At 33.6% G+C, this 144,179-nt stretch overlaps 1 protein-coding gene across 3 annotated transcripts; it reads right to left on the bottom strand.

Moving 5' to 3' along the window:
* Positions 1–44,733: 44,733 nt before the first annotated feature.
* Positions 44,734–135,124, bottom strand: LNPK (lunapark, ER junction formation factor). 3 transcript variants are annotated; one of them, XM_051986155.1, is made up of 14 exons: positions 134,972–135,110; positions 128,945–129,033; positions 123,595–123,636; positions 122,490–122,677; positions 101,526–101,584; positions 98,116–98,156; positions 79,130–79,213; positions 78,992–79,046; positions 63,396–63,611; positions 60,080–60,185; positions 56,562–56,632; positions 55,804–55,974; positions 54,268–54,350; positions 46,607–46,699 (listed from the first exon to the last, which is right to left on the bottom strand). In XM_051986155.1, exons 2-14 carry the CDS (start codon positions 128,969–128,971, stop codon positions 46,691–46,693), a joined length of 1,152 nt encoding a protein of 383 aa, XP_051842115.1. In that variant the 5' UTR covers positions 128,972–129,033; positions 134,972–135,110; the 3' UTR covers positions 46,607–46,690. The 3 variants fall into 3 exon arrangements, with proteins under 3 accessions (XP_051842113.1, XP_051842114.1, XP_051842115.1); XM_051986153.1 differs by lacking the exon at positions 54,268–54,350 and having other exon boundaries at positions 44,734–46,699; positions 134,972–135,124; XM_051986154.1 differs by lacking the exon at positions 54,268–54,350 and having other exon boundaries at positions 44,734–46,699; positions 134,988–135,124.
* Positions 135,125–144,179: the final 9,055 nt, after the last annotated feature.

Genomic DNA, 144,179 nt, shown 5'->3' with positions numbered 1-144,179 from the left:
TTGCTTTCTTTCAGTCATGATGATCTGAGAGAATCTATCTGATCTCTATTTGAATCTCAACTGTATCACCAATCCCCTGTCTCCAACATGGAAGAAAGATGTTTACACCCCAGTTCTAGTTTTATGGTAGTAAAGAATCAACAGAAAGAGCAGCATAGAGAACACCTAAATTGCTAAGTCCAGAGCTATCTATATGTCACCAACATCACAAATAATAAAGTTCAGAAGGGTAAGCAGCTATAAGGGCAATTAAAGACAAATGCTTAGTCACCAGAAATGTGACTCTGCATTTTGGCTTTAGGAGATACCATGTATTTATGGGAGAATATAGCCTAGGTTTACAAGAGATGGGGTGGAATGTTCAATTGAAAAACTTATTATTATACTTTTTCATTAAATATCTCTTCTTTAAACTAATCATGATTTCTGATTGACTAAAGAAAATTCAAGATATAATTGGAAACTTATGAGCTATTGTTGTAAGTACACTGTAAGTGAAATAGCTATTCTAGTGAGAGGGCACGCCTCAAATATTATATTATATATACCAATCACTTGGTATATATAAGAGAATGTCTTATTGGGATCAGTCTTTGCATTGGACTGAACGAGGGAGAACAAGAAATACATCTGAAGTATACACAGATACATATCCATACACCATTGTCCATATGTCCAGTTACTTCTTCCCTTTGCCATTTACTACTCACAAAAGCAAAAATGTATGTCCCATTCCACAAAGTATAACTAGTCATTTTCACTATGTATGGACAATGTTTTATCTAATTTAAAATGAGAAACTATCCTTCTCATCAATGAGTTGAACACACTTAGAAATGATACGAAGTAAAAAGAACCAGAAGAACATTTTTTACAAGAACAATAAAACTGTTAAGAAAATTAGTTTTGCAGTACTTAAGAACTCTAATCAAGATGCCTTTTCATTAAAACCAATGTGGGAATTTTTTTGTTTGCTTGTATGTATGTGTGTGTATACATATATACCCACATAGATATATATATATATATGTTGTTTATAGCTCGTGTGTGTGTGTGTAACTGTATATGTGTTTCAAGTTTTAGCTTTCTTTTCTTTTTTTCCCCAGTTAGGGGAAGGAAATGGAGATTATTTTAGAGTTACCAAAAGAAAAAAAAAAAGGAAAGTTTAAAAAAAGAGAGATAAGAATCATTGAAGCTTTCTTTTAAAATGCACAGAAGAGAACAAAAGGAAAACCAGAAGAAAAAACTAACAAGAAAGAGAGTTTTGAAAATAATATATTGAATTTATTGTATATTTTTAAAAGAAAACAAGCTCTGTATATTAGATATTTGTAATTTTATGTATAATCTTTTTTTCCATTCTTCTATGTATAAAGAAATGATCAATTTAATTGGCATTTAAATTACAATTGTTGTTTTTGTTGTTGTTGTTGTTGTTGTTGTTGTTGTTATTGTTGTTGTTGTTGTTTAAAGCAAATAAATGGACAGTTAGATCGTGCAGTAGAGTACCAAGCCTGAAGTCAGGAAAACTCATCTGGCTTCAGATACCTACTAGCTGTGTGATTTGGACAAATCACTTCACTCCCATTTGCCTCAGTTTCCTCATGTGTAAAAAATGAGTTGAAGAAGAAAATGACAAACCATTTGCCAAGAAAAACCCAAAATGGGATTACAGAGTGAGACATGATTGAAATGACTGAACAAGGCAGCAAATAAAAGAAAAACAAATAAGCAAAGCTCTAAAACTTAAACTGTGATTTTAGAGTTACCTCTAATTGAACAATTTCTTTCCTGATCCTTGTTATATCTTCTTCTTTAAATTAGCTGTAGTACTTTTTTGTGTCAATGTTGTGTCAACACACACAAATATATACACACACATACAACAATGCAATATTGAATTCCTTTGTCATATTTCATTTCCCAGGAAAACTTGCATTGTAATGTAAGGTCAGGAAGAAATAGGACTAAACTTAAATGATATCCATCCAAATCTGAAACTTGCCCCCACACAAGACCACTATTGTTTCTCATCAGCACTGTCATTGTTCAAGTCAATTCAACAAATGTCCCGGCACTATGGTGCTGAGAATACAAAGATAAAATATGAAACCTATCTTTTCCTCTAGGAGCTAACCTTCTACAGGTAAAGATAACAGGCATAGATAAGTAAACACGAGATAATTTGTACAGGGAAAGCACACTAATAATTTTGGGGGATGAGGAAAGGCATGGAAATCAAAGGATAACAACTAAACTGATCCTCAAAAGAAAGTGAGAATTCTAAATGCCAGAGATAAGAGGAGTTCTCTTTGATATGGGGGGAGGGAAATGATTATTTCTCATTTATATTCATAATTAATTATTGAATTAAAACTAGGATTTTTTTCAGAAGCCTATAGATTGTTATCTCTGAAGGACATTGCTGTTGGATGAGATTGCCCAAATGCTCGGGGCAAGTGCCTTTCAATCTTGAGTGGGAGAGAATACCCAACTAGAGAAATTTATAAAGAATTTAAATTAATCTGAGTGAATCTGACCCACTATGTGAGAGAGTAACCTCTCATTAGAGTAGCTCTGCATCTCATTATAATATTTATTCTCTCATTACTGGTTAACCAGAGTCCATAGCCACCCACAGAAACAACCACTCTTCCAAAGGTATGCAAGTGTTGAGTGAGTTCCATGAGAGGTCTTTAGTATTTGAGAATGCCGCTGACCCCTTTTATGAATTATTCTCTAGCAGTGATTAACTACTTCTCTTGGGCTTTTTACATAGAACAGAGACAAGTTTATGTAAAGGCATAAAGATAGGGGATATTACACCAAGTTGTGGGAAGAGCTGGCTAGGACAATTTAACAAAAATATATAACAAGTTCTTTTAAAAAGTAGATGGTAGCCTTAGAGGGGTGGGAAAGGAGCATCTTTCAATGTCAAGCTAGACCGTATTTTATCCAAGAAGCAGTAGGGACATGCTGAAGATTTTTGGGACTGAAAAGTGACATGATCAGGCTGAGCATTAGGAAAATCATTTTGGTAATTATGTAAAGGGTATAATTGGACAGAAAAGAGATAAGGAGCAGAGAGGCAAATCATATTAGGTGGTTTTGTAATCTTTGAAACAATGATGATGGCCAAAAGTAGAGCTATATGAGTGGAAAGAGTGTGAAAGCTGCTGTGGAGAGAGAATTGGCAATTAATTTGATAGATGGGAGGTATGGGGGAAGGGGAAGGAAGGGTCAAGGATGACTGAGTAACTAGAACGATGCTGTGCCAATAACAAAAAAGGGGGAAGTTTGAACAAGGATTGAGTTTAGGCGAGGATAGATCAGCTCAGTTTGGAAAATACTGAGTTTGAGATGCCTTTGAGTGGAAATGTCTAATAGACACTTAGTTGATAATACAGGATCAGAGCAATGGAGAAGAAGAAAAAACTGGATTGTAAACGATAGCTTAGGGAAGAAAGCTGAATTCATACTAAATGGATTCTTTTAAAAGGTAAGGTCCTCTTCTGAGACAGAGAAAAGGGTAGTAACAAAGCAGGTTTGAGGAGAAAGAGGTTTGGAATAGCCGCTGCAGGTAATGTAATACTAAGATTATCATGGATGGTTAATAGAATTGCTATGCAGCATTGAAAGTGCTGCATTGAGAGTGGGTAACAATGAATTTGTATTGGGCCTGGTTGACACAGTTATGTCCTCCGCTGGCATTTAGCAGTATAAAGGTACATGCAGAAAAAACAGATGGTTAGGGTGATCCAGGATTTGGAAAGATTTGACTAGCAAAAGGTCAGGGGAGAAAAGAATTCCAGAATAGAGGACAATATTCAGTCAAATTAGTTTGTTTAAGGGTCAAGATTATGAACACAAAGCAAGCATGAGGTAAGGGAAGAATATGGAGAGGTAGAGGGCTGGAGTCACGTGAGGATAAAGACTATACACACATTGATATGATTGCATTATAAATTTAAAATGTAATAATACTGTTTATGTGTATATATTTAAAACAAAATGTTATGTTCAGAAAGGGAAATTTCAGAGTTCATGACCATGGAGATAAGCATATTGAATAAAAATAAAGCATCTCATGCTCTAAGCTTCATTTTTAGGGGGAAAATGTTTTAAATAATTCTTTATTTCTCAAAAAGTAGTATTGACAAACTAGTCATTCCTGTTGTTGTCTTTCAAAAGGACTGACATTGTCAGCATATCATAGGCAAGGGAGGGGGCACCTTGAGAACAACAATTTAACCAAGAGCAGTGAAACATATTGAGAAATCTAGGATTCTAATATTTAAGAACTTTCAAAACACCAGAAAAAATATATCAGAATAAATACAATACTAGCCAGAACATTCCCTAAGAATAAAATAAGTAAATCAGAAGAACATGAAATAAAAGTAGAAATGAAAAAATTCCACACATTCAATGAACTCTTCTGGAAGGTCCTAGGTATCATTGAGAAGTTTAGGCTTTACTTTGTTATACTAAAATATTGGCTATTGATTTTGGTTAATTCAGTTCAACATGTTAGTCCTGGGTTTGCTCTTAACAAGGTACTTGGGATGATGTTATTCAGTCTTGTCCAGATCTTTGTGATCTCATGGAACATAGCATACCAATACTGCCCATGAGGCTTCTTGCTAAAGATAATAGAATTGTTTGCCATTTCCTTCACCATTAAGGCAAACAATGATTAAGTGACTTGCCCAGAATCACACAGCTAGTAATTGTTTGGAATCCGATTTGAATTCAGGTCTTGATTTCAAATCCAGTGCTCAAGTCCTAGCTGCCTCTATATTGGGGATACAGGGACATATAAAAATGATTCCCTCTCTTTAAATAACTTACCTTCTAGTAGAGACTATACTAACTACCATGGGAGAGGCCATGAGAGAGTTCTGAGAGGAAGGTACAACTTCTAGCTGCACAAAGGAGTATACAGGAAGGCTTCATAAAGAAGGTAGCACATGAGCAGAACTTTGAAGAAAGAGAAATATTTTAGCAGGAAGAAATATGGAAAGATCAGTTCCAGGTTTAAAGATGGAGCAAAAGGTGAGTCTGTGAATGGAAGCTCAGAAGAAAAAACAAAATCAGAGGGAAATGGACAATCCAGTTTGATTGGATCGAAGGGGAGTAAATTAATTTGGTCTAGAAAAATAAATTGGAGACAGATTTTGGAGAACCTTAAATGACAGACTAAGGAATCTGTCTTTTATTCAGCAAGACTATGTGGACCTTCGAAGGATTCTGAGTAGGGTTAAAAGTGTGATTAGAATGATTAGAAAGAAAGCAATCTTAAGATTGCTTTGGAAGAACCCTGAAACGAGGAATGATTGCTATGATTCCCAAAGACTAATAGCAGGGTTAGCATGTTACTAACCTCTTAATAGAGTCCATTGACTCAATATGCAGAATTAAGCATAGACTTTTTTGAAATTAGTCAGCATGGGGATTTGTTTTGCTTAATGTTACAAATTTGGTACAATGGTTTTGGGTTTTTTTGTTGTTGTTTTTGTTTCACATAAGAAATAGATTTTTTAAAAAGACTTTTGTTAATTAAAAAATAATAAAATTTTTTAAAAGATTGTTCTATAAGCTGTAGGAACAGTGAATTTGAGAGGAAAGGTGATGACACAATTTAAGAGGGGAGCAGGAAAGGGAATAAACATTTATTTAGCACCTACTACATGCCAGGCATCGTGCTAAGCACGATGTTAGTTACATGTTAGTCATTTAATCATCACAACAATCATATGAGATAGATGTTGTTATTATCCTCATTTTACTGAGAAAATTGTGGAAACTGAGTTAAATTGAGGTTAAATTATTTGCCTAAAATCATACAACTTCTCTGAGACTATATTTGAAGTCAGATATTTCTGATTCCAGGTGCATTCTTCAATCCACTGGGCCACCTTGCTGGCCTGAGACAGTTATAACAGTCCTGATAGGAGCTGACAGACAAAAGTCCTGCCTTAATAGGCATTGACTTTTAAATGGTTCCTGACAAACTTTTTTTAGGGTCTGAAGCAGCTTTTGTTTGGTTGGTTCAGTTTACTATAAGAGAAGGAATGTAATAAGTCATAACATAAATATTAGGATATAGGCTCTGGACTTATCTTACCAAACAGGTCGACAGAGTAAGGATATTATTCTCTTCCCACCTCAGAATTCTAGATTCTAGAATTCTGAGAGATTGTGTGTTATTTTTTTAATGCTATTTATTCTATGTGTCAAGTCCTCATCCAGTTTCTTCCCCAAATCAATAACCAGTTAGAATCTCTTCAATATTAATTAACCTATCAATAGTTTCTCAATCCATATTGAGATATTCCTCCCAGAAAAATGGAAATAATAACAGCACCTACTTCACAGAGTTGTCACAATGTTTGAATGAATTAACATATGTAAAAAATTTTTGCAAGTTTTAAAATACTATATAAATACTAGCTATTCCTATGATCGATATCAATTAAATGGTTAACATCAATTAGCTTCTACAAAGGGATATTTACTGAGAAAGTACAGCAAAAACTGAACACAAAAAAACTCCCCCAAATTGAAGCATGCTCTCTCATCTATTAACCTGCTCTTCAAGAATGGAATCATCTTGAGATTATTGCTACAAAGTTCACTACCAAGTTCACTTCTGGGAATGGCACAGCTATGAGTAAGTCATTCTTCTGCTTACAGTACAAGATGCTTGTAGATCTACTTGATTAGATAGATATACTATTAGTTTGAGTCAACCAGGTCACTCCTCAGGGCTTAACCAGCTTTGGCTGTTGTGAGTATAACACAATGTGTTAAGCTATGGACTCCAGCTCCTGGAGGAAAAAGCCAAAGAGATGGCTCTTTGAACCTTTCTAAGCTTACAAGGTTGTCTCTGATATTTATTGACAAGATCAAGAAATCAGAAATATATCAAACATAAAACAAAGCATTACTTTGCATTCATAATCATAAGGTATCTAGTGTGAGAGAGAGAATCTTAGATCTTTCCCCAAGCCTACAAAAATTGCTATATCTGAAAGTCTCAGAGAAAGAGAGAATGAATGCTTTCTATTTCTGCCAATTACATGCATACTCAATTCTCATACTCACTACTCAGTTCAGCTTCCTATTAAAATGTTTTTGTAACCAAGTAACAAGCCAATAGTAAATAGTGGCAAGTTCTGAATCAAGGGCAAAGTCTCTCCATTATGCATAATTATAACATTTCTAGCAGCAGGCTCACCAAGACTCCATGTATGTTGCAACCAGGCAAAGTTTATTATATATAATCTTTAGAAGGGGGCTCTTAGCACCCTGTTTGGGTATACTAATGATTTTTTCCAAATTTATTCTAATGAATACTCCTGAATTGTAGGGGGGAAAAAGTTCTCAAGTCTCACTTAGGCAATGTCTCATCAACACAACGACCTACCCATAGCTAAAACACGAGAAATTCAGACAAATCACCCATCATTTAAAAAATTCTGGAACTGAGAAAGAGAGGAGGAGGTCAGAGTCCTTAGTCCAAAGCAATTAAGGTCAACCAGGAAAGGATTCCTATTCTTAGCTTTAAGATAAGCTGCCAAAATCAGCCATAAGACTTATTCATTAGCAGGCTCACTATTTTTAGTTTGGTCCTGTCTGTATGAGGAAAAGCCTGACTAGTGTTAGGAAGCAAATTTCATCTTCTTTTGGGATCATTAGAATCGTTTGCTTTCTTTGTGTCTTAAACTATTTGAATGTATAATCTTATATTCAAAAATTAAGAAGAAATACCATCTATTCCTCTCATATCTCTGGTGCCTCTGGGTTCAGATCCCGTACTTGATTCATATTACCTGTGCAGACCTAGTAAAACCATTTAACTTTCCTAGATATCAATTTCCTCATCTGTAAAATAAGCAAGTGGGGCTAGATGGCCACTAAGGTCTCTTTTAATTCTCAAATTCAGATTCTGCTTGTAAACTTTTAAAATGATCACCATTTTTATAGAATAGAACACAAGGGATTCAATTGCAGCATTAATAGAAGCAAGAAAGGTCTACTAGTCAGTTGTTTCAGCATTACACAATATATGCCTAAAATACACTGTATGGAATGCACATGTGTATATTACCTGAGATTTTTTAAGCTGAAAGGAGCTAGAAAAGGAGAGATTAATCAGTATATATTTTTCCAGGTTTCTCATTTCCCCTACTTTATAGACAGAGAAAGAACCACAAAAAAGAGATGGCCCCATAAGCAGGCCCTAAGAGAAATTAGTCAACTAATCTAAAAGATCAGTTTACAAAAGATCCCTCCTTTCTGAATCTCTCATGCTTCTCCATTTGATTTCTCTTATGTATTTTTTCTCATTATAACATGTGTCATTTCCCCATCTAAATTTAAGTAACCAATCAGTCAACCAATCAATAATGAATGAAAACATCCTTATTTGAAAAGAGCTATGGAAGGCAGTCACAAATGCAGACCCAAATGAAAAAAAAATCAAAAGTAACCCTTTTATTCAATTATTGAACAAATATTCTTTTGTACATATATAAATAAAGGAGCACAAAATCAATTAAACCAATCTATCTAGATGGACCTCAAACCACTATACCACATTTCATATCCCATCAAACTACCTCCCTTATACTACCACTACTTGGCATTCACTCTCTCATTACCCACCCCAACATGTATACCTTTTTATCTGTTCCTCTGGCCTCAGTGTTCAAATTAATACTACTATACTACAATTGTTTTGGGGAAAGAGTATGTCAATTAACTGCCTTATGGATCAATTCACCATTCCTATGACTTCCTAGATAGAGTCAGTCCTCAACATTTATAAATTTAACTTTTGCAACTTCAAGGATCATGTAATTTCATTAATAATTTCAGCAAGCATGCACATTCATGGTTATGCACAGTAGAGAAAAAAATTAAGAAGCATGGTGTTCACAAGTTTGTGGAGCACTTAATATCCTGCTAAGTGCTTCACTAGTCTTGTTCACCCCATCATTCTAAAATAAAGGCCTCCCAGTACATTCATTGCATATTTTGATTGTTTTCCTCTAAAATTCAAATTTTGTGTTGTAATTAAGTCTTCGAAGCATTGTGCAAGTCCTTTGAGTTCTAAATCCAAGCTTGCAAAATCACTGATGGGCTTACTGAGAAAATAACAGTGTTAAATAAATTTTGTGCCAAAATGTCTACAGCAGCTATTGGCCCTGAATTTGGTGTTAACAAATCAAAAATTCATTATAAATGCAAAAAAGAAGAAAGTATTTGTGGAATCATAGACTTCATGTGTTGTGAAAAGTAAATATTGTCTGAAGTAATTTTTTTTTTATTGAGATGTTAGCATTTCAAAGATGACAGAATTCCAGGGAAATACTAAAAAGGAAAAATGTTTTGCATGTTACCAATTTTATATTATATGCCACATTTTATAGGTTATTTCATGGTTACTGTGCTAGGAAAAGCACATAATATTTGGATTAATGTTTTCTTATCAATAATTATATGCAGGAACATGTGATTTCAGTACTTTCTAGCAAAAGACTACAATTTTTGATAGTTGTGGGAAACTAACCCTTTATTTCCCATAGATTCAATGTATCAGCATTCCCTTTTCTAACTTTTTAATCATTTTTTAGGAATGTTACTCCCCATGAAAGGTAATGATTGACTACTATCGTCCCCCAATACCACTCCTATTTATGTGTTGTTTTCAATATAAGTTACTTGGGGACTAGGACCCTTTCACTTTTGTATGTGTATTCCTAACGCTCAGCACAATGCCTAACAAATAAAACATTTAAAAATGCACTTTCATTCAAACACACATTCATATAGAAATATCTTATTTTAATTTCTTTAAAAATAGGTATTCATGTATACAAATAAGAATAAGAGGGGAAGAAGTAAGGTGAACTATATCTTTTTTTGAGTATCTTTTCAATGCTTACAATTCATATTTGTCACTTGAACATTCATTTCCTGGAAGAGGATTGGTATAGGTGTAAGACATAAAAAGATTAGAAGGTTAGAGGAGGAGAAGATAGGTTATAAAGGTCTTTGAACAATAAATAAAGGGTTTTACATTTGATCCTGGAAGTGATAGAGAACCACTGAAGTTTATTGAAAGAAGGGGTGGGGACATGGTCATCCTTGTGCTTTAGGAAAATCTTACTGCAAATAACTGCACTTTTATTTGGTCTAAAAAAGATAAATAAATAAATGCAATAGGGAGGTAAAATTAAAGAATATTGAGAGTAAGATAGGTTTAACCTGAAGAATGAGTCATAAGCAAATTTTAATAGCGATATCAAAGTTACTGTAAGCAATGTTGAATGTAATTATTGGCATCAGATGCTTCTATCAGATGCCTCAACTCACTCACCTTCAAAATCCCAAAAAACATGCAAGTCCCTAGAAGTTTGAGGGCAAGGTGTCATGATCTGGTAATGTATGGAAGAACCAATTCTGTGTCCTGGAGACCATGGAAACTCATTATCAATGTGCTTGAAGAATTCATTTTAAGCAGCATGAAAAATGAAAAACAAACCACTGTTTTTGGTGATTAAGAAATCATTGGGAACTTTGAGATACTCTACTATTCCCAAGATCCTGAATTTTAAAATAATGCTTTCTGACCATGATCTCCTCCCCAACTCTCACTCAATCTGCTACTGATATATATCAAATTATTTTTATCTCCAGGCTTTCATCTTTGTGATCCCTCCATAATATCTGACACTTGACATTCTCTTCTCCCTTGTCTTCACCATATTTTCCTGATCTTCTCTTCTGTATTTAATCTATCCTTTGGTTCATCATTATCTTCTCAACTCCTTAAGGTCAGTGGTTCCCCAAGGTTCTGCTCCCGGTCCTCTCTTCTTTCAGAACTCTCTCCCGTAATAATCAGATTTCCTCAACTACTATCTCTGTTCATCATCATCTCCAGTCCTTGACCACTCCTTAAATCTCAGTCCTTTATCTCTAACTGCCTACAAGAGTAGAAGCAATTCTCATTTCCAAAATATATAGAGAATTGACTCTAATTTATAAGAAATTAAGCCATTCTCCAATTGATAAATGGTCAAAGGATATGAACAGACAATTCTCAGATGAAAAAATTTAAACTATTTCTAGCCATATGAAAAGATGCTCCAAGTCATTATTAATCAGAGAAATGCAAATTAAGACAACTCTGAGATACCACTACACACCTGTCAGATTGGCTAGAAAGACAGGGAAAGATAATGGGGATGTGGGAAAACAGGGACACTGGTACATTGTTGGTGGAATTGTGAATACATCCAGCCATTGTGGAGAGTGATATGGAACTATGCCCAAAAAGTTATCAAACTGTGCATACCCTTTGATTGAGCAGTATTACTACTGGGCTTATACCCCAAAGAGATACTAAAGAAAGGAAAGGGACCTGTATGTGCAAGAATGTTTGTGGCAACCCTCTTTGTAGTGGCCAGAAACTGGAAGGTGAGTGGATGCCCATCAATTGGAGAATGGCTGAATAAATTATGGTATATGAATGTTATGGAATATTATTGTTCTGTAAGAAATGACCAGCAGGATGAATACAGAGAGGCTTGGAGAGACTTACATGAACTGATGCCAAGTGAAATGAGCAGAACCAGGAGATCATTGTACACAGCTAGAGCAATAGTATACTATGCTCAATTCTGGGGACATGGCTCTTCTCAACAAAGAGATGACTGATGCCAAATCCAATGATGTAGATGACAAAGCATGGTCCTCTTCAACAATGAGATGAATTAAATCAGTTCCAATAGAGCAGTGATGAATTGAACCAGCTATACCCAGCGAAAGAACACTAGGAAATGAGTATGAACCACAACACAGAATTCCCAGTCCCTCTATTTTTGTCCGCCTGCATTTTTGATTTCCTTCACAGGCTAATTGTACACTACTTTCAAAGTCCAATTCTTTTTGAACAGCAAAATAAGTGTTTGGACATGTATACTTATATTGTATTTAACTTATACTTTAACATATTTAACATGTACTGGTCAACCTGCCATCTGGGGGAGGGAAAGAGAGGAAGAAGGGGAAAAATTGGAACAAAAGGTTTTGCAATTGTCAATGCTGAAAAATTACCCATGCATATATCTTGTAAATAAAAAAGCTATAATAATAATAATAAAGAATAGAGGCAATTGCAACATGTGAAAACCTGCCCCCCATACTTTCCCCATTTCTGCCTTTCACAATGTCTAATCTAGTCTCTCTTCATCAAAACTTGGGTGGTTCCTTTTGACTCTTTCCTCTGTTTCATCTCTGATATATAGTCAATCAGCAAGTCCTAGAGGTTTTATCAACACAGCATCTCTAGTAATTGATCAGCTTTTTCCTTTTTTTCCTTTTTAATTCACCACCTAGGTGAGGCAGCAGAGTAGAGTGGAAAGAGTGATGTAGAAAATTGGGTTTGAATTTTGCCTCTAGTTTGCTGTGTCATTACAAACAAGCTTCCTCATATACAAAGTGTATTCATGCCATCTGTAATTGCATAGGATTGTTCTGTGGCTCAAATGAGATATATATTATATATGAAACACTTATGGAGATATGTAAATACTAGTTATTAATCCAGGATCTGTATAATGATAGCCCATTAAAATGTTTTCTTATTTCCTATCTGTCCTCTGTACTACTGTCAAAATAATACATTTTCTTATGCATAAACTTGGCCATTTTATTATGCTTAAAACTCATCAGTGGTTCTTTTTTCTATTAAGCACAATTACAACTTTTTTTTGGCTAATATTCAAGGTCATCCACAGCTATTCTCCTAACTTTCTAGATTTTTTCAATATGATTTCTCTTCACATACTGAATGTTTTGGCAACCTTAATTATTGGCTTAATTATTGTTAACAATTAATTATGGTTAGTTATTAGCTGTAATTATTAATAATTATATTATCAGTTGTTAACTATAATTATTAATAATTACATTGTTGATTATTAATGGCCTTCCAAACATGCTTTGCACTTTTATGAACTTCATCTTTTTCTGTTCCCTATGCTGAAAATATTCCCCCTTCTCTAAAGCCACTTCTATCCATAACCTTTTTCTGGTCCTTTCACCTACTCAAAATGATAGCCATCTTCCAACTTCCAGCCCCTAAGCACATCACAGAACACTTCAATTCTCTCATGAAATTGTATTATTATATTATTTCATATTAGTATTTTTCACATATGTTTCTTATTTATAGCTCAGCCCTCTAGCACAACATAGAACAAATAATATTCAGAGCACTTATTCCCCCATTTTTACCAGCTTTCTCTTCTCTGTGTTAAACGACAATCAGTCAACAATATATATTTCTTAAAGGCCTACTATATGTGCCAGGAACAGTGCTAAGCACTAATGATACAAATAAAGGCAAAAACAAAACAAAATAAAACATTTCTGGTCTTAAGAAACTCAGTCAAAAAAGAGAAACAACATGTAAGCAACTAAGTACAAATAAAACAAAGAATAAATTGGAGATAATCAACAGTGGGGAGGCACTAACATTGAGAGGGATTGCAAAAATGTTCCTTTAAAGGAGGTTATGTTAGCTGGGATTTAAAGAAAGCCAGAGTAGCCTGGAGAAATGAAAAGGAGAACATTTCAGACATGGGGAACAGCCACTAAAAACGCTGTGGGTTTTTTAAGCAAGGAATAGCAAGGATGTCTATGTCACTGGATTACAGAAGACATGAGGGTGAATAATGTATAAGAAGATTAGAAAAGAAGGAGGAGGAACAAATTATGAAGCATATTGAATACCAACAGAAGATTTTTATATTTGATCCTGGAGGAAATCGGAGCCATTGGAGTTTTCCTCAATTATTTCTCATTTGACATGATTTGACTTTCCGTAGGCCCCTTAGAAGCACTGATTACCTTTAGAAGACTATTCTGAAATGGAGTGGAATGAGATGCATATCCAGAAGAAAGGTTCTGTAAAATTGAGGGACATCCAAGTCAGACATATGGATAACTCTCATTCTTTAATTGCTGAATTCCTAGTTGTTGTCACTAACCCTATAGGGATAATCACTTTTTCTGGATGTCTGCTTTTCACTTCTAACATTCTAGGACCCATATAATAATTATTTAATATAAATCATTGGAGACACCTTGTTGTAACAGAGCTTTTAAGAAGGAAGTTAGACCTTTTAAATCAAATGCATTAGAAAAATCAACCCCCCAAAAGTAATAAATTAATGTTGTTTGGGAAAGCCTATTTCCTTCAACTATTTTTACCAAATATATTTTGATACACATTTAGATGATTCTTACAAAAGTTTTTTTTTAATTATTCTAACTTTTTATTGACAGAACCCATGCCTGGGTAATTTTTTTTTACAACATTATCCCTTGCACTCACTTCTGTTCTGACTTTTTCCCTCTCTCCCTTCACTCCCTCCCCTCGATGGCAAGCAGTCCTATACATGTTGAATATGTCACTGTATATCCTAGACACAATATATGTGTTCAGAACCAAACAGTTCTCTTGTTGCACAGGGAGAATTGGATTCAGAAGGTAAAAAATAACCTGGGAAGAAAAACAAAAATGCAAACAGTTTACATTCATTACATTCTTTGGGTGTAGCTGCTTCTGTCCATCCTTGATCAATTGAAACTGAGTTAGATCTTCTCTTTGTTGAAGAAATCCACTTCTATCAGAATACATGCTCATACAGTATCGTTGTTGAAGTGTATAATGATCTCCTGGTTCTGCTCATTTCACTTAGCATCAGTTCATGTAAGTCTCTCCAAGCCTCTCTGTATTCATCCTGCTGGTCATTTCTTACAGAACAATAATATTCCATAACATTCATATACCACAATTTACCAACCATTCTCCAACTGATGGGCATCCATTCATTTTCCAGTTTCTAGTCACTACAAACAGGGCTGCCACAAACATATTGGCACATACAGGTCCCTTTCCCTTCTTTAGTATCTCTTTGGGGTATAAGCCCAGTAGAAACACGGCTGTATCAAAGGGTATCCACAGTTTGATAACTTTTTGAATATAGTTCCAAATTGCTCTCCAGAATGGTTGAATGTATCCACAATTCCACCAATGTATTAGTGTCCTTGTTTTCCCACATCCCCTCCAATATTCTGCACTACCTTTCCCTATCATTCTAGCCAGTCTAACAGGTATGAGATGATTCTTACAAAAGTTTTAACAGACATAAGAAAGTAGGCATATGCATTAGTAATTATTGACATCCTTTGAATCATCTTTTTCAGTCATAATACTATTTGCAATGTCCCCCCAATTATTCAACATCTTTTTCCTTTCGGGTATCTTCAGAATCTATCCCTCAAGGCCCTCAGAACTGGGTCACCCTCAGTACTCATTGGTCTAGCTGCTCCTGGTCTTTATCTACTTTAATGCCTTTTCCCTTCTTCCATTTAGCACATTGTGGACTGAGATGTTAGAATCCCAAATGGAGTGACTCCATAATCCATAATGAAGAAAATACTTTATTATAGAAATGTGGACAAATCTATTCCATTTTTTTTCTCTTTGTAGCCACCTTCAAGTTTCTTATGTAATATTTGGAATGATCTGGTTTAATTTGTTCTCATGCTATCCTTTCTGCAAATTCACATTTTTCACCTTCTCTTACAATTTTGTAGAGTAATAGCTATTTATAATCTTCCATGAGTTTACTCCATAAGATTTTTTAAATTAACCAAAAATTAAACCTAATTAATTAAAACAACTAATTAACATTAAATTGGCAGTGCTTTTGGCTATAGTATATCTCTGATGGACAAGAAGATAAAATAATTTTAAAAAATAATTAAAGTGCAGGCTTGACTATGTTGCCCCAACACATACACATACACATACACACACACACACACACACACACACACACACACAAAATCATACTTGGTCATCAAATTTTATTTTCTTTTTGTCCTTTCTTTCCATGGTCATATTGTATCACCACAAGAATGCCAGTGTTTTAATGATGGACTTTTGTTTCAAGGATCACATTAAATTATTATAAATACTGTTCAATTTTTCAAATATAATCCCTCCACTTTTCCTCCTAGTTTGTCCTTGGGAGTAACTCCTGATATTCCCTCCAAGATCAAATATAAATGTTCTGTTTGGCAATGACAACCTAAATACTTGCTATTTAATTTATCAGGTTTTTATTCTGGAGTCTAATGCAATCTGCAAATTTCATTTGCTAAGTTGGAGGACTTCATCATCTACAAGCAATCCTTCTTTCCTCTGTTCTATACTGGCTATCACTGATGGAAGTAGTAAATACCTTTCACAGGTATTTATTCCTTTGGTTTATGTTTTGATTGATATTAAATCAATAGATTAGTATAGATTAATCAGTCAGTCTCTAAGCACTTATTAAGTGCCAGGCACTGCTCTGTAAATGTTTAAAAAAAAAAAAAAAAAGGCAAAAACACATTCCTTCCCTCAACGCGTACACATTTGAGTAGAGGAGACGATGTGCAAATAATTTTGTATATGTGAGATATAGAAGAAAGATAATCTCAAAGACAAGACATAGTTGATGGGGGGGGGTATTCTCTTCTTTATAATAGTTCTCTCTGGGAGCAAGTTTCTTGGAGAGGTTTTCTGGAGGCAGCCTTAGTTTTGGTTCAGAGTAATAATCACTCTAAAATACAGCCAGCTGATAAAATCCAAATGTTTATTTTTTCCTTCCGAGTCTTGTCTCCTTACCTGGGGCTGGGCAGCTTTCTGGAGAGCCTTTCAGACCAGCCTAGGTCTCAGTGGGGGAAGTGCAGGAGGCCAGCCACCACAGTGGTGTGAGATGAAGTGAATGAATCTGCTTCCGCCTCCGAGAGTGGGCTTCTTCTGAACTGACTCTGACTCACTGAAGTTCTTTTTATGCTCAATGTAAAAGGTTGACTCCTCCTCCGAGAGAGTGAGATGTTGGGTTTCTAACTTGTGAATCTCATACTGAATACTGACTTGTGAATCTCCCAAAAGTGTGAACTCCAATGAGTACTTAAATACATTAGTGAGCTAGAGAACTTGCTAAATCCCACACTAAATTAGGCAATTGACATCACTTTGTAAGGATTCTAATAGGAGTGGAGCAGGGAACACGTCATCTGAGTCTTAAAGGAAACCAGGAAAACTAAGATGTGGAGGTGAGGAGAGAAAATATTTCAGGCATGGGAGACATCCAGTAATGAATTAGATTCACAACCATTGGAGACTTTGTCCTAACATTATGAGTTGGAAAGATCAAGTGGATGAATAATGCCAATTGTCTAAATGTTAACATATAGTTGTATTGGCAGCCAATTTAATTGATTCATTGCAACATATAACTTTAATGTGAATTGCAGGTGAATAATGAGTTACTCCCAAGGACAAACTAGGAGGAAAGGTGGAGGGATTATATTTGAAAAAATGAACAGTATTTATAATAATTTAATGTGATCCTTGAAACAAAAGCCTTGAAGCATACCTTCTTCTGATGTTGAACCAAATGGCCAAGGACTTAGGTGAAGAGAAATTTCTTTTTCTGTGTTTTCAGTAGTTGTGATTGCTTGGGGGATGGGAAATCATACATGTTTCCCCTTCCCTTTGGTTACTTTTAATTTTGATTCTTTACAGTGTGCTGAAGATTGGGGGATGGGAGGTACAGTACTTTAAGAGGCAATTATCAGGCCTCTCTGCCCATGGATTGCCACTCCCTCCTCCACTTCTCCTCTATCATTAAAACACTGGCATTCTTGTGGTGACACAATATGACCATGGAAAGAAAGGACAAAAAGAAAAGAAGGAAGTATTTTTTAGGCATCTACTATGCCAGGAACTGTATTAGGTGCTTTACAATATTGTCTCATTTGATTCTCACAATAACTCTGAGAGATGTGTTATTATTATTCCCATTTTACAGATAAGAAAAGTGATGCCCAGAGAGATTAAGTGATTTGCCCAGGATCACACAGCTACTAAGTGCCTGAGACTGGATTTGAAGTCAGGTCTTCCTGACTCCCTGTCCTGCACTTTAGCTACCGCTCCATGTAGCTGCTTCGCCACACTGTAAAGAATCAAAATTAAAAGTAACCGAAGGGTAGGGGAAACATGTATGGTTAGTGTAAACTGGATGTGGCATATTATTAATGATTTGTGCTTAAAGAATAACATAATAGACATCATTTAGGATATGTATGATAAGGGAAGAAAAAAAAGTTGGTCAGGTAGTGAGAATGAGAAATAACAAACGGATAGTCCAAGAGTTTCACTGGTATCCACATGTGGTTAAAAGACCTCAATGGACTTCCCTAACACATTCAATGAAGGATTTATTAAAAGATTTTTTTGGGGGGAGGTGGGAATCCCATAAGATAAAATAACATGAAGAGGTTATACAATCTGTACTGCTGGAAGGATTATCTACATGGATAAGATTACAATCCATTAAAATAAATAGCTATCTGTATATATATATATATATATATATATATATCACCTTGACCACGTATATATATATATATATATATATATATCACCTTGACCACGAGATTGCTAGCTCCTGGATGAATGAATATTTAATAAAGCCTTACCATGTGCCAGCATGGCACTAAGCAATGGGAAACAATTAGAAAAGTGAGATATCCCTGTTCTTGAGATTCCCACAGTCTAATAAGGAAATTCAATTTTTATAAAATGATTCAGCTACAAGACATATGGCAAGGTCCAATGGTCCTTTGGGTGTAATACTAGATGGAATGTTCTTACTATCTTTGATATCATTTTCATAGATAAAAGCATACCTTCTTCTGATCTTGAACCAAATGGCCAAGGACTTAGATGAAGAAAAATTTCTTTTTCTGTGTTTTCAGTAGTTGTGACTACTTGGGGGATGGAAAACCATATATGTTTCCCCTTCCCCTTGGTTTTAATTTTGATTCTTTACAGTGTGGTGAAGATTGGGGGATGGGAGGTATAGTATTTTAAGAGGCAATTATCAGGTCTCTCTGCCCACGGATTGCCACTCCCTCCTCCACTTCTCCTCTAATCATGGATATTAGGCTATAAACCAGATTGAGGGGAGGGGATGACTGTAAGACACAGCTCCATGATTCCAAAGGATTTTTTACCTATTCACTGATGGTTGGTTGCTGGTTAGTGCATGTGGTTGCTCCTTCTCCCAGTTTATGTGCCCTGATAAGGTAGATACCCATTAATTGTTAAATATGATTTCAGATTCACACTAGAACTGGTTATGTCTCCAATGTTAACAATGTAAAGTGAACTAGATGTTCAGCTTGCATGGTGCCTTGTGAATAGACTAGGGAACAAAACTTTCTTGCAACAATCCAGAGGCAGGTTGCATATGGTCAAGAAAGTTAAACCAAAGATTTTGACCTTTAGTTGTTTTCCCATTTAAATTGTTAATTTCTCCAGGGCATGAAAGACATATTTATATCCTTTCAGAACCCACACAAGGCAATATGTATATACATTATTGTTGAATGAAAATTCATTGTCAGTCACAAATTGTAATAATAGAAGAGAAAGATAAGTTTAATCTTTTTTTATTTTATTTTTTAAATTGTAAATTTGAACACCAAATGAAACTAATATTTCTTTATACATAGAAATGATTGTATAGGAAACTGAAAAAATTACATACAGCTTACTTTTCTAAGCATATAATAAATTCAGCATGAGACTTTCAAAGCTGTCTTACTTTTCAGCTGTTCTCTCTAGCATTCCTATTTTTCTACTTCTTAAAACTTATTATTTTTATTTTTCAATTAAAAGCATTATAAAGTTAATCTGTCCCTCCTACTATACCTCTTCCCCATTGAGCAATTAAAAAATAAAAGTTGGCAAAGTCTTTAGTAGATAGTTTCATAGTACATGATACAAACTTCCACATTTATCACATCCAAAAACGTCTCTGCATTTTAAGTTCATCACTCTTCTGACCCAATGCAAGTGAAGTCAATCTTCATTCAACTGGACTCATAATCACTGCTTTGACCAGAGTTCTAAAGTTTTCAAAACTGTTTTTCTACTTGTTAGCATTGTGTAGATTGTTCTATTTCTTCTCATTTCACTCTATTGCAATTCATAAGGGGCTTCCTAATCCCTTTTGAAACTGTCCATTTCAAATCATTTAATGTCACCTTACTATTTCGTTAAATCCACATACTTAAATTTATTTTATTATCCCCAATAGGGAGACACTTAGTTTCCAATTTGGGGCTAGCACAAAAAGAGTTTTATCAGTATTTATTTATACATGGGTCCTTTTTCCTTTGATTTCTTTGGGCTATGAGCCTCATAATGGTGTAGGTGGGTCAAAAGGTATGTATGCATAATTTATTAACATTTGAGGGGTAGTTCTAAATCATCTTCTAGAATAGCTGGACCAATTTATAACTCTACCAATAAAAAGGCAGGCAACAAGCATTTATTAATCACTTACTAAGGACTATGCTACTTTGCTGGTGATACAAATACAATCAAAAAGAAAGATAATCTCTTTCCTCAAGAATTTATTCTATTAGGAAATCTATCATTTGTTTAGTCATGAATTCTCCAATCAGAAATCTGAAAAGTAATTTTTTCTTCGCTTTGATCTTCTAATTTCTGTGACCTTTTATTTTTAAATTATGTAAACAACTAGAAGGGTAAATAGATGGTGCAATGAATAAAGCACGGATCTGAAATCAGGAAGATTTACCTTTTTGAGTTCAAACCTGTCTTTAGACAATTAGCAGCTGTATGACCCTGGACAAGTCACTTAATCCTGTTTGCTTCAATTTCCTTATCTGTGAAATGAGCTAGAGAAGGAAATGACAAATCTCTTCTATATCTTTGCCAAGAAAATTTCCCACAAAAAGGGGGTGGAGCACAAAGAGTAGGACATGACTGAAAGAATTAAACAACAACAAATCCATTTGGAGTTTCTCTTGGTGTATACTATGAGATATTACTCTAATTCTAATTTCTATCAAATTCCTGTCTAGTTTTCTCAGCAATTTTAGCAAATAGTAACTAATTGGGATCTTTGGGCTTATCAAACACAGCTACTGTGTTTGTTGTTTTCTGTATGTTGTTTTCCTAATGTGTTCTGTTGAGCAACATTATTTTTTATTATTGCTTTATAGAGTAGTTTGAGACTATTACACTACTGGACATGCTTCCTTTGGATATTTGGGATTGTCTTTGGGATTCTTGACTTTTTGTTCCTCTACATGGATTCTATTATTTTTCTAGCCCTATAAAATATTATTTTGGGAGTCTGATTGATATGTCATTGAATAAGTAAATTGAATTTAAGTTGTATTACATTGATTATACTGGCTTGACCTAATCTGAACAATTGTTTCTCCCATTTTTAGGTCTTTATTTTAAAAAAAAAAGTATTTTATAGTTTGATTCATATAGTTTCTGACTCTTGGTGCATCCACTCTCAAATATTTTCTAGCATCTCTAGTTACTTTTAATGGAATTTTTCTTTCTAGCTCTTTTTGCTGGGTTTTGTTGGATGCATTTGTCTGCATAAATATATATGTATATATACTGATTTATACATATTTATCATATATCTTGCTGCTTTGCTAAAGTTATTTCAATTAATTTTTATTTGACCATAATTCTTTGTAAGAGCTAGTATTTCTAGTACTTTGTGAAATAGCAGTGGGAATAATGGGCATCCTTGCTTTACCTCTGATCTTATTGGAAAAGCCATTAACTTTTCTCCAATATGTTCTTGGTTTCAGATAAATATAATTATTATACAACATAGTAAATAATATCATTTACTATATTTAGGAAAGTTCATTTGTTCCTATAATTTTTAGAGTTAAGAGTTTGAAATGGGTTAGATTTGGTCAAAAGGTTTTTCATTATCTATTATCTGTTACCTAATAATGTGGTTGGTTTTATTTTATTTTTAACATGGCTTATTATATTTATTTTTTCTTTACATTGAAACAACTATGATATATAAATGTAATAGCATAATATTGTGAAGTAAAAAATTGAAAATATGGGGAATTCAGAGAAAAATAGAAAGCTGTGCCCATAAACTGATGCAAATAAGCAGTACCAAGTGAACAATGACATGTCTTCAACACTGTGGATGAATAATCCACTAAATGAAATGGAACTCTGAGTAAAGGACAAAACAGAGAAGATCCTGGACAAGAAATTATAAAACATGCCTCCTTCATCATGGCAGAGAAATGAAAGACTAGTAGAATAGAATATAGAATGTGAAATCAGATACAGTCTCTGTATTGAACACTTAGATATTTTTTGTTTCTCTGTCACAATGGATGGTTCATTCTGGAAGGTGAATAGAGGAAATGACTAATATAAATACAAAAGGCATTTGTAAAAAAAAAAATTATATAGAAAGATCTTACTATGTATAAGGCACAGTGAAAAAATAAAAGCACTTTCTTTCAAGAAACTTACATTATGTTAGAGGAATACAACAGTCACATAAACTTGATACAAAGAATAAGGGAAAGAGTGAGAGAGGGATAATAATAATAAATAAGAGCACAGAATAGGAGAATCAAGAAAGGCTTCACAGAGAAGATAGTACCTTTGTTGAGTCTTGATGAAAGAAAAGGATTCTCAGAGACAGGAATGAGGAAATAGTACATTTTTGTAAAAATGCAGAAGGCTGGAGATGGAATATTGAGCTGAGGGAATCAAAACAGGCTCATTATGATTGAATGTGAAATTTATTAAATAGTAAGATAGGTGGGAGCCAGATTATGAATAGACAAACACTAAGCTGAGTTTCTGTTTTGTCTTTCAATCAATCACCAAGTCAATAAACATTTATTAAGTGCTTACTGTGCTAGTGAATAAAAACATGGCCCTTGCCCTCAAGGAGCTCATATTCTAATAGAAGAGATAATATTTATACAGCAAGGTACATATTAGATATACATAGAAAATATAAAAGTCAATTTTAGAGAATAAGGTTCTAGTAGGAAGGAGAATGTGGGGAGAAGAGGAAACTGGGAAAAATCTGCAAAACATAGGACTTGAAGTGGTTCTTGGAAGGAAGTCAGGGAAGCTAGAAGGTTGAGGTTAAGGAGGCAGAACATTCCAGGCAAGAGGGGCAGTCAGCATAAAAGAATGATTATGGAGGGTCATGTTCTAGGATCAGCAAGTAGATCAATATAAGTGAACAGCAGAATGCATGGAAGGGAGAAAACTGGGAAAAAAAAAACTATCTAAATAAGAGACAAAAAATAAAAGACCATGGATAGATGGGGTGAGTTCAAGTGAAGAGTTGTAAATGATTCTGATGTTGTGAACCTAAGGCCCCAGAAAGACAGTGGTACCCTTGAATATAATAAAGAAGTTCAGAAGAGGGGAAGGTTGGAAGGGAAAGATCATGAATTGTTTTATATGTTGAGTTTGAAATGAATATGAGAAATCCAGTTCATATATTCAAGAGGTAACTAATGATATGTGATTGTAGCTCAGAAGAGACTAGGACTAGACAAAGATCTCCAAATAATATGCATAGTGGTAACAATTGAAACCAGATAAGTGGATGAGAACACCAAGTGAGACTGTAGAAATAAGTAGGAAAAGAGAGCCCAGATGATTAACAATGTCAACTGCTGTTCAGAACTTTTAAGCAAGGGAGTACCATTGTGCAAAAAGATGATGTTGAAAACTGTATGGAGGACATTGGACAAAAGAAAGTCTGGAAATAGGGAAGTTAATTAGCAGGGCAATAGTTTAAGAGATGATGTCTGAAGAAGAGGAAAGGAAGAAGTAGATATAAGTGATTCATGGAAGTAGAATAAACAAAACTTTGCAACTGACAATTTCAGAAGTGAGAGAAAAATAAGGGTCAAAAATGATTCCATGGTTACAAATTTGGGGGCCCTCAACAAAAATAAGAACACTGAATTTAAGATGCCTATAGTACACAGAGATGGAGATATCCAAGATCTATTTTGGTAATTCAGAACTGAAATTCAGGAAAGAAATTAGGGTTGTCTATATAAATAAGAGAGTCAAATACATAGAGATGGCACCACAAAGAAGGCAAGGAGGAGAAAGACTGAAGAAAAGACCACCAGATTTGTTCATCAAGATCACTGACAACCTCAGAGACAATTGTTTCAGTCAAATAGTGGAGTCTAAATTCAAACTGCAAGGAATTAAGAATCAGTGGGTAACCAAGTAAAAGCAGTGAAGTATAGATGATTCTTTTTAGGAGTTTGGCAATGAAAGGGAGGTGAGTTATAGGACTGTGTCCTGAGAGAATCATGGAGTTAAGTGAGGCTTGGATCTGGAGTAGACCTGGATATATTTGAAAAGATGAACATATAAAAAGAGGCTGAAGGAGAGAGAGGGAATGTGGTGGCAAGCTATGGGATTAGTACTGCAAGCATTGATTACATAATGAAATTAAGAATAGTAAATTATGGACACATATGGCAAATACTTGAGGCTGGATTTGAACCCAATTCTCTTTACTCCAAGTTTAGCATATAGGACAGAGAAAAGAGGATATGGTTACCCCAGAAATTTCTTATTGCCAGGGACAGGCTCACAAAGATTTTTTTTTTTTTTTAAGATACAATTCTACCCTTTGATCCAGCAGTGCTACTACTGGGCTTATACTCCAAAGAGATACTAAAGAAGGGAAAGGGACCTGTATGTGCCAAAATGTTTGTGGCCCTGTTTGTAGTGGCTAGAAACTGGAAAATGAATGGATGTCCATCAATTGGAGAATGGCTGAATAAATTGTGGTATATGAATGTTATGGAATATTATTGTTCTGTAAGAAATGACCAGCAGGATGAATACAGAGAGGACTGGCGAGACTTACATGAACTGATGCTAAATGAAATGAGCAGGACCAGGAGATCATTATATACTTCAACAATGATACTGTATGAGGATGTATTCTGATGGAAGGGGATTTTTTTGACAAAGAGACCTAACTGACTTCAATTGATCAATGATGGACAGAAGCAGCTACACCCAAAGAAAGAACACTGGGAAATGAATGTAAACTATTTGCATTTTTTGTTTTTCTTCCCGGGTTATTTATACCTTCTGAAACCAATTCTCCCTGGGCAACAAGAGAATTGTTCAGTTCTTCACACATATATTGTATCTAGGATATACTGCAACATATTTAACATATATAGGACTGCTTGCCATCTAGGGGAGAGGGTGGAGGGAGGGAGGGCAAAAATAGGAACAGAAGTGAGTGCAAGGGAAAATGTTGTAAAAAATTTACCCTGGCATGGGTTCTGTCAATAAAAAGTTATTATAAAAAAAAAAAAGATACAACTCATTTTCAATTTAATGTTTACTAAACAAATTGCTTGAGGAACCATAACATTCCCACTCTTTTTATTATCACAAAACCTTTCAGTCTTGCATTCTGATGGTGTAGGCATGTTCTGCAAATATATAAAAGATTTTCAAGCATAGTAATAATACAAGAGCATTTGACAGTTACAAGAAAATTATCCTCCATTTAAAAGAGGCCAACAATACTAAAATGGCAAAAACAAGTGCTATAAAATCTAGCAATAGTAATAAATTAAATGCAGAATCCTAAAAGACTTAACATTTCCCAATGAATTGAATGCAGAACTCTAAATAACTTTAAATTTTCCTTGAAAAGACTTTTAAATATTTTAGAGTTTTGCATTAAATTCTTTATTTCGTTTTGGCCTTCCTTTTTAAAAAAAAAATTTATTTGTTCCAATTACATGTAAAAATAGTTTTCAACATTCATTTTTGTAAGATTTTTGAGTTCCAAATTTTTTTCTTCCTTCTTTTCTTATCTGCCTCCCCGCCAAGACAGCAAGCAATCTAAAATAGGTGATACATACAAACACCTTTTAAACATAAGGAAAAGTACTTTGTAAATATAAATTTTTGTAAAGAGCCCACATGTAATGGGCTGAGGCTTGAGTTGATGCACTCAGGTCCCAAGCACGTGAAGCTAAATAGTAATTGGACCATACTCTATTAATATATAAGCTTGGAGAAAGAATGGCCCCCGCCCACTCTTTGTGCAAGTCCTGATGTGTTGTATAGGAAATTACGTTTTTGGTGGGTGGAGGCAAGGGGACAGGGAAGGAAGCTGAAGGAGAGACAGCGGGCTGGCATCTTGACATAGCTGCTTGCATTGCTATTGCGACTGCCCTTCATCTCCAATCCCCCTCTGCTAGCTGGCTTCCTGGCAGCTGCCCATATTGCTATCACAATCTTTCTTGCCCATATTGCTATCGCAATCCTTTTTCACCTCTTCAATAAAGATTGAAGATTTTTCCCTTAACCTGAATTCCTGACTCCTGCTGATTTTAAATACGTAGTCATCACACCCACATATTATTTTCAAGTGTTTCTTGCTTCTCCTACCTAAAATCTGGCCTCTTCCAATCTCTATCACAAACGTCTCACATAAAGAAAGTGAAGAAAAACAGGTAGCAGTAATACCTATCCCGCTAGAGAGAATATAGTCTGAGGCAATAATAGACCCTTGTTAGGAGATCATCTTAAGAACTCTAAGTAGGAGCTTTTACAAATTATTCCAGACATCAGGCCTAAAACCTAACTCTTCATACATTTACAACTTTCCTGTTATAAAAATAAGAACCTGCAAGATCCTAGGATTAAGAGCTGGAAAGAGCCTTACTAGATGACTCCTAAGGGCCCTTAATATTTGTAGGATTTGGCCCAACCTATGCAAGCTAGAAATCAAACCCACTGACCTGGGTTTCCTCCCAATTTCCTCCTTTGCTGAGTAGAGGCAACTTTTGTTTTATTGTTGTTCAGTCATATCAGACTCTTTGTGACCCCATTTGGCATTTTCTTGGCAAAGATACTGGAGTGATTTGCCATTTCCTTCTGCAGCTCCATTTTAAAGATGTGGAAAATGAGGTAACTAGGATTAAGTAGTCACACAGCTACTAAGTCTCTGAGGCTAGCTGCCAGCCCCGGCAGTCCATCCACTGTGCCACCTAGTTGCCTAAAGGCAACTAGATGAATAGAACACTGAGCCTGTTGTTAGGAAAACCTAAATTTAAAAATGACCTCAGACACATACTATGTAACTCTTGACTTTGACCTCTTATCTGTCTCAGTTTCTTCAACAATAAAATAGAAATAATAATAGCACTTAAACCCCAAGGTTTCTTGTTATTTGCAAAATATTTAGCATAGTGCCTCAAACGTAGGTATTTGATAAATGCTTCCTTCCTTCCTTTCTTTGCAAATACACTAACTCAAAAAATGAATTAGCTTCCAATCTTTGTATTATCTCTCAAACTGGCCTTTTTTCTTTACAAAATTTGTACTATGAATCCTTGAAAAGACAATTAGAGCTTATAAACCTTAGCAGCCTGAACGTGATGACACACATTTCTTATATCCTGTGGGAAAGTGCTCTCTATATTAATATTAGGAACTGCTACTTGAATTTCTGTCACCATTAGGTAGCTTTGCTATATATTTTCATGCTTGTATAACATGGCATATATTCTATGGAAAAGAAAAATCTTTATCAAAAACTTTTATTTAATTAGGCTTATTTGGACCTATAAAGGAAAAAAATTCTTTTTCCAAATTTGGGATCTTGTAGCAAGAACATGAGTTATGTAATCAAAAAGTGTACATATTATATGATTCTGCAAAGTATCATTTTGGATTTTGCACAGTCTTCACCTCTAACCTTAAAAATGCTGAATTATCAAGACTATCAGTCTTCTTAAGGAGCACTTGTTATTTGAGAGGTCAGATGTGACAATACTTAGAATATTAGACAATACTTAGTATATTAGAATAGAAAGGGAAAATACTTTTTAATCTTTGGAAAATCTGGTGACTGGAATATATGAATTGTTCTTTATTTTGATCTTGAAAAAAATACATCTTCTTTCCTACCAAGCAGACCTTTCACATCTCACCATTTGACAAAGCAAATGAATTTTACCATGGCCATTTCAAATGACCAGTAACCAAACAATTTTGAAGTCACTATTAATGTTTTCAGGGACCATAACACACTAGCTTCTAAATATATTTCTCTTTGCAAGATTTCCCAGAATTGGTACAACCTCAATTTTACAAAACAGCTTTCCAAGTTCCTCTGGAAAAAATAAATAAATAAATAAATCCGGTTTGGAAAGCATCCTTTCAGCAAAGCTGTGCAGATGTTATTGCCACCATTTGTTTCTTAAAACATACTCAAACACACACATACATACAGAAGCAGAAAACATTTTTTTTTAATATCATTCCCAAACTACACAAATAGAAATGTGACACATGTGACATGACTGTCCATTCTACTTATGCTGCTTTGCAGTTTCGTATTCAAAGCAAACAGTCAAGCTATGTTCCCCAAGGGTTCAGGAGGGCATGGTATTTCATTTCTTCAGAAAATTGTTTCTCAGGATTTCAATCTTTTTAGCTAGATATGACACAACATAATATCAAACACACTTATGCTTTTTTATCTGCTCTATTTTCAAAGCGTAAGTAAAAGATCAGTTTATGTTTAGGTTGGGTGAGGTGATTACACACTTAGGGCTGAATTCAGATTAAAAACAGCAAAATATTTTAAAGTATCAGGTCTTACCATAAAAGTACTTTCAATTTTTTAGATGTCTTATAGAAACCCACTTTAGGGAAACCCTGTACTTATGGGTTTTTTTTCTATTTTAAAAAATATTTCCTCCAATTACATGTGAATAATTATAGTATTTCTTTCTAAAAATTTTTTGAATTCTAATTTTTCCCTTCCTCCCTTACTTCTCCCATCCCTGAGATGAAGCAATTTGATATAGAGTTCCTTCATAATTTAAAAAGTATTTTATCCTAGCAGCTCTTACCTGACTCAAATACTCTGTAATATTCTAACTCTAAGAGTTAATGTGCTAAATAATATAAATCTAAACTGAATAACCTTTATACCATCACTCTCTAAAATAACCCTAAACAGCTCCCACTGTATATAATTCAACTAAAATTTTTTTTTTATATTGCTATTCACAGTAAAGAGCAGGATTTCCGTTTTCAACATCATTACATGTCTATTCTTAATGCATCTTGTAAAAGTCTGAAACCTCAAATGTTTTCAGAATAAAAGAAATCATGCTTCCATGAGAAGATAAGCATAATGGCCTTTGGGCAGATTCTAAGAGCACTTCTCCAGTGCCACAGAAAGCATTAACTGAGCAATTCCCATTAGCATTAATATGCTCTTAAATTTCTCCTGTCCTATCATTTAAGCAATGATTTGAGGATCAATTCAATTTCATGGGATTTTCACTATTCTAAGCCAGTTTTGTGATAGGATATTTTAGCTGTCAATATAGCACAGGAGTTACATGGTGTTTTACAAAGTACTTACATACACACATGCATGCATGCATACACATAGACGTGGACAAGATATATTGAAGAGTGAAACAAATTTTAAAATAAGGGATCTCTATAATATGGCTATACAGTGATTTTCTGTCTTTTCGAACTCTAAATCTCATTATCTTAATGGTCCTGTGCTCCTTTCCCAACTTATTTACCACAAATGCAGATGGTACATTTAGTAAGGAACCAGAAAAGGCCTCTGAATAAGTAGAGTAGATACTTCCCAGTGGGATATAATTTGAAGGCCATCTTGCTCTCAAAATATCTGTCCTCAATTCTACCTTCTAGCCCCTTCCTCACTATTTCTCCAATTAATTGCCTGGTGAATGCTTTTTGATTAAGGCAATGTCCCCAGAATGTCTTTGGTGAAATAACAATGTATTAACCTGTAAGAGAAACCTAACACATTAGTACTAAAATTGCATGGATGAATTTGTCAAATTAACAACGTATAGAGCAATCAAACAGAAATGGAAAATCATGGAATATCATTTAAAAAATCAAAATTAAAAAAAGGTAGGGGCCACAAAGCTAAATTTTCCCTGGAGTAAAATTGGGCCTACAGAAGAATCATTTTCCAAGAGCTAAATGATCAAAAGCTATTAAATTTTCCAAAAAAGAATTACAAACCATAAAAAACCATATCAAGGCATTTCCAAATCATCAATAACAAGAAAAATACAAATCAAAATAATCTTGAGGCTTAACAAATAACCAGCAAATTGACAAAGATTACAAAAGACAGAAATTCTCAATTTTGGAGGAACTACAAGACAAGGACACAGATTGTTGGTGAAACTGTGAATTGATTCAACCAATTTGGAAGACAATTTGAAATTCTAAGAGGAAAGTCACTAAATTGTTTGTATCAACTGACTCAGAGATTCCACACACAATTCTTATACCTACTCATAAGAGGTCAAAGATAGAAAGTTTCCATATACCAAAATAATCACAATTCCACTTTTTATAGGAACAAAAATCTAGTAACAAAGGGGTTATTAAGTGACATATATGAATATAATATACATAAGAAACAATGGATATTCAGAATTCAGAAAAATATGAAAAAACTTGTAGGAACTGATGCAGAATAAAGTAAGCAGAAACAGGAAAACTATATTTGTATCTATATATAAACTACAGTAAATGGATAAAAGTGGTACTAGGATGCCACTAAACACCCTATAATAATAATGACCAATCTTAGTTGTAGCAAAGAAATAAGAAAATGTGTCTCCTTTTCCTTGGAGAGGTAAAGGACTATTATTTTAGAATGTTATATAAGCATTTAGGCATAATCAGTGTATCAACTGGCTTTATTCAACTGATTTTCTTTGTAAAATGAGGTCTTAACTATCCTCCTTTGTAACTGAGTAGATGGGAATTAAATTCTAATTAAATTAATTAATCTAATTTAAATTAGAATTTAATTCTAATTCTGAAATGATTATGATATTTTTTAAAAGGTATCAATAACATAATGGCTTGGAAAAAAAAAAAAAAAACAATGACTAGGTAGACAGCTGTTATCATCAAAGATCCCTACAAAAATCCAACAAGTCTAAATTCACCAATAAGGTTGGCAGAGGTCTTCAGCCATAAACCAACACTATAAATCAGTGACTTGCAAAATCATGAACATAAATTTATCCCTAGGATGATGGCATCAAAATTTTTCTTGATTGCTGCATAGAACTTTTTCTAAAGTTGTAAAAAACTTTTGACATTTTGGAACTTAAAAAAAAAAAAAAAAAGGCAAAGTAACAGGTCTCCTTTAAGTACCTTTTAAATGTTTCCCTTCTAGGAAGAGAAAAGAAATACAAAGAATTAAAAGATTTAACCATCAAGGGATAAATGACATTCTTCTAGGCCTTAAGAATCCTTTCTAATTTTGTCTCTACAGAAGATTCTTCAACTATGGGCGAAAGGATCAAAGCACTGAGCATATTCAACCAATGAGCACTAAAGAATAGTAAAACTAGACCATGTGGATATTTAAATATTTGAAAGGAGAACCAAAATATGTAGCTTTCTTTAGCATATACTTTTGTCCTGGAGAGTTGTCATTAAACCTTGTAACCCAAGGCAAGGTACTAAACTTTCTCCATATCCCTTTCAGCTCTATCACCTTATCAACTTAGAAAGTAGTAAGGGAAATTCTCTCAGATTTGATCCTCTTATAATGAACACAACAGGTAAATAACAAGAGAAAGAGAATAACTTTGTGGGAAATCATTGCCCAATGTCTGCTGCAGATTGAGATTTCTTTAAAAAGCTCATTGTTTTGAAATTCTGACAATAAATAATAGGAGACCAGATGTGTTTAGTCCAGTGGGACATTAACCAAATGATTCATCAGAGAATTAAGGAAGCTAGGTAGCTAGTGAATAGAGCACTTGGAGTCAGGAGAACTCTATGTTCAAATTCTACCTCAGACATGCATTGTATGACTTGACTTAGACAAGTATCTATAAAATGGGGGAAATAATGGCACTTCCCTCATAGGATTATTGTGAGCAACAAAAGATAATTATATTAAAATGCTTTGCAAACTTACACTATACAAATGTTAGCTACTATCATCATTATGAATCTAGGGGTATTTGGTCCCCTGGCAAATATGTGCTTAGGATAAAAAACAGTGTAAGTAATCCTTTTTCTGGCTTAGCAGTCATGTATATGGTCAACAGGTGATTTGTTACTGTATTATTTCTCTGAAACCTTCTTGGACCACAAACTATTCAACCAATTATATTTCTTAGCCTTTCACCAAAGCTAAGCAACTAGCCCCTTTAAATGTCTTAATTAGTACAAAATATTAAAAGCACAATAATCAGGGAGTTGACTTCTAATTCACTACTTTTTCTTCTTATCTTGTTCACCTCTTTTGCCCTATTTGAATAGTACTGTATCTCATTCACATTCCATTCTTAATGAGGCTATTTACCCTGCATAGCCAATGAGATTGTGCCTCAGATAATAAATTCTCTGCCCTGAGTTGTGCCTGAAAGGGCAACCTCTTTAGCTATTAAAGGATTAACTTTTTAACTGAGGGTGGTCCTTATGGCTGGACCAGCTTTCAAAGGGTCTTTGATTATTTAAGCATGTCACTGTAATATGCAGAACCTTTTGCATTTACATATAGATCAGCCTTGTAAAGAGCCAATCACTAAAGATAAGTTTTTCTAGGTGGATAATGAAGAATGTTGGCTGGAACAGAACAAACTGGAATGGAATTCATTATTGCAAACAAAAATATTGCTATCTACATTCAAAGACAATTTGAGTATATACTATTAAAATATATTTTTCAACACCAAAAAAAATCCATTTTTTTTTGTTTTGCTGTAGGTTTATAAAAGACAATAAACACACTGACACAACTAGATCCTAATAATATGTTTTATTCTTCCTTGATTGCAGGAATATATATATACATACATACAAACCATACATATTTAAACTATTAACTCTACTTTCAGCAAAGCAAATCTCTAGATCAAAGGGATTCTGGAAATCAGATCATATAATGCAAAGGGCACTGGATCTGTTGTCAGCAGACATGGTTTCAAATCCCACAATAGATACTGTGTGATCCTGTATAAGTCACGTATGCTTTCTGAGTATCTACAGATGCTCATCTATAAACTGAAGGGGTTAGAATAGGAATAACCTCCGAGGTACCTGCTGACACAAGACCTATGATTCTATATAATTCAAGCCCAGAAAATGTTATTTCATGCAACATTCCACATTTTTGGATGGTTTCTCAGATAAATCACATATATTTTATATGCATTCTTTTTTTCCTTCCATAATGTTTGATTCCTTAAAGCTATTATTGAGTACTTCCTAAATATTAGTGACATAATTAGTAAAGAATAGGATTGGATATGGGGAATTTTAAGAATATGAATTCAGGTCACCATTTTGAACTTGGTAAAGAGGAAAGGACAAAAATTTATCATTATCTGACAAGAAGCTCTAAATCAAAAAAAGTGTTCAATAACTAACATTCATATGTAATAGTGACCATTTGGAATCCATGGAACTAAGTTTGAATCCTAACATCCTTATCTGCTATGTTATGACAAATTAAATGGGTTTTTGTTTCATCAACTATAAAATGAAAGGTTGTGTCTCAAGTTCAAGTCTTAGATCCTATGAGTTAAAATATTTACATTAAAAAGGTAGTAAGGACAAAGATTGTAATCCAAAAAGGTAGATTATTGATTTTGTTCATATTTTTGTTCCATTTTTAAGTCATAACATATATACTACCCAAATTCAATAGATATTCCTCACAATGTCTTGTCCTCCTTATGTCCCCCTCCAACCTCCCACCAAATTCACAATTCCTTTTTCTGCAGAGACTGCATGGTGCATTAGTCCTACCTCAAAGATAAATGAAATCTTGAGGCCTACAAAAATTTTCACTTACTTGCAAAATTCTTACCAGCTTCTTTTATTGTCTCGGATGTTACACTTGATACATGAGCATCAGTATTCTAAAAAAATACAGAACTTACTGCATTTCACTCTTTATTTGTTAATCCATAGCATGACTTATTAAACTTCTTACAATGTCTTTTGACTTTGAGCATGAGGGACAATTTGCATGAATCTCCAGACTCTGATTTAAAAAAAAAAAAAATGCCTTAATAAATTTTTTTTTAAAAAAACTTTTAAAAATTTCAATATAAATTTTACAAGCATGATAAGAAATGTGGATAAGACACAGTTGAACCTGTGTGTAGGGGAAGAACCATACTTAAAGACATTATTAGATTTTTAGTATAGGAACTATATTGTTCAAAAAAAAAAAAAGAAAAGAAAGTAAGTGAACAAAGACATTCATGGAAAGGAACAGGCTGGCATAATACTGAAGTCAGCATTCTTAATTAATCAACAAATACACGTTAAACAGACATCTAATATGTACAAGGCAATAAAATTTTTTCCAGAATCAGTCTGCAATAGAAGCTTGGAATGTCTGGAACCCCAACATTTGGATTGGATAATCTTGGAGGATTTAACTCCATTTTTTAAAATCTACATTTGAATTTTGGTTCACTAATCTCTTGCAGTCTGAGTAACAGTTAGTAAAAAAGCATCTATCAAGCATTTATATGTCCCACGTACAATGCTAAATATTTTCTCCTTCCCTTATATGGAAGTATGTGAAGACTTCCTCTAGTGGAATGAGTGAATGAGAACAATTGGTTCCAATGGACATAAAGGAGCCTGAAGCAGATAATGTGAAGTGCTTAGAAGTTGGTCAGACCAAGGGCATCCCCTGTAACCTAGCCCATGAAGTCATCTTGATTTTAGTCTTTGTCACTGGGCTTCAATTGTAGTGTTCTTCTTTAATGGTTCTCTGTGGGAGAGCAGGTTTCTTGGGGAGGTTTTCTGGAGGCAGCCTTAGTTTCAGTTGAAAGTAATAATCACCCAAGTGCAGCCTGGTGTTAAACGTTCAGATCTTTTATTGTTTCCTCCAAAATAGACCGGTTAGTTTCCTTGGAGACCTATCTCTCTACTTGATTCCAAGAGCTCTTGCTGATAATCTTTTGCTTCTGCCAGCTTTGGCTTCTCTTCTTCCAAAGGTCTCCAGCCAGAACCAAGGTGAAAGTTGGAATGAATCTGACTTCACTTCCGAATGCGGGCTTGTGGGCTTCTGTATCTCCCAGACTGCTCCTCTCCGACTTCTGGAAATGTTCCAAACTAAACTGACTCTCACTCACTGAAACTCTTTTTATGCTCGGTGTAAAAGGTTGACTCCTCCTCTGAGAGTGGGATTGTGGGATCTGAGAGTGGGATTATGGGTTTCTGGCTTGTGTATCTCATACTGAATACTGACTTGTGAATCTCCCCAAAGTGTAAACTCCAATGAGTACTTAAATACATTAGTGAGCTAGAGGATTTACTAAGTACCATGCTAAATTAAGTAATTATTATCTCTATCAACTCTAATGAGTTAACACTTTGTAGGGATTCTAACATTCAATGACTCTAGAAGACTTTGTGCAACTCTGCCTGGCTTAAATCTAATTCACAAGAGTCAAAACACCACATTATGAGGTCATTGGCCCTCTTCAAAAATGAAGTACAACTGTGGAGGAAGTCAGCAACTTCCCAGAATCTCCAGGGACAAAACCCAAATCATGCCCAATTCCTCCCTTTCTCTCACCCTCCATATCCAATTTCTTGAAGAGCCCTGTCAATTTAAGCTCTGTAACATCTCAATTATGCTCTAACTCTTCTCTAATACTGCTATTATGCTGGTACAGGCTCTTATTTCTTCCCTTCTGAACTATTGCCACAAGGTGATAATTGGTCTACCAGCTACAAATCTATTCCCACCTCAGTCCATCCTCCATTAAACTAGATTTTTTTCTAAAGCACAGGTTCCCCCTTCCCCCTTCCCATATCCAGTTAATTTCAGTGACTCCCCAACACCTTCAAGAATACAAAATCCTGTTTGATGTTTAAAGGCTTTCATGACTTGCTCTTTCCAATATTCCCTCCCCACTTTTCCATCTTTTTTACTTTATATCCAACCCTGTGACACTGGCCTCATTAGTATTTCTTACACAAGATGCTTCATCCCCTAACAATTGAGACATTTTCTCAAGCTGTCCCCTATACCTGGAGTACTCTCCTTCCTCCTAATATCTCCAGCCTTCCTTAGAGTCTCAGCTAAAAGCCTTTCCTAATTTCTTAACTCTAAGGCCTTCCGCTCATCATTCTCCATTCATCCCTCATATAGCTTGATTATACACTATGTTTTCAAGTTGTTTGTCCTATTAGACTATGAACCCCTGTCTTCTGCCTTTCTATCCTCAGCTCTTTGTTCCTGCCACATTGTTGTTTAGTTATTTTTCAGGTGTGTCCATCTCTTTGTGATTCCATTTGGGGTTGATCTTCTTGGTAAAGTTACTAGAGTGGTTGCCATTTCCTTCTCCAGCTCATTTTACAGATGAGGAAACTGAAGCAAACAGGATAAGTGACATACCCAGAGTCCTACAGCTAGTAAATCTCCAAGACTGGATTTGAACTCAGGTTTTCCCAATTCCAGATCCAGCATTCTATCCACTGCAACATCTAGCTACACTGACATATAATAGATGCTTACTGATTAACAAGTACTGTGCAAACAAAGACAGGACAGTTCCTTACCCTCAAAAAGCTTATATTCTAATAAGAGAGACAAAGTGCAAACCACCAGTCATACATAAAACATGTTGCTTGAGACCTTATATTCCCACTTGATTACAATAATCAAGAAATCAAAATACTTCCTACAATCCTCCTTAAAATCCTAATTCCTATGCTTACTTCAGCATTTCTATACAAATGTATAGATAGAATGAATACAGATTGATGAATAGATCTAGTGTCTTTTCATCAGGTTTAAGGCACATAAAAGATGATTTTGATTTTGAGTCAGAAAAAAAAAGCTTTTTAATGATTAAAGTTATCTTAAAGTAGAACAGATTGTCTTGAGAGGTAGTGGTCTTTCACAAAAGCTATATCACCATTTATTATGTTGTAGAAGGGATTCTTGTTCAGATTATGTAGGACTGTATAGCCTCAACTACCTTCCAAATCTGAGATTAATTTCCTGTATAAACTGTTGCTCATGTCTGTGGGAATCTAGGCTAATACAACATCCAAGCAGCCCAGATCCCTCCAAGATATTATGGAAGCAAAACAAATTTTGGGAGACACTTTATCAGTAGCTTTGTATGCACAGAGGTCTCCAGTGTCCCTAGCTAGGATTGTAGCATATCTTACAATGACTAAAATGCTCTTAAATGTGCCATCGCCACATGATATATTTGAAAAGTAGACTATGTACTTTTAATTAATGGATTTAATATATGCTATGTACATGCACACATGCATATATACATACCTCTATCCAAACAATTTTTTTTTAAGCTTTGCATTGAAACAGTATTTAATCATCTTGAAAAATAACCTCTCTTTGGGGGAAAAACACCCTGCCAACTACATCAGAGCAAGAACTAAGGTCCTTTGTTACTGAACTACTGTATGTTTTAATGAAAAGAAAGCTCATTTAAAAGAATGCCCTGGAGACAGAAAATAATTGCATAAATTAGATAATTTCTAGATATTTACCTAAACATAAATTACTTGGATTTATAAAATATATTTAATTTAAAGCCACCTTCTTTTGTTGTTGCAATAATTGCTTTCAAGATGAGCACTAACACACAATTTCAAGTGTAGTAAAGGTAATTGCTGCACTTACTGCTCATGTCATGTTGATGTATTACTATGTATCAAAGGTCACAGTTCTGTACTCATACATTATCAAATTTGAAAGAGCAATATTCGATTGTGACCAACCTTTAAACTGCTCACAATATGTGTGAAAATGAATGGAGGACTACCTCAACTTTAAGAGGAAAAAAAAATGAGCCCATGTTTTGGGAGAAGACAGGTCAAAAAGTCAGTGGCAAGGTTAAACGTCAACACTATGAATCTAATACTGTCTTAGTTTATCAATGAGGTCCAAAACAATAATCACAAGCTAAAATTGCTATTATTAGCGAAAAGATGCATCTAAAAATTAGATTATATAAGCCTGGGACATAGGGCAGTACCTTGTGGACTATAATGTAAGAATAAAGACATATATCACCATTTAGAGACAATAAAGCCTATAATACATAAACCAATGTGTTTACGTGCTTATCGAAGGCTAACACATCTCTAGATAGAAAAAGCATTTCTTAAATATTCACAATGCACCAGGCAGGCACTCCATTACTTAGAAGTGCTTACAGCTCCCAATTCAACTCAGTAAAAGAAGCATATCATTGGCTTCTCACTAAATATCAATACCTCTCACTCCTGCTTCTATTCACAATGTAACAGTCTAGTGTCATCCTGATATAAAAAAAGAGCTGGTCATTTATGCCATCATCCAACTACTTTCACAATTGCTTATTGTATGGATAAATGTTCGTATCAGAATCTACTGAACTCTCAACAAATGCTGTTTTCTATTGGCTTCATATTCAAAAAGGGAAAGAAAATTCCCATTCTCATTTCAATAATGGCTTTTTAAAAAATCAAAATGTAATTGAACTTAAGAGCAGTTTGTTGAAGAGAAGGGACTATGTATTGAGAAAAGAAAACCAAATTTTAGACAACTAGCAAAAATCAAAACATCTAAAAGGAATAAAAACAAAATTCAACTACCCCAAAAGTCTTGGTTTTTATGCAGTGTGACTCCTGAACATTTTAATATTTATCTTCACCTATAATCATAATTTGGGTAAACTCATAAAATTCATTACATTTATTTTAGAAGTGGATGAATGGATACAAATGAGATTACTAATATACCTGTGGGATTTTAGCATACTTTTCGTTGTTGGTGCTCAGTCAAGTTATTTGGGATAAAACAAAGAATTACACTTGATGGTAACTCTGAACAAATGAGCAAAGGTTTTTTGTTTCATTTTATTTACAATTTTTGCTTCAAAGGCTAAAAGAAACCACAGAGGAACTTTTAAATATATGCTATGGGCAAAGTAATTGACCATAATGAATAAACCTCTACTGATGATAGTTGGTTGTGTGCTTAGTTTTTTGTTTTACATGTTTCTTTGAAAGACTCAAACTCCAAGTCTGAACTTCTATGGCTTTATACACAGGAAAAGAAATTTACAAATCTATTAAGCCCTCAAAATACAAATGTTCCCTCCCCCCCCCAAAAAAAAAGTAGAAAATTAATCCTTCAAATTCTCACTGCAATGCATCACAATATTAAGATGATTTTGTAATCATAACTAGGAATAAAAGATCTTCGATTTTTATCTTTCTTTTCACATCATATAAATAAATAAGGGAAGGGAATGATGGGAATAAGCATTTATTAATGTGCCACTATTGCTACTGTATACCAAATAATGTACTAAGTGCTTTACAAATATTATCTCAAACAATCCAGAGAACTGAAGATACTTGATGTAATAAGTGCTACCATAATCTTCATTTGAAAAAACTGAGGCAGATAGCAATAAAATGACTCATACAGTATACAAGGCCACATTCCAGACTCCAAGCCCAAACCTGAATTTACTTTGCCAAGTAGATGCTTAATAACTTTTGTAAGATTTCATTCCAATCTACAAAGTAAGTTCATTTAGGGGGAAAAAAAGAATAATAGATCTAAAGGCTTTTCATTAAAAAGTCAGTTACCATGTCTGAAGAAATAGCATTTAGGAAAACTAAAAGGCAAGGAAGAGTCAAATTATTGGCTTAACATTTGTTAAATCAACTGTCCCCATATTTCTGGGTCTTGCTCCCTTTGAACTCTGCCCTCTCAAATATACACATAAGCCCTAGTACCTTTTTATGGCAGAATTTTTTTTCCTCATATAATTATAGTACAGCTAGGTCCCAAATACTCCAAATAATTCTCCTGAAGTAGTTGTATTATTCGAATTTTCACTACATAATTCCATTGGGATGAAACTAATTACTGTATTTTACACAATTAGTTTCAAATAGTGCACATTCAAATACATGTGACCATTTCAGAAAATTCATTATTCATACTAATCAGAACCTAAGTGTACACTACCCATAGGTACTATCCAATTTCCAATTCCAATTCCAAATAGCAGAAAGAAAATTCTTCTCCCCTGATCTTATATTCTTCTCCTTCTGCCTCCCTGTGGTAAGGATTTCTCTCACCTTCTAATTTACAAAGAAAAATGGATGCTTTCTTTCTCCTTCCCTTTGCGTTACCTCAAAACCCCCTCACATTTTCTCTTTTCTTTAGTGTCTCAATGAGGTGGTCCTTCTTGCCAAGGCTAAGCATCTCTACCTAAACCCTTGAGCTTATCCTTCCTATATTCTCTTACGGACTGGCCTTTAATCAAATCCCTTTTTTCCCCTCTAATGTTCAGTCTCTAATCATTTGTTTTTACTGCTTTCAAATATAACCAAGTTTCCTTCCTCTGTAAAAAAGCTTTCACTAGACTTTACCATCCTCTCAAATTGCAGTGTTCTTTTTCAAACTCCTAGAAAAGTTGCCCACATGCATGGGATTGTAAATTTACCTAGAAGAGGATAGCTAATCTAGTCTCCTCACTTTGTAGATGAGGCAAGAGAGACATAGAGAAGTTAACTGATTTGTCCAAAGTCATGTGTTTTGAGGCAGGATTTGAATTCAGGTCTTCTAGACTTCAAGATCATCTGAGTCATTTAGCTACCTCCACTTTCTTTTTCTTTCTTTTTTTTTTTTTAAATAACTTTGTATTGATAGAACCCATGCCAGGGTAATTTTTTTTTACAGCATTATCCCTTGCATTCACTTCTGTTCCGATTTTTCCCCTCCCTCTCTCCACCCCCTCCCCTAGATGGCAAGCAGTCCTTTACATGTTGAATACTATCTCCACTTTCTCATCTCAATTCTTGACAATAGCCTGAGATTTCAATCACCTAACTAGATCAGTTTTCTCCAATGACTAATGATTTGATTATAAAATCTGATGGTTTCAGTCTTCATCATTCTTGAGTTCTCTACTGCAATGGATACTACTGACTCTCCTTTTCTGGATACTCTCCTCATATTCCATACTCTGAATGTACTCTAAGGCACTGTCCAGGATCCTCTTTGAAATTTTTTCAATATATTCTCTCTCCTTGAGCTCACCAGGTCTCATAAATTTAATTACAGAATCATTCTATGCATGACTCTTTGATCTATTATATTTAACTGCAGTCTCTCCTAAGCCCCTGTCTCACATCACCAACTACCTATTACACATTTTTAACTGGATGCCTTGAAGATATCTTAAACTTACCTAAAATATCATCTTTTACCCTTCTATCAAACTTCCTTATTTATGGCAAGAGACCATAATTCTTCCAGTCTTGCAGATTCATGACCTTTACATCAATCTCCTTCTCATACTCTAATGTAGCCAAACTGAACTTTTTGCTCCTCATGTTACTCCATCTCCTGTATCTGTTTCTTCATGCTGGCTAAATCCCTTCCCTGCAATGTTAATCCTTCTTACTCATCCTTTGGAGAATACCTAATTTTCCTTCAAAACAGTTCAAATACCACATTTTACATATTGTTCCTGATCACCTCCCAAATGTGCAACTTTATTTTGCATCTGTTCTACACATGTTTATTCCATATGCACTTATATACTTACATGTTATCTTCCATAATGAACTTTAGCTCCCCATAGACAGAGATGATCATATTCCTATCTGTACCTGCAACTGGCAAGCACAAGACCCAACACAAAGGAAGCACTTACTAGAAAGACTTACATGAACTGATATTGAGTGAAGTGAACAAAACAAAAGAATATCATATATAGCTATAAGATTATGTGATGATCAATGGTGTTGGACTTGGCTCTTCTCAGCAATACAGTGATTCAAGGCAATTCCAATAGACTTAGGATGGAAAGTGCCAATTATACTGGAGAGAGGGGAGTGGGGGAGAGGGAAAGCTGAATGTGGATTGAAGCATAGTATTTTCACCTTTTTGATTTTTTTTTTCCTTTCTTGTGGTTTTTCCCTCTTTGGTCTGACTTTTCTTGCACATGACAAATATGACAATGTTTAAAAGAATTGCACATTTTTAACCTGTATCAGATTGCTTACTGATTTGAGGAAGGGGTAAAGTAAGGGAAGGAGGAAGAAAATTCTGGTATACACTCTTACAAAAATGATAGTTGAAAACTATCTTTACATGTATTTAGAAAATAAAATACTATTGAAAATTTAAAAATAAAGACGCAAAGCAGATAAAAAAAGTGCTTAACAAATGCTGTTGATTAACTATAGCAATATTACAGTCAAAAGATAAAAATATTTGAGAAGAATATGCTCCCTTCTCCAAAGCAGCAGGTACAGATTAATAAAAGTACTAAATTATGTTCAGCTACATAAACAGAATCCTCCCTCAAAATAAAATAGTGGTATAAACATACATTTGCCTATCAAAGAATTTGTCTAATAGGTATGCAGTATAAAACAGTCTAAAGTGTAATCAAAAGGAGGGTGGGATAGGGGACTTAAGAAAATCCTCCTCCACCACTCATATCAATTTCCCTGGGGAAAAAGGGGGAAGAGGATGAAGAATACAACAGGAAAGAAAACATTAACTTCAACAAAATTTAAAAAAAAATTATCAACTTGCTCTGAGGTAGATTATCTAGGATTAGAATTTAGGAAATCACAGGGTAGGACAGAAGTTAAAATGGAATTTCACCTAAGTAAAATTTTTCTCAAGAACTTAGCTATATTTTAATGACCAATTTTAATAAGCATTGTATCCAAATGAAGCCAGAACTCATTTTAATTTTGTATTTGTCTTATCTTCCATTGAAGTCTTATTCTGATGACTCACTTGTAGTCTTATAGACTACATTAGCAGTGTACTAACCAAGAAAGGATTCAAAATAAGAGGAAAGGACTAATCACGGTGAGTCATGCCACAATCAGTCTAGATAAATTTCAACAGATACTCTCAATTTGGCCATAAGATATAGAGTCACTGCCATATAAATAAGTCACAAGTTTACATGTACAAAAGAAATCATAGTACTCAAGTATAATCATTTTCACATGCATCACAGATTTAAAGATCTAAGATCTTAGCAATCATGTTTTTCTTCATTCAAGCTTTTTTCCATGTCAATTACATATTTATACTTCTTCCTTTTTAATAATAAAAGATTTTATTTTGTTGGTCCAACAGCCCCAGGGAAAACAAATTTTAAAAGAAAAATAAGATATTACATTTTCAGAATCATAAACAAGAGAATATGTATGGTTAAGCAGTCCATATTCCTATAATCCATCTCTGTCTGCATGGACTCACCTGTGAACCAAGAGTTGAGTCCAAATAAACTCTTCCTTATTGCCACTATAAATGTTTTTGGAGGCATTCACAAATGTTATTCTTAAAATGTCTTCAAGAGGTAATGTTTTGTTTTTGTCCAATTGCTTAAGACAACTCTTTTTCCATCACCTTTTCAAAAAAAAACTACCTGATTCCAAAAGTTATCTATATATTTTAGCCCTTAAAACTACTATTTGGATACAAAATTCGACAGATTATTTTTTTAAATAGTATTTTATATTTTAAAACTAATTATTTCTTTTGTTCTTTAGAGATCTAGCTTTAAAATACTTGACACATTTTGTCAGAGGAAGCAAGAAATGAAACCATATCATCTATTACATTACAAATGAACACAGAATTTCAGAATTGGAAAAGGCACTCTAATTCAAACTACATATGAACCCCATTTTTCATCTAATATAAATAACCTCACAGGTTCACTAAAGAGCTGATAATCAATTAGAACAATAACTTTCTCTTTGTTATTAATAAAATAATTCACTGAGAGACAATATGGTACAGGGAGAGACACATTTCTCAAGAAGTCAGAAGATCTAAGTTTTAGTATGAATTTTGCCACTCACTTATTTTATAATTTTGACCAAATCACTTTCTCTCTTTAGACCTCAGTTTCCTTACCTGGAAGATGAATGGGTAGGATCAGATTATCTCCAAGGCCCTCCCCAGTCTTATGACTTAAAAAGTCTTTAAGCATGCAACAAAATATCTAATAATTTGGCTTTTATCATATGAATTTTTCTTGGTTAACAAGATCAATGTCACTAAATTTTGTCAGAACAAATTTCTCTGTATTCATAGATGTGTTATAAAATACTGTTAACTAGACTTTTTTTTTTAGGGTTCATACATTTCTAATCCTTTCTGGGTTCTACCATGAAATTTTATTCATCTACAATATATATTCCTTTCAACTCAGTGGTAATTAAAAATTAGAAAATTATTCACAATGTAGATAAAACTTATTTGGACAATTGTAATACAGTTAGGGACCTTAATAAATTTATCAACAAAAATAATCTATATCATTCTGATGAAATTCCTAATTTCTTATGTCCCCTGTTTTAAAAATTTTAAATATAAAAAAATTTAAATGGAGCAAAGATTAACATAACGAGTCCTGGAACTAAATGAAGGAGTCTATGGACCTTCCTAAGAGCTCCAAATTTATGATCCTACAGTTTCAGTTTAGACTCCCCCAAGCCCAATGCTCTTCTCTACTTTTCAGTTCTGCAGACAAGATTCATGTTCCTTTCTCTTACATATTATACCTGTTAACAGAAAATGCTCATAACATGATTCATACTATATTATGTGAATCACAAAAGTTAAAACAAATTCAGGATAATGTTTCATTCGATTTTTAATGAAGCATATGTGTACAATTTAAGAAACAGCTGTTATATACTGAATACATTCAATTTTGTATAACAGCTTCATTTCAGCTTGTTTTTGATAATCAGCTGGCACCAAAAGAATCTAGTATTTTTTAAGACCTACAAAGAAGTAAGAAATAAGAAATAACAATAACTTTAATCTTAGAGTAAAAACTCTACCCAAGACCATGAAACTATTTCCATGTTTCAATCTTAAGGAATCATTTATACCCACTTTTCCCTATTTATTCCTTGGTATCATTGTAGGAAACTGTGATACAGATCCTAGCAAATAACCACCTATTATCACAATAATAAACTTTCTTACCAAAGCGCAGAGCTCCAAGTGGCACAGAAGTGTTTTTTAATGCCTTAAAAATGTGACTTCTGATTTACAGGCATAAAGATTCACTCTTTGCTAATGCTTCCAAATAAATTAGTACGTTACAAGTTATCATAACATTACAAGCAAACCATATTAAAAAAATTTTTATCTAAGTAGTTCTGGTTCACTACCTGGGTAGCTCCTGCTTTCAATTCTGTTTGTTTCTATTCCTATAACTGGCCTTGTGATGTCATTTTGCCTATGTGTTACTGTGGAACCAATTAACCATGCTAGGTGAACTCTGCCTATTCTAGATTTAAAGTGTTTAGGAGATGATGAAATAAATATGTGTTTCATTTTATTTCTTCCAAAATTTAAAAGCAACTAAATTTAAACACAAATACTCTCTTAAAAAAAAAAAAAAAAAAAGATAGCTTGAAGACTTATCAACTCAGAGTTCTTCACATTATGAAATTGTATAGTTGACAAAAACACATGTCAAAAGGTTGTTTCAAAAAATCTCCATGTTTAACAAAAATTAAAATTTAAAAAATGCTGCTACATAAATCTTTATTTTCCTTAACAAAATACACACACGAAGGCATAAAAATTCACTTACATCATTATTATACAAGTATAAATAATGGTCAGCATTCAAGTACAATCAAATGTAGAGAAATTTCCTATTTTGTCTTTATGTAAACACTAGCTAGATACATACACACGTGCCTTTGGCCCATCTGCAAAGTAAGTGATATCAAAAGAAATACTGCACTTGACTATTCAACTGTATTCTTATTAAAAATATTTATGCAACAATGTCTATAGTTACAGTTATAGAATAAGTTTAAATGGCTTAAAGATGAATGCCTAAATATACACTTTTTCTGGCAAATATCTACAGTTTAAAGATTTTATCCATTTTTTAACATTAAAGCATTAAAAATCCCAAAAGATTTTCATTCTTTAAACCAAATGCTGTAACAGTTCTTCCTAATTAAAGTTCTTCCTCTGACAAAATGGATATTATTTACAGGTTACATATATGAGAAAACACACTTGCTATCACATTTGCTGAAAGTGGCCAAAATATATTTAGAAGAAGCTGTCATAATGCTAATCTTTGTATACCCTATAGGGTTTTATTGCACTGATAGCATACCCTTTCAACTTTAAGTACCTAGCAGACATATATTTGACAGACTGAAATAGCTAGGCAGTCAGAGTTTAGATACCAAATGGACTATTAAAAAACTGAAACCAACCAATCAAAAAAAAGGGAAAAAAAAAAAAAAACACCACCTGGAAAGCAATAGCTGACACCAACAAAGTTACAAAGATCAAGTTGAAGGCACTTGGAAGCATTTACTCAATTTCCATAAAAGATTCTCCATTTGGTTCATCAACAACAGCAGAATCAGCATTAGAAATTGTAGATTTGGCTTCATTAACTATAGTTTCTTTATTCTCAGCTTCTCCTGCTATGCTGTCTTCTTGTTCCATTGAACCAGATGCTTTTTCATTTATTTGATTTGTCTGTTCTGTATCTGATGCTTTTTCATCTGTCTGATCTGTAAAATTAATAGGTACCTCTTGTTCTTCTAAAGACTCTGTAAAAGAAAAATGAAATTGAGCATTCAGTAGTACTCAAGTAATTATACTTCCAAATAAAAATTAAATTTAAGAATATAAAAGATAGTTTCCTGATACCTTCACAATGCCAAAGAAATTTTCAATATCACAATGTTAGTTATTGCTAAAATCTAAGAATCACATGTCATTAACTAATAATTGGATGTTTCTGTTAGTATGGGTGAAAACAGAGCAGCTACTTTGTGTGTGAAGAAACCGCTAACAAAGTTACATTATTTACTCTTGTTTACATTTGGATGATAAGGCTAATAATAAACAAAATAAGAAATTTTTTGCTTAATTAGTAGATAGATATGACAAACTACAAAAAATAAAGAAAGCAGAGAAATAGGAAAGGTAAAACAATGTCAGTTCCAAGATAGGCACTCAAGTTTGATTTAATGTGTATGTGTGTATACATACACACACACACAAACAAGTATGTGCATGAGTGTGAGCAGTAAGCCATGCATATGACATAATGCATGTATATGTATTTTATACATATACCTCATGTGTGGGTGTGGGTGTGGGTGTGTGTGTATATGTGTGTGTGTGTGAGAGAGAGAGAAGACAGACAGACAATATACCATCCACTATTATGTTAGCCACCTGTATAGCAAATTATAAGTACAGGATACTACATAGTATGTCAGGAAAAAAAATTAATAAGTATTTTCAACAGTTAACAACAACATTCTTTTTAATAATATATAAAATCTGGTTTATCTGGCAACATATCAATTAGAATATTAAATTGAGTTGTTTTACATATCTCTAGAATAGTGATAACTGATGCTCATACTAAGGAGCCTGAAAGATTGAGGTTATCTTCTGAAATCAAAAAAATAAAAAGTATAGTTTTAGTCTTTCATATTTTGTCACATTTTAATTATGTGAAAACTGGTGATCCATTCATCACCTTTGTAAAAAATCTCATTAACCAAAAATTCACTTAAATTTTCTCCTATCTGAGTATGTTTTACTGCTCATTGAAAGAGAGATCAGAAGAAGCAACTAAAATTTCGTGGAGACATTTCTGCAACAACAGTAAATAAATTCTTTAATGTAAAATTTCAAAACACATCATTTATAATTTTAGTCCCAAAGAATTTACATAGAATTAAACTTTAAAAGTGCTAGTTTGTCACAAATCTCTGGCTATAAAGAGTAATTCATTTGCCAAGAAGTTTATAATTTATTATACTTTAGTATATAAAAGTCTTCTGAAATAAACCAATAAAGTTAAAGTAATTAAAAAATAAAAGCTTTGAAACTATGACTTAACAGTGAACATATTTGTTTGACTGGATAGGGACACATACTTTTGTATAATTCTGGCTGACAGGTGCCTCAACACTGTACCAAAACAGAAGTGTCAAAATTCAGGACAGATCACATTAATAAGCTACTCTATTCAGAAAAGTGCCTTTTATTAATGAGCTCCAAGTATAGTGCAGATTCAAGCAAAGCAATAACAGTATATCTTTTTAAATTACACAATACTGAAGTTCATGTGCATAAAAAAAAAATATAAAAGAAAAGAAACCTAGATTTTGAAAAATATAATGCTCACATATACATAAGCCTTAGGGTACTGTATACTGCCATATACAGAATGTATATGTAGAATGAGAATTCTACAGAATGAGAATGAGAAGTAAATCTTGCTAATCAATTAAATATAACCATATTTCATGAGATAAGGGAGATAGGGAAGGAAGTATGATATAACAATAAACACACTCCTATAAAGGAGAAGTAAAAATTAAAAATGTCTATATACATTATTTAAATAAGAATATTTTAGTTTGCTTACTATATTCTAGAATCATGCAAAAAAGTCACATTGCATATGATGTACAGAGTTATATGGATTACAAAATGTTATTTTTATCTGTAGTTACATGCATATGAGATAGGACACATATATTATATTTATAACACGTAAATACATATGCATATGTATTTACAACATGTAAGCAAAATCTAGTTTTTTGCCTTCTCAGTCAATCATGACACTGGAAACCAAAAAAATGTAAATTAGCAGTGAAAAATATCTCTTCTCAGGAGCAGAGCTCCTTCAAATATAAAAAGCCCAGAAATAAAGCAATTACACATACCACCTCTACTCAGAGTTATTTCACATTTTCTTTTAGAATACAGTTACATAAGAAGTAAGAACTTTTGGATAACAAGGGTACTTTGGAGAGGATCTTTGACTTGCACTGGGACTGACCAACTGTAGTACACATATAACTGTAGGTACTGCTGAATAAAAGCAAAGCCAAAGACAGGTCTATTTCTGTTCTAGGAGAAGACAATATCTCTCTAAAATACAGATCTCAACAATGGGAAGGAATTCTTCATCACACTGGTCACCTAAAGAAAAGCTTAGTGGTATTTGATATAGAAAAAAATTATGTGATTTCAATGCACAGTAGTAAAAACCATAGTAATCTAGTGCTTGATAAATCTAAAGATCCAAGATCTAGAGGTAAGAACTTGTCATTTGACAAAAGTTTCTGGGGAAATTGGAAATTAGTTTGGCAGAAACTTGGAACAGACTAACATCTCATATCAAATACCAAGACGAGGACAAAATAGACAAATGATTGAGATATAAAAAGTGATATCATAAGTAAACTAGGGGAGCATGTACCTATCAGCTCTATGGATAATAACGGGAGAGTTTATAATCAAACAAGAGACAGAGGGCATAACAGGAAGTAATACGAACAATTTTGTTTAAATGAAATCAAAATTTTGCACAGACAAAACTAATATAGCCAAAATTAAAAGAAAAATAGGAAACAAGGAAAAATTATATCAAGTTTCTCTGATAAAGGCCTCATCTCTCAAATATAGGGAATGATGCCAAATTTATAAAAATTCCCCAGCTGATAAATGTTAAAGGATATTTTCAGTTTTTAGAAGAAAAAGCCAAAGCTATTAATAGTCACATACAAAAAATGTTTTAAATCACTACTGATTGGAGAAATGCAAATTAAAACAACTCTGAGGTATTATATATCTATTATATCTATCAAACTAGCTAACATGACAAAAAAGGAAAATGACAAACATTGGGAGAGAAGGGGAGTATGAAAAAATTTAAACACTAATATACAGCTAATGGAGTTGTAAACTTGTCCAAATATTCTGAAGAATGATTACAATAAGGCACAACAGGCTATAAAACTGTGCTTATTCTTTGACCCAACAAGACTAACAATCAAAGAAAAAGGAAAAGTATTTATTTATACAAAAATATTTAAAGAAGCTAAAAAAAAATTGGAAATCAAATGGAAAATGGCTGAATAAGTTGTTGTACATGATTTTAATGGAATACTATTTTGTGCTGTAAGAAATGACAAAACCAAGTGGGATGGTTTTAGAAAAACCAATAAGACTTATAAAGATAACACTATGCATTGTACACAGCAATACTTTAACTACTCTAATCAAGACAATGATCCAAGATAATGATGAAAAATAAGAGGCACCTACAGAGAAAGGACAGATTAATTCCAAATGCATACTGAAGCAATGTTTTCTTACTGTCTTCACTTTTTTCCCCTGTTTTTTGGTTACATTTTCTTTTACAACATGGCTAAAATGGAAATTATTTTTTGCATGATTTATCATCTATAATTGATATCAAATTGTCTTCTCAAGGAGAAGAACGGCAGAGAGGGAGAAAATTTGGAAGTCCAACTTTTTTTAAAGAAATGTTAAGACATTTTTTACATACAATTGGGAAATATCTAATAATACAAATAAAAATATATTGACAAAAATTATGTGAATTTGTTACTACTACTTCTAGAATGTCCCTTCATGAAGTAGATATTTGCCTTAAAGAGAGGAAGACCTAAGTTTGAATCCTAACTCAGATATTTATCAGCTGTGATGCCACAAGTCTCACTTAACCTCTTGTACTCTCATAGTCTCATAGGTAAGATGAGGATGATAATAACATTTACCTAAAAAAATTTATCTAAATAATGTGTGTATACATTTATGTACTTGCAAACCTTAATATACTATAAAACTATTTGAGAAAATATGTTAAAAAGCAAAGGACTAATGAAGTGACATATAGGATTTAAAAATAGCTAAATAATTAACAAAGAACCTATTAATAAACATTTTTTCACTATTTTAATCTATAGAGCAGTAAAATTCTTTGTTTATAAAAAGGAATTACATTGTCAGAAGACTAGCAACTCTAAGAGACATTTAAATATATTTTTTAAAAATTCATACTTAACATATATGAACACAGCTCTCTATTGGGGGCATTTTGGGGCAGGGCCAAGGTCTATAATGTCTTTGATATAGAAAACTCTTGAAGAAGTAAACTCCCTCTATTAATGGAAATCCACACTTGCTCTGAAACTTATCTTCTTAAAAGTCATTTGGGAGAAGAGAGATTAAGTTCATTTACTTGCCTAAAGTCACACAGCCAGGATGTGTCAAAGGCAAGACTTGACTTAATCCAAGTTGTCTTAATGCAAAAGCCTGCTTCTCTAGCCACAATGTAGTAGTTACATTAAATTATTCAGTGAAGCTATGATTTAAAATAGCTGGAGATATAAATTGCATTTAAGAAAGGTGCCAAGATACTGATATAAAATAGTATTCTAGACAGCAACATTTGTTTTAACTATAATTAAACAAATCTACTCTTTCCTGATCAGCACCTTTTTAAGGCTGAGCTATAAAATCCTTATACCTAGCCAAATAAACACTAGGTAATATATTTAGAAAATCAGACTAATTCTTTCCTATTAAAAATATTTATAAGACTATGTTGGCATTTGTGATTTCAGAGGAAGAGCGATAAAAAAAATTTTTGAACTAAAAATTATCCACTTAAATTGATCCTCAACACACACACACGACATACGATATTCTTGAGAAATAGCCTTTTTCTATTACCACAGTACATTAGTTGTTTGGACAGAAGTAGCAAAGTCTAGATTAAAAAAATTTAACTTATAAAACTATGTTTAGTTTCTGTGATAGTGCAATCTCATCTTCTATTCAGAATACAGAAATGCAATATTTTATCTTCAAATTATAATTCACATGTTTGAAATTAAAAGAAAAACAATTTTGATGCAAGAAAATTAAAAACTAGGTAATTTAGCAAAACAAATATTTCTAAGCTTTTTACCAATGGAGCATATGTTATTCTGATTAAATGTTGAAAAAATTTGCATAGGTTCAGTATGACTCAGGATAACCACTAAATTCTAAACCTTTAAAAAAAATTTAACAACAACAAAAAATTGCCAGACACCCACTGTATACTAAGGTTATAAAACTTCTCCAAAGGAACTTTGCTGAACTAAAATTGACAATTTGTCTTTGAACTCCAAGTTTTAAACAAGGCAGTTTTACAAGATTTTCTTGCCTCAAGGAAAATTGCTAAACTGACTTAAGGAACAAAAGTACAGATTTCATCTCAACTCAATCCTACTGAAAACAATGTAATTTAAGCAAATTTAAAAAAAAGAAGGAAATCACTACACAAAGTAATGTTTCATCATTTGGCAACTCCTTTTCAAATAGTTTAAAGATGAAATAACTTCTTCATATAAATAAAATCTAGAAGAAAACTCTTTATACTAATTCAATTTTATTATATGGAATTTTAGAAGAAGGAAGTAAAAAGTTATGCTGGGTATTAATTTCAGTTAAAGTGACCTATAATAAACATACAAAACAGTATGAAGATTAAACTTTTAAAATTTTGTGTAAATTGTAAAAAAGTAAGTATACTTAAAACATATAAAACTGTAAAATCTTTTCAAAAACAGATTTATATTATATTCTTAATATTTATATCCAAATTCTGTTTTCCAGAATTTACAAAATTTATCTCAATATAAAAATAAAGTGGTTTTTTAAACTCAAACACAACTTCATGAAATACCAAGATAAACTGCATATTTTACAAATTTAATTTTAACTTTATGATTCTTATACAAAAATGAACGACAACCTTTTTTTGTATGCTCTTTGATTAAATATATTGAAAATGAACAAATTAAACAATTAAGCAAATGCTAATACTACATTTTGGTAGTTTTGTTTTGTTTTAATAACAAACTGAATCAAAGCACTGTACATACTTCAGAAGATACAGTAACAATGTAATAACAGTACTTGCTCTGAGCCGAAAATAATTATAGCAACACAAAGGGAGCGGAAAAAAGGAAGACTATTTTGTATGAGGTATTTAGGATATTATAATCTCTGGAAAGAAGCAACTCTAGGCTACTATGTTATAAACCACCCTATTGGAAGATGACTTGGTAGAAATATATAAAGAAATTCTACCAAACCAAGATGGCTTGCTAGAAAAGTCACCTAAAAAAGGAGGAATTAAACTTTTTAAGCCGCTTCAAGAATATGTTCTAATACAGAATATATGTACAGTCATGCTCTGAGGTACAAAAGACAATGCCATCTATATACTTTGCATGGCTTTACCACTTATTACCACTGATATAATTTGTTTAAACTAAAAAGGTGGTTTATTCATTTTTTTCCACCAAAATATCTAAGAATTCATATAAATAAAAATGAAAGATCTATCTTCTGAAACCTTTTTTTTAGGCATAACTTTTGAAGAATCTAAAGGTTGACAAGATTCTAAAGACTGATATCAGGATAAGCTGAAAAGAAAAAAAGCATATCCTAACATCAGAACTGAGACAAAACTCTGAAGACCAAGAATTTCAAAATCCTGAGCCATGGCTTTTTCTAGTTCTTTATGCACCAACTGGAGGAAAGTTAGAAGAAAGTTAACTTTTACTTCTATGGCATCAATCTTTTTAATATCTAGTGCCTTCAAGTAAGCTAAATGCAACATCTAATAGAAGAGTTATTTTCTCTAAACCAAGTTTGTTTGTTTGTTTTCCTTTCTCTTATTCAAGATGTTAGAGATAAAATTTCTAAAACCTCAGCTAGGTTAGTCAACAATATAAAGAGCAAATGGTTGAAAGGATGTGATTATTCTTGAAAATCAATCCTAACCATTTGGTGTGCTCTTGTTAATGAAAAGAATCAATCATGTATATTAGCACTCCCAAGCTTTTTCTGCAGAAATCCTATCTAGAAGTGATGACTGTGTATCAACATTGCCAGATATGAGTCTGGACAAAATATATGGTCTTCTGTAAAGTCAAAGTGAAAAGGTGCTTATGAACAGAGATGATAGATATATTATCCAAGACAAAGTAGGAAGAAGCCTCCTATACTATTTTATTGTAGGTTCACAGACTTAGATTTAGAAGGAACCTTAGAAACAGATCTGAGACTCCCATTTTATAGATGAAGAAACTGAATGAAGTCCAGAAAGGTTAAGTGACTCCCCCAAAGTTACACAGCCAGTGCCTGAGGCAAGATTTAAACCCAGATCATTCTAACACCAAGTTTAGTACCCTATCCGCTACACCATGCTACCTCTTAATCAAAGATTTTTAACACCATGTAACTGTCTTGAAGCCTTGCCCTCACCTATTAACATTACCTTAATGGGGCTGAGTTTGAGCCAGTTAGACTTCGTTCCGGAGATTTCAGACAGACAATAAGACTTCTGGGGCACTGCTGCTCCTATATTAGATGAGAAGGAAAAGTATAGCTGGGTGTTGTTTGCTAACTAGTTGCCTCCACCTTAGCAGAGGATATAAAAGCATGAGACATGCTGTCAAATTTTTGTTGCAACTCTACTTGCTTAAGTTTCTAACTTCAGATTTTGTTGATTCAGTGATTGGACTTCACTTTTCCCTCTCTCCATCTTCTGTATGAAGATTCTTTTGTGTTCAGTAATATTCCAAGAAGCTGCTTTAGCAAGGCACAGATGACATGCAGCATACAGCATGATTCAAGCAAAAGGAAAACAATTTGATCTTCTTTATTGTTGATGTTGCAGAGTCACAGATGAGGAAATTATTGTTCATCTTTTGAAGTGTGTATGTAAATGCACACACCTCCACATACCACTATCATTGTTTGCATTTAAATTCATTTAGAGTTGTTAGTGAGTAAAAAGGCAAGCTCACACTATACAATTTCAGTTAACTGTTCCAAGAACATCAAAAGATGTTCAAATTTGCTAACAAAATTCTTCTACCAAGCAATTCTTAACCGGATAGATTTTCTTAGGAAACAGAATTTTAAAAAATAATCAAGCAACAGAATTCCAGAAAACACAAAATTTTATGTTTAAAAAAAGGAGAAATCTCGAGGAATTAAAAGATTGTACCCTAATACTGTAAAAGACTCAAAAGAAGCTAACATCCAGCACTGTTCTACCAAGATTCACACAGAAATTTTTTTTTAATTATAATATTACAGAGCAGTTTTACAAATTACAAGCTTAGCAAAAGAGGCATTTTTGACCTAAATATCAATAACAAGAAATAGATGTCAGATCTTAGGTGAAATTTTCATTCTCACCTTTTCCAAATTCTGTCATGTCTCAAAATTTCTTAAGGCAAAGGTGCCAGATAGTCTAAAATCTGATGTAGCCTAGAAAATCCTATTTTTTAAAATGGAGATTGATTTCACATCAAAGGCATGCACCTCACCAATAACAATGCAACTCCTGGAGGCCTTAATTCCACTTATTTCATAGCAGCACCAAACAAGCTTTCTTCATCCAGGGTCTGAAGCAGGCACACTTTTCAATTTCAAAATTTCCCTGCTTTCTGATTTTTCCTCCAGCACATTTCATAGTATAGTGTTAAAGATCTTTAAGAAAACTACCCATTTATCCTGCAAGTATTTTTCTATCAATTCTGCATTCTGCCCCAGCCAGTTGTTTGACTTCTTAAAAAAAAAAAGCCCGTAGAAAATATCTCATCCCAACATTCTACTAAAATAGGCCACTATATAAATAGTGCTATCATTACATCATTAAAAAAAAAAAAAAGCATATCATTGAAAAGAGGACCAAACAACTTCATGCAAAATATGACAAACTGTCCCATTCTTAAAGTTACCAAAAAAATAAAAAATGTATCTTCATTAGGATACAAAAACTTAATAGGAAACAAGTTCATACCTTCAGTAAATTGATTCTCTGGCGAAATTGTACTTCCCAGTTGCAGAGGAGCAACAGAACTCTGACCTTCTATAAGCTGCCTCTTCTCAAAACTAAACTCTGGAAGTCTTGGAGCCTGAGGTCTAGTTTTTCTTGCAGGATTCAGGAAGAAACAATATGCACATCGAAATGCTACAGAGAATTAGAAAATTAATTTTCTTGGGTTTGTGGTTTAAAAAATGTATAATTCATAAGAGTTTGCAAATATACAAAGAACAACTTCCAAATTATTTATTCTTTCTAAGGCTAATATGTAATATTTTGATCAAGATAAAAATTTTAACCAAAGCATTTTAATCTAAGCAAAACATTAATTTAAAATGCCAAAAAAAAATTTGTTAATAGTGTAATAAATAAATGTAAATTGTATCAATTTGAGCATTGTGAAAAGCACGTAATCTTAATGGCATGAATGAGTGGTTATTTTGTACATATTGAGGAAAGAGTTAATTCACTCCTCCAAAATATGTCATACTTAAGAGATGATTATTCAATAGTAGTACATCTCACTAAGCTGTCTTCTCTACTTTTTCTCTGATAAGTAACTCCTGTCTAAATCATTAGTATCTCAGCTTCTTCAATAAGGAAAGAGAAAGGTCAACTTGCCTAACACATATATTCACAGAGACAATAAGCCACCATAATGAAGTATTATACTAACTTTTCATTGTAATAAAAGTAAAAACAATTAATTCTTAACTACCCAAAGTAATTCTTACCAATGTATTCAAATTCTTCCTTCAAAGCCATGCCATTATGAGAAAAACACTGTTGACATATAAGGGCATACCTATACCAATTAGAAAAAAAAGTTTATCAATTATAAATGTATATAAATCTAAACTATTAGAACTTAATTTCTAGTATCATAACAAATCTCTATTTTAATATGTTTAAATGTCTAATAACAAGAAATCTAATATAATCTTCATAAACATTCCACAAAAGACACAATGTCACTCTCTTTAAGACAGTTGGTAGCAAAAAAGAAAAATTTAGTAACCTGCTAACTTATAACAGCAACAACTAATAATCATATTCTTTTAAAGTTTGTAAAGCAGATTTGCAAACTGATAGATTACCTCACGGGAGGCACACAACAGCCCAATAAGGTAAGTGGCACAAATATTATTGGCCCCATTTTGCAGATTAGCTCTCTGATTATATGAAAGTCATAGAATCTCTGATTTCTATATGGTCACAATTAATAATAACTCTCAGACACAAGATTTGAACTCAGTTATGTTCTGATTGCAAGTCTACTACCATATCCATTACATTACATAGTCTCTTTTCTTGATCTTTATTTGAAATTTCACAGTTAACACACGGGGAACATATTTAATAAGATTTTAAAAATTAGCTGAAAGTTATTAAAAGGTAAAAAATGGGGAAAATCCAGACACATGGGGATAGAGAGAAAGCATTTATAAACAAAATATATAAAATTAACTCCTCTTTGGTCCATAAAGAATCAGAATCACAGAATCTTAAAAACTGGAAAGAACTTCAGAGGTTCGCTCAACACATAGATTAAAACTTTTTCAGAGTCATGAAATCAAAAGTAAAGAAAAGCCTAAACATATTAAATAATTTGCCTGAGGACAGAAAATAAAAATCAGATCTTGATTTCATTGTACTAAAAGTAAAAACAATTCTTAACTACCCAAAGTAATTCTTACCAATGTATTCAAATTCTTCCTTCAAAGCCATGTCATTATGAGAAAAACACTGTTGACATGTAAGGGCATACCTATACCAATTAGAAAAAACTAAGAACTTGAACTCAGGTCTTCTAACTCGCAGTCCATTCTTTCTCCCACCAATTATACTATGCTGGCTCTTTCCACTAAACAATACTGCCTTAATTATTCCAGACAATCAACATTAACTCATTTTAGAAAAGTTAAAATGTTGAGAAAGCACCATCTCTGACTTTATTTTCTTTCTAATTCATTTAAATGTATTAATGACTGTTGTAATTACTCATGTTCCATTCTCAGCATGCCAGGAACATGGACATCAACCATCACTATAAATTTTTAATGTGTTAGTTTAGACATTCAGATCCTTCACATGCTATTTCTAGATGTCAATGTGAATGGGCAAAATTCTCAGCTTGGAATCAGAAGAACCAAATTGTGTGACCATGGTCACATCCTTAAAACCCCTTTGTCTCAAGTCTTCTGTTCTGTAAAGTCACAGTAACATTGTACCTGCCTCACAAAGTTATTTCAGGGAAAGTTCTTTGAAAACTTCAAAGCACTACCCAAGTATAAAATAATATTTGGATACACACTTTCACTCTTTCTCCTTCGAGATGGTAACTTTTAAGCTTTTTTATGATTCCTACTTCCAGACATTTAATTTAACACTTTTGTTGTCTTTTTTCTGAACCATCTCAAAGTGCTCCATGTCTCTAAAGCAGCTAAAGCTCAAAATTAGAAAGAGTTACCTAATGAGAAATTAATTAATGCCAAACATTGCCAGTCTTTCTTTACGTCTACCTATACAACTGCTCATGGAAAAGCAACATGACAAGGAGAGGGAGATAAATTAGTAATTCAGTTACAAGGGGCCAGGTTCTAGTCTCAGCCCCTGGACATCTCTTTTACTTCTAGGGCACTCAGATTCTCCACCTGTATAAAGATGAGATTGCACCAGGTGACCAGGAGAGCAGAGGGGAGGGAGTGGTTCTTTACTAGACTAGTCTCCTATCACATGACCTTCATGTAGAAAGCTGGCCAGTCCTGCCCTATGTACACAAAGCTCAATCTGCTCAAACTTATATTCCCATGATAAACTGCATGATGGGATCAAGTCACTTTTGTTGTCCTAAGCTTCTGTTTCCTCATCTACAAGAGAGAAATAAAACTCATACGATCCATCTCATAAGTTTGCTGGGTAAAGAACCCAATTTGTAAACTATTTAGAACTATATAAATATAAGATAAGAGCACTATAAAGATAATTTCTTTTTCTTCTCTGAATATAATTCCATAGATTTGACCTATCACAATAGCAGCCAGCATTTTTAGAGAGCTATATATTTGTACAATGCTTTCTATGCCTTATTTATTTAAGTTTCACTTAGAAGTAGGCACTATTCCTATGCCTATTTTACAGAAGAGAAAACAGAAGAATTTTACTGACTCACATAGTCACAAAGCTATTTAATATCTGAGAAAGGATTCATATACTACAATATAATTATGATTTATCAAACATATTTTATTCAATTTAAATTCTGATTCTATAATTCAAATGTGTGAGCCACCTAAATTTTTAAAACATATATGTTCTTTCCCCAATGACTGCCAAAAAATATCAATTAGTATCAAAACCAGGATGGAGTTTTGTGGAATGTCATCAATCATATCCTAAAAGAGTGCTATTGGACTTTCCTATCTTTAAATGTTTTAATAAAAGTTATTCCACATGGCCAGCAGGATGAATACAGAGAGGATTGGCGAGACTTACATGAACTGATATTAAGTGAAATGAGCAGAACCAAGAGATCATTATATACCTCAACAACGATACTGTATAAGGATGTATTCTGATGGAAGTGGATTTCTTTGACAAAGAGATCTAACTCAGTTTCAATTGATCAAGGATGGACAGAAGCAGTTACATCCAAAGAAAGAACACTGGGAAATGAATGTAAACTGCTTGCATTTTTGTCTTTCTTCCCAGGTTATTTTTACCTTCTGAATCCAATTCTTCCTGTGCAACAAGAGAACTGTTTGGTTCTGCACACATATATTGTATCTAGGATACACTGTGACATATTTAACTTGTATAGAACAGCTTGACATCTGGAGGAGGGGGTGAAGGGAGAGAGGGGAAACGTCGGAACAGAAGTGAGTGCAAAGGATAATGTTGTAAAAAAAATTACCCAGGCATGGACTCTGTCAATAAAAAGTTATAATAATTTTAAAAAGTTATTCCATTTGTCTAATTTACCATAAAATCAAGTTGAAAGCAATCCACATAATCTTCAATTAGCTTTGATTTTTTTTCCAAAACATGTTTAAAATGTATTATTATTCAAATTCAAAGGGAAAAACAATTGTACCTATGCTCTTTCCATAGGAGTGTAAAATACTGAACAAGATACACTAGTACTAAAGTCACCAAATAGGAATGACAGAATTCTAGAATTGGCATCCAGCAAAAACAAAGCTGACCATGATCTTTAAAACCCTCATTCATTTGTAGTCCTAATAAATATTACCTGTTCTGTGGACCATCACCAACTAAATACTCGACAACTCTATCCAGAGCACCTCTTTCTCGAGGGAGAATAGGCCTTGCTAAAGGTGGACCAGGAGGATGAAGACCTACCAAAAAATTAAGTAAAATTATCAAACCAAGTATAGCAGTTAAGTTACAATGCTTGTTTCAACTGTTAAAAAAAAAATTATCTTAATTTAAATCTGTAACAAAATAAAAGGAAAGTTTAAAATGCCACTGATATTAAGCTGCTATTGATAAAATATGAAGGAAGAAGTTGACTTGGAATATTTTGTCAAAATCATAATACTGAGTAGTTTTACTTAATTGTTTGGGGGCAAGTATTTTGTGGGAGGATTATTATTAGGATATTTTGGGAAGCCTCAAATAAAACAAAAATATACCAAAAATTAAATGTCAATAGCAATTATTCTAAATGGGCTTTTAGTTATAAAATTTTTTAAAACTATAAAGATGAAAATCAATTCTTAAAAATTCCACTATAATGATTTCATTAAAACTACTATGAAACCAAAATTTACTACAAATAAAACAAAAATACAATGCCATTACAAATGACTACTAATAAAATGATATTATGTTAGGTCCCACATAAACTAATTAATCAGACACAGTCCTTGAGAGCTTATCATTTAAACTCAAGTTTAACTTAAATAAAATTAACTTTAGGTTAGCTAAAGTAACAGTATTATATCTAAAGAAAAAAAAATGTGACTAATTGTAAAAATAAGAGAAACACAGGTGTTATCATTGTCAAGAAAAAGACCCTTGCATGAAGTTTAAATTCTAGAACAGTTATAATATCATAAACCAAGTAACTATCAAAAAAGTATATCCTTTTCCTGAGGTTAATAAACTCCTTCAAACATTATCATTAAACCTAAAAACAAACAATGTATCATTATTCCTCATCTAAGAGAAGATTGTTGACACTATTGGTGGAAGATTTTTGAGTTGAAACAGGAAACACACCAAATAAGCTGTTGAAGAAAAAACTTAAGATTACTGAAATCCTTTTGATTATGTTATTTTTATGTGTAAACAGTTAAAAATCCCACAAAGAAATCAAGACACAACATTATGTTTCATGAGATTTTCTTCAATTACTTGCATACTAATAACTCTCAAACCAGGCATCTTCATACTCATGCTGTTATGAACAACAGTGATTAATATAAACATCAAAAGCAATCATTGTAGGAAGACTGGTCATTTTTGCAAAGCTTGGCAAACTCTCAACTACCTGCTGGTTATTAATTTTCAAACATATGGAAGCTCTGTGGTAATACATGTTAAATTAATTCTCTTCTACCAAAGACATTTAATGGAAAAAAAAGAATTATTAATCTTTTCTACTTTATTAGAAATCATTGTTACCTGTAAAGATTCATATATTTTAAAACTGCATAAATTTAGAAACAAATATTGCTTCTTTTACAAAAACATTTTTTGACAACTCTGATGATATATTTATATATACACACGAAACTCAATTTATGATTCCTAAAATAATGTCTTTATTATCATATAAACCATATTATGTAAACATTTAACTTATTAAATTTTTTCTACCTTAAAATTAGTTTCTCATTCATGTACCTGAATCCAAGATGTAAATTGTTTTATCATGATGACTTCAAAGTTTAGAAATAAAAATCTGATATTATTTTGGCAAAGAACCTATATGTCTATGTATATGTATACTACATGCTGAAGCAGAAATCCTCTCACAAAACAACTTAACACTAACATTTTATTTTATGATGGTCTGAAGCAAGTAATTTGACATAAGATTTTTTTTCATTGAACTTTTTCTTCAGGCTTAAAATATATTTCTCATAATGAGTTTCCAATATGTCAAGTATAAACATATTTTAGAAAATTACCTTTAAAAGTACAATTCATACAAAACTTTAATTGGGTGACTTTCCAAACTTATCCCTTAATCAATATTTTTTCAATTTTTCAAAATATGAATCTACTCTTTTTTAGAGATAAGAAAGGAAACATTATTGCCACAAAAGCCATAAGAGAAGACACTAATCAGCTATTATTCATCATAATTAGGCTATTTAGTCAAACTATTACTTGGCTTTGGAGATACTAAAAAAGCAACTAAATAATAGTTGGCTTTGAAGAACTTTGAATAATCAAAGAAGAATTTGGTCAGAATAAACAATTCTAAAATGAAATTGTCAAATTCTATAATCAATATTAAAATCTAATGGAAACCAATGGATTTCCACAGTTTATTCATTATTCAACAGTATATTTGAAATACAACATATTTTGGAGTTTGGAGTCTCTAATAGAATTATTCCCTATATGCCATCAAATTTAATTTAAAAAAAAATACAAATGAAGTCACTAATTGTAAAAAAAAAAAAAAAAAATCATTAATTGACAATCTATTACTGAAAACAACAACAAAAAACTTAGTCTCTCCACTGGGCAGGCAAATAGCACAGTAGCTAGTGCCAGACCTGGAATCAGGAGAATCTGAGTTCAAATTTGACCTCTTAACTGTATGATCTTGGGCAAGTCACTTAATACTGTTTCCCTCAGTTTCCTCATCTATAAAATGACCTAAAGAAGCAAATGGCAAAAAAAAAAAAAAAAAAAAAAAAAAAAACCAAAACAAAAACAAAACAAAACAAAACCAAAAAAAAAAAAAAAAAACTCTCCAGTAACTTTGCCAAGAAAACCCTACATGGGGTCACAAAGAGTTGAGCACAACTAATTGATAGGGGAAAAAAAAATAAGATTTCACTATCCTGAAAAATAACTTTTCATATTCCCAATATTACTTCTAATTCTAATTTTAAAAAGAGGGCAGAGTACTGTGCACAATGTAAGAGCATACTTCCTGAAATTAAATCTTAAGTAAATTGTCAAAATTCATGTTTAAAAATCTGTTCAGGCTACAGGGGAGAAAAAAGTGAATTTATTCTGAAAGTGTGGCTTGTAGGTCTGATTTATATAAATCTGGAGCTTTCCGAAATTTGGAATATAAAAAGGTACACTATACTGGTGACTACAGAATACTGCAAAGTTTTATTGCCATTTAAACAAAGAAGCCATAACAGTTAAATGAGCTCAGGCAATAGGTTTCAGTATCACAAGGTGCCAGCTGTAAAGAGTTATGGCTAATTGAATATGGAACTCCCGCTTAATCAGATAACTGCTCTGCTATTTCCAAATGAAATGCCATTTCCATACTGTCTGAAAATGGCCTGTTTTATTGGTAACCAGAGAAAACAATATAAACTGTAAATAACATTAAGTGCTCTGTTTACCCATTCCAGGCATTGAAGTAGCAGGGGATCCAAGACGCCTTGGTAGCACATTTGATTGCAAGGCTGGAGCAACAGCTCTTTCCGGTGGTCCACCAGGAGCTGAAGTATCCTTTTGTGGACCGGGAGATCCTGGAACTTGTAGAGGTGATCCTTGGTTCGGACTTGCTGGTGTTGATGGAGAAAGATTTCTCTGAGCTGTAGTCCGCTGACGGATTTCTAGCAGGAACAGGTATATGCTCAATTTAATGACCAATACCATATTACAAGACACCAATTAACCAATACCACAAACTCTGAACAGTGATTTAAATCATACAGTGTAAATATTAAGATATTTATGAGATCAACAGTATGCAACAGGCATCTATGAATCTATTTTAGAAAAAATTTCAAAAGGCAAGGAAGGTATTAATGTTACAATATGATAACTTACTTTTCTCATCACATTTATGAAAAGAACACAAATTGATAACTGATTTTTTTTCACAATAAACATAAGAAACTATCTGCTCAACTATGTATGTTATTCAGGGCATAAGCTTATTATATGAAGATTCTTTTAACAGAATGCTTGGCAAATAGTAAGCACTTAATGGCTTCTTGATTGAGTTTTAATTCTTATTAATGTGATAATGGAGGAAAGGGAGTCTAAATTAGTAAAATACTCCAAATTTGAGTTATTTTTTCTAAGAAAGTTTCATTTTAAAGTAGATTAACAGATACATTCAATAGGCTTCTACTTCCCTGCATCTTCCCCCTCCCATCCCCATTCTTTAGGCATAACAATAATTATAACAAGCATATTGCTTAAATGAAATTGAATAGAGTCAAGCATCTTTAAGAGTATTTAACTTAAAGCCCAAGGCTGTTTGCTATTTTCAATAAGCTTTACACAATTAATTTGCTTACTCAGGACCTTCAGCACTTTAGTGTCGTTCCTGGCATCTAGGAAGTGGTTAATAAATGTTTACTGACTGGATAACTAAAAAAGTACTAAACTTAATTAAAATTTTTTTTCTATTCATTGTAGCATTTAGAAAATATTCCTCACTTATTTTCTATTTGTATTCATTTTATTCTATCAATGGTCTAGTTTCCAGACAAGTATTTGTCTAATCTCAAATACATGTTAAATCATCATAAATTTAAAATGAGTACAATTCAAATTACTGAAATTTTAACCGAAATGGACAAAATTAGTAGAAACATGTACTACTTCTCATAAAAAATATTACTTTAGAATATGAATAGTTATGCCAAAGGAAATATTAAGATTAAAAAAAAACAAGATTTTGAAACCTGTCATTAAGGAAAAAAATGTTTGGTTGGTGTTTACTTTCCAATTACATCAATAAATTACAACTCTAGTCATATATTAATATTGTATCTCTTAATTCTTGTCTGAAGTTCTTCAGATTAAGGTATCTATTTGTTGGGGGAAGGGGGCTGGAGAAGAATTTTTTCCCGAGGCAATTTGGGTTAAGTGACTTGCCCAGGGTCACACAGCTAGGAAGTGTTAAGTGTTTGAAGCTAGATTTGAACTCAGGTTCTCCTGATTTCAGGGCTGGTGCTCCATCCACTGCACCACCTAGTTGCCCTTATGAGATAGAATTTAAGGATTAAATGGAGGACTGAGGAAAGGAGACCGACAATAGGAAACTACTACCATAGTCTATTTGAACAAGTGAAATGAACCATCTTTACATTTTGAAACTTTCCATGTTTATTTGAAGTAGAAAATTTCAGATTCCATCTGGATTAATTATCTCGAACACGTCCTGAAATAGCTAGTAATGTTTGTTTCCTAGCCACAAGGAAATCATTGTTACTCAGTTAGGAAGCACATTAAATGCTCTGGAAAATAAGGCTATTTATAAAGGGCTCCAAAATCAATATGGACACATGAGGATTTAGAAATGTAAAATGTTACTTAAAAGAATGTATCAAAAACTCCACATCTATTTTTGCCCCAATTTTTTTTGCCAAAGTGTAAATTCAGAGAATTGTATTTTTACTTCCAATAATTGAGAACACTTCTCAAACTGTGATAAGACAGACTGTTATCTTTTTCATCTTTTAGCAAAAAGTATTCAGACATCTTCCTTTAAATGAATATTACAGTATCTGAGACTAACCACATCACTCTCTTAACATCACTCACACTTCACTAAAAGGTAAAGACTATAAGTTTTATTTAACAAAAAAGACGATGTCTGGCATTTCATAAAACAGTTAAGTCTTGGACTTTGTTCTAAAATCTGAACTGGACAATATAAGAAAGACAAAAGTAATGAGAATAGGGGAAGAAAAAGGGGAGGAGAGAGAGAAAAGGAACGTGTGCAGTTTCAAGATTTTCAAGAAGGATTGGTAGAAATGGGAATTAATACTAAAATATTTTTGAGTACACTATAATGTATATTATTACCAAAATTTCCAGTATTTTAAACTTAATCATTTCTGAATATGTCACTTTTGTATCTGACCTATGATTATTTTTTACTAATAGCTTGAAAAATTACACATTACCTAATCTAAAAAAACCTAGTGATCAACAAAAGTCCTATTTCAATCTAGTACCTAAAATATATATTTTCCCAAAAATTAATAATCAACTTGTTTATGTCAGGGTAGATGACATATTAAACTAGAAAGTTCACTCTAGGCAAAGAGCAAATTTATCATTTTCATCAATGATATGGAGCTATAACAAAATATATATATGCTAATGATATTCAAAGGGAGTCTGATTTGGGTTGGTTTTGAATTTTAAATTTAAGTAGTTTGAATGAAACATAGGTCAAAACAGGATGACTGCTCTAAGGGGGAAAGAAAAACAAGATATAAATGAATGGCTTTATGTTAAATGTATAGAAAATCTAGAGATAAGAAGCTAAGAAAACTTGTAGGTTTGATTGTGGTTGTTTTAATAAGCCTACCACAGATATGAATACTGATTTTTAAGCATCTGAAAAGTTTCTAAAAAGTTGTGAATTTTTACAACTCTGAACATATACAAGTGCTGGACAGTTTGCTATTAGAAAAATCCTATAGCAAATCCTTCTGTAATTTAATGAACCAGGTTTTCTAAGTACAGGTTTTTCATACCTTATTTCTGTTTTTCTTTTTTTAAATTCAAACATTTTGCTGAACACCATTTTCAGCTCTGGGCTGCATATGGAAGGGTTATAGTAAGTGGAATTATTTTGTTCAAAGAAAAGAGGGCTGAAAATGGTTTTAAAATGTATAAGTAGATTAAAAGCTACTTGTAAAAGTGGGGAATCTTCAATTCAATGCTAGATCAAGTTGGCACTCTCCTTAATCTCATGTACTATCATACCCTCCTCCCCAACCCAACTGGGCAAAGGGATCTACAACCCATGGGAAAAGTAATTTACCAGAGAAATATTCACCTCCTGGACCTTCAAAGCCCACTCCTTTCTTTTCTAACTCTGTTCTTTTTTTTTTCATTCCCTTACATGTCTTTCTCCCTCTACCTTTACAATTTATTTTATTTTATTTGTTGTGTTAATATTTTGTGTTTCTTACCTTTAATTTGAAAAGCAAGTGAGCTGAACATTTTATACTTTTAAGACAAAAAAACTATAAATTATGTTACTTTTTACTTGCATATGGCCGTCAATTGATTTTTTTTCTTTGTAGATCAGTGGCCCTCAATAGAAAAGGTTCCCCACCCCAACACAGAGGGTTATGAATCAATAGTCTCCATTTCACTGAAGATAATGTGAGAAGATGAATTTGAGCTAAAGCAAAAGATATTTAGGATAAATATAGGAAAAGCTGACAATGACTGACACACCAAAATGTCACACCCCAAAGGATGTTTAATTATCCTCCCATTTTTTGCAGTAGTATTTGGCACTAAAAAGAAAAACATGACCTCCGGTCTAATACAAATGCCAACTGGCAATGATGGACTGTGGGGTCCCCAAATGCTGGCATGCAATTTGTGACTCTAAAGAGGTGCCATGGCATCTTGAATTCCCAGGGCAAGATTAGATTAGGACCTATATCTATTTTATAGAATGGATCCAAGTGTAAGAATGGATCCTGGTGCCGAGGATTACTATGCATTTGACAAAGAGCTCTGTTTAGAAATTTCTGGAAATTTCTCAAAGCTGAGGACTGTCACCTTCAGACTTCTGGGACTAACACAAAGAGTCCCTTCGATAGTTACAAGCAATAAGCAGGAAATTTGGATCAAAGTGTTAAAAAAAAAAAAAAAATACTGCCTGCAGGCAATCCCGAATACCAGTCAAACCAGAATAAAATTTAACTGGGAAAAAATATTTAACAAAATAAATAAAAAATAATAGAACACAATGTTAATAAGTGGTTTACACAATTTTAGTGGTCCCGTTTCTACTTAAGTTTGATAACATGATGCATTGACAGTATTTGTCCCTTTCTGCTACAGAATTCTCTAAATATGGTCAATCACATAGGAGATCTCACTACTCAGTAAGGTAGATTATTGAATTCATTTCTTTGTCTACTGATCTTTACCAAGATGGTTCTGACACAATCCTACCTTAAAATATAAAAATGAACTAGATTTGGCCATCCAGATGGTGCAATGAATAGAGCACCAGTCCTGAAATCAGAAGTACCTGAGAAAAAAATCTGGTCTCAGACACTTTACACTTTCTAGCTGTGTGACCCTGAGCAAGTCTTAATCCCAACTGCCTCAGAGAAAACAACAACAACAACAACAAAAAAAAAAAAACAAAACTAGATATTTCAAGGATTTTTTAGCACTCAAATTATATAACCAAACCATCTAACAAACAATTCTAGAACTACACATAGTAACGTGTCCATGAATCAGAATACTAGAAGGGAAAAGATATAATTAACATTATCTTCTGACCAACTACAAGCCCTAATCCTCTTGCTTTCAACCTATGTTGAAAAGCTGTATCTACTAAAATCATACAGGGGGAGTTTCTAATTTTTAATACATAATCATAAAATATAAGAATTAGAAAAAATCTTAGATGCAGGGTGGTACAGCAGAAAGAGTACTGGACTTGTATTTATATAAAGATCTCTGACATCATGGATGTCACTTTCATGTTACTACAATCATGGAAGTGTTAACTTAACCTTAACCTCACTTTCCTTATCTGTAAAACTAGGATAAGACCTATTTGTAATAAGGCTTATTGTGGGGACCAAATGAGATAATGTATATAAAAGTATCGCACACTTTAATGAGCCATAGTAATTGTAGTGAGAGTGGTATTGGCGGTGGTAGTATAATTGTCATCAAATACAAACTATAATCAAGGTTCCATGGTTTATCCTTAAAGATCTATGAAGGCAAATCCACTGACTCCTAAAGCAGCCTATACCGGTTCTGGACAACTCTACGAATTGGAAAGTTTTTCCTTTTATTAAACTTAAATCCGTTTCCTTACATATTCAACTATTGCTCTTATCTCTGCCCTTTGAAGACAAGAATATCAAGCCCCATACTTTTCCATATAGGATGCCTTCAAATACTTATTCTCCTCCTCCTTCTTTCATCAGGTTAAATAGGCCAGCAGTTCCTTCAAATGATCCTCATATGATACATTCTCTAGTCTGCTCTTTCTAAACATATTCCTATTAGCAAATTTCCTATCCAACCTGAAGGATAAGTCCACATGACACATTAAGTCAGAAAAACTGAAAACCTTAAAAGTTCTGCCTCTGCTGCATACCAAAAGTGTGACATTGGTCTGATCTGTTAGTGTTCTAGGTAAACTCCCAACACTGTGAGTTGCAGAGAAGATATAAATCTGAATTGGTAGAAGGAATTACCTTATCCAAGAGTTCAATAATGATGAAATCACAGATGCAGTTCCTATCCCTGCCCTACAGTATGACCAGAACGGAATACAATATTCCAATGAAAGCTGACAAGGCAAAGTAGGAAAGAACTATATTTCTTCTGTTCTAAATACTATGCCTCTCAAAACTACCTAGAACAGAATTAGCTTTTGGGTGACAAAGTCTTTAAAGTTTTTAACTTTCAGGTCCTTTTTATATAATTCAATCAACCAACCATGATTCCACAAGACTGAAGTTGAAGAATGCTCCATACCAACAACAAAAAATGATAAACTAGGTAAGGGTACAGACTGAGGTAAATAAATTTTGGTAAATTTTGGTAAAATTATTTTGCTGGACTATGTATATTTGTAACAAGAGTTTGGGATTTTTTTGGTTTTGTTTTGTTTCCTCAATGAGGAGGGGAGAAAAAAAATAAATGGCTATATGTGTCAAGCACTTGTAAACTCAGGAGAGATAAGTATGGGAGGGAGAAGGGCAAGGCACAAGCAGCTTAGAGGAATGGAAAAAGACTTCATACAATAAGTTTTTCTTAGTGAAACACTTTATGCCTATTTTCCTACAAGACAGTGGTAAGGCAGGGGGTCAGCATAAGACATTACAAGTGAGGAATATTAAGAAGTATATTTGGCTGGACTATAGACTTAAGGAACTAAGTGAATTAAAGCTAGAAAGATACATAGGGGTTATGTTATGAAGGGATTTAATATATCACAACAAGCATTTATAAGGACCTTACTAAAAGCCAAACAATGTATTACAAGGCAGAAAGGAAAGAAACAGGCTTTATTAAGTGCCTATGAAGCACTTTATAAATATTATTTCACTTGATCCTTACAAAAATCCTGAGAAGTTGGGGCCATTATTTTTCCCATTTTAAGGCTGAGAAAGAGGCAGACCTCTGGAGATAAAGTTATTTCTTCTAGAAGTGTCTGAAACTGGATCTAACCTCAGATCTTCCTGACTTCAGGTCCAAGTCTATCAACATCACCTAACTGCTTCTCTGCTGCCTGCTTGAGGATACAAAGAACATAAAAGAAGATGCATAGAAAAAATAAAAGATAGTTTAGGGACAGAAAACTGGGGAAGATCAGGAAGGATTTCAGTGAGGGGATTTCTAAAAGGCAGAGAAAGGAAAGTATTCCATTCAAGGGCTAATCAATGTTACTATCAATTGTGAGTTAATCAATCAATGGTCAGTTCAAGCCCATTACAAAATAATGCACTCAGTAAACTAGGTAATTGCTTTATTTCTCATTAATTCCTTACTATGTTACTCACATTTGGCTGTTTGCAACCTTTTCCCATCCCCTTAATTCCCCAATTTCATCCTAGTCCCCCTTAACTCAATAATCAAGCATTTAAGTACCTAGAATACACAGGTCAATTGTGATATATACTGTTTTGACAAATAATCTCTCAGCTCCAGATGTTTACAATATAAAGGAGTATTAAAATACAGGAAACCATAAGAAACATTACATGATGAATATATTAGAAAATTGCTGAACAATTTGAACTCTCTCAATGTCCTTTCTCTCAATCTTGCCCACCTCAAAATTATCATCTCCTTACCTATTCCCAAGCTTCATTCTTGACTCAAGAGGAAGAAATATTCCTTTTCTTCACCAAGGATAATTCCTTTTCTTAATTTCACTCTCTTTTCCCTCCTTAGGATCCTTGCTCAAATAACCATCCTCCCATTTCCACAATTCAATCTCTTCTTTTCACTGTTTCCCACAAATATGCTCAAATTTCCTTATATACACACCCCAAAAAAATCATTATTGCAATTTCCTTTAATAACACTGAAGGGACCCAGAAACTCTAAAACTCCTTGAAGGACAAATTCTTGAATTCTGCCACTGTGGGGATTCTGCCCGAGGACAAACAGCTTCATTCTGTAACCTAGGTGGGCCTGGTTGAGTTTGGAGCAAGAGATACCAACCCTAGAAAGATTTTCTATTCAATTCCAACTCCACCCCTCAGGTTCACAGGGAGGGGGAGCAGGCCTTGGAATGTAGCCAAAGACTTCCTTATAAAAACTCACTTCTTTGCAGAGGCCCTAACATGCTATGCTATGTTATGCCATGCTATGCTAAGGAAACCTCTGCCACTGAGATGATATTCTCTTCCAGCGCTACCCTCTCTTTATCCTCACCTATTTCCCTAATGAGATTTTATGCCTATCAGGATTTTTCTCTATGCCTCTCTGTCAGGATTTCTCTACTAGAAACTTTACTTCCCAATGCCTATAATAAACCTCTTATATCAATCTAGGTTTTGGGGTTCGTAAATTCCTTTACAGAGAATCTCTGCACTGCCAGAAGAGGGTTCCCCAAAACTCCCTACCTTTGTGTCAAATCCAAAGGGGTGTAGAGGAGCCAAACTTCTCCTTTTGGTTCCCTGAACCCCGAACCTGCCACTAGAACTCATCATTTAATTCCCTGACCACCAGGAACCTTACTCTCATTTTCATTCCCTAAATCTAGACCTTTTCATTTGGTTCCCTGACAGAAGGGAACCCCAAAACATAAACCTCATCAACACCATGAATAATCAATCAACAAGCATTAAGTATCTACTATATCCCAGGCACTGTCCTAATCTTAACTCTTGACAATCTTGTTTCTAACACCACAACTCAGCTAAAATTGTTTTTTAAAGTCACTTTTCCTCAGTCCCAATTCTAATTTTTCTGCATTATTCAATACCACCAACTTTATGATATGTCTTCCTTAAAATACTCTTCCCTTTCTGTACCATTGTAAACCTAGTTGTCTTACCTTCCTCATTTGTTCTTTTTCTTTTGCTTATCATGCATACCTCCTCCCACTCTCTAAATAAAAGTTATCTTTTCTTACTACATGTCTGGCCCACCTCTTTTTCTAGCCATACTCCTCTTAGAAAATAATGCCCATGCTACTGATGGGGGTGAACTCTGAAAATTGTGTCCCCTTTAATCTGTAAAATAATCATTCTGGAAGCTGTGTCCCCTTTGATCTGTAAAGAAGGGAGATTCTGAGTCTCAGGCTCTCCTGGGAAGCATATCTCCCCAGACAAGTTAAGTGGCATCATTCAATTGGAAATCTTGGGCAAATCACCCCTCCACACACATTGATCTTTTGGGAGGCTGGCCCCTTTTCAGGAAATTCCAAATTCAGGAAGTCTTCAAAGTGATTTTCATTCAATTGGGAAATCTGGGTCTAACACTGAGTGGCTTGAAACCCCAAGTATCTAGACCTGGGGGCACTGGCTTTCTTTTCAACTGGGAGCTGTAGCCTCAGATTTCTATAATGGAAAATTCTAAACTCCTTATTTTTGTAGAATGTCCAAAGCAGGATTGTGCCTTGTCAAGGAACCTCTCTCTCCTGGCATAGCTGCCTGCCAAGACTCCTGCCTCCCGTGAAGAGACCCTCTTCTCAGTGCCAATAAACTTCCCTTTTTTGCCACTAATATTTTGGGTTTGTGAATTCTTTCACGTTGAACCTGCAACGACTAAAAGGAAATTCCCACTAGAACAGCATCATTACTTCTGGTATACAATTTTTAAATTCAATTGCATATTTATAATAAGCCATTGATGTACAACCTACATATAACAGCATTGCTCTTTGGGCATTACAACTTTAATTTTTCAAGGCTGGAGTTTTCAATGATTGTAGTCATAAAGTATCATCAGGGGTATATCAGAGATAAAAATAGATGAGATTTTGTTTAAGAGAGAATCTTAGAATCTTTGAAAGCACTCTGTGACTTACCAAGTTCAATCCACTCATTCTCTTCTTCCTATATGACTCTAGGTTCAGTTAAATTATCTAGGTATAATTATAGTGTCTGAATAATATATTTGCACTAATAGACAAGTTCTACTGATTACGCAATTCATATCATAATCTGGACAAGTGGTATTCTTGGGTTTTTCTGTGTGGGTAGCTAAGCTAAATTCTTTCTTGTTGAGGAGGCTGTAGAGACATACATTTATGGATATGGTTAACATGGGGATTTCTTTTGCTAGACTATATAGATATGTATTTAGAGATTTGTTTTTCAGGTTTGTTAAATTTTTTTATTTGTTTAGTGGGAGAGGAAGGGGATCGGAGGATGAGATTCATCTTTTAAAATACTTGTTATGTTAAAAAAAAAAACTAAAAAAAGGATTGATGCAGAGTGAAGCAAACACTTTATACTAACACTATAGTAAAGAGAAACAACTTTTTAAAGACTTAAGAACTGTCACGAATACAATGCTATTTAATAAGGGGGCAGTTAAGATGGCACAGTGGATAGAGTTCTGGTCCTGAAGTCAGGGGGACATGAATTCAAATCCTATCTCAGATACTAACATTTCATTTGTGACCTCTACACAAGTCATTTAACCCCTAGTACCTCAAAACAAAAAACACACACACACAAAAAAAAAAAAAAACACCCTGAATAAAATCAGGGTGCAGACTGAGACATACAGTTTTGAAAACTCTGGACATTTTCCATAATAGTAGTATCAATAATGAGTCAAAAAAGACCTGAATTCAAATCCTACTGCAGGCATACCAGTCATGTAATCCTAAATCCCTTCTCTTATTTTAAAAATATTTTATAACTTCTCTCAGCCTCAGTTTTATCACCTTTAAAATAGACATTATACTAATAGCACTAACTTCCTAGAATTTATTTCTGAGACCAAATGAGAAGCGCTTTGCAAAACATTGTATAAATGTTAGTTGCTATTATAGTTATACTATATTGCTTCTCCACCCTCCCAAGATAAGACTGCTAAAGAGCCCATTGATAGGTCTGATAGCTCCTTTGAAATTATTTATTTCATGGTATACCTAGAGAACCCCAGAGATTCTACTAAAAAGCTATTAGAAATAATTCATAATTTTAGCAAAGTAGCTGGCTACAAAATAAATCCCCATAAATCCTCAGCATTTTTATACATCACCAACATAACCCAATAGCAAGAGATACAAAGAGAAATTCCATTCAGAATAACTGTTGATACCATAAAATATTTGGGAATCTATCTACCAAAGGAAAGTCAGGAATTATATGAGCAAAATTATAAAAAAGTCTCCACACAAATAAAGTCAGACTTAAATAATTGGAAAAATATTAAGTGCTCTTGGATCGGCCAAGCGAACATAATAAAGATGACAATACTCCCTAAACTAATCTATTTATTTAGTGCTATACCAATCAGACTTCCAAGAAAATATTTTAATGATCTAGAAAAAATAACAACAAAATTCATATGGAACAATAAAAAGTCGAGAATCTCAAGGGAATTAATGAAAAAAAAAGTCAAATGAAGGTGGCCTAGCTGTACCTGATCTAAAATTATATTATAAAGCAGCAGTCACCAAAACCATTTGGTATTGGCTAAGAAATAGACTAGTGGATCAGTGGAAAAGGTTAGGTTCACAAGACAGAATAGTCAACTATAGCAATCTAGTGTTTGACAAACCCAAAGACCCTAACTTCTGGGATAAGAATTCATTATTTGATAAAAACTGCTGGGATAATTGGAAATTAGTATGGCAGAAATTAGGCATGGACCCACACAACACCATATACCAAGATAAGATCAAAATGGGTCCATGACTTAGGCATAAAGAACGAGATTATAAATAAATTAGAGGAACACAGGATAGTTTATCTCTTAGACTTGTGGAGGAGAAAGAAATTTGTGACCAAAGATGAACTAGAGACCATTACTGATCACAAAATAGAAAATTTTGATTACTTCAAATTAATAAGCCTTTGTACAAACAAAACTAATGCAAACAAGATTAGAAGGGAAGCAACAAACTGGGAAAACATCTTCACAGTTAAAGGTTCTGATAAAGGCCTCATCTCCAAAATATATAGAGAACTGACTCAAATTTATAAGAAATCAAGCCATTCTCCAATTGATAAATGGTCAAAGGATATGAACAGACAATTTTCAGAGGATGAAATTGAAACTATTACCACTCATATGAAAGAGTGTTCCAAATCATTATTGATCAGAGAAATGCAAATTAAGACAACTCTGAGATACCACTACACACCTGTCAGATTGGCTAAGATGACAGGAAAAAATAATGATGAATGTTGGAGGGGATGCGGGAAAACTGGGACACTGATGCATTGTTGGTGGAGTTGTGAACGAATCCAACCATTCTGGAGAGCAATCTGGAATTATGCCCAAAAAGTTATCAAATTGTGCATACCCTTTGACCCAGCAGTGTTTCTATTGGGCTTATATCCCAAAGAAATACTAAAGAAGGGAAAGGGACCTGTATGTGCCAAAATGTTTGTAGCAGCCCTATTTGTAGTGGCTAGAAACTGGAAAATGAATGGATGCCCATCAATTGGAGAATGGCTGGGTAAATTGTGGTATATGAATGTTATGGAATATTATTGTTCTGTAAGAAATGACCAGCAGGATGAATACAGAGAGGACTGGCGAGACTTACATGAACTGATGCTAAGTGAAATGAGCAGAACCAGATCATTATACACTTCGACAACGATATTGTATGAGGACATATTTTGATGGAAGTGGATTTCTTTGACAAAGAGACCTGAGTTTCAATTGATAAATGACGGACAGAAGCAGCTACACCCAAAGAAAGAACACTGGGAAACGAATGTGAACTATCTGCATTTTTGTTTTTCTTCCCGGGTTATTTATACCTTCTGAATCCAATTCTCCCTGTGCAACAAGAGAACTGTTCAGTTCTGCAAACATATATTGTATCTAGGATATACTGCAACATATCCAACATATAAAGGACTGCTTGCCATCTAGGGGAGGGGGTGGAGGGAGGGAGGGGAAAAATCGGAACAGAAATGAGTGCAAGAGATAATGTTGTAAAAAAATTACCCTGACAAGGATTCTGTCAATATAAAGTAATTATTAAATAAAAATAAAAAATAAAAAATAAAAAATTTTTTAAAAAATTATTTATTTCATAATTACACAGCAGCTGTGCCCAGGAATATGAATACTTAAAGAATAAGAATATATGTCTCAAGTCTAAGAGTTAAGCCAAAACAAAAACAGAGAACAAGACTAGTTACTCTGAAATTAGAACACACATTTATTTATTCAGTTTTCAAAAAGTATACTGGGAAAGAGACTTAAAATATCTTGGGCATATTATATAAATATTGTTAAACTATTAAGAATAGTTATGTCAGCAAATGAGACCAAAAGTGTGTTGATTTTTTAAAAATTAAACAAGGAAAAAATGAAGAAATGTGTAGCAGCAAGATAAAAATCACATGTATGGCTCAAAGTAAGACTAATCTTTCAGAAATCATAAATTCAGAGTTCTTCTGTGCCTTAAAATGAAACATCCATGTTTTTATCTAGAATAGATATCTAGAATAGAATAAGAGCTATTCCTTGAAGTTTGTTATAAATTTTATTACATAAAACTTCAAATCCCTTCAAGTTTAAAGGACTATATGGAAATGAAACAGGGTTTTCAATTGCTACAGCAACCTGAGTTGCTCAGCTTGAACAAACTAGTTAAATTTGTCTATGTGTAGCTGGAATTCTGATCACTCTCTGAAATACTGTCCAAGTGCAATCATTAAAACTACCACCATAGGCACATAACAAAAGAGGGTTTACATTTATATAAATTCCTCTCCTAAAGCAGAATGCAAGTGACCCCATATTTATTACTGCTTCCACTTTCCCCTCTCCCTGACTTGCCCTGACTTCAGCTAAAGTGAAAATTAAGGTGCAAGGAGTCTGAAAAAGTAGACATATAAATCACAGATTTCAGGTACAAGGAAAGGGGATCAAAATATCAGTTCCCAGAACTAATTCTTACATTGCGGCCAATATTGGATTACTTCATTGCAATTTATTTTTCCTATTTTAAGAAACAACAGAATGATAATGACAAGGTCTTATTATTAACAGCAACAGCAGATGTGAGTAAAGGATTTTGTCTGAGGGAACAATATCTTTGTTCCCTCCATAATCCAATCCCTCCAAATCCATAAATAAATTTAACAAATATTTTTCTAAGTTTGTGACCTGTTTTTACATGTCAAAAATGTAAAGATTTAATTTGATTCTTTCCAATGAAAGACACAATGTTCTATTTAACATTCTATTTATTTGCCTCTCCAACTTTTCTAGGAATTATGGGAAAATATTAAAAGTGGCAGACACAAGTATAAATGACCAGAAAAAAAGTTAGGATACTACTGTTAAGTTTTTATACAAATAATAGGATACGAATACATGGGGCAAAGTCATTTTGGATTCTCTTCATTAAAGGTAAGCAACTGCCCTTATATTACAGGCAAGGACATTACACATCCTTTCATTTTAAAAATATTTTATAATTACTTTTAAAATGCTTGCTAGTGCAACTGCCCAGAATGCAATTTCAATGGGGTTATGCATTGTGTTAACAAACTATATGGAAATTTGACTGTGAGACTCTCATAAGAGAGAAATCATCCTTTAAACATTTATCAGAAATTTACATAGGAAAAAGGCTGCTTTTCAAATTAAATTTCAGAAAAATACAATAGAGATATTTACTAAGAATCTCTGAGAAAAGTTTATGCAGAAAATATTGTAAAAATTCCTGGAACTTTATAGAAGCAACAACAAAAATTCATTTATTTTAAAGAGGCAAATTACAATTATGTAAATTCACTGAATGTGGATTTCTGCTGAATTATGAATTTTCAGTTTTATGAAAGAAAACTAGAAGCGCAGGAGAGGAGAAAATGCTGAGTTTGGAATCGAGGCTTGAGTTTTCCATGCAATGTGTGCCAAGTCATTTAACCCTTCAGTGCCTTAGTGGCAGCATTAATAAAACAAAGATTAGAAAATGCCGAAAGATTCTTTCCAACTCCAAATGAATATCTCTAATACAGAAAAAAAATATTAATATGTAAAACAATACTTATGATATTTCTCAGTACTTATGAAAGCTTTTTTTTTTTCTTTTTTAAAGAATCATGCACAAACATGAGCAAGCATGATTAGAAGGTCATGGAATAACACCTTAAAAAAGAGAAAATTGAAAACAAAAACCTCCAGGTTGTATAGTACCAGGGATTGAGGGAGGGGAACAGAATCACATCCTCTTCAAATATCAAATGGTGTTCTTTTAAATGCTCAGTCAAGTAAAATATACCTCACCAGATCATAAATTTTCAAATTTACTTAGTTCTAAGATGACAGGGTTTTTCTAAGATGAATAGTTTTTCTTGTTCTAGGCCATCTAAAGAAAGTTTTAAACAATTTTAAGAACTGCTGCTTCGATTTTGTTTTATTTATGAGTTCGTCCAATTCCTAAACTCATAAAGAAGAAAAAACACAATTGCAACGCAAAGATACGCTCTACAGGAAAATGAGTCAATATAAAGATTCAAAGACTTCTGCTATAATCAAACTACCAAATGTCTAAAAACAAAACAACTTATACTAAATCTCAAGCAAGATGACTCAAATTTCAAGAAGTTAAAATCAATTCCAGATTTCATCTCAACAGGCATTAATATTCCAGAAGGAACCTTATTTGTTAAACCATTCACATAAAGACCTATCAACATCACATACAACAACCATTCAGCCTAAACTGTACTCCCAAACAAATGTAAAAACACAAAAACATTCCACATAGATGTTCACACTTCTCCATCACACTTTTGAACTCAATTATATAAATATGGATCTTTCCAATAGTACCAGCACTTTCTACAAAGTTATTTACCTTGTCCAGGCCTTGAAGTTGTTGCAGCTGTTCCTAAAGATGGTGGCTCAAGCTCCTGTTAATTACAGAAAGTTGTAAGTATTCTGCTATACACTCACTATATTTTATAATAAATGACTATTGCTATCAGATTCCTACCTTTGCCTTCCTTGATTCTGGATCAAACCTTTCAAGAATTAATTTAGCAGTCTTGTAAGTTTCTTTTTCCATGACTTCCTCAAGCTGTGAACACAAATTTCCATAGGTTATCATTTTAAAATTTTAACTGCTTACAAATGATATTTTCAAAAGTCTAATTTAAAATCTGTTAAGGTGCAAAGTTCAGTGAAAACTAAAAATATATCACACAATATATCTAGACAGTACTGAAAGACTTCCTATGTTCAAAGGAAATAAAATTTAGATTTTATAATACTTTCTAACCTCTAATGTGCTACTTGTACTTTACAGCTTTATTGGAAAGAACCACCAAATATTACTAATTGTTTACATATAATGAGAAGAATAATTACATGCACCAACTTCAATAATGGAATGTGCAAAAATCTATCAGCCATCATTATTGGAAGTTATTAGACATGACAAGCAAATGACAGGCAATTCCTCAGATTTATTTCCTCATAGCACTTAATGCTATTAATTTAAAGAAGGTCGTTAGCCAAGTGCTTTACAGAATAAAGTCTCTGTGCCAATTAACTGCTGTCAGCATCGATTTTAGATTATTTATTAGCAAAAGCAATTAGCTTGCTGCAAATGCTATGAAAACTCACTAACTGGGAGAACAGCCATGGAATTTGCTCAAATGACTTTAAGGGCTAAATTCCTTTTTTTACTGTTAGATTCAAGCAACTTCTGAAGAAGAAAAAATGTACATGGTAAGAATTTAAATAAAAACATTTGCCGAGTTCTATACTTATTTTAGGGGTTATAACTAGTTCATTCCATTGTTACAGTAGTTTATTTACAATGAACTCAAATTTCTTTATAACTTAATACATGGCCTGAATATTAAAAGTAGTCACTAGTAAAATGTCATTTTAACAGTTAAAAGGTATTTATTAAAAAGTTTAAATACTTTTTAAAGTTATAATTAACAAGCAGAATGAAACACTTCTAAAAATCTTAACTGGATATCACCCTTTCAAATAACTACTATGACAACTTCTTAGATTCATCACACTTTACATGAATTCAAAAGGCCAAATATATTGTAAACTACAACTCCAAGGATACTTTCTAAATTGTAAAAACAACTAAAAAAACAGTGCCTCAAGTTAATATTCTTCTCATTAACCACCCAATTTTGCATGTCAGAAACCCACTACATTAGTTGAGTGATTCCTAATCTCGTTTTCATGCATTCTCTTCCTTCAAAGAATGATTTTTTATTTACTTTAATTTTTAAGTGCTTTATAAAGAATACTGATGGTAAAGAATTTGTCCCTACACAAAGACAAAAAAATGAAAGTGCAATACACCTCCAAAAAGACTGAAAATCACTGATCAAGATAGATCAGAATTTTATTACTTTGAGACAAATCAAATAGGCATTAGACACTAGGAAATATACTAGGTATTAGAAATACAAAGATAAAAATAATATAATTCCTGCCCCCAAAAAGCTTAGTGATACATTTTCACAAATAAATATAATGCTGTATATACACAAGAAAAAAAAATACCCATTGATGAGGTGGTACTAGCAAATGGAGAATATCAGGAAAGGCCTCTTGGAGGAAACTGCAATGGAGTCATGAGCCTAACATAAGGGAACATACTTCAAAAAGGCAGAGAGGAGAGAGAAAAAGCATTTTATGCGTGTGGGGGAGGGGGAAACAGACTGTATAAAGACACTGAGGTGACATCTAGAAGTTCATTATCAGGAAGCATCAACTCTAGCTTGACAAAATCTAAGAGTATAAGGGAGCAAGAAAGGCTGACAACAATGGAAAGGGAGGGAAGAAATGGGTAGGTACCTGAGAGAGAGAAAACAGACATAGATGGGGTATGAAGGAACAGGGAATGTTTCCCCAGGAAAAGGTGTTTTAGTCTAAGAAATCTATTGGAATTCTTTGTAAAGTCATTAAGACAGTAGGTTATCATATTCTTTCCAGGCACTGTGGTAACATTGATTTGAAGAAGACGTAGAAAGGGGATGGGGATTTGTGATGAAATAACTACAGTAAAGGACAGTTGGCAAGATGCCCAAGCTGGTATCCTGATAAGATGGCTGGGACTTATAAAACATAGAGGGTCAAGGCTAGATTTCATTTATGCATCCCTCTAATCCACAACTAGGGCAACAAGGCAAGTCCCAGGGATGAATGAATTAACTCCTATAGTGATATCAAAGTTACAGAGCAAAAATTCTTTTAAAGTTAATTTTAGAAATCAAAACAGCAACAGCCTAAGTTAAAAACTTATATAAATAGATGTTTATTTGTCCAATCATCCTGTTTCGAAGGCAAAGTATCCTAATGCTAGTTCTAGGGATCATAATCTGCAGGCAGAATAATTTTTGGCTATCAAGACAGGGATTACAGGAAGAAACTGCCTAGAAGTTTTTGTGATAATCATGGTCAACTAAATTTAGAGTCCTAATTAGGCAATCCTGAGCTTTATTTGTAATCCCCAACTATAAGATGGATATGGGACAGAGCCTACTTTTTCACTCTGTCTTTTAGCAAACATACAACTTTGAATTTCAACTACAATTGGCATGTCTCAGAGTTCACATTACCCACTTCTACCGCCTAATTCTCCATTCACTCAATTTTTGAATGAACTTGTACTATGGGTACAATATTTATTATTCTTTGTGCTGAGGTATATATAAAAGATATATAAACAGCGAATAACAATGTTAGGCAATGTGTGATTAAATTTCAAAAGTATACAATGTTATAAGATTACAGAAAAAGGAGAAAACAATGAGAGATAAGGAAGGAGTCAGCAAAGACTAGAAATAATAATAGCTTTTATTATTACTTTAAAATTTTATAGTGCTTACTATGTACCACATACTATGCTAAATACATACTTTACAAGTATAATCTCATTTCATCCTCAAAAGCATCCTGGAAGGTATTTTTATTTTCCCCATTTTACAGATGAAGAAATTAAGGACAAAAGAGAAGTAAATGACTTGTCCATGGTCACACAGCTAGTAAATATCTGAGTCAGGATATGAACTCAAATCTTCCTGACTAGGAAGTTCAGTGCTCTAATGATTAATCACCTAACCCAGTGGTATAAGCTGTTAAGGAGTCCATCCTTACTTTTCATCCTTTTTTACACAGATCACACTGGTTTCCCTTTCTCCACCCTATGTTCTTGTCAATGCCCAACTCTTCCTCCCACTACTTTCCCACTGTGATAAGAAGCCCAAGTTTCCTCAGTCTCAATTCCCTTTTTCCAACAGTCTTTGGCTCAAGCACCTCCAATCATCCTGGCTCTCCCTATCTCAGACAGTAATGGGGTTACTTACAATATTTAAGGAAAAACAGATGGTCACCAACTACAATCCTTTTGGTAAAAAGAAAGATCAGTGAGCTTGAACATCTGTCCTAACACTATGAGGACATAGTGTTAACTATGTCATAGGGTAACACTATGAACCCTAGAGAACCCCTAGGCTTTGACACTGTCAAGATATTTGGAGACACCCTGTTTCTCCTTCAACATTCTCACCCTCCTCCCTTTCTGCTTTCAAGTAAACAATGGCTAGCAGTGATACCTGGGACACATTTCCCCAGTAGGTCCCTTTAAGGAACTAATCCCTAAATATATCTGCCTCTTCCTTACTGGCCATAATGGTAGAGGTTCTTTGGCCTCCCTTTGGCCAAAAGGGAGAAATGTCAAGATATTTGAAGACAACCGATTATCCAGAGCAAAAGCCCAGCAAACAAGCAGGTTGTGCCCTGAACTTGGCATAATGATCCTTGTGCTTTAGATGATCCTCACCTTCTGGATGATCTCAATCCCAGCAAAATTGTTTCCCAAAAACATCACATGGTGGACAAACATGAAGTCCTACTATGAATCAAACCTGTGATATTGTTATTGTTACCTCTCAATGTCAGGAGTATAGCTCACTGCACAGCCATAGTTAAAAGTCACTGAGATCTCCCCACGCTGTCTTGGGTCCCTCCCATTAGGGGCAGGGTTTGCTTGTAAGCTATTTTTCTCACTTGGAAATTAATTAAACTTCTGTTTGTATCCTGATTCTCCTGTTCCTAGCCTGCTCTATTTGATTTTGGCCACCCACAAGTTGACAACATCCACTGAACCCCCTTACATGTGTTGTCTCTCCAGAGATAAGATGAACTTCTTGACAATTTTCTTATCTCTGGCTCCATTATAGAAATAAGCATTGAATATAAACGCTTTTAATTCTGTCATTCAGAAAAAACTTCAACTGAATCCTAACCTAGCAGGATATGGATAGGCTGAGAGAAGAAAGAAGGGAAGTCAAGACAAGGAGAACAGTAAAGAGGAAATACTAAAAGTTGCCTAAGTTGAAAGTGTTCAGGAAAAATTGCTACTAGTTTTGGCAGAATCAAAAGGTTTATTATATTGGAAACTTGTGCAAAAAGATCTGGAGTCAGTATGAAGTTAGATAGTAAAAGACCTTGAGATGCCAAGCAAAGATATGTGGGCTTCCTTCAGAAAGACAATGGGAACTATTTTCTAAAAGTTTTTTTTTAAGAGTGTGAATGGAAAGGATGTCTTAAATACTATTTGATAGCAGCATGTACAATAAATGAAAAGTAAGTCTAAAGGCAGGGAGATCAGTGGTAATCTAGGAACTGGAAAGGAATAGGGATCTCAGAGACATTTTAGAAGAAAGATTCAACACAATTTGGTAGTAGATTGAAATAGAACGGGTTTTCAGAACAACGGTGGTATCACTAAAGTAGAAAAGGAAAGCATATTCTGAGATGCCCTTTGGCAGCTAAGAGTAATGTGGGCTGTAACTGTCTAAAAGGCAGGAAATTAGTTATCACAAGAACTAGGTACTACTTTCAGTACCTACAATCACTGTTCTTCTACCTAACTCACTTAGTATCTTTGCTGAATCTTCATTCAAGTCATGCTCACAAACTAAAGAACTTTGTTCTGGGCTTTCTTCTCTTCTCCTTCAATACCATTTCATTTAGTGATCTCATCAGCTTCCAGAGGTTTAATTATCATCTCTATGCTAATGATTCACAAAAATCTACTAATCCAGACATAACCTCTCTGCTGACTTCCAGTTTCACATATCTAACTGCCTCTTGAACAAGTGAATATCCCATAAAAACCTTTAATTCAACATCTACAAAACTGAACTCATGATCTTTTCTCCCAGTTTTCCCCTCTTCCTAACTTCTCTATTACTGTTTAGAGTAGCAACATCATCCTGATTATCCATATTTCTCTTCTTTGCTTTGATAGTCACCATCCTGAAACAGACTGGACTTTCTGCCACAAGTCTCTCCCCATTCTAGTTCATCCTCCATTCAGCTATCAAAGTTATCTTCTTAAAGCATGGTCCAAGCATGTCATACACACACACACACACACACACACACACACACACACGACACATTTCACTTTCAATTCAAAAAATTCCAATGATTCCCTATCATCTCAAAGAAAAAATATAAAATTTTCTGTTTGGCATTCAAAGTCCTTTATAATCTTTGTCTCGTCCCTGTTTCCCATCCCTCTCCTCCCACCTTTCCATTCTACTTACACTTCATGCCACTCCACTTCAGGACTATATGAGATGGCACAGAATGAAGTAGAAGACCTAGATATTTAACAGGTCTAAGTCTGACTGAGGTAACATCCAAACAGTGACTAAGGCTTGGTAATAAATGAAGCAAAAATCCAATACGCTCACCTCCAGAGAGAAAACTACAAAAATTGAATGTGGATGAAAGCATACATAGTATTTTTACCTTTTTGTGGTGGTTGTTTTTCCTTTCTTGTGTTTTTTTCTCCTTTTGATCTAATTTTTCTTTGAGGGATGACAAATATGGAAATATGTTTAGAAGAACTGCATATATTTAACCTATACCAGATTGATTGCTATCTTGGGGAGGAGGAAAGAGAGAAAAACTATATTTGCATGTATTGGGAAGGAGGAAAGGAGGGAAGGAGAGAAAGAAAGAAGGGATGAAAGGAAGGAGAACAAACAAAAACAAAAAATGTATCAATCTGGAAGGGGAAGATCTTCGGGGTTTCTGGCCAATACTATTTACATTCAGTCTGAGCCAATCATAGCCCAAACAATGACCAAATGAGGATTGGTCAGGAACCTATTATCTTTAGAAATTTCAGCAGTCTACTTGGTCACAGTTTGGGCCCTAATTGGCTCAAAGTGATTATAAGCAGCAATTATTTCTGACTGGGACAGAACTCCCTAAGGTCTTTCCCTCCCAGATGGACTTTTTTTTTTTGGATAAGATAAAAGAGGTCATTCTCCACTTTACTTCTTAGAGGTGGAATGATAAGGAGAAAGGAGATAAGATAACAAAAAGAAAAAGGAAGGGGTAGTCACTGAAGCATCTTTTTTTAAAAAAATGCACAAAAGAAGAATCACAGGTAAGAAGAGACAGCTTTGAAAGTTATGATCAATTTATTATATTTTTAAAAGAAAAACAATATTCAACCTTTTTTCCCCCTAGTTACATACTGTACATGAAAATAACCAATTTACCTGATGTTTAAGTTCAGATTTTTTACAAAATGCTTCCTATGTTTGGAATGCTATCATCACACTCTTTAAGCTTAATACAAAAACTACCTTTTCCATGAAGCTTTTTCTAACACAACTGTCCCAGCTCTCCACCACCACCATCAATAAGAGTTAACCTTTATATACAATATTATAAGATCTTCCAAATGCTTTACACACATTTTAATTCATTTGTTCCTGAAAATAACCCTATGGAGTAGGAACTAATGATATTTGCTATTGGCTATTGCTGTTCAGTTGTGTTCTATTTTTTACAACCCCATGGACCATAGCACTGTGGGACCTTCCATATTCAACTCTCTCTCCAAATTTGTTCATGCTCACTCTTTTCATGACATGATCTATTCATCTCATTCTCTGCTGTCCCCTTTTCCTTTTGATGTAAATCTTTCCTAAAATCAGAGTCTTTCCCAATTTCTCATCATGTGACCAAAATATTGAAGCTATAGCTTCAGTATTTGACCTTCCAGTGAATAGCCTAAATTAATTAAATATTGACTGATTTATCTGCTGACAGTCCAAGGGACTCTCAAAAGTCTTCTCCAGCACCAGAATTTATAAGTGTCCATTCTATTTCAATTCTTACAGCCATACATTGCTATTGGAAAAACCATAGATTCAACTACACAGACTTTTATCAACAAGGTAATCTCTCTGTTTTTTATAGTTTGCCATAACTTTCCTTCCAAGAAACAAGCGTCTTTTAATTCCATGGCCACAGTTACCATATGCAGTGATCTCTGAGCCCAAGAATACAAAATCTGGCATTGCTTCCCTCCCCTTCTATTTGCCAGGATGGGACCAGTTGTCTAGATATTCATTTTGAGATTTTTTTCCTGATGTTAAGCTTTAAACCAGATTTTATACCCTTCTCTTTCACCCTCATTAAGAGCCTTAATTCTTCTTCACTTTTTGCCACCAGAGTAGTATAATCTGCATATTTCAGACTGTTGATATTTCTCCTAGAAACCTTGACTCCAGGTTTTGATTCATCCAGCTCAGTATTTTGCATTCCCATTTTACATGAGGAAAAGCAAAAAGTTAATTTCACATACCTATGACTACACAGCTAGTATGCAAACCAGGTCTCTGCTGACTTCAGGACCAGAAGTAATTCCATGGACTAATAATAACCTTTCCTTTCTCAGACTTCAAAAAGCCACTTCTTGCCAACTAATGACTTACTTATTATGGTTATTTTATATGCATGTTATAGTGGAGAGAGACAGTTAGAAAGGCAAAAACAGAAGTATGCTATCTTCAAGCCAAACAGAAGATGTAATGAGCTGAAGCTTGAGTTGATGCACTGAGGTCCCAAGCACATGAGGCTAAATAGTAACTGGACCATACTCTATTAATATATAAGCTTGGAGAAAGAATGGCCCCCGCCCACTCTTTGTGCAAGTCCTGCGTTGTATAGGAAACAACGATTTTGGTGGGTGGAGGCAGGGGAGTGGAAAAGGAAGGGGAAGGAGAGACTGTTTACATTGCCATTGCGATGGTTTTCTCAGCTCAGATCTCTCTCTGCTAGCTGGCTTCCTGTAGCAGCTGCCCATATTGCTATCGCAATCTTTCTTGCCCATATTGCTATTGAAATCCTTATTCATCTCTTCACTTCAATAAATATTGAAGATTTTCCCCTTAACCTGAATTCCTGACTCCGGCTGATTTTAAATACGTGGTCATTACAAGAAGATATCCATTATAGACATAATTTGAGAGCCCAATATCCAGACCTTTGCACAAGCCCCAAAATTGAGATGGTTAATCCCTGGCCAGGCCCTGCCCTACTATCTCACCCTCCCCTAGATACAAGTGGTCTTAACCAATCCAAGACCAATGTTTATAGTTCTATTTCACTCCAATGGCATCCCCAACTGAATCTGTTGAGAACAACTTTCCACCACTTAAACAGTTTGACATAATTATCAGTTATGGCCCTAAGCAAAACAAAGCTACAGATAAATTAAGGAGAATAAGGATTGAGAAAAAGTCACTGAATTTGGCAATTGGGAAGTCCTCTCCATCTCTTGTCCATTTTTAATTTCTCTGTTTACTAGAATTTGGGCTAATTCTCCTTGCTTCCTACAACTATACCCAAGGCTTTTTCCCTAACTTTAAAAAAACTCTCACTTGACTTCAAGTTATCATTCTTTACCTCTTCTCCCTTTTGCAGGCTAAATAAACTATTTCCATTTCCTCTCTTCTCAAATCATTTCTTAACTCTTAGCAATTTGGTTTTTCTACTTAACTTAAAATTGCCTTCTATAAAGCTGTTAATGATCTCTTGAACACACTCAAATCTCTCAATTTTCCTGCAGCATTTAACACTGTTAAACCCCTCCCCCTTCTGTATGCACTCTTATCTGTGTTTTGGTAATACTGTTACCCCTCTTAATTCTCCTCCTGCTGGTCTCACTGTTCCTTCTCAATCTCCTTTGCTAGTCCATAATTCACCACTTACTTACTATGGGTGTACATGAAAGTTTCAGATCTGAACCCTCTTCTCTCTCCAGGTGCTTTCTTGGTAACTTCATAAACCCAATATCAATTCAATTATCTCATACAGAGGACTACCATGTCAATATATCCAGTTCTAATTTCCATCTAGACTCCAATCCTTCATGGAAATTTTGAAATGTATATCTCATAATAACCTCACATAAAAATATTTCTAGAAGAGAATTTATCTTTCCCCTTAAAGCCACAAACCTTCCAAACTTCTCTATTTAAAGTTAAATACTCCACCATCCTTCCAAGGAATCCAGGGTTGCAAACTTGGAGTTTTTGCTCTTTAATTTCCTTCTCTCCATATATACAGTCACTTTCCAAATTTTGTCAGAGAATCATACAATCACAAAACCTTAAAGCTGGATGGGATGGAAGTAACAATCTAGACCAATCCATCATACATGAAAAGAATCTCCATGCCCAGAAAACACTTTATCTAGTCTCTGCCTTAGGACTTCCAAAGAAGTACTCACTATTCTCTCATAGAAGCCATTCTATTTTTGGACAATTCTAATACTTAGAAAGTAGTCCTGATATCAAGCCCAAATTTCCTTTTTTTTTTTTTTAAACCATTTTTACCCATTGCTCCTGGTTCTTCTCTCTGGAGCAAACTATAACAAATCTAATCCCTATTCCATAGAACAGTCCTCCAAATATCTAAAAAAAAAAGTTCTCATGTAGCTCTGCAGGCCTTCTTTTCTTTAGGTTAAATGTCATTCTATCAACATATCCTCATTTCGTGGGCTCATTCACAAAGGTTATTCATCAGTCTGGTTATAGTTTCTAACTGATCAATGACCATTTTATACGGTACTACCCAGAACTGAACACAATATTCAAGGTAATATCAGATGAGATTAAAGTATAGTGGAGTTATTATTTCCCTATTTCTAGAAATTATGCTTCTCTTAATGGAACCTAAGATCACTTAGTGAGTAACCATTATCACATTGACTCATCCTGAACTTGCACTGAAAGAAATCAGATTTTTTCTAGAATAAGTACGGGCTAACCATGCCTCTACCATCTTGTAGTTGGGAAGTTGATTTTCTACATCTACACATAACAATCTATTGTTTTTTCCTATTGATTTTTATCCAATGCTCCAAACTATCAAGATATTTTTGGATCCTCTTAAATAATGTACTGGTTAGCCTACCAAGATTTCTAGCATCTACAGATTTGGATAGCATGACACTTATGCCTTTATCCAAGTTATTGACAAAAACATTAAATGTTAACTCGCACAGGAACCAAGTACAGATCCTTAGAATACTCTACTGAAACCAGTTGCCATTTTAGCACTAAATAATTAACAACTATGTTTTGAATATAGTCATCCAACTATTTCTGAATCTATTTCATTATATTAATTGTCTAGATCAGGAGTTGGCAAACTATGATCCATGGACTAAAACTCAACCACTACTTGCTTTTGTATACCCATGAGCTAAAACTATATTTTAAAAACTGTTAACCATTTATATGGTGTGTGTTTAACCCCTAGCCTAGTCTATCTAAATTTTTTTCTATTACTCTATCAAAACTTTTGCTAAAATCTAGGTAAAATATATCATCAGCATTCCCTATCTCAACCATACAAAATTTTATAAATTTTATCTTATCACATCAAGTCTCCTATATCACATCCATCACTTTAAATGAAGACTTTCCCTCATTTTACTGAGAAAATAGAAGCTGTCTGACTTGGATTCATTTTCTTCCATTCTCTCAATCTCAAAAGCCCTTGAAATCATGTCCCTCTTTTTCCTCAGTTTCTGACAATAAAGTGATCCTTCTCCTTGCAAAGACCAATTCTTTTACATGTCTTTGATTCCCATCCCCTATTACCATCAGCTAATTATTATACTGACCATTCACTATCTCTAATCTTCAATCTCTTCGTATTTACTTGTTTTCTACCTATTGCTCTCCAACATGCTCAGAAATGTGCTGGAACCACTCATGCCAGTATGCAAAACTCAACTGTTAACACTTCAGTATGAACATTCCAAAATAGGCAAACAAAAATCAGAACTTATTATTTTGTTGATATTTACTTGCTGTCTTTTGCAATTTGATTTCCACTTACCCAATTAAAACTACTCTCTCCAAAATTACCAACAATCTACTAATTGTCAAATCTGAGGGAATTTTCCCAATCCTCATTTCCTTATAAATAATTCTACATTACTTGATAATCTCGTTAGTCCAGGGCTCCAGAGAACTGGCCTCATTATTTTGCTATGATATTTAATTCAAGTAAAGATAACTTCACATATATATTGCTATAAAACCAGGATGGCATTGCAGCTCATTTTAAATGGCCCTTAATGGGATTTATTTCTTTCAAAGTTTTGAGCCACAGTATAAATCAGTTGTTATCTACTTTGTCCTATCATTTATTCACTACTTGGTTGTTTCATGCATGTGTCCCATTTTTCACCTAACTAAATGATAAGCTCATGAGAATAGTGAGGTCTTTTCACTTCTTTTGTGTCCTCTATAGTACCTAGAAATTGCTGAATAGTTAAAATAAAAAAGCTATTATTTTTCTACTAAAATATTAGAACACAATTACAGAAAACATCTCAATTTGTTTTTCTGAGAGGGAACACATTTGTTCACACTGTCATCTGTCTGGCTTAGATCCAATCATCTGCAAAATACAAAATTGACAGGGATTAGGCGGTTTGGGCAAAAATGGGGCACAGGTAGAGATTAGGGGTTTTAGCCTATTCCCATAGACTTGTGTAAAATTAAATAGTCTTGGCATATACTGAGATTAAAATCTAAAGCTGGATCTGTATTCCAAAGAGATCATAAAAAGGAGGAAAGGATGTTTGTCGCAACCCTTTTTTAAGTGGCAAGGAATTGAAAATTGAGTGCATGCCCATCAACTGGAGAAAGGCTGAATAAATTATGGTTTATGAATGTAATGGATAATGAGAAATCAGAATGACTGAGCAGGCTGATTTCAGAAAAGCTGGAACGACTTACATAAACTGATGGTGAATGAAGTGATCAGAACTAGGAGAACACTGTACACAGTAACAGCAAGATTATGATCAACTATAATAATTAGCTTAGCTCTTCTCAACAATACATTGACCCAAGACAATTCCAATAGACTTGGGATGAAAAATGTCATCTGCATCCACAGAAAGAACAGGAGCTGAATGCAGATCAAAGCATACAATATTCATCTTTGTGGTTATTTGTATGTTCTTTCTTTCTCATGTGTTTTCCCTTCTGTTTTGCTTTGTTTTCCACAAAATGACTAATAAGGAAATATCTTTAAAATAATTGTGTGTGTGTGTGTGTGTGTGTATCCTATAACGGATCGCTTGCTGTCCTGGGAAGAAGAGAAGTAAAGGAGGGAGAAAAAAAATCGGAAGTCAAACTCTTAAAAAAATGAATGTTGAAAACTATCTTTACATGTAATTGGAAAACAAAATAATATTGCAACTAAAGTTGATATCTTAAAAGATATAGCTTAGTATAGTGGAAAAACTACCTGAGTTTGAATCCCATTCCTGGTATTTACTGGAACTATGGACACACAGAAATTAGCTAATCTCTCTAAGTTTCATTTTTCTCATAAGATGTATTTAATGCCCATAGAACCCATCTTGCCAGGTTGTCTGAGGCTGAAACAAGATAAAGTACTGTATAAATATCAATCATTATGATGATCAGGGGCATACTATAATGAAATTAGCTAATCAACTATAGCAATCTTTGAGAGCAAGGATTGAGTCTTATATTTAAACTAAAGAAATCTCTCAATGGAAAGACCAATGCAATTATATCTTAACTGTCCTTCAAAAAGTTAACTTTGAGACAATAATTACAAAATCAAAGAATTACCTAAAATGGTGAAGATACAATAAAAATCTATTTGCTTCAGGAAGAGAAAAGTACTCACATAATAAATATTTATTGAAGAACAAATTAGATTAAATAGACTTAGACCTGCAAAGGAAAATGCTTCAGAGAAACAAATGACAAGTGGAAATAAATACTATGGTCTTATATATGTGTATATGAACATATACATGTATATTCAATATCTATGTATATGTATGTGTTTGTGTGTGTGTATCAATGCTTAATTGTAGCCTTGGCAGGGAGGACATGGTGAGGGGGAGGTAAAGTAAAAAGTGCATAGAAAACAAAAGAAAATCTACAAAGAATCAAAAAAAAAAAAAAAAAAAAAACACACACTGATCTTGGTTATACAAAATGAATCAAAAAGAGGTATTCTCAAGGAGTGTATTTTCCAGATAAATGAAAATTAACTTGAATTATTTGTTTTACCCTTTTAATGGAAGGCTTCCAAGCCATGATATACAGAATGCAATTTAATCTTTGACATCATACCTCTCCTAGTATCACACCACCAAAGCACCTAAACCTTGCAGACCCCTAGAATTAGATCTGAAAACAGCAGTACAAAATAGCCTGAAGTTTGGAACAGTGCCTTTCTACTCTCAGGTAAGCAAAGCCTAATTTTAACATAAAGTCCTAATCAAGATATAGGTTATAAATATGAATGGATAACAAAAAAAGAATCTGACCATAACAATTTACTATAGTGGCAGGGAAGACCAAAACAAACCCAGAAGAAGATAAAAATGTGAAAAGTTACCAAAAACCTCAAATAAAAATGTTAATTGGACCCATTAAGTTCAACAAGAATTATTGGGAGAGTTAAAGAAAAAAAAAGTGATGGGAAAAATTTGGAAAAGTAATGAGAATGTTAATGTTAGTAATTTTATGAAAAGAGAATTAACAGTTTGGTAAAAGAGATATAAAAAATGCTCAAGAAAATAAACCTTAAAAAGCTGAATAGCAAAGCAATTCCAACAGACTTGTGAAAGAAAGAGCCATCTGAATCCAGATATGTTATCTGAATGTGTATCAATGTATAGTATTTTTACCTTTTGTTGTTATTTGCTTGTTTTCATTCATGTTTTTTTTTCCCTTTTGATCTGATTTTTCTTGCTCAGCATGACAAATATGGAAATATGTTTAGAAGAATTGTATATGTAATCTATATTGGATCGCTTGCTGTTTAAGGGAAAAGGGAAAGGAGGAGAAAAATTTGGAAGATAAGGTTTTGCAAAGATGAATGCTAAAAACTATCTTTGCAGGTAATTTGAAAAACATAATACTACTTTGAAGAAAGTAGAACAGATCAAATAAAAAAGAAGGAACAAAAGATCACTTAAAAAAAAAAAAAAAACTCCTCAAAAAGTAGAACTGACCAAATAGGAAAAGTTTCAAAAATTCACTTAAAATAATTCCTTAAAAATTAGAATTGGACAAGTAGAAATCAGTGGCTCCATCACAAAACATCAAGAAACAATAAAGTCAAACATGAAAAAGAATAAAAGAAAATATGAAATATTTCATTGGAAAAACAAGAAACCTGGAAAAAGTAAAAAGGATAGGTCATTTAAGATTTATTGGTCCAGCTGAATCAAAGAGAGATCAAAGAAAGAGTTTAGATATTATATTTCAAGAAATTATCAAGAAAAATTGCTTCAATAGCTTAGAACGAGGGGATAAAATAGAAACTGGAAAAATCTACCAATCGCCTCTTGAGATATCAAAATGAAGAATCCCAGGTAAATTTATTTAAATTTTACTTATAACCAAAATCCAGAGCTCCCAGGTCAAGGAGAAATTATTACAAGCAGCCTGAAAGAAACATTCAAATATTGTGGAACCACAATCAGGATTCACACAAAATTCAGTAGCTTCCATATTAAAGGAGCACAGGGGTTTGGAATATGATATTCCAGAAGGCAAAGAAGTTAGTATTACAACCAAGAATCATTTACTCAGGAAAACTGAGTATAATCCTTTAAGGGGAGAGGGGGGACAAGGAAAATGGATATTTAATGAAAAAGAGATCTTTCAAGCATTCCTGATGAAGAGAACAGCTTGACTAGAAAATCTAACATTCAAACAAGACTCAAGAGAAGCATAAAAAGATAAACATGAAAATATAATCATAAGAGACTCAACAAAATTAAACTATTTACATTCTATAAGGGAAAATGAGGTATGTCATTGCTAAGATCTTTATCATTATTAAGGCAGTTTACAAGGTCAGAGGGTAGAGGTGTGAGCTGATTATGTTAGAATGATCTCCCAAAAAAAATGAAGGGGGAGGAGAAAGAAGGATATACTAAGAGAAGGTAGAGGTAGAAGGAGATATTTTTCTTCCATAAGGTACACAAGGAAGAGTTCTTATCATGGAAGGGAAATGGGGTATGAGGAGATAAGACACAGGCAATCCTTGAATCTCTCATTAATATCAGTTCAAATTAAGGAACACATACACACAGAGTTGTTTATAAAAATGTAACTTATCTAATAGGGAAATAATGAAGGAAGAAAAAAAGGAGAGGTGGATAGGGAATGAGAAAAGAGAGGGTAGATTAAGGAAAGCAGTGGTTAGAAGCAAAAAAGACTTTTGTGGAGGCAGAATAAAAAAAAGAAAAGAATAGGAGATAATGGGATGGAGGGAAATAAACAGCTAGTAATCACAATTGCGAATGTAAATGGGATGAGCTGACCCATAAAATGGAAGCAGACTGTATTAGAAATCAGAATCCAACAAGAGACACACTTAAAACAGAAAAACAAAAAGAATTATAATAAAGGGCTAGAGCAGAATCTAATATGCTTCAACTGATATAAAAAAGTAGGGAGAGCAATCATAATCCAGGACAAAGCAAAAGCAAAAACAGACCAAATCATAAGAAATAATCAGAACTACATTTTGCTAAAACATATAATAGACAAATGAAGTAAAATAAAAAATTCTTATAGCAAGTTTCTCTGATAAAGACTATTTCTCAAATAAACTGAGTATAGAATTGAGTCAAATTTATGAAAATAAGAGCCATTCCCAATTGATAAGTGGTCAAAAATTATGAATAGGCAGCTTTCTAAAGAAAAAAATCAAAGCTATGTACAAAGTCATATGCAAAATTGTTCTAAATCACTATTGATTAAAGAAATGCAAATTAAAATAATGTTGAGATACTACTTCACAACAATCAGAAAAGACAATGCTGAAGGCAATGGGTGTGAAAAGTACACTAATGAACTATTAAAAGTTGTGAAATGTCCAAGAATTCTGTAGAACAATTTGGAACTATGACAAAGGACTAGAAAGCTATGCATATCCCTTTTTTTTCCTTTTTTTTTTTTTATGCGTATCCCTTGAATAGGGATATCCCATAATCCCTATGTCTGTATCCCAAAGAAATCAAAGAAAAAGAGGACTCAAATGTATGTATACGCACACACACACACACACACACACACACACACACACACACACAAATACACACACTATGGTAATTCTTTTTGTGATGGCAAAAAAAAATTGGAAATCAAAGGGATGCTTATTAGTTGGGAAACGGTTTAACAAGTTGTGGTATATGATTGTGATGGACTGCAACTGTGTAATAAGAAATGAAGAGGTGGATGGTTCAGAAAAACACAGCAAGGCCTATATGAACTATAGCAAAAGGCAGTGAAAAGAGCTGGAAAATAAATGTACACTAGAAAATCATGTTGTAATGATGATCAACTGTGAAAGATTTATCTAGCTGATCAATACAATGAGGCAAGATAATTCCAAAGGATTCATTATGAAAAAATGCTATCCACTTCGAGAGAGAACTGATGAATTCTGAATATAAAATGAAATATAATTTTCTCTCTATTTTTCTTCCTTTTGGGGGAAATATGGCTAATATGGAAATGTTCTCCACAATTTCACATGTATAGTTTTTTAAATTAAAGCTTTTTAATTTTCAAAAGACATGCATGGATAATTTTTCAACATTAACCCCTGCAAAACCTTGGGCTCCAATGTCATCCCCCCTTCCACCCACCTCCTTAGCAAGTAATCCAATATATTTTAAAGATGGTAAAAATATATTTTAAATCCAATATATATATACACATAAATGAAATTAAAAAAGGAAAAAAATGAGAAAGAAAATAAAATGCAAGCAAACAACAACAAAAAGAATGGCAATACTATGTTGTGATCCACCTTCAGTTCCCACAGTCCCCTGATGGCTCTCTTCCCATCACAAAATCATTGGAACTGGCCTAAATGATTTCACTGTTGAAAAGAGCCGCATCCATCAGAATTGATCATCATATAATTTTGCTATTGCAATGTACAATGATCTCCTGGTTCTGTTCATTTCACTTAGCCTCAGTTCATGTAAGTCTCTCCAAGTCTCTCAGAAAGCATCCTGATGATTGTTTCTTATAGAAGAATAATATTCCATAACATTTCTATACCATAACTCATTCAGACATTCTCCAACTGATGAGCATTCACTCAGTTTCCAGCTTTTTGTCACTACAAAAAAGACTGCCACAAACATTTTTGCACTCACATGTATAATTGATATATTGCTTGATAGTGGAGGAAAGGATAAGAGGGAAAAAGAGAATATGAAACTAAAAAATTAAAAATAGAAGAATGAAAAAAAATATTTTTTAAGAGTCACCTAGTAGCACAGTATCTAGCTTACTAGGTCTGCAGTCCAGTCTCAGAAACTCATTAACTGTGTAACCAAACGAAAATCACTCAAACTCTATTTCCCTCAGTTTTCTCAACTATAAAAATGGAAATAATAATAATACATACTTTGGAGAAAAAAAAAAACAAAAACGAAAAACTTTGCTATGATGCTTCAATGGCTATTAGGTATCTTAAAACTGTTTAATTCTTAACAAATTCCTCCACAACTGTTTTACCATTGTTTCTTCTCAATCTTAGTTTATGGATTTTGTTCTTTACTTTTGCTTCTTATTCCTCTCATTGAACCTATTTCTCATCACTGTCATCACTTTTTACTCGTGGCCACTATTTCTCATTTCTGCTATTGGCTTCCTTGTTATCTCAGCTTCTTTCTTCTTCCCAGTCTTATCCTCACTTTTTTCCTGAAGTATCCCTGCCTTGGAACCTACAGAGTTTGGCTTTGACAGGCACCACTAAAGAACAAGAGTACTTCCTTCTTATGGTCCAACAGACCCATCATATTATAGCTTCTGAATCTGAATTTTATCACTGGCAGATCTGAGTATAGATCAGATCATTTGTTGACTATAAAGCAATTGCCATTGTCCATACTACAACACAGCTTTATTAAAGGAAAGAAATTAATAAACTTTTATAATTAAGTATTATAAGAGGCATTGTGGTATAACAGAAAGCTGGTCTCAGCATCAGGAAGACCTGGATTCAAGCTATCTCGATGATACATACTGGCCATATGACCAGTATGTGTGGGCAAGTCAATTAATCTCAAAATACTCCTAAGAAATTCTCTAAGACTTAAGTTTTAGGGAAGGTGCCCACTGGCACTGGGAGAGCAGGTCCAAAAAATGACAAAATTTGAGAGTTGAAAAGGAGCCTAATGGCCCATGTAGACCAAGCCAATACAGGAGTTCCCTATACTGATTAAATCAAGTAAAACAAACAAAAAACTAAAAAACAAAAACCTATATCTAAAACTTCTTCCTATTGGAGTTCTCATGCCTAAACCTTAATTTGTGACTGTATTCTGATAAATAACATCATCTGTTAGTATATAAAAAGTTCATTTTAGTCATTCTTTTCCCCATTCATTTATCATTACTCAGCAGGAAAACTTGTCACTTAGTGTGATCATTCAATTGCCTGCTAAAAGAATATGCTTTCTTTTGAAGATCATTAATCCCCAACCTCTGTAAGTTATTCATCCAATTTTGACTTTTTCATGTAAAAGCCGCCTTATTGAAGTTAATCTGCCCAAAATACTAATAAAAATTTACTTACTATTTTTTTCTTCTGTGATTTTAAATCATCCAAAGCTTCATCTATAAAAACAAAATTTTCGTCAATATTAGTGACTTTTAAAAGCCTAGATATGTTAAATACAAGGGAAAAGATCTTAAGTGCTACCAGTTATTAAAAAATTCTCATACATATTTATCTAAATACAATTTATAAGAAAAATCCATCAAGACTATTAATCACCTACATTGTACTAGTTTATTCTTTTGCAAGCACTTTTAACATTCTTTAAAACAAAATAAATTTCATTTAACAAAAAGACTACTTTCCTATTTTGCTTCTGCCAATATTCATGAGTGAAGCAAAAAATACAAAAGCACATTACCTACTCATGATTTTAAAAAGACATAACATTCTATTATTTCTTCCCCTATGCTTTAAAAGAACAATTTTGAACATTTTTTATCTCTCTCAAAGAAGATACAAAATACCTTTTTGTTTGTTTTACATCTAATGATCTGTACACTGGTAGGGAAAACTTTTTAAAGGACAGTAATATAAATACTATGGAGGCAACTAATAAGGAATATTAAAAACCAGTCATATGTTCCCAGAGATCATCTAACTCATATTGTACTTACATTTATACAATGTCTCATAATGAATATTTTAAATGGTAATTCCAAATGCCAATGGAACTCTTCAAATTATATAAATATGACTTTTCCTATTTTCCATAACAAAGTATTTAGAGTCAACACTTCCAAAGATACCTTACCAGAAATTAGTTACTGGAAAATAGGTAAGGCATAAACAGAAAATGTTATCTTTGTAACAAACATCATAAAATAAAGCTTTTGCATTTAACTAAAACGAAAAATAAATAAATACAGAATCAGGACTAGCCCTAGATTAAAATAGCAAAATGCCTAAGACACAACAAGCGTAATTTTTAACATGATTTTTGACAAATGTACATTTATAAGAGCAATTCAAACATTTATCAAATGTCAAAACTATGCTAATGCCATAAAATTCCATTTCCCATAAATTTTATTTATTTTAATAAATTATTATGTAATATAAAGAACAATGGACTTAAAGAGTCAACAGACCTGGATTTATATTGTAGCCCAGATACACACTACCTGTGCACCACAACCTTGCTAAGCTTCAAGTTTCCCTATAAGCAAAGTACTTACCTCAAACAATTGCTATGAGAAGAAGCACTTTGTAAAGCTTAAAGTTTTGTAAAAATGTGACCTACTATCAATACTGTAATAAGTAAAGTTGCATTATTACAAGTGAATGCTTACTATGTCCAATGGACAAAAACATAATTTTTAAGCCTTGCTTTGTTCTCATAAATGCCTCTCACTTCTGAGTACATACATGACTTTCTCATGCAAAAAGCAACAAAATATAGTTTATCCTATTTAAAGAAAAAAGTAAATTCATCAAAAATACAAAATTATCAAAATATGGGGGGGTTTTCAAACTAGAAAATACAATGTACAAAGGATAAGTACCCAAAAGGCCAAATATCCATTAGTGTTAATGGGCCAAAAGGGTATTAGTCCTCAAGAAACAAGACTGAAAAGGCAAGCAAGATTACAAGTATACAGTACTTTGTCTTATGAAATAGATATTAACTTGAAAAGTTAAAATTATATTTTTAAAATCTGACTTTAAAATTACTACATGAATTCATGCAACCTTTATTTTAGAAACAAAAAATCATTATTAGCATGAATTACCCTGATTTATCTAATTTTTAAAGTTTAATTGTTCATGTGTTGAATTTTCCTAAAAAGAGCATATCTGTACTTAAATTACAAACTGAATTGAAAATGTCTGTATTTAAAAGTTAATGAAATGAAAGGAACATGTTTTATATTTCTTTTCATAATAGAAACTTCTCAAAGATAGGAAAAGCATGTGTTTGTACCATCACAGTATGTAGCAAAAAGTTGTGAAATACACAAAACTTTCAGTTTACAAAACACTTTTACATATAGTATGAATGTCTTTGATTCTTATAACAGCCCTGTGAAGTAGTTAATAAAAGGATGGTTATCCCTATCAATCAAATGAGTGAAGTAAAATTTAGTTAGAAAGACGTGCCCAAAGCCATAGTATCTTTAACAATGTAATAAGAAACATAAAATATGTATTTACTTGCAATAAAATTATTGTTTTCTGGTTATCTAATAATGTACTCAAAGCTTACTTTGCATGGTAATGAAGATATCCTTTGTTTCTTATGTGCCCAGAATTAATTGTATAATGAAATCTTATTGACTTTTTTCAAAATTAGGGTTAGAAATCACCTATTTTTAATGAATGAAATCCATGAGCTACATAAGATATTTATGGGGGGAAAAAAACCTTCTAACTGCTAGCCAAGAAGTTATGAGTACAATAGTGAACTATCCAATGTCATCCATGTAGCACTAATATTCCTACTGATACCTTTTTGGGTCCACGATATCCTGGAATCCCATGAAAAGAAACAGGCACAGATGCCAAATTTTGTTTCCATACTTAATTTATATTAGCTAATAGAACTGCTGTTATGTAAACTTGTTTTAATGAATATTAGTTCCAGCTTAATTATTCCTTAAATTTGACTTAAACGTTAGCAATTCTATAAGTTTTAAATTTTTATAATAAGAGCAAAATGAAGTGCTCTGTGTAGTAAACATTTATTAGTAATTTATGATTAAGATTTGTAAATATGCAGATAGAAGAAATGTAAAAAAATAGATTTTGCAATGAGTTAGTCGATTTGAATATAAACTAAAAGTCTGTGATTATAAGGTTAGATTTAATTATGTTATTAATAGGATATCAATTAACGGTATGATAATAGTCTTTAGAGTAACAATATTCTCGACTTTTTTATTCTTAAATATATCAGAATTAGTTTATCTGCCAAAGACAATTAAGTCTATTGATCTAAATCAAGTTCTTTTTAATCTGTTTCTCCTAATTTAGAGGAAAGAATTTTTTGTTATTGTTTTTTATTAAAGAAAATCCTATAAATTAGGAAACACAGAAATATAGCAAATGAAAATTCTTATCTGAAGATGTTGTCATATACATAGATATTTAAGCATATTTTTCTAGACTTGGAATCAGGAGAGACATGCGTTCAAATACTATCTCTGGATCTTCTACTAGTGACCATGAACAAATTCCTTGAGCATGATTATACTCAGAATACTTAAACTCAAAGAGTTATAAAGATCATATGTGATTAATTGTTTATTAAAGAGCTTTACAAATATTAATACATTATAAATCCAGGTATTATTTTACATTGATTATTCAACATTGTCATTTTTAAACTCAAGTTCTCATGTGACATACTATTATTGGACACTTCATTTATAAATCAGAACTTCTGTAAGAAAGATTTTACTTTGTAAAAGTTAGAGAAACAGACTTACTATTTCTTTCTGTTCTCTTGGAAAAGAAGAAAATAAGTACTGTTCTTATGGTCCATATGCTGTGAGAGAAAAATAATTTAGAAACCAAAATTATCTTTGAGAGAAATAAACATAAATATTAACATAATTAGAAACTTAGGAAAAGAACTTAAGTACATATTCTACATTTAGAGATATCCAAGTTCAAAAGGTCAAAATTTGTTTCTTCTGTGCTATAATAATCAGAAGGAATACTATATCAGGTCAAACCAGAAGAATCTAGAAAAATACAACTAAGGTAAAACTGAGACAATGCAATATTTAAAAAAAAAAAATTCATTCTCCATGTCTCTACCTAGCTTTCTTGAACAGATCTTCTTCCATTCAATACAGGTTAAGTATCTCTAATTCCATTACTGAAATATATACATACATACATACATATATATATATGTATATATATGCTACATACATAGATGTGTATGTGTACTATGAAAGTATTATTAATCAAAAAGAAAAAGAGCTACCTATACAAAGATTTTCACAGATTATACATAACTGCAAAAAAATACAAATAACCTAAATGTACAATAATATAGGAGCTGTAAAATAAGGAATAATATATCAATACAATGAAATACTATAATGCTATCAAGATTGACAAGAATGAGGACTATAAAGAAATCTGGACAGAATTTAAGGAAATAATGCAAAGTGAAAAAAAGGAAAATCAGAAGAATGTACTATATACATTATGACCACATAAGCAAATAAATGATTAAAAGAGGCTAAAAAGAGACTTCTCAGTTAAATGAGCAACAAAATGACAACCTAGACATTTTCTCCAATCACCACAATCTTTCATAACTCACCAAAACAGAAATTACGCACCCCAAATAAAGCAACCTCAGGTCTCTCCATGTTCTAAGACACCTGGAATCTAAAATATGGTTTAAAAAAAAAAAAACATAAATTGCCACTCATTGACTCAACTCACTTAGTACTTCTTCCTCACCTCCTATATAGCCAGATTGTACTAGCAGACCAAAGGACCTCTGCTGAGACTTGCAACAATAATCTGACCCATCCCCATCTTCCTCCCCACAATCCTTCTTTCCTGATCAAGGGGACTCCAGCTCCACAGTGAGGAATGAGACGAGGGAGGGAGGGAGAGGTAGAGAGAAAGAGAGAATGTGTGTGGGTATGGATAGAAACTGGGAGAGGAGTGGAAACTATACAGAACTCCCCTAAAACCAAGACAAAGAGCACAATATCCAGCTGAGGTAAATTTTGACTACCCAAAAATCACCTAGAACAAAGAAGAAAGTCATTGTGTGGGAGGAGGTTGAGATGCCCGAGATCCAATTCCCAAAGAAAATCATTCTAAGAGAGAACAGAATTAAGAGAAAGTTGGGGAGATAAAAAGGAGGAGACTAATATTACTTTAAAAAAATCCTCAGAGATAAAAAAAAAAACTTTAATACATGGACTATAAGCAGATAAATCAAAGAGGAAAACAACAGAAGAAAGTATAGTCTCTAAATCTGTTCCTGAGAGATTCAAAAGAGAAATAAGAATTATGAAAGCAGAATTTATGGCCTGAACAACAAAAATAAAAGGCAGAATTGAAAAACTAGAATCTGTGAAGTCAAGTCTCATCAAAAAACAAACAATATATTGGGAATTCAAATATATAAAAGTGAGGGGGAAATATAGAAGAAAAGCAAAAAAACCCAATAACATTAAAAGGAAATATGCTATTTATACAAGCAAAGCATGCTGATCTTGAAGACTGGATGAATAGAAACAACCATGAGATCACAGGTCTCCCAGAAGAACAGAACAGAACAAAAATTCTTAACCCTAAAATGTAGGAAATTATAAATGAAAATTGTCCAGAACTTCTGAACACAGAAAATAAGTGCCAATTGAAAGGATGATTTGTAAAATCATCTCCAGAAAAAAAAAAACCAAACACCAAGGCTGCCAACTTTAAGACACACAGTGGTTAAATTTAACGATTTAATTCAGAAACAAGTTCTTCAAGAAATCAGGGAAATGACTTTCAAATACAAAGAAAAGGAAATTCAAATAATGCAAGAGTATTCTGCACCCAACAGAACACACAGGAGGAAATGGAATAATGTGTTCTGAAGAGCAGGGGAACTGAAGATACAGCCCAGTTTGACCTACTAGATCTGATCTTAATCACACATGAGAAACGATAAACATTCAATAATAATGAGATGTTTCTAACATTTTGAGAAAGTTAAACAACTGAAAAGAATATTTGATTCTTAACAACCCAAACAATAAAAATGCAGGAGAGACTAAATACAATAACCAAGGACAGCAACAGAGTAACAGCAGAGAAAGAAACTTTTTTTTTCTAAATATAAAAGGGGAGATAGAGATGAAGGCAAAAATCTGCCAAAATACTGGTAACAATAACAGTGAAGAAACAGGTCTTGGGCATTATGGCAGAATATGAAGACACATCTTGCCTACAAGTGTATCAGTGTTGTTTTTTTGTTTGGGGGAACTACATTATGGCTAGGAAATAGAGGGGGAATGGAAAATGAAAACAGGGAAAAGAGGAAGGGATATCAAGAAAAATGTGTGATGTTCCAAAGTCAAATCTAGAGCTAGCAATTAGAGGATAAAGACCCCTGCTATCTCAGAAAAATTAGAGCTTATAGGGGAGTGGGTATGGGAGGTGGGGGAGGAATGAAAAAAGGGGGAAAGGAAAAATTCAAGACTTCAAGTCTAGCTACCTCATCTCAAGAAAAAGGTAAATTGGAACTCCAGAGGGCAATTGGCACCTAGAGGAATGGGAAAGAATGGACTTAGGGAGATTCTGAAGCAAATTAGGGGAGAGGGGGGCATTAATCAGAATATAGTATAGCTCAATAATGGGCTACATCGGGGAGTGGCCCTACCTCTGGAAAGTATCCTCTCAGACACTTATAATAATTGGCATTGTTCTGAGAATGAAGCACATTGAAAAAGGGATATTCAGGAGGCAACTTCTACAAGACAGTGATAGAAACCACCTAGAAGGAAAAGTCTAGATAAGTGGTTCTCAAAAAAAAAAAAAAAAAAAAAAAAAAAATCTCTAGATGGTCTAGAGAATCTTGGAGATCTCTGAAACCCTTTTAGAGGGTCTACAAATTCAAAAATAGTTTTTATTTCCAATATGGTAAATGTCTATAAATATAATCCAGATAAACAAAAACTCTTTGGAGAGATTCTCAATAATTTTTAATAGGATAAAGATACTGAAAACAAAAGTTTGAGAACCACTGGTCTAGAATATCTACATTAAGCAATGTGATAATTTAACCTATACTAAAACTCGGGAAAATTAGCAATAGGATCTGACAGAATACTCTGGATGGCTGGACAATTTGAATTATTCAAATTCAAACACCGCACCAGTTCTACAAAGAGATGAAGAAGACCACTGAGGGAAAACTCTGCATTTAAACACTGCGTTGCTGTTTTCCCTTAACTATCTGGGGTATTTTTGTTGTTGCTGTTATGAAAAAGAACAATAGGAGGAGTGCAGAAGTCACTAATACAATAAACAAAAGGCAGCAATAAAGCTTTATTTGTAGTCATGTAGTTATAACATATTAGGGATAAAGAAGAGATTTGATGACTATTTTGTTCACCATCTTCAAATTCTCTACAGTAATAGAGAATCTCAGCCTGCTCTAAAACATTACTACCCAGAAATACAAGGGTAGGAGATATGACGGAAGGAAAAAAAAGGAAGGAACATGACAAAAAAAAAAAAAAAAAAAAAAGCCCCCAAAATGTCACTGTTCTCTAATCCCTAGAGATAACAACATATCTCATTCCACAACTACCACTGTGGTGAAATTGGTCAGTATGTCTCTTAAGGTTATGTGGTTATTGTCAATAGTATTTTTAGCTGAAAAACTACAGCTTACCTACTGGTTTTTTTTTTTTTTTAGATATGTTGTTTATTTATAGACCTAAGGGATCGTAATATTTTTCCGTACAGCCCTATTTTTATTTAGTGATTAAGATCATTTTGTTCTCATCCACTAAAATTTTAGATGTATATATATGTTCACACAAAGTTCCACAGGAAATTGTAATTTAGTATAATAGAAAAATTACTGGAAGTATTATAATCAAAAGACCTATATCAGTCCCAATTCTGTCAGTTAATAAGGTCCTGGACTACTAAATGGGATTGGGAGAGAGAGCCTGAAGAACTGATAAAATTTACTCCCTAAGGCAAGGAAAGACTCTAATGGAATTAGTTTAATCTTATAGTTCCACACTCTGGGGAGGTCATGTGTAATTTCCCCCTTCTTTCCCTCCCCCACTCCCCCAGTTCCCCTTTACTGTGTCCAGTCAGAAATCCAAGTTATATCAAATTCCCAAGGTTAAATTTCTCCTAAAAATGTGTCCATTCTTCTCACCCTTCCTCCAGGCCTCATGATGTCTTTCCTCCCATTCTCCCACCATGCTTCATGGTGCCTTTCTCTTCATAGCTACATTTAATAAATTATTATCATATAACAATCTATAGAGTACAAATATGCTACTTTAGGTTATGCACCTTAAATTCAGAAATACTATCCTTTTGGTATGTGAATTTTAAACTTGCAAGTCAAAATGAATTCTGAGGAAATTTCAAAGAACAATCAAAAAATGTAAAAAGTTTTTATGTGTTCAACAAAAGTATGTTTTCAATATCTCTGAAACATTTGAAAATAATTAATGCAAATTTAAGGTTAAAATTAATGTTTTTAATATTATCAAATGGAATTCTTTCAAATTCAAAAATTTTTAGAAGAGTAAATGAGAAATTTCTGAAACCTAAATTACCATCTGTAATGGGCCAAAGCTCGAGTTGATACACTAAGGTCCCAAGCACATGAGGCTAAATAGTAATTGGACCATACTCTATTAATATATATATGCTTGGAGAAAGAATGGCCCCCACCCACTCTTTGTGCAAGTCCTGTGTTGTATAGGAAATGACGATTTTGGTGGGTGGAGGCAGAGGGGCAGAGAGAGGAGCAGAAAGAGACTGCTGGCTGGCATCTTGTTGCAGCTGCTCACATTGCTAATCCCCCTTCATCTCAAAAAGAATAAAGATTGAAGATTTTCCCTTAACCTGAATTCCTGACTCCAGCCAAGCTATCAATTAAACATTTTAATGAGAATATGTGTTATCTTTGAAAAAAAAGCTCAATAATGGGACAAACTGACATATTTCCATTTTCCTATGGCTTCAAAATCTGTAGAGTCAATAAAAAAGTAGTACTTCTATAAATCAAAACATAACAAATACTAGAAATTGCTTGTCTCTAATAACTAGTAAAAAAAAATCAAAAAAGTTTAAAAAGAGTATGCTAAATTCTAAAGAAATATTTAAAACATACAAGTTACAAGTAACTGAATATTAAACATAAGTCTCTAAAAGACTATCAAATAAATCTAAGCTATAGAAGAAAGTTGTTTTGTTTTGTTTTTTATAGACCTAATCCTTATATACTCAAAGACTCCAGTCTCGGTGGCCTAGCTGTACCTGATCTAAAATTATATTATAAAGCAGCAGTCACCAAAACCATTTGGTATTGGCTAAGAAATAGATTAGTTGATCAGTGGAAAAGGTTAGGTTCACAAGACATAATACTCAACTATAGCAATCTAGTGTTTGACAAACCCAAAGATCTTAACTTTTGGGATAAGAATTCATTATTTGATAAAAACTGCTGGGATAACTGGAAATTAGTATGGCAGAAATTAGGCATGGACCCACACTTAACACCATATACCAAGATAAGATCAAAATGGGTCCATGACCTAGGCATAAAGAACAAGATTATAAATAAATTAGAGGAACATAGGATAGTTTATCTCTCAGACTTGTGGAGGAGAAAGAAATTTGTAACCAAAGATGAACTAGAGACCATTACTGATCACAAAATAGAAAATTTTGATTATATCAAATTAAAAAGCCTTTGTACAAACAAAACTAATGCAAACAAGATTAGAAGGAAAGCAACAAACTGGGAAAACATCTTCACAGTTAAAGGTTCTGATAAAGGCCTCATCTCCAAAATATATAGAGAACTGACTCTAATTTATAAGAAATCAAGCCATTCTCCAATTGATAAATGGTCAAAGGATATGAACAGACAATTTTCAGAGGATGAAATTGAAACTATTACCACTCATACAAAAGAGTGTTCCAAATCACTATTGATCAGAGAAATGCAAATTAAGACAACTCTGAGATACCACTACACACCTGTCAGATTGGCTAAGATGACAGGAAAAAATAATGATGAATGTTGGAGGGGATGCGGGAAAACTGGGACACTAATGCACTGTTGGTGGAGTTGTGAACGAATCCAACCATTCTGGAGAGCAATCTGGAATTATGCCCAAAAAGTTATCAAATTGTGCATACCCTTTGATCCAGCAGTGCTACTACTGGCCTTATACCTCAAAGAGATACTAAAGAAGGGAAAGGGACCTGTATGTGCCAAAATGTTTGTGGCAGTCTTGTTTGTAGTGGCTAGAAACTGGAAATTGAATGGATGCCCATCAATTGGAGAATGGCTGGGTAAATTGTGGTATATGAATGTTATGGAGTATTATTGTTCTGTAAGAAATGACGAGCAGAAGGAATACAGAGAGGCTTGGAGAGACTTACATGAACTGATGCTAAGTGAAATGAGCAGAACCAGGAGATCATTATACACTTCGACAACGATATTGTATGAGGATATATTCTGATGGAAGTGGATTTCTTTGACAAAGAGACCTGAGTTTCAATTGATAAATGATGGACAGAAGCAGCTACACCCAAAGAAAAAACACTGGGAAACGAATGTGAACTATCTGCATTTTTGTTTTTCTTCCCGGATTATTTTTACCTTCTGAATCCAATTCTCCCTGTGCAAGAAGAGAACTGTTCAGTTCTGCAAACATATATTGTATCTAGGATATACTGCAACATATCTAACATATATAGGACTGCTTGCCATCTAGGGGAGGGAGTGGAGGGAGGGAGGGGAAAAATCGAAACAGAAGCGAGTGCAAGGGATAATGTTGTAAAAAAAAAAATTACCCTGGCATGGATTCTGTCAATATAAAGTTATTATAAAATTAAATTAAATTAAAACAAAACAAACAAAAAAAAAAAAGACTCCAGTCTCTTTATTGATTCATTTCAGCATTTAACACTATTCATCATGGGTATAGAATAATGGATGCTTGACCCAAAATCTTGATAAGACAATCATTCAAAAACAAAGAGTGTGCTAAATTGAAAACAGAAAAAAGAAAAGTTCATTTATATAATGAGCAAAGTCCTTCAAACAAATTCCCTCAAACTCTGAAATGAATATAAGTATTCTTCAATAAATAAAATAACTTACTTTAAAAAAAATGCTATAAAGTCGATTTTAGGTAAATAATTCCTATTTTCTAGTGACTAGCATTAAAAACATGTCTGACATATTTAACTTGTATAGGACTGCTTGTCATCTGGGGGAGGGGATGAAGGGAGGGAGGGGAAAAGTCAGAACAGAAGTGAGTGCAAGGGATAATGTTGTAAAAAAATTACCCAGGCATGGGCTCTGACAATAAAAAGTTATTAAAAAAAAAAAAAACATGTCTGATATATAAAAATGTCTACATAAAATACTTCTCACAATATATTGAAATCATATAGGAATACAACTTTTTTTCCATAGAATTTTGAAAAAAAATGATTATTGTTGAAAGCTTAACAATATGCAACCCTATACATGCCCAAAGTAAGTTTTTAAAATATGCAATATTTTTAAAAGGAATTTGCTTTTGTTTAGCAGTGTACTTTTCATCACTTTCAAACTGCTATTCTTAGTCTTTTGACATTTATATCACTTAGCAGATTCCTCATCTTTACCTATTAGAAGCCATTCAATTTGTTATAGTACTTTCAATGATATACATTATAAAGCCCAAAGCTCCAGAAGATGTCTGATCTTTACTTACTAAGAGAAGACCAGACATTTACTGGGATATATTTTTAATTAATTTTTATTTTTAATAAAATCTTTTTTTTATATTTTTAATAAAAATTTAATCCAAAGCTCATGCTTACATTCATACCTCATCCCTTTCCAGGTCTAGATCTATATGACCCTATGATTCTATAATTTAAATAATGGCTGATCAACTATATATCAAAATACTTTTTTAAAATTAAAAAAACTGCCTGATCAAATACTAAGTAGTATGGTACAGTAAAAGAGTATTAGGATTGAAATCAGGAGAGACCTGGGAGTAATTTCTCATTTCCAACACTTATTACTTGGGTTAAGGCTAGCCAAGCCAAAACTTCAAAGCTTCAGTTACCTTATCATTATTGTTTAATAGTTAGCATTTATACATGGTTTTAAGGTTCACAAAACACTTTACAAATGTTAACTCATTTTACCTTCACAACAACCTGAGAAAGTAGGTGCTATCACTATCAAGAAGTTAAGTGACTAGTCCAAGATCACAAATTTAGTAAGCTATTAAGAAAAGCCTTGAAGTCAGATCTTCATGAGCCAAGGTTCAACCTTAGTGCTTCCAAGAAGGAACTTCTACTAGCATATTTTCTCAGTAACTGTCACTTTAGAAAGTTGTCTGAAGCACATTTCTTTTAAAAAATGGAAAACAATAAAAGCTATAATACTTACCTCATGTAGTGGTGATAATTAAATGAAGTCAATAAGTAATTAACAGTTGCCTGCTACTATATGCCAGGCACTATGCTAAGCAGCTGGAATACAAATTTAAGATGTCCTTGTCCTCAAGTTTATATTATCACCCAGGAAACAATATGTTCCTGCATAGCCATATATAACATATATTTATATATTTATATCTATACTAAAACTCGGGAAAATTAGCAATAGGATCTAACAGAATACTCTGGATGGCTGGACAATTTGAATTATTCAAATTCAAACACCGCACCAGTTCTACAAAGAGATGAAGAAGACCACTGAGGGAAAACTCTGCATTTAAACACTGCGTTGCTGTTTTCCCTTAACTATCTGGGGTATTTTTGTTGTTGCTGTTATGAAAAAGAACAATAGGAGGAGTGCAGAAGTCACTAATACAATAAACAAAAGGCAGCAATAAAGCTTTATTTGTAGTCATGTAGTTATAACATATTAGGGATAAAGAAGAGATTTGATGACTATTTTGTTCACCATCTTCAAATTCTCTACAGTAATAGAGAATCTCAGCCTGCTCTAAAACATTACTACCCAGAAATACAAGGGTAGGAGATATGACGGAAGGAAAAAAAAGGAAGGAACATGACAAAAAAAAAAAAAAAAAAAAAAAAAGCCCCCAAAATGTTACTGTTCTCTAATCCCTAGAGATAACAACATATCTCATTCCACAACTACCACTGTGGTGAAATTGGTCAGTATGTCTCTTAAGGTTATGTGGTTATTGTCAATAGTATTTTTAGCTGAAAAACTACAGCTTACCTACTGGTTTTTTTTTTTTTTTTAGATATGTTGTTTATTTATAGACCTAAGGGATCGTAATATTTTTCCGTACAGCCCTATTTTTATTTAGTGATTAAGATCATTTTGTTCTCATCCACTAAAATTTTAGATGTATATATATGTTCACACAAAGTTCCACAGGAAATTGTAATTTAGTATAATAGAAAAATTACTGGAAGTATTATAATCAAAAGACCTATATCAGTCCCAATTCTGTCAGTTAATAAGATAGTTAACTAGTTAAGTGATAGAAAGGTACCTAAATAAAAAAGTTGTGGAAGTAGAAATGAGAAGATTTATCAACGGATCTGGCTATGGGGGAATAAGAAAGAGCAAGATGGACACCAAGGTTGCAAATCTAGAATACTAGGATAGTTGTACCTTCAACAGTAATAAGAGTATTAGAAAAAAAGGTGGGCTGGGGATAAAGACAATGAATTCTGTTTCAGATATTTCAATTCTGAGATGCCTACCGGACATCCATTTTTCAATGTTTCAATTGGAAGTTCAAAAACAAACAATTGACAACTAAAAGAAAAATATATGTAGTGAACAAAGTGCTCCAAACAAGACAGAGATAGTAGGATCTGATAGGAATTTGTAAAAATGTACATATTTAAATAACACTTATCAAGTATTCAGTAAACATTTAAGTGATGGATATCTATGACAAATATTAGTTTTAATATTTATTAAGAGTGCTGGCTTGGTGTCAAGACAACCTAAGTTTGAATTTCAACCTCAGATTATATGGTGACCACTCACTAGCCCTTCAGCCTCAGTTTTCTCATCTGTAAAATGATAACGGGACATATATTTCCCAGGTTTACTGTACAGAACAAATCAGAAAACATGTAAATGGCTCTTCAAATCTTAAAATAGTATAGAAATGTTAAATAATTTTTATATTTATTCATTATTAACAAATACATATAAGTAAGATATCCCAAACACCAGCAAGAAAAATGGTAGGGCAGGATTGCCCAATATCTGCAGGCTGACTTGGGTTCATGATTATCAAACAGAACCCCAGTTATCCTGCAGATATTACAGAATAATATCAATTATATATTGGTTTAAGATTTGTAAAGTGCTTATATATATTATTCTCACAAGAATGAGAATTATTAACTCCACTGGACAAACAAGGAAAACTGTGGCAGGAGCTAAGAGATATTTGCTTAGGATCATACAGCTAAGTAAGTGTCTGAGTCAGAATTAGAACTCAAATCTTCCAAATGCCAAGTGCAGAGCTTTATTTAACTCTACTGCTTCTGGCACAGTGTTAAACACTGGGAAGGCAAAATGAAACCACAACAGAGTCCCAGCTCACAGACTCCAAGGCAGTAACAGAGAGAAAGATATAGTGACCAGCAAAGGCTGCCAAGTAGTCACAGAGTAAGTGACCGACATGTCCTGCCCACCCCCTGTGAATGAAAGTTCACAAACTGTTTATTGTTATCAGAACTGGCAGGGTAAGGAGATTGTATGGCTAGAGAAGGAGGGAGAACAGCAAGGAATATACTTATGCTTGTTGCCTTTTAGCTGCTGTTGACATGAAGAACATAAAGAGAACAGCAAAAGGAAGATTTGGTTCAGGTTAGGTATAAAGCAAAAGAAGACATGGCTCCTAACCTGCCATGGATTCATGTTTTCCATGAAACCTTTCCCAAGCCATCCAACTGATATGACCTATTTTATTTCCATCTCACATAGATTTTTGTCACCAATTAACACATTTATGCAATATATGTTACATTTAATTATATATATATATGCTATATCTCCCTAATGAACTATAGAAATCTACAAGAACAAGACTCTATTCTAACTTGATTTTATTTCTCCAAATCCCTAAAACAGTATTCTGCATACAAGAAATACCCAATATATGCTTAAAAAATTAAATTTATTGTCAAATATATAGTTTGGGTTGGTTAATTAAATCTGACATTTTGTCAAATTAATTTATGCAAGAAATACTTCATAATTTCAACACAGTTTCCACATTTTTATAAAATTAAGAGCAAAATTTCTATTTGTATAGTTACACATTATCCAAGAACTACTTCTTGGTTTTTAAAGCCCTTCACATAAAAACCCTGGTCTTTTCTTATCTTTCCAGTCTTCTTATTCCTTATTTCCCACCTCCATCTAACTACAACTTTAACACAGAATTCCCAACTGAGAAATTTTACTAGCTGCAGTACCCCATGCTTGGAACTCTTCCTCCTCTTTATTTTCAACTCTTGCTTTCCCTAGCTTCTATTAAGTCTGCTAAATCCCACCTTCTGCAAGAAGTCTTTCCTTGTCCTCTTTAATGTTAGAGCCTTCCCTTTGAAATTATCAACAATTTATCTTATACATTATTTTGTATAAAATTATTGTTTATCCTACTGGATTGTAAGTTCCTTAAGGGCAAAAACTTTTATCTTTCTTTGTATCCCCCCAGCACTCAACTCAATATATGGCACATAATAGGCCCTTAATAAATGCTTGCTGACTCAACATCAAAGCAGTGCCAAGAAGGATGAAAAGTACTGATCAAATGAAATTTCCGTCCATAAAAAGCTTATGATCTAGTCAGGGGAACAAAAGTGCTAATACCAATAAAACAACAGCAACTGAAGAACACAATTTCTTTATTTCCAATTGTCAATTCTAGAGCCTCCTTCAACCAATTTCACTAAATCAATCTCTTCTCTTTTGAGGTTCAAGTTTATTCAGATCTATTATCCAATTCAGATCCTGGTGGCTATTATCTTAGACAGTGAGGTGGCTCAGTGAATAGAGTGCTAGGCCTGGAGTCAGGACGACTTTGCTAGCCATTTCTAGCTATGTGATCCTAGGCTTAATCACTTAAGCTCCATCTCAGTTTGTTCCTTTGAAAATGGAAATGATAGGAAAGAGCCAAGATGGCAGAGAGAAGCCAGGACATTGCCTAAGCTATCCCCAGTTTCTCTCAGAAATCACTGCTAGATCAAGTCTCTGAACAGATTTTGGAGTAACCACTCAAAAAGTGTGAAGAAACCACAAACATTAAGAATGTAATAACTTTCCAGTCTAAGAAAGCTTGGAAATTCTTCAGGAAAGATTTGTCTGAATTGGGCAGGGGCAAATGAGTCCAAGTACAGGCCCAGCTTAAGGAGATGGAGCATAGGACATCTAGCAGGAGGCTCTTAGCCAAAGTAAAGTAATGTTGGTTACTCCTGGTTCAGCAGGTCAGATGTGATACTTTAAATGCTACCACAAAAGGTAAATTGTGAGCCTCCAAACCCTGGTATTAATAAGAGGGGCTAGGCCAGGCCAACCCAGCACAGTGGGAAAACCTTTATGCACAGCAGAAAGCCAGTGAGAGATCCTTATCCCCTGTTAAAAAAAGAAAAGAAAAGAAAAGAAAAGAAAAGAAAAAAGAAAAGAAAAGAAAAGAAAAGAAAAGAAAAGAAAAGAAAAGAAAAGAAGCAAGAAAGCAAGAATAGAAAGAAAGCAAGAAGAAAAGCAAGAAAGAAAGAAAGAGAAGATAAAAAAAGGAAAAAAAAAGCTTGGGCCAATCTCCCATGTGCCTTGGAGCTGACCTCAACTTTTAAAAATGAGCAAAAAGAGCCCTGACCACAGAAAGCTACAATGGCGAAAGGGAAGAGCAGAACACAAACCCACAAGAAGACAGCAATACAAAATGTCTACACTTGAAGCCTCAAATTAGAATATGAACTGCTTTCAAACTCAAAAGGCTCTTTTGGAAAAGCTCAACAAATATCTTAAATGAATAGAAGAAAAATAGGGAGAAGAAATGAGAGCTATGCAGGAGAATTATAAAAGTTGGAGGCGGAGGGGAAACCAATAGCTTAGGAAAGGAAACAGAAATTGGAAAAAATAACTCCTTTAAAAAATTGGCTAAAGGGAAATTAAACACACACACACACACACACACACACACACACACACACACACACACACACACAACTTCTTAAAAAACAGAACTGGCAAGATGGAAAAAAAATTATTCCTTAAAAATTAAAATAGGCAAAATGGGGAGGGGTAGGTAGGGGATGGAGGAAGAATCCACTGAACAAAACAATTCCTTTAAAAGTACAATTGGCCAAAAGCAAAAGGAAGTAAAAAAGCTAACCAAAGAAAATAATTCATTAAAAATCAGAAATGGATAAATGGAAGTGAATGACTCAATGAGACATCAGGAATAACTCAAAACAAAATGAAAAAAATGACAAGAAGAAAATGTAAAATACCACATTGGAAAAATAATTGATCTGAAAAACAGATCCAGGAGAGACAATTTAACAATTATTAAACTACCTGAAAGCCATGATCAAAAAAAGAGCATGGACGACATCTTTCATTTTTCAAGAAATCATCAAAGAATACTGCCCTGATACCCTAGAACTAGAAAGTAAAATAGTCTCTGAAAGAATCCACCAATCACTTCCTGAAAGAGATCTCAAAATGAAAACTCCAAGGAATATTATAACTAAATTCCAGAATTATCAGATCAAGGAGAAAAGACTACAAGAAATAATTCAAATATCAAGGAGTCACAATCAAGATTAGCCAGGATTTAGCAGCTTCCTCAATAAAAGGTCGGAGTACCTGGAATATAATACTCCAGAAGGCTAAGGAGCTTGAACTACAACCAAGAATCAATTACCCAACAAAATTAAGCATTATCTTTTGGGGGGAAAGAGGAATATTTAATGAAATAGATCTCTTCTATGATATTTCAAAACAGAGTGCTAAGCATCCTTAGTTCCATATGATTTTAGGTAAGAATTATTTGAGCAGTCAAATGTATGACAGTTTACCACTGCTAGGCCCTTTATTAACAGATGGGAAGAGTTCTCGGATGGGAAACTGAGTCAAGAGTGTCCTACCTTAGCCTTCTCAATGTGTGTCTTCTCCCCAACCCCCAATCATTGTCTCAGGGACAGACAACTATTGGCCATAGATTACAAATTTCATTCCCACTGCTGGCATTTGCTAGCATTTGACTAGTGACTTCAATTTTACCTGACATCAAAACTCAGAATAATATCAGATTATAGAATCCCATAAGATTTTACCTTACATAACAAATCTCATAAATTATGCTTAGAATGGATACAATTATTGACATTCTCATGTCGATGCAATAAATTAGCAAATAAAAATTCATCACTTCTGAAAAAAATCACACAAAAGATTTTAGTCAACATTCTTCTATTTCCCTTTCTCAAATACAACTTAAAATTCATCTTGATGTAATTGTAGAAATATGTATAGAAGAATGCACATGTTTAACATATATTGGATTACTTGCCATGTAGGGGAAGGAGTGTGGGAAAAGGGGAGAATTTGGACACAAAGTTTTACAAGAGTCAATGTTGAAAACTTCTCCATGAATATGTTTTAAAAATAAAATATTTAATTAGAAAAGAAAAGAAATTTAAAAGAGACTGCTAGGGACCTTAGAGCCCTTAGAATTGGGCTGTCCAAGTTTAATTGTTGCCATAAAGCATTTGTCTCTGTCACTCCCCAGGGTTTTCAACATCTTCAGCTCTGGGATTGTCTGAATACCCTGGTGCTTTCGCAAATCACTTCCCATGCCTACACCTCCTTCTTCAGTTTCTAGCTGCATGTGTCATTTGGTTTTACTCAAAGGCTGTTGGCTTGTTTACATGCACTGAAGGCTAGTATTGATGAAGGCTCCTTTTCCTATTATCCATGGGTTTCTCACGGCTTTTTGTGCTATTATTTATGGGATACAAGAAATCACTTCTTAGATTTCTTAAATTTCCTTCTCATTTGATTTCTTAATTATTCATTTGGTGTGAATTTCAGGTTTTTGTTAAGAGTGATACTTGGAGTTGGTTGTTCTGCCTTAATTCAGGCAGCAATTTAGGCAGCTTTGTTTCACATTCCTTTTTCAAAATTTTGAATTCCAAATTCTCTTCCTCCTTGTAGCCCCTCCTTCACCCACTGAGAAAGCAAGCAATGTGATATCAGTTATACAGGTAAAATCATGTAAAATATTTCCATATTAGTCATGACACACAAAAAAGCAAAAAAAAAAAAGTGAAAACAATTAATTCTTCAATTTGCACTCAGAATTCATCAATTGTCTGTTTGGAGTTAGAAAGCATTTTCATGAAAATGTCCTTCAGACTGTAGTTCAGAGCAAGCTAAATCTTTCACAATTGACTATCATTACAACATTGCTATTATGAACAATTGATCTCCTAGTTCTGATCATTTCACTCCTAATCAGTTCATGTAAGTCTTCCCAGATTTTTCTGAAACCATTCTCCTAATCATTTCTTATAGTACAATAGTATTCTATCACAATATTATACCACAACTTGTTCAGCTAGTTCCCAACTGCTGGACAACCTCCTCAATTCTCAATTCTTTGCCATCACAGAGAGTTGCTATAAATATTTTCCTAAGTCCTTTTCCTTTTTCTTTGATCTCTTTGGGATACAGAATCAGTAGTGATATTTCTGGGTCAAAATCATGTTTCTGCATAGTTTTATAGCCCTTTGGGCATAGTTCCAAATTGTTTTTCAGAATTCACAACTCCACCAAAGTGCATTAGTGTCTCTATTTTCCCCTCTGCAGTTGTCATTTTTCTTCTCTGCCATGTTAGCCAATCTGATATGAGGTAGTACCTCACATTTTTTTAATTCACAGTTCTCATTAGTAACTTAAAGCATTTATTTTTGTATAACTATAGTTATGATTTCTTCTGCTGAAAAAATGCCTATTCATATCCCTTGACCACTTATCAACTGGAGAATGTCACTTATTTTCATAAATTTGATTCCATTCCTTATACTTTCAAGATAAGTTGGCCAAAATTTCCAATGGGAAATCTCCTGCCTTATTTGCCCGTTCATTGTTCCCCATTTCACTCTTCTCTACTCCTCCTTCCTCTTTCTTCCTTCCCTTCCCTACTTCCATCATCTTTTGATTTTGCCCAGAATGAAAGTGGGGTAGTCTCTCAATATTGATTCCCAAACTAATCCACATAAAAGTTTTCCATCGGATCTTTTTTTCCATCCTGGAACAATTTGTCCCTCACCTCATCTCAATAGTTCTAAATTCTCATTTGCCATGGTTTAAACTCCATTGCCCATGCCCCACTGGCTGTGCCCTTATTCATAACATCCTTAAACCCAACTGTCCAACTTTCCCACTGTGCTTTCTGAAATGCCTGCTCCAGAGGTAACAAACTAGATTTCACCTTAAATCTTTTCTTTTCTTGCTCCCTTTATCTTCTTGAACTCAATGAGACCTGCCTCTACACAGCTTTCCTGATTTCTCTTTCTGACCCAGGTTGAATTTTACTCATACTTACCTCCCCTCAACCCAAATCATTGGCCCTTGTTAGGGAATTAAATTACTCCTTCACTGACATTTCCAGGCTCTCCCTCTTGCCTACTATCATTCAGTTACCTCTCCTTTGAAGTTCCTTTGATCCATATTTATCACACAATCAAGATTATGATATTTATTGTCTATGAACTTTGAAGACATTATCCTTCTTTCCTCAAAGATCTCAGTGCCTGACTCAAAATTATTCTCTCTTTCTGAACCCCTGCTCTCATACTAGGGAACTATATATTATGATATCTCAAAACAGTCTAACTTTTCAATTCCTCAACTTATTCATTTCACATTGTTAGTATTCCTCCATCAACCTCGACAACAAGCAGATGGATCATATCCTTTATACTGCTACTACCCATGGGTGCTCTTCATCCATGTTCATGACTCTAATGCCTTTATTTATTCAATTCCTTATTTCATATCACTCAGATTCCTTCTGTCACTATTTCTTCCTTTCCATTTTAGATGAAAAGGCAATATTCTTTGCCAAGGCAAATCCCTCTACATCAGGAGTGGCAAACATTTTTTCCACCATTTGGATATGTATAACGTCATTCATAGGCTACACAAAATTATCAACTTACAGAACTCAAGCAGCAGGAAGTTATTGTATCTAGTTTTCAGGTCATCATCACCTGCATTTGCCTTAGAAAATGATTTCACAGGCCCTATATTGTTTGCAGGCTGGATGTTTCCCACCTCTGTTCTACATGTACAAGTTATCCCACTACATTTCATCTTCTCCAAAAGACTGTTCCCTCTATCATCTGCACTCTCTTATTTATCTTCAGTCTCCCTTCCCTACTACTGCCTATAAAAATCCCCATCTCTCTTCTATCCTCAAAAAAAAAAACCCTTACTTGATCCATCCATTTCTGCTATCAACCCAAGTCTCTCCCTTTTGTGTTTAAATTCCTTGAGAAGGCTCTCTAGAATAGATGCCTCCACTTCCTTCATTTAACTGAAACTACTCTCTAAGCATTATATGTAATGGGAATAAACTAGAAAAATTTCCAATAAGATCAGGAGTGCAACAAGGTTACCCATTACACCACTATATTCAATATTGTACTAAAAATATTAGTTTTAGCAATAAGAGAAGAAACTATTCTCTACAAAGTTATCTCTTAATTGCTAAATCTACTGGCCTTTCTCAATTCTTATACTTCTCTTTGACACTGTACATCACCCTCTTCTCCTTGATATTTTCTTATCTCATGGTTTTCATGACACACCTCTCTTTCCTGATTGTTCCTCCAACCTATCTGAGTCCTCTCTCTCCTTTGCTAAATTTTCATCCACATCACCATCCTTTAATAATAAGGGTTGCTTGGGGATTTTTCTTGGGCCCTTTTTCCTTCTCCATCTATATAATTTCTTTTGGTGGTCTCAATAACTCCCATGGTTTCAATCATCATTTCTATGCAAAGAAGTCTTAGATCTATTTATCCAAGTCCTAATCTTTCTCCTAAACTCCAATCTCACATCTGCAAATGTCTATTGTATATCTAGAACTGAATATCTAAAAGTGAACTCATTATCTCTTCCAAAAAAATTCCCATCATTTTAACTCCATTATTACCATCAGGGGAACCATAATCCTTGCCAGCTTATAATCTATATGTTAAAATTTCATTCCTCACTTTCCTGCTTCCCCATATCCAATCAAATAGCTACCATTTATACCTTTGTAATATCCTTGCATATGGTGCCTTCTTTTCTCTAACACCAAAAGTATCTTGATACTTAGATCCACATCACCTCACACCTGAACTATACAACAGATTAGTCTCCCTGCCTCAAGACTCTCCACATCTAGTCTACCATCCATTTAGCTGTCAAATTTATGTTCCTGAAAGCAATGAACTGACTATATCCACCTCCTATTCTAGTAGCAAAAATCCTGTTTGGTTTTTTAAGATCTTATGAAGATAAGTTGGCTTCTCCCTAACTTTCTAGTCTTCTTGTATCTTACTCACATCCACATGCTCTGTAATCCAACAACACTGATCATTATATTGTTCTATATTACACACTCCATCTCCTAGCTCCAAGTGTTTTCACTGACTGCCTTACATGCCTAAAAAACTCTCTCCACATTCTGCCTCTTGCTTACTTGGACTTCTTCAGGTCCTCCTTTTACTAGAAGCTTCTCCCAGTGCTCCTTAATCTTAATGTCTTCTTCTCTATGAGAATACCCCCAACTTATCCCCTATACATAGTTCTTACATATTTTCCTCAACTCTCATTCCCATTAGACTGTGAATTTCTTGAGAGCAGGAGAAGATGTTTTTGCGATTTCCTTTATATAATTAGTACCTGGCATATTTGTTGTTCAATAGTTCAATCATGTCTGACACTTTGGAATCCCATGAACCATGTCTACTGTTCATGGAATTTTCTTGGCAAAGATACTAAAATGGTATGTCATTTTCTTCTCCAGACTCATACTAGGTACATAATAAATGCAAGTTGACTAATTAGTTATTTACATGTTATCTACACCTATTCAAAAGTACACTCCTTGAAGGCCGAAACTTTTTGTTTTGGTTCAGTTTTTGGCCTCTCCTTGTATCCCCATAATTTATCACAGTGGCTGGCACATCCTGACTGACAATCTCCTGGGTTCAGTTCCTCTGCCCAAGTTTCTTTACTAATGCATAAAAAACGGAGTGGAAAACCACAGAGGAGATATATGACTAACTGTTCTGGGTATATTTTCTGTCCCCAAGGGAGAATTTATATGGATTTTGAATCCTACAACTCTGGAACCTACAAGGAAAGTGCTCAAGGGAGTTATATAAGCATGACCTAGCTGAATTACCTTTGAATATCTACTACTGCAACACAGAGGAAAGCTTTCTCTAATCATGGAGACTTTTTATTATGGAGGCTATTTAATATTACATTTCTTAAAATTTTCTGAGGAAAGTTTCTGAGGGACTTTTCAACTGAGCCTTAAAACAATCCCATTTAAGTATGTAGTGAAAATACTACTAACAATACTTCATAAATAAAAATACTAAGCCTGGAAAGTGGATTTGTCCACTATCACACAGCTAATAAATAGTTAAAGTCAGAACTCTGAGTTCAGGCCAACCAACCAACCATTCTTTCCATGGTATTATGCTACTAAATAACTCCTAAAACTTTTATAAGAATAAAAATATCCATGCAAAGTAATTATTGAACAAAATGGCATAATTATCTATAAAAAGTCCTCAAAACAATAACAGTATATTTAATTATTATATGTTCAATAACTATATATCCTTGTTTTCATTTGTGGAAGGGAAATCTAATTCTGATAAGAAAGAAAGGGGAAATCTTGGTAACCTGACCAATATAATTTTTTGTTTATTTGTTTAAATAAGCCTAAGGAAAGTAACTCGGGATTACTAATTATCAAATTCAGTTACAGCATCATAGCTAGAATAAAAAGTACTGAAAACAAGATTTCAAAGAAAAAAAATAGAAGAATGAATAATAAAATAGCTTTAAAGCACTATGTACACATTCATAAACCTATATATACACCTTTGGGACAAAGCTAGTACTTATAGGGTCACTAAAGACAGCACATAATGTTGAGGAGATATATTTCCTGCTCTAATAGCTGCTATGAAAGATAGAGTTTTTATAAAGTAGTATGTCCATTTGAAGACAAAAACTAATATTTTTATGCCTGAATGAAAGTAATGCATAGATCAGTCATCTTTAATACTCAAGTGCTAATATCATTATTAAATTTTTTATTTAAAAGTTGTAAAGAATATAAGTATCGTTATGTTATTTCATGTGAGCACATTCTAGGGAGCTTAATTTTTGGATCCTGAGTGCTCCTTCAGAAAAAGTTACCTAATTTACAATCTTTGCCATAAATATTGTAAAAACAGTAAATCTTCAAACTGTCAAAAAGCAAACCCAAGCATTCAAATGCCTATAAGAAGCCTCACTGGTACTTTAATCCACAATAAAAGGAACTGACCAGAGGAAACTGGCTATATGGGGAAAAAAGGACACCAAAAGAAAAATAAAATATATATTTACTTACATCAAAGGAAATGCAAAGAATGGGAGTGTCATAGTGAGTCTTGCTGTAAATTCATCCGGAAGATACCACAAGTAAACCACTATGCAAGTAAACAAGTAAAGGAGGGAGGAGTAGAGGAGTAACCTTCCAACCCATAGTTTCTGTAATCTTTGATTTTTCTCTCTAAATTCTTCTAATGCTTGGATTTCCTATTAAAAGAGAATTATAACATATTATTGAAGCTGAAAAACAAAACAATTACTGAAATATTAGAATTTTTCCTACTCATATTTCCATTTATAAAATACTATTCAAATTTTAATAATGCTTTATCCTCATAAAAATTAATATATGTCTATATTTTATAACAAACAATATCATTTAATAATAGCCAAAAATCATGCTTTTAGCTTTCATATACATTTAAAAATTAAACTGTTACAAGTCCATTACATTATAACAAAACCAGAAAGAAATTTGGCTTTAGAAAAAGTAATGAAAATTGATATTTTAAAAACCCATAAAACTGGTGTTTATAGTAGTTCTTCTGTCTACTTATCTCCTATAGTCACTAACTCTTATTAACTTTTTTTGTGTCACGGACCCTTCTTCTGGTAATCTAATGAAATCTACAAATCCCCTTCTCAGAAAAGCATTTTAAACACATAAAATACATGGGAGTCTAAAGGAACCCAGTAATATTTAAATATAGTCATAAAAATATTTTTTAAAACCACAAATTCATAGAGACTAAGCTAAGAACCCTTGCTCTAAAGGAATAATCAACAATACACTGGTAAAGGGAAAATGAAAACTGTATAAAGTAAAAATTTGTGCATACTCAGAGTGCTGAGTGTACTCTATCTGCAATCTTGATTTATACTATACTGAAGATCTGATTTCACTCTGACAGACTCCATTACCTGACACAGACTTCTAGTTTTCCTAGTACAGTTTGATTTTTTTGAGATTGTGTTAGGTCAAGATTTTTACCCAACTTATTTCTTACTAGTATGATTCTAACTTTGCAGATCAGATTTTATTTCCAAATGAATGGATGTTACTTTAAATACAATGAAATAATTTTCAATTCAGTCAGAAGATACTTCAGGGCTAAAGAACATACCTTATCTATATTTTCCAGAACTTCTACTGTTGAAGGTTTTACCTGTTTACAGGAGAGGGAAAAAAAAGATAACTTAGAACTTGTCAACATAAAATCTACTTTCTCAATCTGTAGAAAAACCAAAACACATTTCTCTTGATCCAAGTTGAAATTTTCTCAAATACTACCACACAATGATATTGTCAATCTTATTCTAAGTAATCATAGGCATTTATGAATCATTTGTGCTTTAACAAGAATAACTACCAAAAAGAAATGGAGTATTCTCTAATAAATAAAAATTATTATATAAGAACATGAAAAGTCTTTTTATAGTCATTATCTTTTTCTTCAAGATACATTAGACACTTAATTTTCAAAATCTAAAAAACATAGACTTAAAAAGGCTACATCAAGTTTCTCTCCAATTTCACAATTGGAAAAATAAAATTATTTATTTTCTACAACAACAAAAAAAAAGCCATTTAAGTCTCTAAATGATTTAAGATTCAAATAGCAACCAATTCTTTAAAAGAATCTGATTTTCTATAAGATCATTTAAAAATCTTGCAAAATTATGAAAACCAGTAAGTTAAGTTCTGCTTAATTTTCCTAAAATATTATTTAGCAATTTTCCACAAGAAAAAAATCTATTGTAATTTTGAGGCATTTAGACATTACAGAGGAGAGAGAACTAGACCTGTCCTCTAGAAAACCCGAGTTTGAATCATGCCTTAGAAACCAAGTAGCTGTTCAACCCCGAGAAAGTCAATTAATATCTTTCAGTTATTTATAAAATAATAATAATAATGATAATTTATAAAGTTGTTGTGAAGAATAACTGGAAAATGATAAAGCAAGCCTTAAAAATTACATGAATGTTAGTTATTATCATTATTTTCATAAAGGAATCAAGAACAATGTTAGGCTATAGTTTGGGGTTCACAAATTTTAATAATCCACTTAAGAGTGAGAAAAATTCAAATTTGTCAAGATAGCTCACAAAGCAGTTGAGAAAACTCATGCTTAGCATTTTGCAGAGTGCTTCTCTAGCCTTTAGGTCAAAGTCTGGAACATCGCAAAGGATACTTAAAATGTTTGTTGACTCGACTTGAATATGTCATATAAACTTTTGTAACCTAGATAGTATTAAAATGCAATCTGTTGTCATTGCCACAAAACATACATATGAAATGCAATGTAAAAGAAAAGATAAGCAACGAAATTGGTACTTAAGAAGGTTAAGGGCTTCATTTCCATTTTGCTATTTGTTTTATTTCTTCACTGCCAGTCACAGATTAGATCTACATTAATGAAGTTCATATTCAGACATCCCTAACAGTAATAATAAACAAATTGCCTAATCATTCATTGCATAATGCCTACTTTTGTATTTTAAAATGACAACCATATAATTTAAATTCACCAGGAACAAATTTTACAAACCTTTTTCAAGTATATGACCATTAAATAAAATTCTCTTACAAATGTTACTATCCAATTTTTTAAAAACTCATAACACTTTTTAAATGGCCAAGTTTTTTTTTTTTCTTACATTGAGCTGAAAAAGGATTTTGCACATGTATTTATTAAGTGGAAACAGAAACCCAGATATTCAATTACATGTAATACTTCTATGAAGTGTTACCTTTAAAATAAAGGTGAGACCTAAAACTAAAAACTAAACTTTTTTTTAGAATTACAAATATGAAGCTAATATAGATAATAAGGATTATAAATATGACATTATTAAATATGAAGTATGACACTTCGCCAGTACCCACTACCACTCTCTCTCTACTCATTCCCTTAATCATTCAGAAACTTCTCCTTTCTGATTTATTTAGTCCATATCTCCCACCAAATCAAGCTTCCAGTAGCTGCTATCTATCCACATCCAGAATGTTTCCCTTCTTTAATCAACAAGTTCAATCCTTCCCTTCTCCCCAACTCCTACCCTTATAAATAGGGGACTTCACTATATATACTACCACTCCCTCAAAACATCCTAACTTTCTACTTCTATAACTTACTCATTTCCTATGACCTAGTCTTCTACCTCACCTCACACACATAAAGATGTCATAATTTTTAATATAAATTCTCTTCTTGAATTATAATCTATTGTCTTTCCACTTCTCCCTCTGTCTTGTAAATTCTGATTATACATATCATGACCTCCAATTCTTCAATTCTTTCCCAAGAACATCACCTCTGTACTAGTTACATTGTCCTCCCTTCCCCATCTTTATCCCTTAATGAATAAGTTTAACTCTACTCATATTAGAGTCTCCTGCATCCTGCCAAAGGCTGTCTTACATCACTCCCACTATTCACTACCTTTGTTCCTACACATGTGCTACAGAATGAAGCTGGAGAAAATCACAAAGCCATACTGACTGAAGCCAGTGAGTCCACAAGTTTAAGTTACATAATCTCAATTGGGTCCTCATTGCAACAATACAATTCTTTTATATCTTCCTAACTGACTCAATTCTCTCACTTGGAGCCATTTTTTTCCCAAACCTTTCTATTTCTCCTCAAAACTCTCATAGCTTTCTCTCCCTATATCCTCTCCATTGAAACCTTTACCTTATATTTCACTGAAAAAATTGAGATTTGCTTAGAGCTCCCTCTTCTTCCCTATGAAGAGAGAACTGCCACATTATCGAACTACTCATGTCATCACTGAATTTCTCCTCATTTCATATCAGGTGGCTTTTGCCACCAAACCTTCTTTTACCCATTTCACACATTTCTCCTTACAAGGCAAAGCTCTCCATGTGCACATCAAGTTGTACCTTGTCTTCTCCATAAAATTTCTCTAGTTTCATTTTTCCCCCTTTCCTCTCACAGTCTTGTTAATTCTCTACAATCTGGCTCCTGACCTCATCATTTAACTGAAGTTGTTCTCTCCAAATTCACCAATGATCTCTTGACTGCCAAATTTAAACGACCTTTTCTCTGAGAATCATCCTCTTCTCCTTGAAACTCTCTTGTCTGTAGGTTTTTATGACACTGTATGCGCATGCACTCTCTCTCTCCTGATTCTCCTATTTGTCTTACTATTCTTCTCTTATCTCCATTGCTGGATCTTCAATCTCACCATTACTATCCTTTAACAATAAAAATCTCCCAAGGCTCTGTCTGGGCACTCTTCTCTTTCTATATTATTTCTCTTGGTGATCTCAATAGCCACCATGGATTCAGTTGGCATCTCTAAGCAGATAAATCTCAGATCTATTTATCTAGCCCTAACCTCCAATCACATATATCCAACTGTCTATTGGAAATCTAGAACTGGAAAGCCAAAAGTGAACAAAATAATCCAAAAATAACCTCCCCTCCTCCAAAACAAAATAATCCAAAAATAACCTCTCCTCTTCCAAACTTCCCTTATACTATTGAGGGCACCGCTATTCTCTCAGTCACCCAGGCTTACAACCTAGATGTCCTATTTCATCTTTCCCCTCTCCTTTCATCTCCAATATCTAATCAAGTCATTAGTCCTACCATTTCTACCTTTGTTGACATCTTTTGCCTATATTCCTTTTCTGTTCTGATACTACAACCTCTGGTACAATCCTGCATCACCTCACACCTAGACTATTGTAATAGGCAGCTGGTCTTCCTGTCTCAAGCTTTTTCCTATTCCTGTCCATCCTCTACTCAGCTATCAAACTGACTTTCCTAAAGCACAAATCTGACATCACTCCACTGATTTAATAAACTCCAATGGCTCCCTATTACCTCCAGGATCATATCTGCAATCCTTCATTTGTTTCTTAAACTTCTTTATAAGCCATCTCTTTTACCTTTCTAGTCTTCTTATACCTTACATCCCATGCCCATGTGCTTTATGATCCAGTGATGATGATCTCTTTCATCTTCTCATATAACATTCCATCTCCATACTCTGTGAATTGCACTGGTTCTCTTCCATGCCTAGAACTCTTGGTCTCCTCATCTCTGTTTCTTGGCTTCCCTGACTTCCTTTAGTTTTCAGTTAAAATCCCACCTTCTACAAGTCTTTCCCAATATTCCTTAATGACCTTCCCATAAGATTATCTCTGATTTATGCTATATATTATCTCTGATTTATGATATATATATATATATACACATATACATATACATATATATATATATATATATATATATATATATATATATATATATATATATATATATATCCATCCTGGACGTGGACTTGAGCCCTAACTTTATGACTCCAAACAAGTCACTTCACAGCAGTGTTAGTCTCATCTGTAGACAATCATTCTCTCCCAATTTGGAATTATGCCCAAAAAGTTATCAAACTGTGCATACCCTTTGATCCAGCAGTGTCATTACTGGGCTTATATCCCAAACAGATACTAAAGAAAGGAAAGGGACTTATTTGTGGCAGCCCTTTTTGTAGTGGCTAGAAACTGGAAAATGAATGGATGCCCATCAATTGGAGAATGGTTGGGTAAATTATGGTATATGAATGTTATGGAATATTATTGTTTTGTAAGAAATAACCAGCAGGATGTAATACAGAGAGGCTTGGAAAGACTTACATGAACTGATGCTGAGTGAAGTGAGCAGAACCAGCAGATCATTATATACTTCAACAACAATACTGTATGAGGATATATTCTGATGGAAGTGGATATCTTTGACAAAGAGAAGATCTAATTGAGTTTCAACTGATCAAGGCTGGACAGAATCAGCTACACCCAGAGAAGGAATACTGGGAAATAAGTGTAAACTGTTTGCATTTTTGTTTTTCTTCCCAGGTTATTTTTACCTTCTGAATCCAATTCTTCCTATGCAACAGTGCAGAACTGTTCGGTTCTGCATACATATATTGTATCTAGGATATACTAGAACTTATTTAACATGTATAAGACTGCCTGCCATCTAGGGGAGGGGGTGGAAGGAGGGAAGGGAAAAATCAGAATAGAAGTTGAGTACAGTGGATAATGTTGCAAAAAATTACTCATGCATATGTACTGTCAATAAAAAGTTATAATAAAAAAAAAAAGAAAATCATTCTTTTCATCCCACAAGCTGTCATGAGGCCCAAATGAAATGATAATGACAGTGTTTTGCAAACTTTAAAGCATTATATAAATGTCAACTATTCATTTTATTAAATCACAAGATGCGTGAGTTATTAGACAATGTTACTGATTTGATGTTTAAAATCAAGGCCAATCAAATGCAAAGTAGAAAAGAGAACACACACATACATATAGAAAAATCAAGGTTTAGAGATAATATCTAACTAATATTCTATTCTGTACCACACAACAGATTTTTGTAAATAAGTTTTTATGTGAGATTATCTCAGACTTAAGAACTAGTTTAAAGAATAAAAACTTACCCTCCATCGGGAAAATAATCCACCCATCTTTTAAGTGTGAAGACAGGATACACTGATGCCTTTCATCAATTTTGTAACAGAATTCACGTCTAGAAATAAAGTATTGTTTATTTATTTTTACATTAAATGCATAAAATATATCTACCATTTATTCTAAAGTATTATGGCTACAATACCAATAAACACTGTCATTTATTCTACTTGAAAATTATGACAATTTAGAAACGGCCACTTACTTATTGAGCAACTATATACCAGGAACTAAAAAAAAGTGCTAGTTCGCTAGGAATACAAAGACAAGATTCTCCCTGCCCTCAAGGATCTTACATGGAAAGGGAAACAAAGTGAAACATGTTCACTGGTAAGTAAATACAAAATATATGCAAAAGCAATTTCTGCTGAAGTTGAATTGAATCTAGTAAGAGGAGATAATATGTAAGCAAAATGTAGACAAGTTATTTTTGAAGAGGTCTAAGAGATAAACCAGATCGCTTGAAGGGATCAGGGACTCAAATAAAGGTTTTTGCATACAAACTCAGAGACTGCTTCTGAACTTAACAATTCATCTTTTTCACATTACCTTTATTCTAATACTTATAAGAATGTATCAGACACTATCAAGCTACAACAGTTTTAAAAATATAAACCAGAGTACATCCTTTGGTTTTCAACCAATAGGAAGAAAAAAAACTAAATGGTTAATATATGGGATGCACTAGTTGATTTCCTAGTAAAACTGAATATTCCTTATAACTTGTTGGAAATTAAAAATCCTGGATCCAAGATCAATTGTATGCTGAGTTTGAAATTTCCGGGGATAAGCTCTTAGCTCTATAGGCTAAGAGAAGAGAGATTTGAAGGTGTTAGTTTAAAGAAAAGGTAGTGACAAGTGAATATTAAGCTTCGCAAAGAGTCTCTCTGGGGCAAAATTTGAATCTAATTTTTCCTGATTCCAAGTCAGAGCTCTAACCACTACACTAGGCTACAATAGGCTCCATTCCTCCACACTTTTCCCGACTAATGTGGGAAAGGCCTATCTGAATTAGTAAAAATACTGAATTAGATGTTATATGTAAAGATATAACTATTTACCAAAAAAAATTGCCAAAAAGGACTTATTTTTAATATACAGAGAATGATCATTAGCAATAATATTAGTTACATCCCACACAAGTAGGAAATAAGTGCTTTAAAGTTTGTTCTCAATTTGGCTCTTTTCAACAATAAAGTGATTCAAAGCAATTCCAATAAACTTGAGATAGAAAAGTGCCGTCCACATCCGGAGAGAAAGCTACAGAGATTCAATGTGGATGAAAGCTTAGTATTTTTCACCTTTTTGTTGTTGTTTGCTTGGTTTTTTTTCCTATATTTTTCCCCTTTGATCTGATTTTTCTTGTGTAGCATGATGAATATAGAAACACATTTAGAAGAATTATACAAGTTTAACCTATATTAGATTGCTTGCTGTCTTGGGGGTAAGAAGAGAAAAAATTTTGGAACACAAGGTTTTATAAAGGTAAATGCTGAAAAATATCTTTGCACATATTTGGGAAAAAATACTATTTTTAAAAAGTTTTACTTCCCCTCATCTTGCTTAGAAGTGGTTATTTATATTTCTTATATTTAATAGGTAGGACTCAAGAAATGTCTGTTGATTGGAATTGGAGGAATTGCTCAGTTCATTCCTGCTGCCTTCAAACATGCTTAGCGAGAACCCCTTTAACATTCATTTGACTTTCATATTTTCAAGCTACCCTGAGTATTCTCCGTTTCATAAGCTGAACTCATGGGGAGGGGGGAAGAGGGGAAAGAAGGGAAGGGGGAGAAGTTATCTTCATTTTTTCCATATCACAATCACTTCTCAACCTTTGCAATGTTTTCCTTCTTTACCACTCAACTGAAACTTCTCCATTTGGGATCTTCTTTCTTGGTGAGCTTCTCAGCTTCTATTGATTCAACTATTAATTCTATGCAGGGAGGATTCCTTAGTTATATATTCAGCCCTTATTTTTCACTTGAGTAGTCTAATCACCAATTGCTTATCTCTACTTGGATGTTTCATGTCCAAAATTCAACATGTCCAAAACAGGATTCATTATTTCCTTTTTTAAAAGAGTTTTAATATTTTAGTATAGATTGAAAGGACTCAAACAAAGGTTCTTCGGACGGTCCTTAATAATTTAAGAGGGCAAGGGGTCCTGAAACCAAAAAGTTTGAGAAATGCTACACAAAGAAAATGGTATTAGATTTCATTATTTCCTTTCTAAATCCATCTCCCTTCCCATATTTCTATCAATGGCATCTCATTACCCAGGTTTGTAACCTCATAGTTATCTATTCCATGTTATGGCAAGTTCTACAAATGCCTTTACTAACTATAATTCTTTCAGTTCTACAGTGATTCACTCCCTTCTCATGACAAATACTCCAAAAACAGACTTGGTGCCAGGAAGAAAAAACTCCTAAACATCTCTAAAAAGTCTGGATCAAAAGCATAAAACTAGGATTTCAATCCTAACTCTGCTATATTCTAGCTTTGTGACTTTGGACACAGTACTTAATCTCTCTGGACCTCAGTTTCCTCTATTATGAATAAGATTAGATTAAATGTACAATTCTCAAACTTTCTACTATCAAAATCCCTTTATATTTTTAAAAATTAATGGGGAGCCATTCTCTCAAAAAGCTTTTATTTGTGATTATATCTACTGATGTTTATGGTATTAGAAATTTTAAAATTTTAGCATAGCTATGAAAATCATTTTGTCCTAGAGGACCCCATCAAAGAGTCTCAGACTCTCCACCTCAGGAAACCCCAGATCTTACTTTGAGAACAACTAGACCAGATTATTCCCAAAATACTTTTCCAGTTCCAAATACAGTGATCTCAATTCTCTTCCAGGTCATGTCCTACTTCTGTCTCTCCCTCCCCCCCCCCCCCAAGTCATGGAAATTTTTTTTTAAAGCAGATCCTTACATATATTATATATATATATATATTTTTTTAAGAGAAATTGAATAAATTATTTATCTATGTTCAAAAACACCTAATATTTTGATGATAAAGGGTCAATAAATATTGCATTAATAAATTAAATGTTGCAATTAATATTAAAATAGCATGACCTAGTTTAACAACTATCCTGAAAATTTTTAAATAAAAGAAATGAATAAACATATAAGCAGTCAATTTAAATTTACATGCAAAAGTCAGTACATTAATACTCATATGAAAATATAAAGTGGCTAAAGTATTTTTCTTCTGTTTTAACTTATGTACATCTTTATCGATTCTCACATCCAGTCTCTGATGCAATCCAATCTTAAGGTCCACTCCAACTTAAACTACCCATGGAAAAGATCCAAGATCAAATATCTTTACTATTTCAATGTTATATACTAACTCACTTGCCATTAAAACAAAAGACGGATAAATTCAATGAAGCTCTTCCTCAAGAACTTGAAAAGATTTTCTTCATTCCTGTTAAGGTGTCAGTGAACCTTGAAATGACTTAAGTTTTCAAATCATGCATTTTCCAATATGTAATACTATCCACTATATTAGCTAAATATTTGAAGATGCTGCTTATAAGTTTTAGGCTTGGGAATTATAATTCAAAATTTTAGGAGTTGGATACTCATACATACAACATACATTGCATTAAGAGTGATTAGGGAACAGTATCTTCTCATGTAAGTAATAGTACAAAAAAATTACTAAATGATAAATCAAAAGTTGTATTAAGTAAATTAAGTAAAAGTTGTAGTAAGTAAATTTTGCCTCCATTTTCTCTAATAAAAAAAAGCAAAATAATACCATATTTCATTAACATACTCTCATAGGAGTATATTCCACCCCCTCTTTGGGGGTGGAGAAAGCAAAGATTTATTTTGGGCAAGTTCATTCAGCTTTCAAATCTATTTTAGCAGAGACTAAATAATCATCAGTAATACATTCAGAAAGCCCTGCAAATACAGCAGGCATTGCTTAGTACCCAAATTAAGATTCAAAGTCATTTGTCATATAAGCCTAAACCTTTAAAAAGTAAATATGGCTTACTATAATACAGTTCTGTGAATTTATTATCATCACCCTCATTAATATAAAACTGTACAGGAAAAGAAGACCTTTTTAAAGGTTATTATTGATGAGGGGAACCCTGAAGCTGTCCTCTGACTTTGGGGGGGAACTCCTGGAAAATTCTCCTCTGAGAGAAACCCACCCCAAGGAATCAAAATAAAGTGGTTTCATTCTGTTATCGCGGTGGGACTAGTTGGGTCCAGGACCACTCCCTACTTAGCTCAAATTTAAGTAGTGTCATTTAGCTGGAACTCGAGATTTCTATCGACCTCTATTGAGCTGAAGACCAGCTCAGGCGCACTCACAGTAAACGGTCCCATTCTACTGGAAATCTAGGCCCGGGGCTGTAATTTCATTCAACTGAAACTTCAGCCTCAAATACTCTTTTAAAGAGCAACTTTGGGGCTCATCTCTTTGCAGAGGCCCAAAGCAGGAACATGCCAGGCTAAGGGAGACTTCTCCTTAGCACAGCTGCCTGGGAGGGCATCTTGCCCTCTGAGAAGACACCCTTTTCTCAGGGTTAACTATCTCTCTGACATGATTTCTCTGCTAGACCTTTACTTTTCTGTCAGGACCTTGTCACTGAGGAAGTTAGCCTCCTAGCAAAACTTGACTTCTCAGTGCCAATAATCTTCTTTTTGCCAATCTAACTTTTCGGGTTCGTAAATTCTTTTACGAAAGATCTGGGCCCACTAGAAGGGGTTCCCACAACTCTCTGCCCTCTGCCAACAATGCAACAAGTATGTATATGTCATCTCTTCATTGTGAGGTTACGGACAAAACGGAAATAAAGATTATTTACTTTTTAAATAAATTATATATAATGTACCTATGCATTATACTGTGTATGTCTTATATACATCTTGTACTGTGTATGACACATGTTACTGTATATTGTCTATGAATATAAAACAAACTTGATACCAATTATTTTACTTGTCAGCTATTATTTTATTTTGCTTTAAGTCTGATCATAACATAATTACCTAACTTTGGTTTCAATATTGACAGTGTGCCTATAAAACTTAGGTTTTAAAACTAAACACTCCCACCATTGCAAAAGTCTGAAGGCATTACTAAGGAATTGTATTAGACAGCAGCTAAAACCAGAAGCCTTAACACGGACAAGAATCCTCAAAGAACTGTCATTCTCCAAACAACTTCTAAGAGCTCGGTTGCCATGCTAGGAGTATATGTCCCGACTCCACCATCAGCCAGAGGCAATTCGGAGAAGATCCACAATCCCTCCGCCTCTCCTCAAAAGAAAAAAGGATCTCCCGCCGGAGAAGCTTGGTTTTCGCTCCTCCCGCCCTGATTCCTCCCCTTGGCCACGCCTACCCCCAACCTACACAGCCTCCCCAGTTCGCCCTTCCCCCCGCAGGGAGCTGCGACCAAATAAAGAGGCAAGTGGCTGTTCTGGGAGGCGCCCTCCGCCTCGGGAATGGCCAGCATGACACTGACAGTTTTCTGTTCTCCGGCTTGGGAGACGGGAAAAGCATGCCCCCAAAGCAGCAGTCCTGGCGCTGAACCGGCGAGTCCCTCCGTCCCATCCCTACCCCCCACCCGCTGTGAGGGGATGCTCACATCAATCCATCTCCAGAAAGCTCCAAGAGTACAGAAAGGGCGGGGCTGGGAAGGGAAACTCCTACCCTCGCCTCTGCAGAGGCTGATTAGACCTCCACCACACACGCCCACACGCTCCAGCCCCAGCCCGGATCCCCCTTCCTCTGTCCTCTCTTCCTCCAGACCAGAACGGCCCGAGGTACTGGGCATTCAAGTGGAAATAGGAAGAGGCGTGTGTGGGTCAGCCCCCAGTTCAAGCCCCCAGCTACAACCGCCGCCGCCTCAGCTTTTTTATCTTAGGCCAATCGGTGCCGGGCTGCCAGAGGGAAAGTCGAGGGGAAGAAAGGATCCCCGGGCGCCCTCCTCCCTGTTCCTTCCCTCACCTCTGCCCGGCTCTACCTGCACGAAAGGGGCAGAGCTGGCGCTGACGCTCGGCCGCCGCCGCCGCGGTCGCTGGCAGCCTCCCCCCCGCCCCAGCAGGCAGCAACCACTAGTGACAGAGCGCTCCAGCAGCCCCTTCCCATCAAACACCGCGCCCCTGCCATCCGACCAATCAGCAGCACTACCCCGCGCGCCGCGCTCCCCTGTCACGTGACGAGGGCGGGCAGTTGGGGCGGTTGATGCTGGAGGCTGCTGAGGTGCCTGCTACTCATCCTCTCCCCTACGCTTCTTTTCGCCTTTTGATTGGACTCGTAGTGGCCTAAACTGCTTTTCCTATTTCTCCATGACCTCCCTCTACCAACGCAGGCTCCCTGTGAATGGAAAAGGATGAACTATGAAGAGTCCTCTGGAAGCCCGGCTGTCTGCCAGCGGGAAGAGGACCGGAAAGGATTGGTGCCGGTCCTGAAAGTGTCCCCAAATCAGACGTCTCCCAGATGGCAGCAAGTCAATCGCACGCTGCTTTGTGTGCTACTGGGTTTTTACCAGGCCGAGGAACAAATTCACTGCATCCTTCTGCTTCCCTCTCTCCCAAAGCTGCCTCTCTGACGAAACCCCTGTCTGGACAAATGTGCTGCAAAAATCTCCTGTACCTTCAAATGGCAATCGATGTTAAATTCTGGTTTTCAGAGTACTTTTATTCCTTGGAGGCAGAGCAAAACAGAGTAACGTGCTATTACCAATAAACATTACTTAATGGCTTACACATCTGTCAGATACTATGCTAAAGGCTGGGATACAAAAAAAAAAAAAAAAAAAAAAAACCAAGGCAATCCCTGCTCCCAAAGAGCTTATGGTCTAATGGACAACGCAAATCACACTGTATAAACAAATTACATAAAGATAAATTGAAGATAATCAACAGGGAAATCGCTAGCATTAAGGGGATCCAGGAAAGGCCTCTTGTAGAATAGAATTTTGCCTGGGATTTGAGAGAAGGGATGAAGAGCATCCCAGGCTTGGGGAAACAACCAGAGAAAATGCCCCTTAATCGAGTCAGGATATGGATTGTCTTGTTGGAGAAATATCGAAGAGGGTAGTATAGGATCACAGCGGAAGGGGGCTGTAAGTTGTAAGAAGACTGGAAGGATGAAGAGATCTAAACACCAAAAAAAGATTTTATTGTTGATCTTTGTAGTAATAGGCAGCCATTGAAATTGAATGGGAAGAGGGGGAACTTGATGAGATGTAAGCTTTAGGAAGATCATTTTGTCAGCTTAATAGAGGCCAGCTAGCAGATCATTATAATAGCCCTGATGGGAAGTGATGAGAGTTTGTACTACAGTGGTCACAGTGTAAGAGAACAGAAAAGTGAATTCAAGACATGTTATGAAGGTAAACTTGGCAAGCCTTAGCAAAAAAAAAAAAAAAAAAAAATTAGATTTGAAGGGTGTGAGAGAATTAAGAAGCCAAGAATGAATTTGGAATCAGAAATCGTCCTGCTGCCTAGGGTCACCTGTGTGACCTTGAGCACAACTCTGGAGGTAGGTGCTGTTATCCTCAGTTTACCTATGAGGAAACAGACACAAAGGTTAAATTACTTGCCAAGGATCACATGGCTAGTAAGTATCTACCCAAAGGTATTGTTGGAATCATTCCTAACTATCTTGGAACAATTTGGGAAATCTGAAGTTAGACCACAGGTAAGGAAAAGTAAAATCCAGATAGGCTGGAGAACACAGTGTAGACATCTCAAGCTAAACATGAATAAACAGAATTCTGCCATCTCAGTTAAAATTATCAGTTAATACAGGTAAAAAGTAGAGCCAGTCTAATAGCTTTCAAACTACCCTTAGCAAAGTTTGAAAATTTGTCTCCTCTGTGCTTTGATTTTTCAGTGTAATATTGGCAAATTGGTAACATCACAGAATGTGTACCATGGAAAGAAATGTTCTGACATATGAAATATGTACTTTTATATAAAACAATATTTCAAAAGTTCCCCAGCTGTGCAGCTAACCTATCCTATCCACCCCTAGCCTAAGCTCTTCAAGTAGAATAAATTGCCTATTTTTAAAATTTTAAAGGACATCAGGAAATGTCTTCCCCACCATGACCAATTTGAGTTTTATTCCTTTTGATGCCTTTCTGTCTCTGGGGACAATGTGATATGGGGAAACATAAGATTTCCATTCTAGAAAGCTGGAGTCAGTCTGCCAGATGGCAGCTATATGAGCACTATTCAGCTGAGTCCAGTTCATACAGGTTGAATTTTAGCTACAAATCAGTATTTGATTATTTGTTTTGTTAATTAACTAGACTTAAAAAGTTTTGGAGAATATAACAGTAATGCACATTAAACTTTTGGATGTGTTATCTTGCCTACCTTTTTTTTTTTTCCTAAAGAACCAATTACTAACACCTGTATATGACCTTGGGCAAGTCAAATCATTTCTCTTAGTATCAATTGCTCCTTTTTTTTTTTTTAAAGAAACATTAATTTAAGCTTAGGAAGAGCCCCTTCACCTTGAACATCGTGTAGGCTCTTATAAATTGTAAATGTAACACATCTAGGAAAGTTTGAATTAATTTGAATTAATCAGCTCTCATAAGATTTGTTTACTTAATTGAATTCTTAGAATATTATCTAAGAATGGGGCACAGATACCTAATTAGGGGAGGAAGGATCCTAAACTACTTGGTAGAAACATACTAAAGATAAGTTTTGGCTAGATGACAATAAAACACTGAAGTACCCCCCCAAAATTGTGTCATTTAAGCCATAAATTGAGAATCTTAGGTTTGCCTAGATTTACAGTAGTTTGATAATCTAAGCCTGAGATAAATGCACCAGAAGTGTTCAATTTATATTTCAGTGGAAAACTAAGACAAAGTATACAACTTAATTTCCAATAATTCATCAACATTATTCACTCTATTGATATATATTTTCTTTTTTTTGAAATTACTGGAATACAAAATGTTTTTAGAAACTTGGATTTTTGTCCTTAAGTATTAATTTGAAACTAAAAAGTAGCTTGACCTTCTGACATGTATTCTTCAATCTAGATTGTAAAAAAATAAATAAGGTATGTCTTATTAAAAAAAAAAAAAAAGGCCTTGAATAACTTGAGAAGGGAGAGGGATAAGCAAGGTCATAATAGATTTGGGGCCTTCTGCCTGAGAACACCAAAAGGTGGCATTACAGTGTTATCTAAGAAATAAGGATATCTTGCCATGCCAAATAAAAACCTGTAGTAGACTTTGTGTGTGCCTTGAGCTTACACATAAAACTAGGAAGATGTAGCTTTAGCTAATTCATAGTGAGATTTATTGTTAATAGGAGCCATAAGAGTACATGCTACTTTACAAAGCATAAAATATGGCAGACAAGGTACTTGCCCTGAGGAGCTTACTAAAACATGTACAAGGCACTAGCTAACAGGAAAAATATTAAGTCATGGTGATTTATAAGGTGATCAGAAATGGAAGAAGAAAAATATTTTAAGAAGTGGTAGGTAGAAAGGCAAAGTGCCTAGTACATGAAAAATGAGCCTTGGTGTGAAGATTTAAAGAAGATAGAATAAGAAAAGTTAAGGAAAGGGTGAAAAGAAGGATGAAGATAAAGATGGAAGAAAAGCCACTTACAGTGAAGATTTAAAGAAGATAGAATAAGAAAAGTTAAGGAAAGAGTGAAAAGGAGGATGAAGATAAAGATGGAAGAAAAGCGACTTACAAAATTAAAACCTAACAAAGTACAATACATAGAAATAGAAGAAGGCTTGGTCTATTTGGCAGACTTCTGAAATCCTAGCTCTTCACTGCTTAAAATCCTAGCTATTCACTGCTTTCCTGATAAAACTGAATCGAGAATGTTCCCATTCTCATGTTCCCAGTGAATAGGCAAACTAAAATTTCTTCCTGAGGCCTATTATTCCCATTAAGTGATCTAAACATTTAAACAAATTCTAATTTAATAGAAAATCAGGATAAATGAAAACAAACATAGGTTTTGAAACCTATAATGAAATTTTTGAGGGCTGGTTTGTGTTTTTATATATAACCATTTTTATAAGAAGCTTTAAAGAATATTTCTGATGGGTCAACTGTAGCAATGTTCCTCTTTGCCTAATGCCTCTTTTTGTAATGTTTTCCAGATAAAATTAATCTTAATTCATTAATCTTAAATGTAACAGATCTCTTAACTAGGTAGATCCCTACTTAGCAATTTATTAATTTGGCCTGACCCACTAAAGCAAACTCCATTAGATTATGACACAATTTAATGTTTGGGGCTGTCTTGATAGTCTCATGTAGGTTGTCTAATTGTGAAAAAATCAGTTAGCATAAGAAATCAAATTTACCAACTCATGAGCAATTCAACTGTATCATTTTAGACATGACTCCAAGAAAAGAGAATAAAGTTAACCTTCCTTAAGAAGTTTAGAAAATAATTTACAAGAAGGAATAATGGCAGTTTCTATTTAAAATCCTTAGAAAAAATTTGGCCAATTTTTGATAATTATTTTAGTATTTTAGAGAATTACATATAAAGGTAGCTTTAGAATTATTTTGGGTTGTAGGTTAAAAGTTTTTATAGCGGCCTTATGCCTAAACAAAATATATAAAAATTCCTAAAACTGGAAAAACTCTAAAAACTGAACTTAGCCATTACTCAGATAACATCTCAATTCTACATTTCATTCTGCATTTGAAAATGTTAAATACTAAACAGTACAAATATGGACCCAAGTAATCAGAAAACAAATGGATATAGTACATATTCACAACATTGTCTTAAAAATAGCCAATTATATTTCTCAAAATTAAACATTTTTTCTAAACTACTATTCTGTCAAGTTTTATCTAAATGATTTTCTATCCTTCAAAATTTTAAAAATGCAAAAGTTTTCCAAAATTGAAAAACTTGTCAAATTTTAAAAGTATTACTCCTTTTTAATCTTGTAGACAATAAATGTCTAGGAATTTTTCTCTAAATATCAAAAGTGCAATTTTATCAAAACTTTAAGAATCACTATTTATATATGCTTTTGATTTAAAAAGCTTAATATCCATTTTAATACATAATCAATGCAGTTACTACTGTCCTAAAAGGTAATATAAATACATAGTAATATAAGTGAACATAAAAGATATGTGTTTAGGTTCTTTTAAATCTTCAAAATCAATTTTAAAGACAGAATATATCCATCATTATAAAGAATTTAACTGATCCAACTAAATCTGGAATTTTGAGGAATTTTTTTTTCATTTCCTACATATGAATCGTGAGAAGATAACCTACCTGTGAGCTGGAGAAGTTAAAATCGAGTATTTATTGAAGATTCTAAATGAAAATTTACAAATAAAAAGGTTTCACTTTTTATCTTCAGGAGATAATTGAAACATAAAGGACTGGTGGATTATTCCTTAACTTTCTTCATCTATAGTGAGTCTACAATTATTCTCAGAAGACTTATTTTGTTAATAGTCAGGCTGCTCTTCATTGTGTCATTTCCCCTCTTATAAAAAAATTTAAATGTTGATATGCATTTTCTTTGTAATAAGATGTTTTTATACTTGAAGAAAAGATTACTATTTATCTCTAGATTACCGAGCTCATTGCTTTAAGCCTTGTATTTATTTATTTATTTTTTTTTTGTATTGGACCTGTGACTTAATGGTATCATTAATGGTATCATTAATAGTATCATTAACTTTCAGTAAGGAAAATCCCTCTACCCACTACAGACATGTAACTGCTCTCTAACTTAAAATCTTTGGGAGTTTCTTGGAGCATTAAAAGGTTAAGTGATTTTCCCATTATCATACATGATGTAAGTTAACAGAAAAGACTAATACATAGGTTTAGCTACTATAAATGTGATATTTCTATCCTATGTACTATATAGTTACACATAGAGTTGTGTGTGTATATATGTAATTATCCAGTATGCGTTACTCTTAACCTTTCTAACTTACATTTCCATTCCTTTTATCGTTTAGATTGGCTTTGTTTCTTCACTTTTTCTGTATCCTTCAATATTCTAATAAGTTCTTGAATTTACATACCTTTTAGGCAAAATCACAGTCTTTTGAATTTACTGATAATTTCATACTTAGTTTGGAATTACAAATAACTTTAAAATGTGGGAAGGAAATAAACCTTACCCACAAAAATAAAGATGCAAACAAAAATATATTTCAGACCATGGTGCTAATGAGACTGAAGTTGCAGATTGCTCTATTCAGAAATCCAGCTTTTTCTTATTCTAAGGATACAACATACAGTATAAACCCTGGATGACCATGTTGTTAAATGCAAGCATACTACTAGTCACAAAGGTGTGACGAGAGAGTATATGTGAATTCAGTACATGTCCATTTCTATGATTAGAAAAGCAATACAAAATATCTTACAACACATAAGAGTACTCATCATATGTGAAGAATAACATTAGCAGAAAATCAATTTCATGAAATATGCTGGTTGTACTAAAAAGTGATCTATATTACCCTTATTTTATCAAATACAGTTTCATAAATTTCTTATTCCAAAGCTAGATTTTGAAATACAGGAATATAGTTTTTTAGATAAAATAAGTACTAAGAACCTTCATTGAATATTCAAAATAACAAGTTGGACTATTTCAGGGGTTAGTTTTTAAAAATGAGACACATTGTGGATTCTAAAATAAAGCATAAAATATATATTTTTATATATTTATATATAAATATTTTATATATAAATATATAAAAAATACAAAAGCATATTTTTTTCTGCCTACGGAAAAATAACAGTCATACAGTTAATATTTATTGTATCTACTTTGTGCTGAGCACTATGTTCAACATGAAGAAAAATACAAAATTGAGATAAGACATGGTTCCTACTTATAGTAAGGAGATAAGACACAAAGATTAATGGCTATCATTTACAATATTAAATACTAATTTAGTTATAAAACATGAAGTATGAGATCAAAGGTTGCTTCCAACTGGGAAACTTATGTAGGGAAACTAGATAGAGCAAAATAGAGGAAGGCCTTTAATCACAGACAAGATAAAGGTAAATTTTGGTAGGCAGTAGAGTCACTGAAGATTTTTTAAAAGAGTAATGGCATTGCCAGTAATACAGGGATTAAATATTCTGACAACCATATAAAAGAAGTATTAGAGAATCTAGATTGCACAGAGGTAGGAAGACCTGATAGTCCAAATAGGTGATAATGTGGGCATATTACGGTAGTAGTAAAAATACATGTGCAGAAATGTATCCAGAGATGTTGGAATGATGAAATTAATTTTAAATGATGGATATGAAAGTGAAATCAGATATGGGACTCCAAGGTTACAAAATATAGTACAAAAAAAGGGGACAAAAAATAGTTAAATTAGAAACAGAACAGGTTTGAGGGGAAAAATGAACTTGTTTTGGTACATGCTGTGTTTGTACAGCATGATGAATATGACATTAAAATATTTTTAAATAACTTTTTGCAAAATCAAAAAAATGTAAAATTAACACAAGAATAAGATAAAACTTTGTATACAATTTAAATTAACTGTTATTCTAACAATTACACTTCATCATAGTAACAAAGATACTATATTCTTGTATTTATATTAGATCATTTCTGTAAGCATTCAAATTTACTAGATGAGATTACAGAAAATACCCTTAGTGATATATAAATGACATGGTGAAATATGATTCAAAATTGTAACACTATTAATGTACTAAAAATTCAGATTTTAATGTTACCTTTTGATAATCATAGTCTCTGTTTTATCCAAAGTGAACAATGCTGTTTAAATTTAAATAGCCTATATTAAATTGTGAAAATCAATAATAGACCATATTAATCTAAAGCAAATACTTTGAAGAGCATGTATGACTATAGAGAGCCAGACAGAGGCCTACTGGACATAGGAAAAGTGAATGATAATGGTCTATAGTAAGATAGTGGAATGGTGGCAATAGAAGTAAAGAAATGTTTCAGCTATTAGGTATATGGATTTGGTTTTAAGTGATTAAAAATCACTTTTAACCAGGGGAATGGACTCCTTGAAAACCATTAGTACATCAAACATGATTCCTAAAACAGAATTAGAACAAAATCAAAAGATCTGAAAAAAATTGAAAATTTGATATTTTGAAAAATATGGAAAAAATATAACAAAAATTATTGGATTTCTTGAAAACTATAATTTTTTTAAAAGCCCAAATACAATATTACAAGAAATCATAAATGAAAACTGCCTGGATATTTCTGAACCAGAGAGCAAAATGAAAATAAAATATTTCAATCACTTCCTAAAAGCAATCCCAAAAGGAAAAGTCCTAGAAATGTTAGAATCAAAAATAGTTTCCATATCAAAGAAAAATAGGAAAAGCATTCAGAAAAAAAGCAGTTCAAATACTCCAGAGCTGATAACATCACTCAAGACCTGGCAACTTTTATTATAAAAGAGAGGAGATGCTGGAATATTGAATTCCAGAAGAGAGAAGCTTACAACTAAAGGAATGTGTTAAATCTATAAGGAAGAGTGGAATGAAACCTGTTTCTCATAAGGTATACGAGGGTAAAAGTATATAAATATGAAACAAGGGACAGGAATAGATGAATTATCTGAAATGAAAAAAGCTTGAACACACAGTTTGGTGTAGAAAGACATCAAACTTCAACCAAAATACGAGCTGAGATTAAGGGTGGGAGATGATTGAATGCATTAAAGTTGCAAGCAGAAAAAAAGCTTACTGAAATTGCTATCAAAAGAAGAAGGGAAAAAATATTTTAAAGAGAAGTGTTCCTTAGTTTGCTTCTTAGATAACTGAAAAATGTCTGGACCAATTTTGGTGATATAATAGGAGTATTACAAGCCATAAGAAATGATGGCACTGATTTCAGAAAATCCTAGGTATAATGAACTGACACAGAGTAAAGTGAATAAGAACCAGAACAACACTTTTTCCCTTCATGACCACTTTTAGCCCAAGAAATTTTTATGTCACCCCGAGTATATATATGAAAGAGAGATACAGATCAAACATTCACTGATAAATCATAATTTTGTGATTCACATTTCAGTTATGTGACCCCATAAGAAGCTCAAGTAGAATTTTTTTAATCAAATGGTGAAATGAAGTAGAGATTGAGAGATTACTTGTGGAATCATCTGTTTTGCTCCATATATGGAAATTCTCTTTTT

This window comes from Antechinus flavipes, chromosome 3, assembly GCF_016432865.1.
Source record: "Antechinus flavipes isolate AdamAnt ecotype Samford, QLD, Australia chromosome 3, AdamAnt_v2, whole genome shotgun sequence".
Taxonomy (NCBI): domain Eukaryota; kingdom Metazoa; phylum Chordata; class Mammalia; order Dasyuromorphia; family Dasyuridae; genus Antechinus; species Antechinus flavipes.
The sequence above is the reverse complement of the archived record's forward strand: the minus strand, read 5'-3'. Positions and strand labels throughout refer to the sequence as shown.

Bases quoted from the DNA above. Each gene is read 5' to 3' on its own strand.
- LNPK (XM_051986153.1), bottom strand. From the start codon at position 128,971: ATGGGTGGATTATTTTCCCGATGGAGG. The intron at 79,047-79,129 runs GTAGGAATCTGA...TGTAATTAACAG, and splicing joins CAGAATCAAGGAAGGCAAAG to GAGCTTGAGCCACCATCTTT. The intron at 60,186-63,395 runs GTAAACAGAGCA...ATTTTTTGGTAG, and splicing joins TACTTCAATGCCTGGAATGG to GTCTTCATCCTCCTGGTCCA.